Raw genomic sequence first — 144,179 nt, 5'->3', positions numbered from 1 at the left:
TCAACCCAAATTTATTGATTCGACACAAGGGGAGCCAAAGAATATTCTCAAGTATTAGCAGCTGAGTTGTCAATTCAACCACACCTGGAAACTTAGTATCTGCAGCGAAGTGTTTAGTAGCAAAGTAATATGATAGTGGTGGTAGCGGCAACAATAGTAAAGACAGCAAAAGTAATATTTTTGGTATTTTGTAGTGATTGTAACGGTAGCAGCGGGAAAGTAAATAAGCGCAAACCAGTATATGGAAAACTCGTAGGCACCAGATCAGTGATGGATAATTATGCCGGATGCAGTTCATCATGTAACAGTCATAACATAGGGTGACACAGAACTAGCTCCAATTCATCAATGTAATGTAGGCATGTATTCCGTATATAGTCATACGTGCTTATGGAAAAGAACTTGCATGACATCCTTTGTCCTACCCTCCCGTGGCAGCGGGGTCCTATTGGAAACTAAGGGATATTAAGGCCTCCTTTTAATAGAGAACCGGAACAAGGCATTAGCACATAATGAATACATGAACTCCTCAAACTAAGGTCATCACCGGGAGTGGTCCCGATTATTGTCACTTCGGGGTTGCCGGATCATAACACATAGTAGGTGACTATAGACTTGCAAGATACACTACTGGAATCAGCTAGTTTGCCATCTGCCAGTTCTTTGCCGTCCGCTAGCGGACGGCAAAGAAGCTCTTTGCCATCAGCTTCCAAAACGCGGACGGCAAAGAACTGGCTGATGGCAAAGACAAAGTTTGCCATCAGCCAGTTCTTTGCCGTCTGCTAGCGGACGGCAAAGATTCTTTGCCGTCGGCTAGCGGACGGCAAAGAGGGAGGGGCCCCACTGACGAGCTGCAAAAAAAAACCTGACGAGCCCCCCTCTTTGCCGTCCGCTAGCGGACGGCAAAGAGCAAGGAGGCGGACGGCAAAGAGGGAGGCCCCACGTAACGTTAACGGGGCCGCGCCCCACACCCTCCTCTCTCTCTCCCACCTCCACCGCCCCGTCGCACCACGCCCCGCCGCCGCCCCAGCGCCCCCCGCCGCCGCCCCAGCGCCCCCCACCGCCGCCCCGGCGCCCCCCCCCCCCCCGCCCCGCCGCCGCCCCAGCGCCCCCCGCCGCCGCCCCGGCGCCCCCCCGCCCCAGCGCCCCCCGCCGCCGCCCCGGCGCCCCCCCCCCCCGCCCCAGGCCGCCCCGCCCCGCTCCTCCGTCGCCCCAGGCCGCACCGCCCCCCTCCTCCACCCTGCAGGTGAGGCCTTCTTCTTCCTTTTTTTCTTTTTCCTTTTTTCTGTTTTTTTAGTTTTAGGTTTATGTTTAGTTTAGATTTAGTTTTAGTTTTAGGATTAGTTTTAGGTTTATAGGTTTAGTTTTAGTTTCGTTTTAGGTTTAGATTTAGTTTTTTTCTTTTTCTGTTTTTTTAGTTTTAGTTTTAGGTTTAGTTTAGTTTTAGGAAAGAAGAAAAAGAGAAAAAGAGGAGATCAGGAGAAGAAGAAGAAGAAGAAGAGGAGGAGGAGAAGAAAAAAGAAGAAGAGGAAGAAGAAGAAGAAAAAAGAGGAGAGGAGGAGAAGAAGAAGAGGAAAAAGGAAAGGAGGAAGAAGAAGAAGAAAAAAGAGGAGAGGAGGAGAAGAAGAAGAGGAAAAAAGAAAAAAGAAAGGAGGAAGAAGAAGACCCCGACACCCCGACCCCCCAAGCCTGACCCGACACCCCGACCCCGACCCCGACACCACGACCTCGACCCGACACGGTACCCAGACCCCGACCCGGCACCCCGAAACGACACCCCGACCCCGAGACCCCGACCCCGACACCCCGACCCCGACCCCGACCCCGACCCCAACACCCCGACCCTGACCCCGACACCCCAAGCCTGACCCGACACCCCGACCCCGACACCCCGACCCCCCGAGCCTGACCCGACACCCCGACCTCGAGCCTGACCCGACACCCTGACCCCGACACCACACCCCGACCCCGAAACAACACCCCGACACCGACACGGCACTACCCCGACATCGACACGACACCCCGACCCCCCGACCCCGAAACAGCACCCCGACCCCGACACGGCACCCCGACACCGACAGGACACCCCGACCACCGACACCTCCCGTAAAGGTGTTCTTTGGCCTTCCAGAGGCCGACGGGGTCATATATTTTTCGATTTTGTTATGAAAAACATCATATATAATTGTGTTGATCGTGTAGTTTTAAATGTGCAGTTGTTTCATCGCCGCGAGGTTTGGTGTTCGACGACCTCGCCGTGCGTTTGACGAGCTCTTCCCCTTCGTTCGTGGGTGAGCACAAATGACAAGTCCTCCTCCCACATTAATTATTTGATCTATTCCGATGAAACTTGATAGCTAGCTATGTATGTGTCTTGAATCATCAGTATGCTTAACCAATATGTGTCTCCCGTTCGAAAGCATCATAGTTATAAATATGCATGCATTTGCATATATATAACCTTGATTCTTTCGAATTGTCCAACGCTATCCATGTACAGCCCGAGTATGTGTAGATTGGGTTCGTTTTCCCATATGCTTTGCTCCGGATCCGACGCATATATTTCGTCAGTGCCTCCCCTGTTGTTCTCCGGGTACACATCCTCTCTATTTATTGCAGAGACGTGTATCAGGAGAACAGCGGGGAGGTGCTGCCGAAATTTTGCGTCGGATCCGGAGCATAGCATGGGAAAATAAACCCAATCTACACATACACGGGTGGGATTAGGACCTATCATTACCTATTAGAGTGTAGGTTGCATGGACGTAATAAAATTGACAAAGTAGATCAACTGATGAATATATACATGGTGAATTACATATATAATTGTTGTGTGTCCAGTAGCTCTGAAAGTCAAGATGAGTGACCGTGCTTGGATGTATACCGGTCACACTGGTCAGAACAAATGGAGCAAAAGGGCGCAATTATGACAGTATTTGGACGCTTTCTACCCAAAGGCCATGTAATGCCTGCAAACCTGTACCAGTCGGACAAAATCCTCCGTGCACTGAAGATGCCCTATGAGAAGATACATGCCTGTGAGAAAGGATGTGCCTTATTTAGGCTTGACTATGCGGACTTGAACTATTGTCCCATTTGCAAGTCTTCCAGGTATATTGTGGTAGACAACGGTATGGGTGAGAAGACACAGACCAAAATCCCCGTTACTGTTCTTCGGTATATGCCAATCGTACCAAGACTTCAACGTCTTTTCATGGTCGAAGAGACAGCCAGACAGATGAAGGTAATTCTTAAGGCCTTCTCTACTTAAGTTCCTTCATTTAGTAATTCTTAGCCGTAGCGCTCAAGTTTCTATTTGCTAACTTAGGCGCCTCCGAGATGGTGTGCGGATCGGATGGATTTTTGGGAGGTGTTGGTCGATGAGTGGTGCTCTCCACAATGGCTAGCCCTCCACAACGAGGCCAAGGACAAACGTGCCCAAATGGAAGGTGTGCCACACCATCAAGGCAGCTCCAACTTATATCAGTTCGGGCGCAATTGGGTATGTGGTTTGCTTCATGATTCATGCAATTCATTCATCATGCTAGCTTGAGCCCTTTAATTACTAATTTTCATTGTTTCTCTCTTTCAGGCACGCTACAATAAGGCGGATAAGGTGCCAGAGGTGTACGACCTGTATGCCATGGCCCACACTGCCTCTTTCAAGAAAGTCAAGGCTTTCTCTCAGTCTGACCTCGATGATGCAAACAACTTCACCAACATCTCCTCCCACAACAAGCTCGTGAGATATAGAGATGAGGGGAAGGCGAGGAAATGGGAGGAATTTAACCCGAGCCAGGGTCCCATTGATCCAGAGCTGTTGATGATATCTGGTGGCGGGAGGTCCCATGGCTCCATAGCCATTGGAGATGGACTTATCCGTTGTCCTAGCACTCTCCCGGAGATCAAGGCGCGCCAGTAGAGCTCCGCTCCTGAGATAAGGCCTCGTGAATGGCCAGTGCAACTCGCCATCAAGGTTAGTGATACGTACTCAGTTATCTTTCTCCATTACATTTTGTGCGCTTCCATCAATGATTACAAATGGTCATGTGAGTGGTGTTGCAGGCTGCTATACAGAGTGAGAGAGATAGAACGGAGAAACTTCTGGCGGAGGCGGCGGAGAGGCCGCGGGAGTTGGAGGAGAGGACGACAAAGATGATGGAGGAGGAGAGGGCACGGAATGACATGCACGCAAGGGCCATGTACGAGCTCCTTGTGGTAAGTTTCTTCTGCAGATTAGCCAAAACATTCATGTAGTGTTTGTCTCATTACTAACTAGTATGACTGAGTCGTCAAAACCAAATGTGCAGTCTGTGTGCGAGAAGACAGGTCAGACCGCTCCGCCGATGCCAGTGATTGCTCCTGGGACCACGGTGAGTTTTATTGAATGGACATTACTTGCTAGTCTTAACATTTGAGTGTCATCATGCTAACAAGACATTGGAAATGATCTTTGGTGCAGCGTAACTCCAGACAAGCATCGCACGATCCTTCTCCAGCTACCGACACGAGCCACCCCGCTCCTACACCTCCTACATCTTGGTAAGTTTATCTAGTGTTTTGCTTAACATATGCATAAAGACCTAGACTTAGCTTTATTTCCTCCAATGCTTACCATAATGACCTAGACTTAGCTTCTTCACCTCCAAAATGACTTAATAAGCTTACTGACCTCCAAAACCATCCATTTTACCTAAGTTAGCTCTAAAACGATCTGTACTTAGCTTACTTCTGTCAAAAATTGCATAATTAGCTTAGTTAGCTTATAGACGATCCATTTTACCTAAGTTAGCTCTAAAATGACCCATTTTACCTAGGTTAGCTTATAAATGATCCAGTTCATCCAAGTTAGCTCATAAATGACCCATTTTACCTAGATTAGCTCCTAAATGATCCATTTTACCTACGTTAGCTTTAAAATGACCCATTTCACCTAGGTTAACTCCAAAATGACCAATCTTACCTAGGTTATCTCATAAACGATCCATTTCAACTAATTTAGCTCATAAACGATCCATTTCACCTAGGTTACCTAAAAAACGATCCATTTCACCTAAATTAGCTCTTAAATGATCCATTTCACCTAAGTTAGCTCAAAAAGATCCATTTCAACTAAATTAGCTCATATATGATCCATTTCACCTAAGTTAGCTCAAAAACGATCCATTTCAACTAAGTTAGCTCATAAATGATCCATTTCACCTAAGTTAGCTAAAAAACGATCCATTTCACCTTAGTTACCTCAAAAATGATCCATTTCACCTTAGCTAGCTCATAAACGACCCATTTCAACTAAGTTAGCTCATAAATGATCCATTTCACCTTAGCTAGCTCATAAACGACCCATTTCAACTTAGTTAGCTCATATATGATCCATTTCACGTAAGTTAGCTCATAAATGACATACTCTTCTTGTTCTAGTCTTCTTCTTGTTCTACTCTTCTTGTTCTAGTCTTCTTCTTGTTCTACTCTTCTTCTTGTTCTACTCTTCTTGTTCTAACTTTCTTATTTTTCATTTTGCAGAGTTCATTCACTTGACGAAAGCTTGCATAGATGGAGTGCTCCTTATCCCTTTCTCTGTTTCTTTTTGTATCGTTGAACTATGCATGTATCGTTGGATGAAACTATTGTAATATATATGGTTGGATGCCTCTATGTTGAACTTGTTATGTATGATGGAACTATGATGAAGTTATGTGTTGGATGCATGTAATATATATGGTTGGATATCTTATATGTTTGCTCTGTAATGGCCTTTTGAAATATATCTATATATGTCATCTATATTTGTGATGAAAATTGTTGGATTTAATAAAAAAACAGATAAAAGAGCCAATATGCAGGCTCTTTGCCGTCTGCCACCGACGGCAACGAGCTCTTTGCCGTCTGCCGCGGACGGCAAAGAAGACACGTGGCATCCAGCTGTGCTTCCTGGGAGCTGACCCATTTGGCCAGTTTGCCTACAGTGGCAGACGGCAAAGACTTTGCCATCAGTGGCAGACGGAAAAGAACATGCCATGTAGTGACGTGTAGATGACATCACACGGCGGACGGCAAAGACACTAGAAAGTTTGCCGTCAGCGCCGGACGGCAAAGGCCTGCCGTTAGCCACTTAACGGACTGACAGTGCAATTATTTCCGTCCGCCTTCTTTGCCGTCTACCGAGCTCTCTTTGCCGTCTGCGGCGGACGGCAAAGACTTTGCCATCAGTAGCAGACGGCAAAGTAGCTGTTTACCGAAGCCTACTTTGCCGGAGCCTTTTGCCGTCCGCGGCTGACGGCAAAGGCCTTTGCCGTCCGCCGTGGCGGACGGCAAAGTAGCTGATTCCTGTAGTGATAGGATCAAGAACTCACATATATTCATGAAAACATAATAGGTTCAGATCTGAAATCATGGCACTTGGGCCCTAGTGACAAGCATTAAGCATAGCAAAGTCATCGCAACATCAATCTCAGAACATAATGGATACTAGGGATCAAACCCTAACAAAACTAACTCGATTACATGATAAATCTCATCCAACCCATCACCGTCCAGCAAGCCTACGATATAATTACTCACACACAGCGGTGAGCATCATGAAATTGGTGATGGAGGATGGTTGATGATGACGACAGCGGCGGATTCCCCTCTCCGGAGCCCCGAACGGACTCTAGATCAGCCCTCCCGAGAGGTTTTAGGGCTTGGCGGCGGCTCCGTATCATAAAACGCGATGATTTCTTCTCTCTGATTTTTTTCTCTCCGAAAGCAAATATATAGAGTTGGAGTTGGCGTCGGAGGGCATCCAGGGGGCCCATGAGGTAGGGGGCGCGCCCCCCACCCTTGTGGACAGGGTGTGGGCCCCTGGTCTTCATCTTTGGCAAGGATTTTTTATTATTTTTTCTAAGATGTTCCGTGGAGTTTCAGGTCATTCGGAGAATATTTGTTTTCTGCACATAAAACAACACCATGGCAATTCTGCTGAAAACAGCGTCAGTCCAGGTTAGTTCGATTCAAATCATACAAGTTAGAGTCCAAAACAAGGGCAAAAGTGTTTGGGAAAGTAGATACGATGGAGACATATCAACTCCCCCGAGCTTAAACCCTTGCTTGTCCTCAAGCAATTCTGTTGACAAACTGAAAGAAAGAAAGAAAAACTTTTACAAACTCTGTTTGCTCTTGTTGTTGTAACTATGTCAACCCAGCATTCAAGTTTTCAGCATAGATCATAACTAACCAGATTTGCAATAATTCTCAGGTCTCATAATTACTCATATCAATAGCATAATCAACTAGCAAGTCATAATAATAAATCTCGGATGACAACACTTTCTCAAAACAATCATAATATGATATAACAAGATGGTATCTCGCTAGCCCTTTCTAAGACCGCAAAACATAAATGCAGAGCACTTTTAAAGATCAAGGACTGATTAGACATTGTAATTCATGGTAAAAGAGATCCAATCATAGTCACACCCAACATAGATTAATAGTGATGAATGCAAATGACAGCTGCGCTCTCCAGCTAGTGCTTTTTAATAAGAGGGTGATAACTCAACATAAAAGTAAATGGATAGGCCCTTCACAGAGGGAAGCAGGGATTTGTAGAGGTGCCAGAGCTCGGTTTTGCAATAGAGATAAATTGTATTTTGAGCGGTATACTTTCATTGTCAACGTAGCAACTAAGAGATGTCGATATCTTCCATGCTAAACACATTATAGGCGGTTCCCAAACAGAATGGTAAAGTTTATACTCCCCCTCCACCAACAAACATCAATCCATGGCTTGCTCGAAACAACGAGTGCCTCCAACATACATCAGGTCCCAGGGGGAGTTTTGTTTGCAATTAATTTTGATTTGGTTTGCATAAAGCATGGGACTGGGCATCCCGGTGACCAGCCATATTCTCGTGAGTGAGGAGCGGAGTCCACTCCTCTTGAGAATAACCCGCCTAACACGGTAGATAAGGACAGCCTTGGTTGATACATGAGCTATTCGAGCATACAAAACAGAATGTTTATTTGAAGGTTTAGAGTTTGGCACATACAAATTTACTTGGAACGGCAGGTAGATACCGCATATAGGAAGGTATAGTGGACTCATCTGGAATAACTTTGGGGTTTAAGGGATTGGATGCACAATCAGTATTCCCGCTTAGTACAAGTGAAAGCTAGCAAAAGACTGGGAAGCGACCAACTAGAGAGCGACAACAGCCATGTACATGCATTAAAATTAATAAACATTGGATGCAAGCATGAGTAGGATATAATCCACCATGAACATAAATATCGTGAAGGCCATGTTGATTTGTTTCAACTACATGCGTGAACATGTGCCAAGTCAAGTCACTTAAATCATTCAAAGGAGGATACCACACCATCATACCACATCATAACCATCTCAATTGCATGTTGGCACACAAGGTAAATCATTATAACTCATAGCTAATCAAGCATGGCACAAGCAACTACGATCTCTAATTGTCATTGCAAACATGTTTATTCATAATAAGCTGAATCAAGAACGAGGACTCATCATATTTACAAAAACAAAAGAGGTCGAGTTCATACCAGCTTTTCTCATCTCAGTCAGTCCATCATATATCATCATAATTGCCTTTCATTTGCACGACCGAACGGTGTAAATAATAATAAGAGTGTACGTGCATTGGACTAAGATGGAATCTGCGAGCATTAAATAAACAGGAGAAGAAAAGGCAATATGGGCTCTTGGTTAAATCAACAATAATGCATATAAGAGCCACTTCAACAATTTAATCATGGTCTTCTCCTACTGACTCTCAAGGAAAAGAAAAGAAATAAAACTATTTACACGGGAAAGCTCCCAACAAGCAAAAGAAGAACGGGAAATATTTTTGGGTATTCTTTTTAATTATTACTACTACAGCAAAAAAATAAACTATTACTAATATTTTTTTTTGTTTTTTCGTAAGGTTTAACAAACACACAAGAAGAAAGCAGGAAAGAGAAAATAACTAGCATGGATATTACAGTGAAAAAGTATGAGCACCGACATCTAGCAATGAGTGTGTGTGAACATAAATGTAATGTTGGTGAGAAATACATACTCCCCCAAGCTTAGACTTTTGGCCTAAGTTGGTCTATTGCGAGGAATGGCCTAGCGGGTACCCGTAGGTGTAGCTGGGGTCATACTGCGACGAAGAATAGGTGGGAACATACTGATGTGCAGCGGTTATCGCCTGCTAAGCAGTAGCGTGGAGTCGAGCTGCCTCCGCTCTCCTCTCGTACTCTTCTGCCTCCTCTCTGGTAATAACATATCTTATTTTTGTCTGTGAATCAAAGAAGGCAGGAGCAGGGAGAGTAATACGGAAAACACGTCGTTTATCAAAAATTAAACGATATAAGAGAGGTGATTCAGGCCTCTCGACAAACTGGTGCGAAGCCATAGAGTTATAATCTAAATATGGAGGAGGCAACTCCGTATCACCCTCACGAATATCTATCTCAAGAAAATGAGCTAAGCGGGTTGCATAAATTCCTCCAAAGAAATCTCCATTATGTCTATTATGATGCAACCTACGAGCTACAATGGCTCCCATATGATAAGATTGGTCTCCTAACACAGCACTCCTAAGAATGCTAAGATCATGGACACACATGTGACATGCTTCATCCTTAGCATTTATGCATCTACCGATGAAAAGAGCAAAATAATGTATAGCAGGAAAGTGAATGCTCCCTATGGTAGCCTGCGTTATATCTCTAGATTCCCCCACAGTTATACTAGCAAGAAAGTTTCTAAATTCAAATTTAGGGGGATCCCTAACACTACCCCATCATGGAAGTTTGCAAGCAGAAGTGAAATCCTCTAAGTCCATGGTATAAAATTTGTCATAGAGATCAAACATGACTGAAGGAGAATTACGCGAAGATGAATACTCAAACCTCCTCACAAATGAACTTGGGAGATCATGATACTGGGGGCATTTGTTAGCCTCAAAATCCTCAAGACCGGCATTGCGCAAATATGCTTTGAATTCTTCTTTAATTCCCGCACGGTCCATAAAATTTTCCGACGGCCATTCGCAAGGCCGTACTGGAGAGTCTCTTGGTGGATCCTCGTCAGCATTGCGCATAGCAATCCTGGGTCCTTGCTTCTTAGAAGAACCACCTTGGAACATCTTCCTAAGCATATTGTTTTTCTCTGAAAAATTCTGAAATTTTTAGTAACTTCAAACAAAAGTGAACCAACTTCAATAAAACTGATAGCAACTACTCATACAAGTGCCTAGAGCCTATATCAAGCATTAGAACTACTTAGAACCATATAAATTTGACATGCAAGCTCAAGAACATGGTCACCTATGCAGCACAAATTTGCAAAGAATAAAGCACTAGAACAAAAACTAATTGGACCAATGGAGGAGTCACATACCAAGGAACAATCTCCCCCAAGCAGTTTTGCGAGAGGTGCTTTGAGGAAGGAGATCGAAAATCACAGCAAAAGTGGCTGGAACTCGTGCTTGAGTTGGTTTTTCGGGTTTGCGTGAGACAGAGGAAGAAGATGGGTGCTGAGATAAGTGGAGGAGGGCCACCATGGGCCCACGAGGCAGGGGGGCGCGCCCTAGAGGGGGGGGCGCCCACCACCCTCGTGGCCAGGTGGCAGCTCCTCCCGCGGTAATTTTTGCACAATAAATCCTCAAATATTCCCGAAAAAATCATATTAAATTGGCATGTCATTCTAAGGACTTTTATTTTCAGGATATTTTTATATTGCATGGATAAGCCAGGAAACAGACAGAAAAATACTATATTTACTTTATTTCTACTAAATAACAGAAAATATAGAGAGGTTGCAGAAGTTTGTGCTTCTAGTTTCATCCATCTCATGCTCATCAAAAAGAATCCACTAACAAGGTTGATCAAGTCTTGTTAACAAACTCATTCCTATAATCATGAAACCGGAGAAATTTCAAATAACACTAAGTTACCTCAACAGGGATATGCACATCCCCTATAATAAGTATATCATATTTCTTTTTGACAGTAGGAAGAGGAAATTCAAAACCTCCAATTATAATCGATGGGATTTTTCCAATGGAGTTGATACTATGAACTTGAGGTTGTTTCCTCGGAAAGTGTACCTTATACTGATTACCATTAACATGAAAAGTGACATTGCCTTTGTTGCAATCAATAACAGCCCCTATAGTATTAAGAAAAGGTCTTCCAAGAATAATAGACATACTATCATCCTCGGGAATATCAAGAATAACAAAGTCCATTAAAATAGTAACGTTTGCAACCACAACAGGCACATCCTCACAAATACCGACAGGTATAGCAGTTGATTTATCAGCCATTTGCAAAGATATTTTGGTAGGTGTCAGCTTATTCAAGTCAAGTCTACGATATAAAGAGAGAGGCATGACACTAACACCGGCTCCAAGATCACATAAAGCAGTTTTAATATAATTTCTTCTAATGGAGCAAGGTATAGTAGGTACTCCGGGGTCTCCAAGTTTCTTTGGTATTCCACCCTTAAAAGTATAACTAGCAAGCATGGTGGAAATCTCAGCTTCCGGTATCTTCCTTTTATTAGTAATGATATCCTTCATATATTTAGCATATGGATTTGTTTTGAGCACATCAGTTAATCGCATACGCAAAAAGATAGGCCTAATCATTTCAGCAAAGCGCTCAAAATCCTCATCATCCTTTTTCTTGGATGGTTTTGGAGGAAAAGGCATGGGTTTCGGAACCCAAGGTTCCCTTTCTTTACCATGTTTCCTAGCAACAAAGTCTCTTTTATCATAACGTTGATTCTTTGATTGTGGGTTATCAAGATCAATAGGAGGTTCAATTTCTACATCATTGTCATTACTAGGTTGACCATCATCATGAACATCATCATTAATATTTTCATTAGGTTCATGTTCATTACCAAATTGTGTTTCAGCATCAGACATAGATATATCATTTGGAGTATCAGGTGGTTCAGCAATAGGTTCACTAGAAGTTTGCACAGTTCTATCATTTTTCTTAGTTCTTCTTTTTACAAGAACTAGGAACATGAATATTATTTCTCTGAGAATCTTGCTCGATTCTCTTAGGGTGGCCTTCAGGATACAAAGGTTCGTGAGTCATTCTACCAGTTCTAGTAGCCACTCTAACATCATAATCATTTTTCTTACTATTCATTTCATCAAGCACTTCTTTTTGAGCTTTAAGCACTTGTTCTACTTGCGCGGTAACCATAGAAGCATGTTCGCTAACAAGTTTAAGTTCACCTTTAATATTAGCCATATAATCACCCAAGCGTCTAATCATATAAGCATTTTCTTTTAATTGTCTACCAAAATAAGCATTGAAGTCGTCTTGTTTAAACATAAAGTTATCGAACTCATCCAAGCACTGACTAGCAATTTTATTAGGAGGAACTTCAGCTTTATCATATCTATAGAGAGAATTTACCTTTACTACTTGTGTCGGGATATCGGGGTCAGGAGGTTCTTCAATAAATAAAGAATTGAGATCATAAGTTTCTTCAACAGGCGGTGAATTAAGACCATGTATTTCTTCAATAGGAGGTAAATTCTTAATGTCTTCAGCTTTAATACCTTTCTCTTTCATAGATTTCTTTGCCTCTTGCATATCTTCGGGACTGAGAAATAGAACACCTCTCTTCTTTGGAGTTGGTTTAGGAATAGGCTCAGTAATTGGAGCAGGAGCCGGCTCAGGAGCTGGCTCCGGAGGTGCCCAATTATTTTCATTTGTCAACATATTATTCAATATAATTTTAGCTTCATCTGGTGTTCTTTCCCAGAAAAGAGAACCAGCACAACTATCCATGTAATCTCTGGAAGCATTGGTTAGCCCATTATAAAATATATCAAGTATTTCGGGTTTCTTAAGAGGATGATAATGCAAAGCATTAAGTAACTTGAGGAGCCTCCCCCAAGCTTGTGGCAGACTCTCTTCTTTAATTTGCACAAAGTTGTATATTTCCCTCAGAGCAGCTTGTTTCTTATGAGTAGGGAAATATTTAGCAGAGAAGTAATAAATCATATCCTGGAGACTACGCACACAACCAGGATCAAGAGAATTAAACCATATCTTAGCATCACCCATTAATGAGAACGGAAATATTTTGAGTATATAGAGGTAACGCGATCTCTCATCATTAGTGAACAGGGCAGCTATATCATTTAACTTAGTAAGATGTGCCACAACAGTTTCAGATTCATAGCCATAAAACGGATCAGATTCAACCAAAGTAATTATATCAGGATCAACAGAGAATTCACAATCCTTATCAGGAACACAAATAGGTGATGTAGCAAAAGCAGGGTCGGGTTTCATTTTATCTCTAAGTGATTCTTTGTTCCATTTAATTAATAACCTCTTAAGCTCATATCTATCCCTGCAAGCTAAAATAGCGGCAGAAGATTCCATATCAAAAAGATAGCCCTCAGGAATAACATGCATATTTTCATCATCACTATCATCATCGTATTCAGATTCAATAATTTCTTTTTCTCTAGCCCTAGCAATTTGTTCATCAAGAAATTCACCAAGGGGCACAGTAGTATCAGGCATAGAAGCAGTTTCATCATAAGTATCATGCATAGCAGAAGTGGCATCATCAATAACATGCGACATATCAGAACTAATAGAAGCAGGTTTAGGTGTCGCTAGCTTACTCATAACAGAAGGTGAATCAAGTGCAGAGCTAGATGGCAGTTCCTTACCTCCCCTCATAGTTGAGGGATAGATCTTGGTTTTTGGATCTCGCAAGTTCTTCATAATGATAAGCAGATATAAATCCCAAGTGACTCAAAGAATAGAGCTATGCTCCCCGGCAACGGTGCCAGAAATTGGTCATGATAACCCACAAGTATAGGGGATCGCAACAACTTTCGAGGGTAGAGTATTCAACCCAAATTTATTGATTCGACACAAGGGGAGCCAAAGAATATTCTCAAGTATTAGCAGCTGAGTTGTCAATTCAACCACACCTGGAAACTTAGTATCTGCAGCAAAGTGTTTAATAGCAAAGTAATATGATAGTGGTGTTAGCGGCAACAAAAGTAAAGACAACAAAAGTAATATTTTTGGTATTTTGTAGTGATTGTAACAGTAGCAGAGGGAATGTAAATAAGCGTAAACCACTATATGGAAAACTCGTAGGCACCAGATCAGTGATGGATAATTATGCCGGATGCGGTTCATTATGTAACAGTCATAACATAGGGTGACAAAGAACTAGCTCCAATTCATCAATGTAATGTAGGCATGTATTCCGTATATAGTCATACGTGCTTATGGAAAAGAACTTGCATGACATCATTTGTCCTACCCTCCCGTGGCAGCGGGGTCCTATTGGAAACTAAGGGATATCAAGGCCTCCTTTTAATAGAGAACCGGAACAAAGCATTAGCACATAATGAATACATGAACTCCTCAAACTATGGTCATCACCGGAGTGGTCTCGATTATTGTCACTTCGGGGTTGCCTGATCATAACACATAGTAGGTGACTATAGACATGCGAGATAGGATCAAGAACTCACATATATTCATGAAAACATAATAGGTTCAGATATGAAATCATGGCACTCGGGCCCTAGTGACAAGCATTAAGCATAGCAAAGTCATAGCAAGATCAATCTCAGAACATAATGGATACTAGGGATCAAACCCTAACAAAACCAACTAGATTACATGATAAATCTCATCCAACCCATCACCGTCCAGCAAGCCTACGATGGAATTACTCACGCACGGTGGTGAGCATCATGAAATTGGTGATGGAGGATGGTTGATGATGATGACGGCGACGGATTCCCCTCTCCGGAGCCCCGAACGGACTCTAGATCAGCCCTCCTGAGAGTGTTTAGGGTTTGGCGGCGGCTCCGTATCGTAAAACGCGATGATTTCTTCTCTCTTATTTTTTTCTCTCCGAAAGCAAATATATAGAGTTGGAGTTGGCTTCGGAGGGCATCCAGGGGGCCCACAAGGTAGGGGCGCGCCCTAGAGGGGGGGGTGCCCCCCACCCTCGTGGCAGCGTGTGGGCCCCCTGGACTTCATCTTTGGCGAGGATTTTTTTATTATTTTTTCTAAGATGTTCCGTGGAGTTTCAGGTCATCCCGAGAATATTTGTTTTCTGCACATAAAACAACACCATGGCAATTCTGCTGAAAACAGCATCAGTCCGGGTTAGTTCCATTCAAATCACACAAGTTAGAGTGCAAAACAAGGGCAAAATTGTTTGGAAAAGTAGATACGACGGAGACGTATCAGATGACGATCAGTATTATGAGTTTATGTGTTTTATGTACCAAAGGTAGTTTGGAGTCCCGGATGTGATCACGGACATGACGAGGGGTCTCGAAATGGTTGAGACATAAAGATTGATATATTGGAAGGCTATGTTTGGCCATCGGAATGGTTTCGGATAAGTTCGGGCAATTACCGGAGTACCGAGGGGTTACCGGAACCCCCTGGGGAGTCAGTGGGCCTTAATGCGCCATCGTGGGAGAGAAAACAAGGCGGGCAATTGGGGGCTCCCCCCTCCCCCCCAAGCCCAATCTGAATTGGGGAGGGGGCCGTCCCCCTTTCCTTCCCTCCTTCTCCCTCTTCCTTCTTCTCCTACTCCAACTAGGGAAAGGGGGGAAACCTACTCCTACTAAAAGTAGGAATCCCCCTTGGGACGCGCCATAGAGAGGGCTGGCCCTTCCCTCCTCCACTCCTTTATATAAGGGGGAGGGGGCACCCCATAGACACACAAGTTGATAGTTGTCTTAGCCGTGTGTGGTTCCCCACTCCACAGATTTCCACCTTGGTCATATCGTTATAGTGCTTAGGCGAAGCCCTGCGTTGGTAACTTCTTCATCGCCGTCATCATGCCATCGTGCTTCCGAACTCTCCCTTGGCCTCAACTAGATCAAGAGTACGAGGGACGTCACTGAGATGAACGTGTTCAGATCACGAAGGTGTCGTGCGTTCGGTACTTGATCGGTTGAATCGTGAAGATGTTCGACTACATCAACCGTGTTACTTAACGCTTCCATTCGGTGTCAAAACCGGCGGATCTCGGGTAGGGGGTCCCGAACTGTGCATCTAAGGTGGATGGTAACAGGAGGCAGGGGACACGATGTTTTACCCAGGTTCGGGCCCTCTTGATGGACGTAAAACCCTACGTCCTACTTGATTAATATTGATGATATGGGTAGTACAAGAGTAGATCTACCACGAGATCAGAGAGGCTAAACCCTATGGTATGATTGTTGTATATGTCTATCGACTAGCCTGGCCTCAGTTTATATAATGCACCAGAGGCCCAGGATAACAAGATTCCTAGCCGAATACGCCGGTGGGGAGGAGTCCTTGTCTTGATCGCCAAGTCTTGTGGAATCTTCCTTGCATGCGGCAGCTGTCCGAACTGGCCCATGAGTATACGACCACGGTGGTCCTCGGCCCAATCTAACAGATCGGGAGATGACGTGTTGAGTACCCCCTAGTCTAGGACACCGTCAGTAGCCCCCCGAACCGGTCTTCAAGTTAGGGACGCTCTTCGATTCTTCCGAACTGTTCTTCATCTTCGGTTGTCGATCTTGAAAACAGGTTCAACAAATCTTCTCATCTTCGATCTTGAGGATAGCCGAAATGAATTCGATGAGTTTACACGTCGTGTATCCGAGGAGCCCCTTTAAGTTTCCGGCCTTCACCAATGCCTGGTTATTTCTATGCCACACCTCGGGTTTGAAGTTGTTCCCGGGAGGCAGTGTCCTCTTGCGTCTGAGCTCCAACGCCGGACTGCATTCGAGGTATCTTTTGCAGCCAAGCACCAATGCCGGACTGCTTTCCGAGCTCCAACGCCGGAATGTATCCGAGCTCCAACGCCGGACTATATCCGAGGTGTTATATCACCTTGGTTCAAAAAGTTGAAGGAGTTTAACCGAGCTTAGTGCTGGAAATGCCTTCTATGGAGCCAGCCACTAGCGCCCGAGCTTTATGCCGGACTACTTCTAAGGTGGTGCACCACCCCGACCGCGGGCTGATTTATTGTGAATATTTTTTATTGGTGCAATTTATTCTCTGCCGAGATATATACCCAGTAGCCCTCAAGGTGTGTATCGGTCTAAAACCCGAGATGCACCTGAAGGATGACGTAAGACCGCTGATCCTAGTAGTCGCTGAGACTCAGGTTGATTTGCAAAATCGGCCTGAGGATTAAGTCCTAGCTCGGTAGAATACTTCGGGACACAAAAAGCGGCATGCTCAGTCCTCGAGACTCAGGTTGGGTGCGGCCGACCAACCTGAGGATCAAAATCTCCTCGGCAACTGTATCGCACTTAAAATTTTCGGCATTGAACAGGCAATGTAGTGGCCCCTGAGACACTAGTCGGGTGGCAACACCAGATCAGGGGATTGATATGCCCCTTTAATATTTGTAAATAATAAGCCCGAAGCCCAGTAGCCCCCGAGCCTTAATGCGGGCACGGGTGGCCAAATTAAGTATCGATATCCAGAGTAATATCACAAATTATGTGTAATGATTCTATGTATCCAAGTACTTTACATCATTAATGCTGGGATCCGCATTGTACAAAACTTTGTTGACCGACCATCGGCTTCCACCTCCTCGGCCCGTAGCCGAGGAGTGTTTGTCCTACTTTATAAAGCCTTTATGAGGGCAAATATTTATGACAAACAAGGCAATCTCGCCATACGGTTTTATAAACAAAGGTACGCAGAGAGATATGTTATATTACTGTTTAACATAAGAAATGTCTTCCAAAGGAAATAGTCCTGCTATCGGTTCCTTTCTTTGGGTTGTCATGCTAAGCATGATCATGAAACCTCAGCTCTAATGTAAGAGCAAAATATCGAGGATTTAGTTTGGGAGGCCAGTTAATAGCCCCCGGTAGTGTTCGGGGACAGTCGAGGTCAAGCCGTAAACACTTCGTCCATTGTTATGAATGGCCCGTCATTTAACACAGTCATCGGATCGCTGACCAGTTTATGCTTATTGTGATAGTCAGTTTTCGGCTTTCTCCACTGAGTTGCTTAACCATGTGAGATGGAAGCACAATCGCAGTGGTTCTCCCTTTGCATGCCTAGCCGAACAAAGCGGAACGTAGGAAGCAAGTGCAGGGGCCGGGCAACCCAACTATTGACCGAAGACACAATTCGAAACCGATGCATATATAGCAATATCCAAGAATGTTTTTGCCGAATCTCTAAAGGTATCCGGTGTTGCACTGCGAGACTTGTGCTGAAAACACACAAATAGTTTAAAAGTGCCATAAGCTTGGAAAACCAAAAAAATGTCAGTAAAAACTTGATGTCCGAACAAGATCAAGTGTTCGGTGCCAATCCGAAATTTGGTCTTAGAAAAAAAAGTGCTTATGTCGTGCTTTAACATGACACATCCTATCTCAAGACTTCAAGCGGGTCAGCCTACGGCTTCAACCTCCTATCCCGAAGGCAGAGTACTTCTTATTAGGCCAGTTTAGAAAACTAAACTCTAGCGGCTTTGAGAGAGAAATTAGGCTCCCCGGCTAGTGACCACACACTTGTGTCGAAAAGAGGAGTGATAAATAATAATAGTAAGAAAAACTTTGCAACGACTAAGAAGAACACTTATTATAAAAAGGCTCATATAAATTTAAGAGCCCCCAAGTGACTTGGGTAAAAAGAATTTTATGTATAATGATTGTATGTACCGAAGTACTAATATCATATCTTTGTTCACCCGAACTTTAAACGCATCTTAACCGACCGTCGGCTTCTCCCTCTTCAGTCAAGGACCGAAAAGTGTTATGTACTCCACCTGTCGAGAATATCGACAGTGTTTTCGATAACCAGGCAACCGGGCCATAAGGCTATAACAGACAAATCACGCTCAGGGGACTTATGCTATATTACAAATGAAGTGCAAGAAGCATCTTCGAAGAAAATAGTACCCCCACCGATCCCTTTCTTCGGTGCTCATTATTACTATGAGACTTGTGCAATAGATTTTTTCTACTCATGAGTTCCGTTTTGTGCCGACCATGATTGAAAACAATAAGAGCGCTAGCTTTCGGCTTCACCCAGTCTGAGGTCAGAGCTCGGAGGACCCGGTTGTGACAATCGCAGAGGTGCTCCTTTTACTCCCTAGCCGAACAATCGGGAACGTAGGGGTAAGCACAGGAGCCAGGCAACCCAGCTTGCAAATCGCTTAAGTCAATATGGTGCATATTGTGGCGTAATACACGAACAAGGAACGAAGCCGTACAAGTATAATCATATGCAAGAGGAAAAGCTCCATCAAGGGAGCCCCCAAATAAACGGGGTATTTGAATCTGTGTGTCACAAACAAAGTTTTGACAAGGAGATTCTCTACAAGCAACTTTTTTCAAAAAGGTATAATTCTTGGTCGAACCGAACACAAGTTAAAAATTTAAAATTTTGAGCATGAAGGCAACTTAGCTGGTTAATGTGTTCGGTATTGATGACGCGGCCCGAGCTTGATGCGGGACAAGGTTCCATCCCCCAAGCCGATCCCAAGGTGGCGGAGCAAAGAGCTCGGCACTCGTAAGTGGTCACATAGCACGGTCAATGCAGGCCGGCAGAGTGATGCTGAAGTCCCTGGCATGGGGTAATGAAGTGTTGACGAAGCCCCCCGTCCAGACGAGGTGACGTGGTATGTCAGTACGCCGAGTTGACGATACTTCCCAACCTGGATCATTTGCTTGTGCACAAAAAATAGTACAAACCAAAGATAATAGTAATAATAATAATTAAAAAAGTGTTGCATAATAAATAATTTATGCAAAGTGAGTAATAAAAGAAATATGTCCTAGCGCCAAAGTCAATGTCGATGCAGGGCGTCAGCGTGACGCAGTGAAGGCGTGGCAAAGCCTGAATTGCTGGGCGGTCCGGGCTCCGAATGCAGCGTTCGCCGAACTATGTACGAAAACCGACCGAATCACCACGCGATCGTTTTTAATGTGGCCGCCATTTGGTAGACCTATGTACAGATGATGGAACAAGCCAGAGTAATAATTTCTTAAGAAAAATAAACCCAACTAGCAAAAATTGTTAGGATTAATAGCACCTGGTTTATTTGTTGTAGCATTCCAAAGAAAAGCGACTCCCAAAATCGGGAATCAATCCGCATACCCATTGCCTGATGGGCGATAGAGCGGTGGCTGTCGGCGTTCTGGGAACGGGGGTCCCCAGACTTGCCTGCCTGTGGCCTGCGGCGTGGCTCAAAAGGGGGCCCAGCACGGCCCATATTCATCAACACAGACCCAAGACCCTCGCGAGGGGCCAAGCCTCGCGGGGCGGACGAAACGGAGCTTCCTCAGGCACGGCCTCATCAGGTTGGCTCGCGAGGAGGCGGAGAGATCAAGGCGGGGTACCTCACGAGGTGCCCATGACGCAAGCCATGACGACCAAAGGCGCCAGAGGGTGCCAGCCCGCGCAGTGTCCTCCTTTCCTCTTTGGTGCAAAGGGAGCAAGCGCAGGCGAGAGCATCAAGCAAAGGCACCCGTTTCGGTGCAACGAGACCAAGACCAGTCCAACGGCAGGGAGGAAGTCATTGTGGAGCCCAAGCCAGCGTCACCACCAGAGCCTTTGGCAGGCGAGGACCAACTTTAGTCAGGATAAGTGTACCAGATGTTCCCCTTCAAAATGGCCAATTGTTGGCGCCCTTCCCGCTCAATATTTGGGAAGAGGCCCAGGGCCTTTGCCTATAAATAGGACTAGCCACCCACAGGGGAGGGGGATCGGAATCGGAGAGAGAATCGAGAAGAGAGAGAGAGAAGGGTGACTGAACTCCTCCCAGCAGTTCATCCCCCCAGCCAAGAACAGACCCTCGCGAGGCTGTTCTTCCTTGTATTGTTCATCATCATAAGCCCAAGAGGCAATCCACCACACCACACACTGGAGTAGGGTATTACACCACAACGGTGGCCCAAACCAGTATAAACCCTGTGTCTCTTGTGCTGTTCTTTCCATAGCTTAGATCTTAGCGAGGCGGAGGGGTGCAGGTAGGTAGAAGGCGAAATCTCCGCGCGCACCCCAGTGTTCGAACATCAAGGGTCTACCGGAACCCGAAATCCGACATTTGGCGCGCCAGCTAGGGGTGCACCAGAGTTTTCCCTTCCGCCACCGTCGCGACCTGCCTCGCGATGAGTAGCGCGCCGCCTGCTCCGGCCGCCGGCGCCAACACGGGGGCCAGGGGGCTCCGAGCCCTGGCCCCAGCTCTGCAACGGGTACGGTGGTCGGACAAGTTCGAGCCAAAGACGCCGCCGCGCTACAACGGCGCGACTGATCCGCTGGCCTTCTTGCCGGCGTACGAGGAGGCCATCCTCGAAGCTGGGGGTGACGATATGGTCATGGCCAACTGGCTCCCCTTGGCCCTCACCGGCGCTCCGCGCGCATGGCTGCCCCACCTGCCGGCAGCCTCCGTGGCCTCTTGGGAAGAGCTCCGCAGCCTCTTCCTCGCCCACCACGCTACACCAACACCCCCGGTCGTCGCGGCCCTCCTGGGCGGCTCACAGGCGCCACCTACGAGTCACCACGTCAAGCCGTTCATCCGCCGGGTCAGCGCCGCTTCCACGTGGCAGGGGGCTCTCCCGGACCGGGCGGCGCCCAAGGCCGACCTGACCTTCAGCTCGGAGGACCACCCCTCCAACTCGGCCTGCTCGGGTGCGCTCCCCATGCTATGCACCCCCACCATCTGCCAGGTGGCCGTCACCAGAACTCTCATCGATGGCGGTGCGGGCCTCAGCGTGCTCTCGGTTGAGGCCTTCAACCTCCTCTGCATACCCCTGGAACGGTTGCAACCCAGCCGGCCCTTCTCAGGCGTTGGGGGGCGGATCATCTAGCTCCTTGGGACATATCCGGCTCCCAGTAACCTTCGGCACCTACAACAACTTCCGCACGGAGCTGGTCGACTTCGACATCGCCCCCATCGGCCTCCCCTACAACGCCATCCTCGGCTACCCAGCGCGGGCCCAGTTCATGGCCGCGACGCACCCGACGTACAACCTCATGAAGATGCTCGGGAGCAGCGGTGTCCTCACCATGCTCTGGGACACCGGAGACGCGCTGCGAGTGCTCAAGCTCGCCTTCAAGACGGCGGCGTCGGCACAGCCTGCCGACTCAGAGACCCCCGAGCCTAAGGGGGCTGCACCCGCCAGGAAGAAACAGTTGTTCACCCAAGACAAGGCAGAAACCAAGCAGATACCCGTCGATGAGGACGGGTCCACCAATGCCACTTTCACCATAGGCGCCAACCTCGAGCCCGAGCAGGAGGAGGCCCTGGTCAGGTTCCTGCGTGCAAACAAGAAGGTATTCGCTTGGGAGCCTGACCAGTTGGCTGGGATCCCTAGGAGCGTAATCGAGCATCACCTCAACGTGTGCCCCAATGTGTGCCCCGTGAAGCAGAAGGCAAGGCGGCAGTCCATAGAAAAGCAGGCCTTCATCGTCCAAGAGACCCGCAAACTAGAAGCCGCTGGGGTCATTCGCGAGGTCCAATACCCGGATTGGTTGGCCAACCCTGTCATTGTGCCGAAGAAGGGAGGGAAGGAGCGCATGTGTGTCAACTTCACCAACCTCAACAAGGCATGCCCGCAAGATCCGTTCCCGCTCCCCCGCATCAACCAGATCGTCGATTCCACCGCAGAATGCGACCTGCTATGCTTCTTGGATGCCTTCTCTGGGTATCACCAGATCAAGATGGCGGTAGAAGACGTCAAAAAGACAGCCTTCCTAACCCCGTGTGGGGTGTACTGCTACACATGCATGCCATTCGGGCTGCGTAATGCAGGGGCGACCTTTCAGCGACTGATGCACATCACCTTGGGCCCGCAGCTCGGGAACAATGTTGAGGCTTACGTCGATGACATTGTGGTGAAGTCTCGGGAGGCCAGGACCCTGATACAAGACCTGTAGGAAACCTTCGCGAGCCTCAATGCAGTGAACCTGCGGCTCAACCCAGAGAAGTGTGTGTTCGGAGTCCCCTCGGGCAAGCTCTTGGGTTTCCTCGTGTCCCACCAAGGCATCGAGGCTAACCCGGAAAAGGTCAAGGCGGTCGAGGACATGAGCCCGCCAAAGACCCTCAGAGAAATGCAGAAGCTCACTGGGCGCGTGACCATGCTAGGGCGCTTCATCTCCAAGTTGGGGGAGCGAGCGCTGCCCTTCTTCCAGCTAATGAAGAAAAAGGGGCCCTTTGAATGGACTAAAGAGGCCGACAAGGCATTCCAGGATCTCAAGAGATACCTGACCAGCCCTCCGGTCATGGTGGCTCCGCGCCCTCAAGAGCCCCTGGTGCTTTACCTCGCCGCCACTCCCTACTCCGCCAGTGCAGCCCTGGTGGCGGTTAGGGAGGAGCATCGAATCAAAACCACAGTGGCAGCCCAGGACAAGGCAAAACAGGAACAAGGAAGGCCCACAGAAACCGCCACCGCGGCTGAGGAGGATCAGCCGCCGCAGAGGAGGGCACTGGAGGCGGAAGAGGCCCCTCTCCCAGATGGCCAGCCTTAGGAGGCCTTATCGCCTCAGGAGGCACCATGGTCTCCGGAGGGCGCCACCAGTACTGACGCACCCGACCTCGTTGAGCACCCAGTGTACTTCGTCAGCACGGTGTTGCGGGACACGAGGGCACGGTACCCCATGCCTCAGAAGCTCCTCCTCGCGCTACCGGTGGCCTCGCGCAAGCTGCGGTACTATTTTCAGGGTCACCCCACCAAGGTCGTCTCGTCATACCCCCTGGAGAGAGTGCTCAGGAGCCCTAACTCAGCTGGAAGGGTCGCTGAGTGGAACATAGAACTGCAAGCATTTCAGCTCGAATTGAGCACGACCAGAGTCATCAAGGGAGCAGCATTAGCGGATTTTGTGGCAGAATGGACGGAGGCACCAGGCCTCAAGGCCGACGAGGATCGGTCCCTCTCCCTGGGAAGTGAGGCGCCAGAAGGCTGGGTCATGTACTTCGATGGGGCGTTCTCCAGGCATGGCGCTGGGGCTGGGGCGGTGCTTATATCGCCCACTCAGGACAAGCTCTACTATGTTGTACAGCTCTGTTTCCAGCAAGGTGAAAAGGTATCCAACAACATAGCGGAGTATGAAGGTTTAATAGCGGGCTTGAAGGCCGCAGCTGCCCTGGGGGTGAAACGCCTCACCATCAAGGGCGATTCGCAGCTCCTTGTTAATTTCTCCAACAAGGTGTACGAGCCGAAAGATGAGCACATGGAAGCCTACCTTGCGGAGGTCCGCAGGATGGAGAAGCAGTTCTAGGGTTGCAGTTACAGCATGTGCCCCGTGGCACCAATCAGGAGGCCGACGACATCGCCAAACGGCCATCCAGGTGGTTGCCTCAAGAGCCTGGCGTCTTCGAGGAGCGGCTCTTCAAGCCCTCAGCCCTTCCGTTATTGTCAAACACGGCTCAGCCTCGGGAGGAGCTCCCCCAGCCACCTGCCTCAGGAGCCCCGGTCTATGGCCCGGCCTCAAGAGCACGCCTGCTCCTGACGATTGAACCTCAGGAGGGGTGCTGGATCACGGAGCTCCGGAGTTACTTAACACAAGGGACCCTGCCGGAGAAGGAGGAGGAAGCGGAGCGTGTGGCACGGCATGCCACGGCATACTGCATCAAGGATGGAGAGCTCTACCGGAAGCGACCAAACGATGTATCCCTGCGTTGCATCTCCAGGGAGCAAGGAAAGGAACTGCTGGAAGGTATACACGGCGGAGACTGTGGACATCATTCATCATCACGGACCCTCGTCGACAAGGCGTTCCGCAATGGGTTTTATTGGCCCACCACACTCAATGACGCCGTCGAACTGGTGAAAGCTTGTGAGGCCTGCCAGTTCCACGCCAAGCAGATCCATCAGCCGGCAGGAGGCCTGCAGACTATACCCCTTTCATGGCCATTCGCAGTCTGGGGGCTGGACATCCTGGGCCCGTTTCCTCGGGCGCCACGGGGCTACTGCTACCTCTACGTCGTCGTGGACAAGTTCACCAAGTGGGCTGAAGTAGAGGCCGTCCGCACCATCCCCGCGGGTTCCGCGGTCAAGTTCACCAGGGGCATCGTGAGCGGGTTCGGGGTGCTGAACCGCATCATCACAGACAACGGTTCGCAATTCACCAATAACCTCTTCAAAACATAATGTGCTAACCTTGGAACGCAGATATGCTACGCTTCGGTGGCGCACCCCCGAAGCAACGGCCAGGCCGAGCGAGCCAACGCAGAGGTCCTGAGGGGCCTCAAGACCAGGACGTTCAAGAAGAAGCTGGAGGCCTGCGGCAGAGGTTGGTACGACGAGCTTCAGTCCGTGTTGTGGTCCATCCGCGCAACCGCGACCAAGCCGACTGGAGAGACCCCGTTCTTCCTGGTCTATGGAGCCGAAGCGGTCCTCCCTCATGAGGTCAGACGTCGCTCCGCGCGGGTCCTGGCGTTCGACGAGGCGCAACAGGACGCCATGTGGGGGATGGACCTCGTGCTGGGGGAGGAACGTCGCCGAGAAGCCGCGCTGCGAGCGGCGAGGTACCAACAAGCACTACGACGATATCACTGCCGCAACATCCGCCCCAGAACTCTCGAGGTAGGAGACCTCGTGCTCAGGTGGGTTCTCTCCAGGGAGGGACTGCACAAGCTCTCTCCCATGTGGGAGGGCCCGTTCAAGGTTGTTCATGTTTCCAGGCCCAGCTCTGCGCGCTTCGAGACTCAGGAGGGGGTGCCGGTCCAGAACGCATGGAACATCCAGCACCTCCGAAGGTTCTACCCCTAAAAAGTCCTAGAGCCTGTGAAGAAGGCGAATGCCTATGAAGATTATCCTTTTTGGAAAAGGCCCAGAGCCTGTGAAGAAGGCGAATGCCTGTGAAGCTGTCGCGTTTTGGAAAAGGCCCAGAGCCTGTGAAGAAGGCGAATGCCTGTGAAGCTGTCGCATTTTGGAAAAGGCCCAGAGCCTGTGAAGAAGGCGAATGCCTGTGAAGTGTCGCGTTTTGGAGAAGGCCCAGAGCCTGTGAAGAAGGAGAATAACTGTGAAGGAATCGCGTTTTGGAAAAGGCCCAGAGCCTGTGAAGAAGGCGAATGCATGTGAAGCTGTCGCGTTTTGGAAAGGGCCCGGAGCCTGTGAAGAGGGCAAATGCCCGTGAAGCCTGCTTCCCCCAAGAAAGGCCCGGAGCCTGTGAAGAAGGCCAACGCCTGTGAAGCTCGCCGCCCGTGACACTCTCACGTAATAATGAGTTGGGGCTGTACACGCCCCGGAGTCTCAGGAGCGCCGGCCTCAGGCCCTGGGGCTCCCTCCCACGCCCAGTGGCAGCACATAGCTCCGCGCTGGTGAGAAGACGTCGAAGACTAGATTAGGTGCCGGACGCGGCTTTTTCATTTGCTTTCCGCAGTTGGCTTGTTCATTCTCATTCAAAGTTTTATTAAAGCTGTTGCCGTCTTTGGGTTTTGGTTCTTCGACTTTTCACTCTCCTGCCTCGATTTCTCTTATGCAAGGCCTCGCGAGGGGGCAGCCGAGCGCCCTCGCGAGTGTTCCTGTCCTAGTCGTTCAAAGGTTTCGCGACCTGGGTCCATTACAGGAGGACCCCTCCAGTCCGTGCCCCACGGGCACCGCGACACCAACACAGGGCCTGGGTCGGTCGCCCCCCACCGCTGGGGCCGGGAACTATCCACGCGCGGGCACGTAGCCAGAAGGAACGATAACGGAAGCAAAGTGGTGATTAACAGCAATAACCCAAACACGCCCCCGCAGGGCTCCACACTACTGTCTTTTTACGCAGGAAAAAGGAAAAGGAAGAACAAATCAGGCGCAGCTCGCCTCACACCGGCCTGCAGGGAAGACTCGAGCTGCCTCCGGGGCTCAGGCAGACTCCCTCTCGCGCTTCATTGAGGCGCGACGGCGGGCAGACACGCTACCACCTCCCAAGCAGGTATGACGGCGTGGATGCTGACCGCGGCCAGCGCTAGAAGAGTCACCGCCTGAAGAAGAACCGGTGAAGCTTGGGGAACCCTGAGCGCCGCCAATCATGCGAGCGATGTCCTCTCCATCATTGTCGGGGCTGGGTTCCCGGCCGCGGTCGTCGTCCTCAGGGCAGCACCCTGCGCGGCGACCATCTTCCCCAAACACCCTCACGTAGAGGGTGGCCTCGCCATCAAACTTGAAGTGCAGGGTGCACCGACGGCTCAAGCCACGCGCGCGGGCAAACGTCTGCCAACCGCGGGTCAAAGCCAGGCTCCCTGCTGCAGAGACCTCCAGTGAAGCCCATGAGGCCCGGCTGCTGCAGCCGTCTGCCTGAAGCCAGAGGCCGCCCGGGGCGCCGGCCGGGAGCTCACCGAGGAGGAAGCGAGGAAGTTGAAGTCGTGTGCTAGTCGGCTCCGCCGACCACACAACGAACTCCGGCAGCACCTCTGCAGCGCGAAAGCGCGGCCTAGGGGAACGCGCAATCGAAGCGCGCCCCCCGGCCCCAGCAGTCCGCCTGTCACCGTGCTGGAAATCGTCTCCCCGGCCGCGGGGAGCTGCCGTGGTGGCCACAGGATGTTTGCGAGGGCGCCCTCAGACACGCTTTGGCGGGGAAGAGGCAGGCTCAACCTGGCGAGCCTTCCCCTTCTCTGCGGCCGAGAACCTCCTCGACGGGGCCATGAAAAAGAAGGAGAAGCAAGGGGGGGATGAAATGGATGGGCGCGCGCTGATCCATACTTATAGCCGGTGAGGGCCAACCGTCGGCCCCCACAATCGCAGGTAATCATGACCCGCTTTGCATGCAGGGACTTGTCCAATCCGTGCAGTTGCCGAGGCGCCGTGGGGAAGTGGAGACGCCCACGTCCAATCAACCGCCACGCGGCGCCCAAGGCCGCAGGCTGCTAGGGCCCGCGGCTCTTCGCCCTTGCCCTTTTGCCTCCCTGCACGGCCAAGCCCGGGAGCGCCTTGGGCCCGGGGGCTACTGTCGGCGTTCTGGGAATGGGGGTCCCCAGACTTGCCTGCCTGCGGCCTGCAGCGTGGCTCAAAAGGGGGCCCAGCACGGCCCATCTTCATCAACACAGACCCAAGACCCTCGCGAGGGGCCAAGCCTCGCGGGGCGGACGACACGGAGCTTCCTCAGGCACGGCCTCATCAGGCTGGCTCGCGAGGAGGCGGAGAGATCAAGGCGGGGTACCTCACGAGGTGCCCGTGAAGCAAGCCATGACGACCAAAGGCGCCAGGCGGGTGCCAGCCCGCGCAGTGTCCTCCTTTCCTCTTTGGTGCAAAGGGAGCAAGCGCAGGCGAGAGCATCAAGCAAAGGCACCCGTTTCGGTGCAACGAGACCAAGACCAGTCCAACGGCAGGGAGGAAGTCATTGTGGAGCCCAAGCCAGCATCACCACCAGATCCTTTGGCAGGCGAGGATCAACTTTAGTCAGGATAAGTGTACCAGATGTTCCCCTTCAAAATGACCAATTGTTGGCGCCCTTCCCGCTCAATATTTGGGAAGAGGCCCAGGGCCTTTGCCTATAAATAGGACTAGCCACCCACAGGGGAGGGGGATCGGAATCGGAGAGAGAATCGAGAAGAGAGAGAGAGAGAAGGGTGACTGAACTCCTCCGAGCAGTTCATCCCCCCAGCCAAGGACAGACCCTCGTGAGGCTGTTCTTCCTTGTATTGTTCATCATCATCAGCCCAAGAGGCAATCCACCACACCACACACTGGAGTAGGGTATTACACCACAACGGTGGCCCGAACCAGTATAAACCCTGTGTCTCTTGTGCTGTTCTTTCCATAGCTTAGATCTTAGCGAGGCGGAGGGGTGCAGGTAGGTAGAAGGCGAAATCTCCGCGCGCACCCCAGTGTTCGAGCCTCAAGGGTCTGTCGGAACCCGAAATCCGACAGTGGCCTCGTGATGCTGGCAAAGGTTGACTTGCCGAGGCAAAGCCCTCGGTCCAGCTAACGTGACGAAGCTGGTCGGCTGGTGACGCCGAAGTCACCGGAGTATGTTGAAGAAGAAATAGCCAAGTCCCCGGTATAGCCGAGGTGACGGAGTCTTGATGTCAGCCGATGAGTCGAAGTAGGTCGGCGTGATGGACACCAGCTTGAAGAAGCAATAGTGCGTCCCTCCCGATGCAGGTCGTGACGTGGTCGATGCCAGCTTGATGAAGTGACCGTGCGGCGATGCCAGTATGCCCGCTCCGTGTAATCCATGGGGCGGCGATGTTGGTGATGATTTATCCTTCGCGATGCTGGACTCTTGTTCGGTTTGCCAAGATGATAATCCGAAAAAGTTGAGCTCGACTCAACAAAGCGACGACGTGTCTAGCGCAGGTCGGCAGCCTTGGAGCAATATTGTCGGACTGGTTTGACACCAGCATGATGATGAAGATGACCTCATGGGAGGCTTAAAAATTTACGGGCACGTGTTTAAAAACAACGCACAATACCACAGAAGAGAATTTCTTTAAAAAGGCTGTCCAATATCACGTTCATAAAGAAACATGAATTCGGGTTGAATCTGTATTCGTGCAGAAAACGGATCTGAAAATTGGTCCACTCATCGAAAGGTTCTCGGAGTTTGAACCATCGGATCGAGCTGAAATTTGGAGGGGTGGTAGATATGGGAATTCCGCAGTAGATGAACGGTTGGATATTCCAAAGGACCTCCGAGCTGGGCTCTGGAGACCACGCCCTAAACTCATCCAGATTCCCGTCCAGATTTGAGAGGGCTCCGATATATCATAGATTGTCGGAGATTCCTCCATCGGAACTCGACGAAATTTTGCATGGATGTTGTAGACGTAATTCCGCACTATTTCACCGAAGGAATCGTCAAACCGACGCTCGAGGAGGTGGTGACGACGAATACAAGTTCGCTGTCCATAAAAATGGCACGGCCGCCCAAGGGCAATGTTGATGTTGAGCCCTCGAGATCCATGGATGATTCCTCCCTGATCTTGATAGAGATCGGAGTTGATGTTTGATGAAGGCCCTCGTCCGAACATGGTGATCAGAACACGGCATGCCGTTCTTGGCCGAACCAAGGTGACCAGCCGAGCTAGTGACGAAGATGCCGAAGTCGCAGCTGATCTCCAGGCGAGCCATCGATCCTTTTGCCGATCACACAGCGGAGCTCTCAATGAAAGCACCAATGTCAGTGTCAAAACCAGCGAATCTTGGGTAGGGGGTCCCGAACTGCGCGTCTAAGGCGGATGGTAACAGGAGGCAGGGGACACGATGTTTTACCTAGGTTTGGGCCCTCTTGATGGAGGTAAAACCCTACGTCCTTCTTGATTAATATTGTTGATATGGGTAGTACAAGTATAGATCTACCACGAGATCAGAGAGGCTAAACCCTAGAAGCTAGCCTATGGTATGATTGTATGTATATGTCTATCGACTAGCCTGGCCTCGGTATATATAATGCACCAGAGGCCTAGGATAACAAGAGTCCTAGCCGAATACGCCGGTGGGGAGGAGTCATTGTCTTGATCGCCAAGTCTTGTGCAATCTTCCTTGCATGCGGCAGCTATCCGAACTGGTCCATGAGTATACGGCCACGGGGGTCCTCGGCCCAATCTAACAGATCGGGAGATGACGTGTTGAGTACCCCCTAGTCCAGGACACCGTCACTTCCGCTTTCGGTCTACGAGGGTACATGGACACACTCTCCCCTCTCGTTGCTATGCATCTCCTAGATAAATCTTGCATGATCATAGGAATTTTTTTTAAATACTACGTTCCCCAACAGTGGCATCCGAGCCAGGTCTATGCGTAGATGTTTTATGCACGACTAGAACACAAAGGAGTTGCTGGCGTGGGTATATACATATTGCTTGCCGTCACTAGTTGATTCTTGATTAGGTGCTATTGTTGGATGAAGCGGCTCAGACCGACATTACGTGAACGCTTACGCGAGATTGGTTCTACCGACGTGCTTCGCACACAGGTGGCTAGTGGGTGTCTATTTCTCCAACTTTAGTTGAATCGGTTTCAATGAACAGGGTTCTTTCTGAAGAACAAAAAGCAATCACTATACTACATCGAGGTTTTGATGCATAGGTAAGAACGGTTCTTGCTAGAAGCCCGTAGCAGCCACGTAAAACTTTCAACAAAAAGTAGAGGACGTCTAACTTGTTTTTGCAGGAAAAGTTGTGATGTGATATGGTCAAGACGTGATTATATAAATTGTTGTATGAGATGATCATGTTTTGTAACATAGTTATCGGCAACTCGGAGGAGCCATATGGTTGTCGCTTTATTATATGAAACGCAGTCGCCATGTAATTGCTTTGCTTTATCACTAAGCGGTAGCGATAGTCGTGGAAGCAATAGTTGGTTAGACGACAACAATGCTACGATGGAGATCAAGGTGTCAAGCCGGTGACGATGGTGATCATGATGGTGCTTTGGAGATGGAGATCAAAGGCACAAGATGATGATGGCCATATCATATCACTTATATTGATTGCATGTGATGTTTATCCTTTATGCATCTTATTTTGCTTAGTACGACGGTAGAATTATAAGATGATCTCTCACTAAATTTCAAGGTACAAGTGTTCTCCCTGAGTATGCACCATTGCTACAGTTCGTCGTGCCGAGACACCACATGATGATCGGGTGTGATAAGGTCTACGTTCACATACAACGGGTGCAAGCAAGTTTTGCACAAGCAGAATACTCGCGTTAAACTTGACGAGCCTATGATATGCAGATATGGCCTCGAAACACTAAGACCGAAAGGTTGAGCGTGAATCATATAGTAGATATGTTCAACATAGTGATGTTCACCATTGAAAACTACTCCATCTCACGTGATGATCGGACATGGTTTAGTTGATATGGATCACGTGATCACTTAGATGATTAGAGGGATGTCTATCTAAGTGGGAGTTCTTAAGTAATATGATTAAATTGAACTTGAATTTATCATGAACTTAGTACCTGACAGTATTTTGCATGTCTATGTTATTGTAGATAAATGTCATGTGTTGTTGTTCTGTTGAATTTTAATCCATTCCTAGAGAAAGCTAAGTTGAAAGATGATGGTAGCAATTACACGGGCTGGGTCCGTAACTTGAGGATTATCCTTATTGCTGCACATAAGAATTACGTCGGAAGCACCGCTGGGTGACAAGCCTGCTGCAGATTCTGTTGACGACGTTAAGAACGTCTGGCAAAGCAAAGATGATGACTACTCGATAGTTCAGTGTGCCATGCTTTACGGCTTAGAACCGGGACTTCAACGACGTTTCGAACGTCATGGAGCATATGAGATGTTCCAGGAGTTGAAGTTAATATTTCAAGCAAATGTCCGGATTGAGAGATATGAAGTCTCCAATAAGTTCTACAGCTGCAAAATGCAGGAGAATAGTTTTGTCAGTGAATATATACTCAGAATTTCTGGGTACCACAACCACTTGACTCATCTAGGAGTTAATCTTCTTGATGATAGTGTCATTGACAGAGTTCTTCAATCACTGCCACCAAGCTGCAAGAGCTTTGTGATGAAGTATAATATGCAAGGGATGGATAAGACAATTCCCGAGCTCTTTGTAATGCTAAAGGCTACGGAGGTAGAAATCAAGAAGGAGCATCAAGTGTTAATGGTTAAAAAGACCACCAGTTTCAAGAAAAAGGGCAAAGGGGAGAGGGGGAACTTCAAGAAGAACATCAAGCAAGTTGCTGCTCAAGTGAAGAAGCAAAAGTCTGGACCTAAGACTGAGACTGGGTGCTTCTACTACAAAGGGACTGGTCACTGGAAGCGGAACTGCCCCAAGTATTTGGCGGATAAGAAGGATGGCAAAGTGAAAGCTATATTTGATATACATGTTATTGATGTGTACCTTACTAATGCTCATTGTAGCGCCTGGGTATTTGATACTGGTTCTGTTGCTAATATTTGCAACTCGAAACAGGGGCTATGGATTAAGTGAAGATTGGTTAAGGACGAGGTGATGATGCACGTGGGAAATGGTTCCAAAGTCGATGTGATCACCGTTGGCACGCTACCTCTATATCTACCTTCCGGATTAGTTTTAGACCTGAATAATTGTTATTTGCTGCTAGCGTTAAGCATGAGCATTATACCAAGGTCTTGTTTGATGCGAGACGGTTATTCATTTAAATCAGAGAATAATGGTTGTTCTATTTATATGAGTAATATCTTTTATGGTCATGAACCCTTGGTGAGTGGTCTATTTTTACTAAATCTTGATAGTAGTGATACACATATTCATAGTATTGAAGCCAAAAGATATAAGTTTAATAATGATAGTGCAACTTATTTGTGGCACAACCGTTTAGTTCATATTGGTGTAAAGCGCATGAAGAAACTCCATGCTGATGGACTTTTGGAATTACTTGATTATGAATAACTTGATGCTTGCGAACCATGCCTCATGGGAAAGATGACTAAAACTTATTGGAGATAATACATACTGATGTATGCGGTCCAATGAGTGTTGATGCTCGTGGCGGGTATCGTTATTTTTTGACCTTCAGTAGATATGGGTATATCTACTTGATGAAACATAAGTCTGAAACATTTGAAAAGTTCAAAGAATTTCAGAGTGAAGTGGAAAATCATCGTAACAAGAAAATAAAGTATCTACAATCTGATTGTGGAGGAGAATATTTGAGTTATGAGTTTGGTCTTCATTTGAAACAATGCGGAATAGTTTCGCAACTCACGCCACTTGGAACACCACAGCGTAATGGTGTGTCCGAACGTCGTAACCGCACTTTATTAGATATGGTGCAATCTATGGTGTCTCTTACTGATTTACCGCTATCATTTGGGGTTATGCTTTAGAGACGGCTGCGTTCACGTTAAATAGGGCACCATCGAAATCCGTTGAGACAACACCTTATGAACTGTGGTTTGGCAAGAAACCCAAGTTGTCATTTCTTAAAGTTTGGGGTTGCGATGCTTATGTGAAAAGGCTTCAACCTGATAAGCTCGAACCCAAATCAGAGAAATGTGTCTTCATAGGATACCCAAAAGAGACTGTTGGGTGCACCTTCTATCACAGATCCGAAGGAAAGATATTTGTTGCTAAGAATGGATCCTTTCTAGAGAAAGAGTTTCTCTCGAAAGAAGTGAGTGGGAGGAAAGTAGAACTTGATGAGGTAATTGTACCTACTCCCTTATTGGAAACTAGTCCATCACAGCAATCAGTTCATGTGATTCCTGCACCAATTAGTGAGGAAACTAATAATGATGATCATGAAACTTCTGATCAAGTTACTACCAAACCTCATAGGTCAACAGAGTAAGATCCGCACCAGAGTGGTACGGTAATCCTGTTCTGTAAGCCATGTTACTTGACCATGACGAACCTACGAACTATGAGGAAACGATGATAAGCCCAGATTCCACAAAATGTCTTGAATCCATGAAATCGGAGATGGGATCCATGTATGAGAAGAAAGTGTGGACTTTGGTCGACTTGCCCGTTGATCGGCAACCCATAGAGAATAAATGGATCTTCAAGAAGAAGACTGACGCTGACGGTAATGCTATTGTCTACAAAGCTCGACTTGTTGCGAAAGGTTTTTGACAAGTTCAAGGACTTGACTACGATGAGACCTTCTCACCCGTAGCGATGCTTAAGTCCGTCCGAATCATGTTAGCAATTGCCGCATTTTATGATTATGAAATTTGGCAAATGGATGTCAAAACTGCATTCCTTAATGGATATCTTAAAGAAGAGTTGTATATGATGCAACCAGAAGGCTTTGTCTATCCAGAAGGTGCTAACAAAGTGTGTAAGCTCCAACGATCCATTTATGGACTGGAGCAAGAATCTCGGAGTTGGAATATACGCTTCGATAGTGTGATCAAAGCATATGGTTTTATACAGACTTTTGGAGAAGCCTGTATTTACAAGAAAGTGAGTGGGAGCTCTATAGCATTTCTGATATTATATGTGGATGACATATTGTTAATCGGAAATGATACTGAATTTCTGAATATGAATTGGGCATCAAGATCTATAGAGATAGATCAAGACGCTTAATTGGACTTTCACAAAGCACATACATTGATAAAGTTTTGAAGAAGTTCAAAATGTATCAAGCAAAGAAAGTGTTCTTGCCTATGTTACAAGGTGTGAAGTAGAGTCAGACTCAATGCCCGACCACTAAAGAAGATAGTGAGAAAATGAAAGTCATTCCCTATGCTTCAGCCATAGGTTCTATCATGTATGCTATGTTGTGTACCAGACCTGGTGTGTGCCTTGCTATTAGTTTAGCAGGGAGGTACCAAAGTAATCCAGGAGTGGATCACTGGACAGCGGTCAAGAACATCCTGAAATACCTGAAAAGGACTCAGGATATGTTTCTCGTTTATGGAGGTGACAAAGAGCTCGTCGTAAATGGTTACATTGATGCAAGCTTTGACACTGATCTGGATGACTCTAAGTCACAAACCGGATATGTATTTTTATTGAATGGTGGAGCATTCAGTTGGTGCAGTTCCAAGCAGAGCGTCGTGGCGGGATCTACGTGCGAAGCGGAGTACATAGCTGCTTCAGAAGCAGCAAATGAAGGAGTCTGGATGAAGGACTTCATATCCGATCTAGGTGTCATACCTAGTGCATCGGGACCAATCAAAATCTTTTGTGACAATACTGGTGCAATTGCCTTGGCAAAGGAGGTCAGATTTCACAAGAGAACCAAGCACATCAAGAGACGCTTCAATTCCATCCGCGGTCAAGTCAAGGAGGGAGACATAGAGATTTGCAAGATACATACGGATCTGAATGTTGCGGACCCGTTGACTAAGCCTCTCTCACGAGCAAAACATGATCAGCACCAAGACTTCATGGGAGTTAGAATCATTACTGTGTAATCTAGATTATTGACTCTGGTGCAAGTGGGACACTGAAGGAAATATGCCCTAGAGGCAATAATAAAGTTTTTATTTATATTTCCTTACATCATGATAAATGTTTATTATTCATGCTAGAATTTTATTAACCGGAAAGATAGTACATGTGTGAATACATAGGCAAACAGAGTGTCACTAGTATGCCTCTACATGACTAGCTCGTTAATCAAAGATGGTTGAATTTCCTAACCATAGACATGAGTTGTCATTTGATGAACGGGATCACATCAATAGAGAATGATGTGATTGACTTGACCCATCCGTTAGCTTAGCACTATGATCGTTTAGTTTATTGCTATCGCTTTCTTCATGACTTATACATGTTCCTATGAATATGAGATTATGCAACTTCCGAATACCGGAGGAACACTTAGTGTGCTATCAAACATCACAACGTAACTGGGTGACTATAAAGATGCTCTACAGGTGTCTCCAATGGTGTTTGTTGAGTTGACATAGATCGAGATTAGGATTTGTCACTCCATGTATCGAAGAGGTATCTCTGGGCCCTCTTGGTAATGCACATCACTATAAGCCTTGCAAGCAAAGTGACTAATGAGTTAGTTACGGGATGTTGCATTACGGAACAAGTAAAGAGACTTGCCGGTAACGAGATTGAACTAGGTATTGAGATACGGATGATCGAATCTTGGGCAAGTAACATACCGATGACAAAGGGAATAACGTATGTTGTTATGCGGTTTGACCGATAAAGATCTTCATAGAATATGTAGGAACCTATATGAGCATCCAGGTTCTGCTATTTGTTATTGACCAGAAGTAAGTCTCGGTCTTGTCTACGTAGTTCTCAACCCGTAGGGTCCGCACGCTTAATGTTCGATGACGATCGGTATTATGAGTTTGTCTGTTTTGATATACCGAAGGTAGTTAGGAGTCCCAGATGTGATCACGGACATGACAATGAGTCTCGAAATGGTTGAGACATAAAGATTGATATATTGGAAGGCTATGTTTGGACACCGGAATGGTTTCAGATAAGTTCGGGCAATTACCGGAGTACCGGGGGTTACCGGAACACCCCGGTGAGTCAATGGGCCTTAATGGGCCATGGTGGGAGAGAGAAGGAGGCGGGAAAGTGGGGGCGCCCCCCCCCCCAAGCCCAATCCGGATTGGGGAGGAGGCTGGCCCCCCTTTCTTTCTCTCCTTCTCCCTCTTCCTTCTTCTCCTACTCCAACTAGGGAAAGGGGGGAAACCTACTCCTACTAGGAGTAAGAATCACCCTTCGGGCGTGCCATAGAGAGGGCCGGCCCTCCCCTGCTCCACTCCTTTATATACGAGGGTGGGGGAACCCCATAGACACACAAGTTGACAGTTCTCTTAGCCATGTGCGGTGCCCCCCTCCATAGATTTCCACCTTGGTCATATCGTTGTGGTGCTTAGGTGAAGCCCTGCGTCGTTAACTTCATCATCACCGTCATCACGCCGTCGTGCTGAAGAAACTCTCCCTCGGCCTCAACTGGATCAAGAGTACGAGGGATGTCACTGAGCTGAACGTGTGCAGATCACGGAGGTGTCGTGCGTTCAGTACTTGATCGGTTGGATCATGAAGATGTTCGACTACATCAACCAACGCTTCCGCTTTCGGTCTATGAGGGTACGTGGGCACACTCTCAACTCTCGTTGCTATGCATCTACTAGATAGATCTTGCGTGATCGTAGTAAATTTTTTGAAATACTGTGTTCCCCAATAGAGATAAGCACTGCGCCAGCCCCCGCACCTTGGCGTGCAAAGGCGCCGTCAAAGTACATGACCCAGCCATCTAGCGCTTCATTTCCTGGCGAGAGGGATCGGCTCTCGCCTTCTTCAGGCTCCGGAGCATCGGTCCATTCTGCCATGAAGTCGGCGAGGGCAGCTCCCTTGACGACCCTGGTTGTGTTGAACTCTAGCTGAAATGCGTGCAGCTCAATGTTCCACTCAGCGACTCTTCATGCGGCATTGGGGCTCCATACTCTCCAGTGGGTAGGACGAGATGACCTTGATAGCGTGGCCTTGGAAGTAATTGTGCAGCTTGCACGAGGCCACCAGGAGGGCGATCAAGAGCTTCTGTGGCATGGGGTATCGTGCTCTTGCGTCCCATAACACTGTGCTGACGAAGTATACCGGGTGCTCCACAAGGGCAGGGCGTCGGTAGAGCCGGTGGCCTACGGAGGTCGTGGCGCCTACCGAGGTGGGGGGACCTTAGGAGCTTGGTCACCCATCATGGCTCCACAGGCCCAGAAACACCGTCTTGTGGGGGCTGATCGTCCGCGGGCGTCATTGTGACTTCAGCGGCGCCGTCTTGGTGCCACACCGTCCTGGCTGAAGGTACAACATTACGCGGCGCATCCTTGGCCTGGCGCTCCTCCCGGACAGCCACCAGTGCCGCACTGGCCGAGTGAAGTGTGGCGGCCAGATAGAGCACCAGAGGCTCGAGGGGGCGAGGCGCTACCATCACCGGTGGGCTGGTCAGGTACATCTTGAGGTCTTGAAACGCCTAGTCGGCCTCCAGGGTCCACTCGAACGGGCCCTTCCTCTTCATCAGCTTGAAGAATGGGAGGGCGCGCTCCCCCAGCTTAGAGATGAAGCGCCCCAGTGAGGTCACGCGCCCCGCAAGCTTTTGCATTTCCTTGAGGGTTTGTGGCGGGCTCATATCTTCTATCGTCTTGACCTTCTCCGGATTTTCCTGGATCCCCTTGTGCGATACGAGGAAACCTAGCAGCTTGCCCGAAGGGACGCCGAACACGCACTTCTCTGGATTAAGCCACAGGTCCACCTAGCACAGGTTGGCGAAGGTCTCCTCCAGGTCTTGAAGGAGGGGCATCGCCTCACGAGATTTTACCACGATGTCGTTGACATAGGCCTCTGAGTTCCTCCCGAGCTGCCGGTCGAGGGCGATGTGCATCAATCGCTAGAAGGTCGCCCCAGCGTTGCGCAGTCCGAACGTCATGCAGGTGTAGCAGTATACCCCACACGGGTTCAAGAAGGTCATCTTCTCCATGTCCTCCACCGCCATCTTGATCTGGTGATAACCCGAAAAAGCATATAGAAAACACAGCAGGTTACACTCGGCGGTGGAGTTGATGATCTGGTCGATGCGCAAAAGTGGGAACGGGTCTTGAGGGCAGGCTTTTTTGAGGTTGGTGAAGTAGACGCACATATGTTTCTTCCCACCTTTCTTGGGCACAACAATGGGGTTCACCAGCCACTCGTGATACTGGACCTCGCGGGTGACTCCCGCAACTTATAGCTTGCGGGTTTCCTAGACGATGAAGGAGTGCTTCTCCGTGGACTGTCATCGCACCTTCTGCTTCACAGGGCTCACGTTGGGGGCACACCCTTAACTGATGCTCGATTACCCCCCTTGGGACCCCTACCAGTTGCTTGGGCTCCCAGGCAAATACCTCCCTGTTCTCACGCAGGAACTTCACCAATGCCTCCTCTTGGTCCGGGTCGAGGTTAGCACCTATGATGAAGGTGGCTCCTTAGGATCCATCCTCCTCGACCGGCACTTGCTTCATTTCAGCTCGATCTTGAGTGAACAACTGCTTCTTTTTTGCTAGCGCATCCCCCTTAGCCCTGGGGGTGGCTCCATCGGCTGGGCGCGCTGTCGCGGCGACCCTGAAGGTGAGCTTGAGAGCCGTCAGGGCTTACTTGGTGTCCCTAGCCACGGTAAGAACGCCACTGCTTCCTGGGAACTTCATGAGATTGTAGGCGGGATGGGTCGCTGCCATGAACTGAGCCAGAGTGGGGTACCCAAGGATGGCGTTGTACGGGAGGCCGATGCAGGCGATGTCGAAGTCGATCGGCTCGGTGAGGTAGTTGTCGCGTGTGCCAAAGGTGACCGGGAGGCGTATTTGCCCCAGGGGGCTGGTGTAACCGGCGCCGACTCCAGAGAAAGGCTTGGTGGGGTGGAGCCGGTCGTATGGTACGTGGAGCAAACAGAAAGCTTCGACGGAGAGCACGTTGAGGCCTGCTCCGCCGTCGATGAGGGTCTTAGTCACAGCCACGTTGTAGATGGTGGGTGTGCAGAGCATCGGGAGCGTGCCCGCACCCGTGGTGATGGTGGGTGGTCCTGTGAGCTGAAGGTGAGGTCGGCCTGGGGCACCGCCCATCCCGGAGGAGCCCCGGCAGCATGCGGGCAGTGCCCAACTGGCGGATGAACTGCTTGACGTGGCCATCCGTGGTTGGCACCCGCGAACCACCGAAGAGGGCTGCTAGGGCGGGGGGGGGGGGGGGGGGGGGTTGTGCCGTGAAGCGCGCAACGAAGAGATCGTGCAGCTCCTCCAAGGAGGCTACCGAAGATCCTGGCAGGCTGAGCAGCCTGGCACGTGGCATGCCGGCTAGGGCCAGGGGGAACCAGTTGTCCATGACCTGGTCGTCGCCTCCGGCTTCGAGAATGGCCTCCTTGTACGCCTGTAGGAAGGCCGCTCGATCTGCTGTGCCGTCGTACCTGGGCGGCATCTCTGGCTTGAACTTGCACAGCCACCGCACCTGCCGCAAGGCAAGGGTGAAGGCCCGGACGCCCGCGGCGCATCCGCAGGCGCCCGCCAGCCTAATTGGAGGGATGACGTCTGCCATGGAGCAGGACGAAGCAAGCAGAGAGTCGAAGCTTCGGCGCACCCCTACCTGGCGCGCCAAATGTCGGATCGTGGGTTCCGACAAACCCTTGAGGTTTGAACACTGGGGTGAGCATGAACATCTCTCCCTAGCTTACTCTCGCAATGATCTCAAAGCCTAGCTTGAGGAACCCAAGGAACAAGTGACACGAGAGTTTATACTGGTTCGGGCCACCGTCGTGGTGTAATACCCTACTCCAGTGTGGTGTGGTGGATTTCCTCGTTGGCTAGGATGAACTAGTATAGTGGATGAACAACCTCCTAAGGAGAGGTGTTCTTGAGCTCGACGAGCTGGTGTGTTTTAGGATGGTCTGAATGATCAGTCCTCCGCTATGGTGGTGGCTAGCCCTATCTATAGAGGCCCTGGTCCTCTTCCCAAATGTTTAGGCAGGAAGGGATCCCACAACTGCCAATGTCGAAGGAAGACAACTAGTACAAGTTATCTTGACAAAAGGTGGTGTTCGCCTGCCAAAGGCTCTGGTGGTGGCGCCGCCATGGGCTCCACGGTGACCTCCGTCCTACCGTCCTGCTGGTCTTGGTCTTGTTGCACCGATATGGAAACCTTTTCCTGATGCCTTGGGACTCCTCGCCTGCGCCTGCTTCCTTAGCACCAAAGAGGAAACTGGCACCCTGCGCCCGCTGGCGCCCGCTTGGCCTTGGTCGTCATGGGTCACGTCACGCAGACCTCGCGAGGTGCCCCTTGCATAGATATCTCCACTCCTCGGGAGCCAGCCTAGCGAGGCCGCCCCAGGGGAGGTCTTGGTGTCATCTGCCTTGCGAGGCTTGTCCCCTTGCAAGGGTCTTGAGTGGTCGCTGATGAAGATGGCCCTCACCAGGCCGTTGGCGGAGCCACGCCCTGGGCCGCAGGCAGGCATGTCTGGGTACCCCCGTTCCCAGGACGTCGACAGTGCCATAGTGCCGGGCAGCCGGCCGTACCCGCGCTCGGCGGCCCCGGTACGGCCCGCACCTGGTAGACCCAGCGTGACCCACATCCAACGGACCCGGCGGACCAGGCGGGCCCCACCGCTGGCTCACAAACACTAACACCAGGGCCCCGCGCCTATGTAATATTACCATTGTAACCCCTGGGGCCAGCCTATAAGACCCCCCGGTGCCCTTCCATGCAACGGGCCAACTCTCATAGAACACACACCCACCCAATCATACGAGGCAATGCAGAGGACAAGTTCCCTCTTCCTCCTCCACCCAAACAGCTCTAGGAGCAGCTCTGTAACTAGTGTGTATCATCCATTCGGTAGGACTAGGGGTGTTACCTCCCTCGGAGGTTCCCGGACCTGGGTACGTCTCGTGTCACACACTAGCGCGTGCTAACCTCGCCTCTGGAACCCACCGGTATCCTCACATAGCCCCCCATTCTTAGCCATCCCATGGCATCTTCCATGAGATCACCACGACAATAAACATGTTTAAAACTGTTGTTTGCATTAATTTGCAAAAATGACATGTTAAAATGGTTTATTTAATAACTAAATAACCGTAGGTCCGATTAAAATGTACTTTATATGTAAATGGTCTAGAAAAACGTGTAGGTTAGCTTGGTGCACTTTATTTTTGTTGTTTAACAACATTAAAATTATGTTATAGGTAGAACAGTACCAATTTCAAAATATGCATCTGAGGATTTTCCGGAACTGTTGTTTGTTGTTTCCGGCCTCATTTAAACTTGCCTAGATAGGTAGTTTTATTATTCTTCTACTCTTGCCATGTTAACCAATATTTAATGTTGATGAGTAGCATAAACGGGAGAGAACGAAATAAATGAATTTGGTGCTTCGTCAATATGCAATGTGAGCTCCACTTAATTTGTAATATTGATTGTTGCACTCTTGCCATGCCATGCCTCATTAAACTGGACATGCATCATACTTGATTGTGCATCATGCCATGTGTTATGCTTGTGTGCTTACCATGTTATTTTCTTCTTTCTGGTAGCTCTTCTTCTCTTGCGCTTGTGAGGATTCATTCGACTACACGGGTTCATCTACTTCATGCATTCGGTCTTCTTCTTAGCAGGACTTCGTGCAAGATGACCATTACCTTGGATATCACTACTATCTTTGTTTTTCTAGTTGTCTCGATGCTATCGCTATGTCTCGCTACCTACCACTTGTTTGTCAAGCCTCTCAAATTTCCATGACAAGCCTCTAACCTCCACCTTCCTAGCAAACCGTTGTTTGGCTATGTACCGCTTTGCTCAGCCCCTCTTATAGCGTTGCTAGTTGTAGGTGCAGTTGTAGGTTGTTCGAAGTTGGGACATGGATATCATAGGATATCACAATATCTCTTATTTAATTAACATCTATATTGTTGGTAAAGGGTGGAAGGCTCTGCCTTTTTCTTGGTATTTTGTTCCACTCTTGCCGCCCTAGTTTCCATTAGACCGGTGTTATCTTCCTTGATGAGTGCTCCTAACATGTGTGGGTATTATGGGGACCCCTGACCATTCGCTTATGCGAAAACTCCTCCAGTAATGCCCAACATTGATTTTACCATTTGCCTAATAACAACTAAAACTTGCAAATGGAACGGCTAGCACCTGAGGATAATTAATAAATAACCCGGCTGATGCTCCTCGTGAGTGTTGGTCCAAAATAGAGTTGTTTGCAGCTCCCCCGGGGCAACTAGGTTCGTAGTTGTTGTAAGTTGTGCTCATCTGCCGTGTCCTGAGAATGAGATACACTGCCCCTATCGGGATCGTCAACACGTCGGGAGGTCTTGCTGGTTTAGTTTTACCTTTGCTTGAGTGGCTTGTCCATCGGGATTCCTTATCGCAAGCATCATGTTATCATGGTGTGAGAACGTTCCATCGGATGTGCATGGTAATTTATGATGGACTACTTGGAGCACCCCTGCTGGGTTAAATCTTTTCAGAAGTCGTGCCCACGGTTATCTGGCGACAAGGAAATTCATAATATTCGGTTGTACAGAACTTGACACTAAACTTCAAATAAAATACACCAACTACGTGCGTAACCAAGATCGTCTCTTTTCGAGGGAGTGCGGGAAGAGAACATGGTGGGGTTATGTATTACTCGTAAGTAGTTCAGGATCACTTATTGATCATTACTTCATTACTAGTTTGCGACCGTTAGGCGTAGTTCACTCTTCTTACTCTTGTACTCATAAGTTAGCCACCATACAATGCTTGGTGTTGCTACAACCACACCACTTAACCATTCCATACCCGTTATGCTTTTCTAGTTATGACACCCTTGATAATGAGATTGCTGAGTCCTCGTGGCTCACAGAGTACTACAACAACAGGTGCAAGTACAGGTAAAGCGATGCTTTGACATGAGAGCGATGCATGTTTGCTTTTGGAGCTTTTCTTCTTCTTCTTCTTCATCGATCATAGGAAGGGATCCCGGTTGGGAGCTTGGAATTAGTAGGGTGGATGTCGTTCTGCTTTTTCATTTGATTTCATCCGTACTCAGATCCTGCTCTTCTGTGTGATGATTGCTATGTATTGATGATGTATTCATGTTCTAGCCTGTGGCGAGTTTCAGCCTTTATCTCGTATTCTGATCTATTCAGTAATCGGTATGTTGTAATGATATCCACCTTGCTATGCCCTCAAAATGCGATTATGCCCCAATCATGAATTCACCACGCGATCTGGATAGAATGGCATCTTGGGCGCTACAAGTTGGTATCATAGCCTTACCGACTGCAAGAACCCCTTCATTGATTGAACTGTTGCCATTGTCGAGTTTACAAGAAAAAATGTTTTTAAGTCCTAGATATATATCACAGAGTAGGAATTCTTTTTTAATTCTTATCCCCTTCATCGCTCTCGTGAGGAATTGTGACGTAGTTCTTTTGATTACACCACTCTTCTCCTTCAATTTCTTTAGGATCAAACGGATATTGATGGAATCGTTGCGATGTTGGTGTATTTTGTCTTTGTGCCTCCTGTCTGACTTGAGCTCTTTCGGGGAGTTGAGCTCCAAAGGGTTCTTGTCATATTCGCTATCGTTTCTGTTTTGTAATACCAGAGGATGCTGACAACAAAAGTAATACTCTTAGTGGTGAGATAACATCGATGCCACCCAGTACTGGTGAGTGCGTTCGGAGTACTACCACAACTGGTATAGCTATTGTTCTTCAAAGGTCTGAGGTACACAAGTTTCTGAGGTTTTCTTGGTTATGTGTTGACGGATGTGATACATTTGCAGCATAGAATTCTGCTAAGAGTTGTGTGGTGATATTTTCCTCCGTCAACACATAACCAAGAAAATTGCGGAAGTTCTTAGGTGGGAATTCAAGGAGTTGCCTAGGATATCCTTCCAACAAATGCATGAGGGGGTTATGTGTTTGTTTCCGGCTTATTCTGCAAGCCAAATCCTTTGTTTTGTTTTGAGTTGCGGTATTCGAGTTGTTTCAATGTCAAGTGTTTATTTCATAGCTTTTCCTAAGCGGTTTTCTCATATTTCTATGGGAGTGCTCATCCTTCTTTATCATCGTTATTGTCATGTAAATTCCTCTCAACTGGCATGCTTCTCTTCAAGTTGATCTGATCATTTACACATTTGCAAGATCAATTCTCAGTTTTCTCAACGGTGTATGTTTTGTCGATCCCAAGTTGCATTTGTTTTCCCCACCATCCCACCCTTTTCTTCAAGGAATCATATGTCTTAATCAAGTATCCTTTTATTTATGTGAAGTTTCGTCATCCTATTCTTCCAAGCTTCATCCGGCGATTCTTCGTGAAGATGCTCAGGAGCTACAAGTTCATCATTTTTCATTATCATTTTCTTCCCCGGTGGACTAAATGCAAGCTTTCGATGTTGATCATATCTCTTTCCTCTGTTCAAATGCTTTCTCATGCCGGTTCACCTCCTAATCATCCACTTCTCACTATTCATTTGTTCCGGAGTACTGAAGTGTCATGGGAAACCACGGCCACCTATGGGATAAAGGGCCCCTTGCTGGTTCGGTACGGCGGATGTCACGTTGCACAAAGAGCAGACGAGCATGGGGTAGCATGGCAGAGATCACACAAGAAATTTTACCCAGGTTTGGGCCGCCGTGAGGCGTAAAACCCTACTCCTGCTTTGGTGGATTGATGGTGGAAGAATGGTGGTGGAGCGCAGTACACTTGCCCGGCAGGGGTGCCTCGTGCGAGAGTGGCTACGCGCGTATCAGTGTGTGGTTTTCAACCTTCTAACCCTTTCTACGGTTGCCATGGGCCTCCTTTTATAGATTAAGGGGTCACCACAATGGCAAAGTGGTGATTATGCACTGATAAGATAGCAAACAATGCTATCATACCTAACTCTGCAGGCTGAGAGGGGCGCATTAAATGCACCACTCAACGTCACGTCGTCGCTCGCCTGGCAAGCCTTGCCGAGCTGTATTGCCAGCTCCGCACCTACTCGCTTGACACGTCGCAGGACGGGTGTCACTCATAGGTATTTCCTGTATAGAAAGGCTGCCATGTGGCGAATGGCTGCCACTCAGTCACTTTACAGCTTGACACTGCACTGATTGACGACGTGGTCGTGGCGGAGTAGTTGGTGAGGTGGTTTTTGCCTTCGTGAGTCCTGGCAGGCCTTGCCGAGACATCTTGGATGCTTACTTCTGGGGTGACCCCACCCTCGCCGAGCTAGCCTACCCGGTAAGGGAGGCTTTTCTCCTGGTGGCATCTCGCTTCTTTAGCTTGACCTTGGTCCTCTTGAGCTACAGGTTGGTCCTTCGAAGATCTTGGTTTCTTGTACTCTGGCACGGGTTGGTGTTGTGATCTCGTTCCCATGCCTGTGCATAGTCTGGGCAACAGACCCAGGGTTTGTTGCATCAACAAAAGCCCTCGGGCCTGCCCCGAACACTCTGCCGAGCGTTGTCGGGGTAGGGCCTAATAAGTGCACAAGCGGGGGTGCTGGAGAGGCTGGCCTCTTGAGGTCTTCATTGTTTCTTCATTAATCTTGATTCCTGGCCAGTTTCTGATTTCTCCGCATGTCGTGTAAAGCCAGTAGTGGTAGGGCCACCCTGGTAATGGCCCATGAATGACTTTAACGCAGGGAGTAGAAACTGCCAATTCACTCTTCCCACCACGCCCTTATCCTTAGCCACGTATGCGGCATGCATCATGCGGGGTAGGTAATGGAGGCGCGTGGTGTGGGAGAGCATCAAGGTGAGGGGCCGGTCTTCTTAAATTGGTGGAGGGGTACAGCGGCTGCCCGTTGAGGGAGCGACTCCCCTTCCCCGTCTTTCCTATAAAAGGAGAGGTGGAGAGAGGGCGGAGTCATTCATCCATGCGCTCCCCTCCTCTGTTTTCTGCTTCCTGTTGGTTATGCTGAAGAGAAGAGCCTGGGGCCAGGCCTCGGGCTACGTTCTGAGATTTGCATCTCAAAACTTTGGTGCTTGGGGAGTGGGCTTGGTCCATGCTATGGGGAATATCACGTCCCCTCACCATGGAGAGAAGCTTGGTTCTTCTACCCCGGTCGACTACTGATCACGCGGTGTGGTGTCCTGTACCGACCTTCCGTTGCTTGCGGGTTTAGTGATTAGGTTCTTGGCGTCTTCGAGGCTCGCCTGAGAGGTAGGGATGGAGATCATTGACAACCCCAGCACTTCCCCTTACGAAGGCCTTGGGGCTGATGCTGATGAGAGGTGCGCCTTCCTGCCTACTTAGGCGGGTAGCGGCGTGCCTCGAGCCCCCTGGCCATCTTGGGCACTCACCGTTTCTCTGGGGAGGGCGTCCGACTGTGGGTCAGTGCTATCCTTGGATGGTGTTGATGAATATGAAGCCAGGAGAGACGGATAAGGCTGGAGGCAGGTCGTCCAGTCGGAGTCCGATAGCACCGACGCGTTCGTCTCGTACTAGCGACCTGCTGCTCGTTTCGCTGACTCTTCCCCCCTTTCCCCTGCGCTGTCATCACCGTTTTCTTTAGCTGCAGGGGAAAGATTTGCCCTTCTGGTTCCTCCACCTCCTCCAGTGGTCTTCCAGCTGGGCCCGACGTCCTCGTCTGCCGGTGCCTGTGCTGGGGTCTTCCGACTGGTCCTGGAAGTGGTGGCCAGGGGGCCATTGCGGCACCTTCTCGCCCTCTCCTTCATAGCCTGGCCACTCTCGATCTTGTTAGGCTGTGCTTGGTGAGCCGCGGCCGAACTAGGAAGGGCTTCTGCTTGGGTGTATTTCTCTTATTTTCCTCCTTCCACCGTAGTGCCTGGTGGGAGGGAAAATGAAAATAGGAGATTACTGGGCACTTATCTTTTTTCAATCTTAAAATTGTAGGCATTTGCAAAATTCCAATTCAAATAACGTAATCTCTCGAGTCCATGTTTGTGTTCTGTAAGGACTAGTACTTGTATGATAAGCATATTAATGAAAAAGATGAACCTTATCGGAAACTCCTGCATGTATATGTCGATGCAGAGGTGAGATGCCTCTTTATTGTAAATAAACGAGTTTTTCTGGCAGGGTATCCTGCCGGTAACCCTTTTAATCTATTGCCGGGGGACTGATACTACGGGGCAAAAAATAAAGGCTCTAGCCCCCCGCCAGCTCCTTGTCACCAAAGGCCACTGCAACCACCCCGGCCGAAGCAACGTTCGAGCCAAGGGTGGGAGCACCTAAGTTTCGAAGAGCGGCGAGGTTTCCGCATGCACAAGTTTTTAGCTTACAGAACACCGATGTACAAGAGGTACAACTTATCTGTTTGGCTTGTTGGGAATCGCAGCGCCTGGTCCATCTTCCCAACTCCTTGTGGAGGCTAGGTTCACGACAGGGGCCTGCAGCTTCATGTAAATGGGAATGATGCAAGATGCGATCCTATCTATATGCATATGCAGATTCTTATGAAATGTTGATGTAGTGCTCTTGGAACGCTCAAGCATGCATGCAACTTGGTTGGGGCTCCCCAACACTTTGTTTATTTCTCTGTTGCTCAGGGTCATTGCCTGGCTTTGTACAAGGGGTTACATGCAACGGAGGCAAGGCCTGTACAAAAGGGTGGTTGTCGGGCAGGGCCCGACAGCTGCGCCTTACAGGTAGAACTTGCGGAGATGCACAATATTCCATGAGTTTTACAATTGAATGCCATCCCCAGTCTCCAGACGGACTGCGCCAGGTCTGGTGACTCGTACTACCCGGTAAGGGCCTTCCCACTTCGGCGTCAACTTGTTTGTACCCTTGGCGGACTGAACGCGCCTAAGGACAAGGTCACCTTCCTCAAAACACTGGGCATATCATATCATGTGCATTTCATTTGCATACATGTTCGTCTCATGCATCCGAGCTTTTTCCCCGTTGTCCGTGTTGCAATCCGGCGCTCCTATGTCACCCGGTGTCCCTTTCTACCTCTTTTCGCATGCGGGTGTTAAACGTTTTCGGATTGGGCCGAGACTTGTCATGCGGCCTTGGTTTACTACCGGTAGACCGCCTGTCAAGTGTCATGCCATTTGGATTGCGTTTGATACTCCAACGGTTAACCGAGGGACCGAAAAGGCCTCGTGTGTGTTGCAGCCCAACACCCTTCCAAAGTGGCCCAAAACCCACCTAAACCTCCTCCATCATCTAGAGCGTTCGATCACGATCATGTGGCCGAAAACCGCACCTCATTTGGACTCTCCTAGCTCCCTCTACCTATAAATATGTGATTCTCTCCAAAAATCCGCGGTACAAACCCTAGCTTCTTCCGCTCACGCCGCCGAACAAAATTCACGCAGCCCGGACATGTCCGCCGCCGCCTGCGTCCAATCAGGAGAAGACACGTGTCCGCGCCCGCGCCCCACTTCGCCTCCGCCATCCCAACCGCGCGGCCCGCCGAGGCCCGTCGCCGGCCCCCGTGGGCCTGAGCCGCCGCGCCCCGCTGGGTCTTCGCACCGTCGCCAGGGACAGGGCGCGCCGCCGCCTCTGAGCCTCGTCGCCTGCGCTGCCCATCTCTGCCATCCCGCGCGCCGCCCTTTGCCTCCGCCGGTCGCCGGCTCCGCCCCGCCGCCGCCCATCTCCGCCGTGCCGCCCGCACCGGCCACCGCACGGGCCCCCTCGCCAGCGAGCCTCCTTCGCCGGGGCTCTCCCTCTTCCTCTCCAGCCGGCCCCGCTCTCTCCGGTCGTCTTCAACTACTCCGGCGAGAGCCCCGGCGCCACCTCAAGAAGCTTCCCCGATCCAGATCTGGATCTGAAAATATCTCAGGGTTGACTTTTTCCCTCCTAACCCTAATATTTTTGCATACTTTGACATGCCATGACTTCCTCATCATAGCTCCGATTCATGCGTGTAGCATACAAAAATGTTCGTCTCGACGACTACATCATTTCATCTCATTGTGTTATTTTCATTTGAGCTCACCTTTATGCCCAAAATGTCGTTGGAACAGGGCTATGTGAGGAAAGTTGCAGATCTGTTTCAGGAAATGGCCTTCTGTCATTTTTGCCATGATTAATGTGTGCATGCTATGATCCTGAGCTCTACATGTGTTTTGTTATATGCCATGCCATCTTTACAGGGGTGTGTGCAGTGTATTTTTGTGATCTTTGTGGTGACTAGCACAAGCTTGCAAAGTAGCGTAATCGGTAATGCTGATTTCAGGGACTTAGAATTTCACCAAATCCTTGTCCTGATTTTGTTGTTATGCCATATGTTCCTGTTGTTTCCTAGTGATCCGTGCCTCTTTTGAGGATGGTCAGTAAGAATGTTTTGTTAATATTGTGGTGCTCTATCCATCCATGTCTTTGTTTGCAGTTATGGAGCAACCTAGCTTGAGTCAATCGAGCTCTACTTTTGCTATAAAATGCTCCTGGTAGATTGTTAACTTGATTAGCGATTTTGCCGAGCTTGTTGTTGTTCATCCATGCATGCTATGAAGTTATTCTTTCCATGTCTAGATTCTATGCCATGTCTTATTGATGGGTGTATGCTTAGATTGTCATTCCATGCTTTGTAGTGTGTGCATCGAGCTCGTAAACATGCCTACTCGTTAACTGTTTTGCCATGCTCCAGTTTTTCACCAAGTCCGAATCTGTTTATGTTTTTGCTATGTTCACATGCTTGCAATTGTATTTTATGATCCCTTTTGGCTCAAGGTCACTAAGGTACTTTTGTTAAGTGCTTTGAGTAGCTTCATGCCATGCCTTGATTTGCCATGTTAAATTCCTATAGCATGTAGTTTTCATGCTCTAAAGTTTGCTTCCTGCAGATAAAGTCTGCTTCACTAAGTCTGAAACATGTTATCATTTGCACTTTTTCCATGCTTGTTTGAGTGGATCCCTGCCATGTATTTTGTTGTCATGTTTGAGTCATGTAGCATATTTTACATGATGCATTTAGATGACTACTAGCTGTTTATCGCAGACCGGTGCTATATTTGTTTTGCTTGCCATTTCCAAAGCGTGCATCCGATTCCGGTGATCTTTATATCGATTTGAACTGAAATCACCTCACCTTTCCAGTGGCACTCTTGGATTTCCAAGTTGAGGCCAGGTTCAATCATTCCTTTCCATATCACGCATATGCATCACATACCGCATCCCGCATATCATACCATGTTCATGTGTTGGTTGTTTACTATGTTGTGTGCTTCTTTCCGGTGTTGCTTCTTCAGGTTGGTTCCGTTAACATCGCGTTTGTGAGGACCCGTTTGACTACGTCCATTTGTCTTCTTCATGGACTCGTTCTTCTTCCTTGCGGGATCTTAGGCTAGATGACCATACCCTCGAAATCACTTATATCTTTGCTTGCTAGTTGCTCGCTCTTTTTCTATGCCTATACCGCGATACCTACCACTTGCTTATCATGCCTCCTATATTGTTGAGCCAAGCCTCTAACCCACCTTGTCCCAGCAAACCTTGCCTGGCTATGTTACCGCTTTGCTCAGCCCCACTTATAGCATTGTTAGTTGCAGGTGAAGATTGGAGTTTGTTCCTTGTTGGAACATGGATATTTTGTTCGGATATCACAATATCTCTTATTTAATTAATGCATCTATATACTTGGTAAAGGGTGGAAGGCTCGGCCTTATGCCTGGTGTTTTGTTCCACTCTTGCCTCCCTAGTTTCTGTCATATCGGTGTTATGTTCCCGGATTTTGCGTTCCTTACACGGTTGGGTTATAATGGGAACCCCTTGACAGTTCGCCTTGAATATAACTCCTCCAGCAATGCCCAACATTGTTTTTACCATTCGCCACCTAGCCTTTTTCTTTCCCTTGGGTTCTGCAGACTCAAGGGTCATCTTTATTTAAACCCCCCTGGGCCAGTGCTCCTCTGAGTGTTGGCCCGACCGAGTAGACTGCGGGGCCACTTCGGGGCAACTTGAGGGTTGGTTTTACTCGTAGGATGTCTCATCTGAGTGTGCCCTGAGAACGACATATGTGCAGCTCCTATCGGGATTTCTCGGCACATTCGGGTAGTGTTGCTGGACTTGTTTTACCATTGTCGAGGATGTCTTGTAACCGGGATGCCGAGCCTGATCAGATTGTCTTGGGAGAAGGAATATCCTTCGTGGACCGTGAGAGCTTGTGATGGGCTAAGTTGGGACATCCCTGCAGGGATTTGAACTTTCGAAAGCCGTGCCCGTGGTTATGGGCAGATGGGAATTTGTTAATGTCCGGTTGTAGAAAACTTGAAGTTGATCTTAATTAAAATACATCAACCGTGTGTGTAACCATGATGGTCTCTTCTCGGCGGAGTCCGGGAAGTGAACACGGTGTTGGAGTTATGCTTGACGTAGGTTGTTCTAGCATCACTTCTTGATCATAGTTTTATCGACCGTGCCTTGCCTTTTCTTCTCGCTCTCATTTGCATATGTTAGCCACCATATATGCTAATCGCTTGCTGCAGCTCCACCTCATCCCTTTTACCTTACCTATAAGCTTAAATAGTCTTGATCGCGAGGGTGTGAGATTGCTGAGTCCCCGTGACTCACAGATACTTCCAAAACTAGCTTGTAGGTGCCGATGATACCGTGCAGGTGACGCAACCAAGCTCAAGGAGGCGCTCATGGAAGATCTTGTCCTTTGTGTTGTTTCGTTCTAGTTGATCAGTAGTGGAGCCCAGTTGGGGAGATCGGGGATCTTTGTAGCATTGGGGTAGTCTTCTTTTATTATGGTTCCGTAGTCGGACCTTGTGTGTATCTGGATGATGTAATGCTTAATTCATGTATTGTGTGAAATGGCGATTGTAAGCCAACTATGTATCTCTTTTCCCTTATGTATTACATGGGTTGTGTGAAGATTACCTCACTTGCGACATTGCTTTCAATGCGGTTATGCCTCTAAGTCATGCTTCGACACGTGGGAGATATAGCCGCATCAAGGGCGTTACAAGTTGGTAATTAGAGCCTTCCCCGACTTAGGAGCCCCCTGCTTGATTGAATCGCTGACGTTGTTGAGTCTTGAAAAATGTTTTGAGTCATTTAGGATTAAATATATCGGATAGTTAGAAATTCTTTTTACTCCCCAGTCCCTTCATCGCTCTGGTGAGGCATCCTGACGTAGAGTTTTGACTCTTCTCTTCTCAAATTTCACTAAAAAAAATTTAGGATCACGCGGGTATCTTGGAATCATTTTGATGGTTTTGTGATGAGAACATTGTTCTTGGTGCCTCCTGACATTTAGGGGTTGTGGCAGTGTCCCCGGGAGTTGAGCTCTGAGGTGTTGTCGTCACAATTTTATCGTTGCAGTTCTGGAATACCTGAGTTTTCGCCGACATCGAAAATCTCTTTTATGCAGTTGTTGGTGAGATAACCTCGACGCCACCCAGTACTGGGGTGGGAGTTCGGGAGTATTGCCATAACTCGTATAACGGATGCTTTTCGAAGGTTGAGGTAAACGATTTACGAAGGTTCTTGGTTATGTGTTGAAGGATGGATACAGCTGGATGTAGGATTTGTTAGTTTCGGTGAGATATTATGCTTCCCCTGTATCCCCAACACCTGATTGCACAACCGGAAAGTTTCGTGAGTTTATAAGTGGGAATTCAGGTAGCTCTTAGGATATCTTTTCGACAGATGTATGATATGAAATTGGGGTTCGACGTCTAGTGGTCCGCCTATTCACTGTTGGTTTTACAGTGGTCTCGTTCTGTCTTAAACAGTCCGTGGCTATGCCGACTCGGGGACGCTTCATATGTCATGTGCACTGCCTTGTACATGATGGTGTTGTATGATCGAGCCCGTGCAGGCCCCACCACGAAAACTTTGGACGAAATCTCTATCATATGTTTGTTCCGCCTTATCCTGCAAGCCAATCTTTGTTTTGTTTTGAGTTGTGGTATTCGAGTTGCTTCAATGTCAAATGTTGATTCCATACCTTTCCTAAGCGGTGTTCTCATATTTCTATGTGAATACTAATCCTTCTCGATCATCGAGTCTGTCATGTCAATCCTTTTCAACCGGTGTGCTTCAATTCAAGTGGATCCGATCATTCCTACATTCGCGAGATCAATTCTCAATTGTTTCCAATGGTGTTTCTTTTCATTCGTCCCAAGCTGCCTTTGTTTTCCCACCCTCCCACCCTTTTCTTTGAGGACTCGAATTTCTTAATCAAGTATCCATTTTATTGATGTGAAGTCTCTCCATTCTTTTCAATCAATATCCTTATCCGGTGATTCTCATGAGGATTCTAACGGAGCTTCAAGTTCGTCACTCTTCACTCGTTTTCTTCTCCGGTGGAACCAATTCAAGCTTTGGTATTGAGCATAGTCTTTTCTTTTTTCCCAATGTTTTTTCTTATGCCGGTGCACCTCGTAATCTTTCACCTCTCGCCATTCTTTTGTTCCGTTGTGTTGAAGATATCTCGAAAGCTTTGCGTTGCCATTCTCAATCGTTCAATTTCTTTCGAGGATGTTATCTCATTCAATCCTTTTATTCAACCGGTGCAATCTCTCTCTTTAAATCATTTCAAGGGTGTTTCTTTTGAGTGGGCCTAACCCATAGGTCTTTTCCCAGGATCTTACCTGGCTCTTCTTATTCTCCTAGAGTTAGTCTCAGATTCATTTCAAAGTTTGACGTAAGAATGAGTTATCATCAGTCAAATGCCCTTCTCCAAGATCTTTCTAACTCTTTTCATCGTTGGCTCAATCTCTTTGCTTTTGATTCTTCCTGAGTGCCTAAACAATTCATGGTGGTGTTTCTCATCGTCATTCTCTGCATTTGAAGACCGAAGAAGATTTTTTTTCTCAATCTTTCTCCATTCTCTTCAAGATTCATGGTTCTAGCTTCATACCATCCTCTCATAATTGTTTTGATTGTGAGAATTCTTTTCAACCATCCGAAGCTATTCAAGAGTCTTCTCAGTTTGATTATCCGGAGTCCATCAATTCAGGTTTATTCATTCTCAGCTTTCAGTTATCATTCTCCAATCTTACCAGTGCTTCGTTCAAGTGATCTCTAATCAGCTCGTGATCTCTTCGTTCTCATGGATCTAAATTCCCTCAAGCATTTTTGTTCACTTGTAAATTCTTCCCGGTGTTTCTTCATCTTCTCTTCGGTCATTTCCATTTATTACGGTGGTTCTTCTTAGTTTCTTCTTCCTTCATTTATCATATCAATTCTTTCGTTTTTTTCAAAACCTACTGGTGGTTCATTGAAGACCTTCTCAAGTTTATGTTATATCTCTCTTAATCTTCTTTACGAGAATAACTAATATGTCAAATCCGTTGATTGTCATCAATTAAATTGGTGAAGGATACGCATAATGTAATTCTTATTCTTGTTTCATCGAGTGAACTCAATTCCCTATTTTGGAGGCTCATCAAATTCTTGATTCCTTTTGTTCATCTTTCTTTTCCGGAGTTCCAAGTTTCCATGTTATCCCGTCGCAAAGCTTCACCCAATCTTTGCAAGGATTCACCTTGTGTTTCTACTTCTCTTTCCTTCCGTTTGATCATTCTTTTGTTTAACGGAGTTCTTCATGAAGGTTCAACATGATTGGTTCATCAAGGACTTAAATCTTTCTCGAAGTGTTCATCAAGATTCTTTTCAAGGGAGCTCATGCATTCTTTATCTTGCAATCCAGAGTGCAATTATTTTCTTCCGTATCATTGGAGGTGGTATTATGTCATTCTTGATAATTTGAGTTCATGTCTCATGATTCACATGTTGTTAAGAATGAGGTATTTTAAATCCATCAACCTCTTCGTTGGAGTTATTTTGTGTCATGTTTCACCTAAAGCCTTCCATAAGGAGTGTTGCTATTATGGTGCTTATAAATGACTCAAGTTCTTTTATCCTCCCGGTGAAATAAGTTTTCTCGTCTCCTTGTTCTTATCAATCCAATTCTTTTTCCTGTGGGTGGCAGGTTGTCACCTCATAATTCGAGAGGTATTCCATAAGACCATATCAAGCTTATTCTTTTCGTTGGTGGTTTTCCAACAACTCCGTTCTAGCATTTGTTGTAAGCGTGCTCTCTCAAGATCTTGTTTCCCTTCGTTCATTCCATTCTATTCTTACGTTTCTCCGAAGGCATTGTGCTATTGCTCTCTTCAACCAATCTTCTTGTCTTGTCAGGTTCGTGTTTGATTCGTGCTTATCCATTTAACCGGAGTGTGTGCCCGCTGCTCAAGTTTTTTTTCTTTTTTTTTCAAGCTTCGCATATCTTCCCAACCGGAGTGCTGTTCGAATTTGTTCTTCCTTCTTCCTTTTTCCGAATGAAGTGCTTTCTACTTCGCTCATTCTTGTTGCACTCCTTCTTTAAATTTGTTCAACCTCTCAAGGCTCGTGGTTTCACTCGTTTGTCAAGGAAGCAACTTAGTTTTACCTCTTCTCTTTCTCTTCCATTGTCCCTCCGGTGCCATTCTAGATCTCGGGACAAGATCCTCTCGTAGTGGTGGAGTGTTGTAACGCCCCGAGACTGATGTGCCAGGTGTCCTCTAGTTATTCGTTGTTGTTGCCTTGTCATTTCTTGCATGTCATGCATGTCATATCATGTCATCATGTGCATTTCATTTGCATACATGTTCGTCTCATGCATCCGAGCTTTTTCCCCGTTGTCCGTGTTGCAATCCGGCGCTCCTATGTCACCCGGTGTCCCTTTCTACCTCTTTTCGTGTGCGGGTGTTAAACATTTTCGGATTGGACTGAGACTTGTCATGCGTCCTTGGTTTACTACTGGTAGACCGCCTGTCAAGTTTCGTGCCATTTGGATTTCGTTTGATACTCCAACGGTTAACCGAGGGACCGAAAAGGCCTCGTGTGTGTTTCAGCCCAACACCCTTCCAAAGTGGCCCAAAACCCACCTAAACCTCCTCCATCATCCAGAGCGTTCGATCACGATCGCGTGGCCGAAAACCGCACCTCATTTGGACTTTCCTAGCTCCCTCTACCTATAAATATGTGATCCCCTCCCAAAAATCCGCGGTACAAACCCTAGCTTCTTCCCCTCGCGCTGCCAGACAAAATTCCAGCAGCCCAGACATGTCCGCCGCCGCCTGCATCCAATCGGGAGCCGACACTTGTCCGTGCCCGCGCCTTACTTCGCCTCCTCCGCCGTCCCACCCGTGCGCCCCGCCGAGGCCCGTCGCCGGCCCACGTGGGCCCGAGCCGCCGCGCCGCGCTGGGTCTTCGCACCGTCGCCAGGGAGAGGGCGCGCCGCTGCCTCCGAGCCTCGCCGCCGGCGCCGCCAATCTCCGCCATACCGCGCTCCGCCCTTCGCCTCCGCCGGTCGCCGGCTCTGCCCCGCCGCCGCCCATCTCCGCCGTGCCGCCCGCGCCGGCCACCACACGGGCCCCCTCGCCGGCGAGCCTCCTCCGCCCGGGCTCTCCCCCTTCCTCTCCGGCTGGCCCCGCTCGCTCCGGCCGTCTTCAACTACTCCGGCGAGAGCCCCGACGCCACCTCAAGAAGCTTGCCCGATCTAAATCTGGATCTGAAAATATCTCGGGGTTGACTTTTTCCCTCCTAACCCTAATATTTTTGCATATTTTGACATGCCATAACTTCCTCCTCGTAGCTCCGATTCGTGCATGTAGCACATGAAAATGTTCGTCTCGACGAGTACATCATTTCATCTGATTGCATCATTTTCATTTGAGCTCGTCTTGATGCCCGAAATTTCGTTGGAAGAGGGCTATGTGAGGAAAGTTGCAGATCTGTTTCAGCAAATGGCCTTTTGTCATTTTTGCCATGATTAATGTGTGCATGCTATGATCCTGAGCTCTACATGTGTTTTTGTATATGCCATGCCATCTTTACAGGGGTGTATGCCATCTATTTTTGTGATCTTTGTGGTGACTAGCACAAGCTTACAAAGTAGCGTAATCGCTAATGCTGATTTCAGGGACTTTGAATTTCACCAGGTCCTTGTCCTGATTTTGTTGTTATGCCATATGTTCCTGTTGTTTCCTAGTTATCCATGCCTCTTTTGAGGATGGTCAGTAAGGATGTTTTGTTAATATTGTGGTGCTCTATCCATCCATGTATTTGTTTGCAATTATGGAGCAACCTAGCTTGAGTCAATCGAGCTCTACTTTTGCTGTAAAATGTTCCTGCAGATTGTTAACTTGATTAGCGATTTTGTCGAACTTGTTGATGTTGATCCGTGCATGATATGAAGTTGTTCTTGCCATGTCTAGCTTCTATGCCAAGTCTTCTTGATGGATTTATGCTTAGATTGTCATTCCATGCTTTGTAGTGTGTGCATCGAGCTCGTAAACATGCCTACTCGTTAACTGTTTTGCCATGCTGTAGTTTTTCACCAAGTCTGAATCTGTTTATGTTTTGGCTATGTTCACATGCTTGCAATTGTATTTTATGATCCCTTTTGGCTCAAGGTCACTAAGGGACTTTTGTTAAGCACTTTTAGTAGCTTCATGCCATGCCTTGCATTGCCATGTTAAATTCCAATAGCATGTAGTTTCCATGCTCTAAAGTTTGCTTCCTGCTAACAAATTCCAGACTTGTGTTAATTTCACTAATTCTGAAACCTGTTACCATTTGGACTTTTCCCCTGCTTGTTTGAACCTGTTAATGAATGAATTAGCCGTAGCTCAGTGTTCATCTTTTGTCAAGCATCATTAGTGGATCCCTGCATGCTATGAAGTTGTTCTTTCCATGTCTAGCTTCTATGCCATGTCTTCTTGATGGGTGGATGCTTAGATTGTCATTCCATGCTTTATAGTGTGTGCATCGAGCTCGTAAACATGCCTACTCGTTAACTGTTTTGCCATGCTCCAGTTTTTCACTAAGTCTGAATCTGTTTATCTTTTTGCTATGTTCACATGCTTGCAGTTGTATTTTCTGATCACTTTTGGCTCAAGGTCACTAAGGGACTTTTGTTAAGCGCTTTCAGTAGCTTCATGCCATGCCTTGCTTTTCCATGTTAAATTCCAGTAGCATGTATTTTTCATGCCCTAAAGTTTGCTTCCTGCTGATAAATTACAAACTTGTGTTAATTTCACAAAGTCTGAAACCTGTTACCATTTGGACTTTTGCCATGCTTGTTTGAACCTGTTAATGAATGAATTAGCCGTAGCTTAGTGTTCATCTTTTGTCAAGCATCATTAGTGGATCCCTGCCATGTATTTTGTTGTCATGTTTGAGTCCGGTAGCATATTTTACTTGATGCATTTAGATGACTACTTGTTGTTTATCGCAGACCGATGCTATATTTGTTTTTCTTGCCATTTCCAAAGCGTGCATCCGATTCCGGTGATATTTATATTGATTTCAACCGAAATCACCTCACCTTTCTAGTGGCACTCTTGAATTTCCAAGTTGCGGCCAGGTTCAATCATTCCTTTCCAGATCACGCATATGCATCACATACCGCATCCCGCATATCGTACCATGTTCGTGTGTTGTGTTTACTATGTTGTGTGCTTCTTTCCGGTGTTGCTTCTTCGGGTTGGTTCCATTACCGTCATGTTTGTGAGGACCCGTTCGAATACGTCCGTTTGTCTTCTTCATGGACTCGTTCTTCTTCTTTGCGGGATCTCAGGCAAGATGACCATACCCTCGAAATCACTTCTATCTTTGCTTGCTAGTTGCTCACTCTTTTGCTATGCCTATGTCGCGATACCTACCACTTGCTTATCATTCCTCCTATATTGTCGAGCCAAGCCTCTAACCCACCTTGTCCTAGCAAACCTTGCCTGGCTATGTTACCGTTTTGCTCAGCCCCTCTTATAGCGTTGTTAGTTGCAGGTGAAGATTGGAGTTTGTTCTTTGTTGGAACATGGATATTTTGTTGGGATATCACAATATCTCTTATTTAATTAATGCATCTATATACTTGGTGAAAGTGCAACTATCCCTGGGTGGTTTAGGTAATTCCTAACAACATATAGCTCATTGAGCTAACATTATTCCAAGATTGATATTTCAGGAAAAGCTCAATGAATGGCATGGCATGGATGAGGAAAGTGGATCGCTCAAAATTCTAAGGACAAAAACTTTGGCTCAAGCTTGAAGCTCAAGACTCTACATTTAATATTTTAGTGATCCAAGATCACATTGAGTCTATAGAAAAAGCCAATACTATCAAGGAGGGATTAGGTGTTGCTTAATGGCTTGCTTGCTCAATATGCTTAGTGATATGCTCCAAAATCCTCAACTACCTTCCCACATCCACATATGACCTAAACCAAAAGTCAAACTCGGTCGCACCGATTCTTTCTATCCGGCGCCACCGAGTTTCAAATGTCATAGCCACTGCCACAAACCCTAGGCAAATCGGTCTCACCGATAGGGATCTCGGTCTCACCGAGATGGGATTGTAATCTCTCTGTTTCCCTTCGTAACATTTCGGTCTTACCTGAATGAGCGATCGGTCCCACTGAGATTGCTATGTAAACTCTCTGTTTCCCTTTTGTAACATTTCGGTCTCACCGAGATGAGCGAATCGGTCCCACCGAGTTTACCTGACCAACTCTCTGGTTAGCTTATTACCAAAATCGGTCCCACCAAGTTTGTGTAATCGGTCACACCAAGATTACGTTATGCCCTAACCCTAACCATATCGGTCCTACCGAGTTGCATCTCAGTCCCACCGAAAATCCTAACGGTCACTAGGTTTCCTGAATCGGTCCGACCGAGTTTAACAATTCGGTCCCACCGAGTTTGGCAAATTGTGTGTAACGGTTAGATTCTTTGTGGAGCCTATATATGCCCCTCCACCCACTCTTCATTCGTGGAGAGGGCCATCAGAACATACCTACACTTCCAATACACAATTTCTGAGAGAGAACCACCTACACTTGTGTTGAGGTCAAGATATTCCATTCCAACCATATGAATCTTGATCTCTAGCCTTCCCCAAGTTGCTTTCCACTCAAATCTTCTTTCCACCAAATCCAAATCCTGTGAGAGAGAGTTGAGTGTTGGGGAGACTATCATTTGAAGCACAAGAGAAAGGAGTTCATCATCAACACACCATTTGTTACTTCTTGGAGAGTGGTGTCTTCTAGATTGGCTAGGTGTCACTTGGGAGCCTCCGACAAGATTGTGGAGTTGAACCAAGGAGTTTGTAAGGGCAAGGAGATCGCCTACTTCGTTAAGATCTACCGCTAGTGAGGCAAGTCCTTCTTGGGCGACGACCGTGATGGAATAGACAAGGTTGCTTCTTCGTGGACCCTTCATGGGTCGAGCCCTCCATGGACTCGCGCAACCGTTACCCTCCGTGGGTTGAACTCTCCATCAACGTGGATGTACGATAGCACCACCTATCGGAACCATGACAAAAACATCCGTGTCTCCAATTGCGTTTGAATCCTCCAAACCCTTCCCTTTACATTCTTGCAAGTTGCATGCTTTACTTTCTGCTGCTCATATACTCTTTTGCATGTTTGCTTCAATTGTGTGGAGATTGCTTGACTTGTGCTAAGATAGCTAAAATCTGCCAAGAACTAAAATTGGGAAAAGGCTAGATTTTTATTTGATCAAGTAGTCTAATCACCCCCCTCTAGACATACTTTCGATCCTACAAGTGGTATCAGAGCTTTGGTCTCCATTTGCTTTGATTTCCATAGCTTTTGGTGATCATAGCCTTGGTTTCACAACCTAGGAGAGTATGGCGTCTAGCAAGGGAAATTATCACCGTAGAGGTCCTTACTTTGATGGCACTAATTTTGCTAGTTGGAAGCATAAGATGAAAATGCAGATTCTTGGACATAACCCCGCCGTTTGGGCTATTGTGTGTATTGGCTTGCAAGGTGAATTCTTTGACGGGAAAGAACCGAACCGTGAAGCCACCGCGGAAGAGTTGAAAATGCTGCAATACTACGCTCAAGCTTGTGATATCCTCTTCAACGGATTGTGCCCCAAATAATTCAACAAAATCAGCCGTCTTGAGAATGCAAAGGAAATTTGGGATACTTTGATTGATATGCACGAAGGTACCGACTCCGTCAAGGAATCCAAATTGGATGTGCTTCAAAGTCAACTTGACAAGTTCAAAATGAAGGATGGTGAAGGTGTCGCTGAAATGTAATCTAGGCTTGCTCTTATCACAAATGAGATTGCCGGCTTAGGGAGTGAAGAGATGACCGATAGATTCATCATCAAGAAGATCCTAAGAGCCTTGGATGGAAAATATGATACCGTGTGCACATTGATCCAAATGATGCCCAATTACAAAGATCTCAAGCCAACGGAAGTCATCGGAAGAATTGTTGCTCATGAGATGTCACTCAAGGATAAAGAGGAACTTCACAACAAATCAAGTGGTGCTTACAAAGCCTCATGTGAAGCCCCCACATCATCGAGTGAGAAACAAACCTTCAATGAAGAATTGAGCTTAATGGTGAAGAACTTCAACAAGTTCTACAAGAGTAGAAGCAAAGAGAGAAGCTCCAAGTCAAGGACCTACAATGACAAAAGATCTTCTAGTCGGGAGCGAAATTGCTACAATTGTGGAAGTCTCGGACACTATTCCAATGAGTGTACGGCCCCCTACAAGAGAAGAGAAGAATCACCATCTAGAGAAAGAAGGAGTAGAGATGATCGTTATGAACGAAGACCCTCACGGAGAAGCAAGGATTCGGAAAGAAAGGACAAGTCATCAAGGAGCTACACAAAACGAAGACATCAAGCTCATGTTGGTGAATGGGTATCCGGCTTCGACTCCGACAACCACTCCGAGAGAAGCTATCACTCCGACTCCGAATATACTCAAGATGAAGGTGTTGCCGGTCTAGCACTTGTGACAACCAACTCCTACGACATATTTGACTCACCAAGTGAAGGAGTTGGAACATGCTTCATGGCTAAAGGCCCAAAGGTATCACACCCTGAGTATGTTGATTTCAATAGTGATGAAGATGACTTGTTAGGCGATGATGATTTACTTGTTGACAACTCTAGTGATGAATACTATGATGAAACGTCAATTAATCATGCTAATCAAGATAAACCGAATGACAATGATAAGGAGAAGATTGAGTCTCTAACTAAAGAACTAAACACTCTTAAGTTAGCTCATGAAACTATCTTAGGAGATCATCGAGAACTTTTAAGGACTCATGAGAAATTGCGCTTTGAAAAGCTCAACCTTGAGCAAGAGCATGAGTTCTTAAAAGCAATCAATGATGATCTTCGCAAGAAAAGTTCTTCTTACATTGCCAAGCGTTTACTCTTATCCACTTACATGCCTCAAGTCAAGTCTAGTAACAAGAACAAGAAAGATTCTTCCTCTAGTAGTAACAATAATGCTAAATCCAATATTGTTGCTTCTGGTAGTTCTCTTGATTCCACTAATGATTCTCTTAGCCAAGTTACACTTGAGCAAGAAAATAGCTTATTGAAGGGAATTATAGAGAAAGGTGTTTACAAGAGCCTTGCCGGAAGTAAGCAATTCGAGGAAATTGTAGGCAAACAAGGAAGGCACCAAAAGAATCAAGGTGTTGGTTTTGAACGAAAGTTCAATGCCAATGGAGTTGAGTGGGAAGAAGATCAATACCCCAAGACGAAGTTTGTTCCTCAACAAGAGAAGTATGATCCTACTTCTCTCAAAGGGACACAAGCTCAAGATGATCTTCCACCACAAGACCACAAGCAAAAAGGCAAGGACAAGCTTCAAGAGGAAATTGATGCATTTGAAGAAGCTCCTAAGGCCTTGGTCATGTGGGTTCCCAAGACTACTTCAAGTTCCACTTCATCAAGTACAACTACAACACCGAGGATTCCCATTAAGATGGTGTGGATCCCGAAGAAGAAGAACCAGAGAGTTCTTGAGGGTGACTCCACCAACATACTTCACTCTTATCATCTTGGCAAGAAAAAGTGCAATCAACTTCCACATCTTGCACTAGTTCAAGGAGTCACAAAACCCTCTTGTTGGTAAGACAAGGGACAAGGTAACCTAAAAGCTTTCATAGACATCATCTTGTTTGTGCATCACTCTATGTCTATGGATATCCTTGTTTGTTCCTTGTGGGACTAACCCATGTAGCTATTGAAAGTGCAACTCACTCCAATGGATAGCTCCAAATGATCTACATCAACATTGAGCTTCCACATCTTCAACATCTACATGAAGTCATCATCGACAAAACCCAAGGTTAGTTCATCCCTCTTAGGGGGGATATCACATCTAGGGGGAGCTTTACTCTAAGAATTGAGCTAAAGCAACTCTAATGGTGTGAACACAACAAATGCTTTATGTAAAAAGTGGTAACCCCACTTGTTCTTAAAAAATGAGTATGACCTATGATCAAATGTTCTCATTTGACTCCTAAGTCAATATACTCATATATAGATGACCTAGTCATCGCAAATTGTTTGATAGATGCTAGAATTGGTTGTGCATGGTTTGCCACATATTTTAGTTGCCATTTTATTGAGTGAGCATGTTGATTGCATATTTTACTCAGTCGAGGACATCCACTTGTTGTTTTGATTGATTGGTTTTCTTTTCTTTTTCCAAGTGGATGGACAAGAATGCCTAAGAACCCTCTCTAGCTATCTATGCTTTTCTCGTCTGAAACTCTATTCATGCTACATCACAAAATTTGATCAAGTCAGATTCGAACCACTCTGTGTGAGGAGCACTCGGAGTCCCCGATTCTTCATAGACATAAACTTCCAAAGCTTCTTTGTGCTTTTCGGCTGACCGATTCCTCCATTTCGGTCATACCGAGATCACTAAGTCGATCTAGGTTTTCAATCTCGATGCAACCGATTTGAACCTTTCGGTCACATCGATTTTCACTAACTGCTTGCAGTTATGAATCTCGGTGCCACCGAGTTGTTCCACTTGGTCACACCAATAGGGTTGGGCTATATATACTCACGGGCAAAATTTTGGAAATTTCTCCGAAACCCCTTCGCCCGCGCATAGCTCGCTCTGCCTCCTGGGTCTCCGGATCATCTTCCTCGTCGCCAGCCGCCTCCTGTCGCTGGTCTCCACCGCCGTCAACGGAATTCTTCCCCGCCGTTGCCGCCGTAGCGAGTTCATCGCCGAACTAGGGTATGGACTCGATCATAGTGCTATCCCCGTCTGATTCCTAGCACATTGTGTTCATTATGATTCTTACCACGATTGAAACGCTTCTATCCAGTCAAAACACTCCGTAGATTAGAGTTGAATTGAAATTTTAGGGTTAGGATTCCGCCGAAACCATCTCGGACCATCTGAGTTGTGGAACTCGGTACCACCGATTTAGCTCAGGCCATTGCACATGTAGTTTTCGGTCTGACCGAGAATTGCAAATCGGTGTGACCGAGTTCAGGACTTTGTGAAACCCTAGCAGTCTCGGTGCCACCGAACTGTGACTCGGTTTGACCGAGTTCACTAGTTTAGGTTCCAACAGCTGCTTCGGTATCACCGAGTTTACAAATCAGTTGATCCGAAATGCTTTCTGTGGAAAACTAAAACTAAGTTTTTGACTCATTCTTTTGCAAAAACCTCTGCATTTTGTGATGCTCATCCACTCTATCTCATCTATATCTATTCACAGGGTCTGCTGTGAGTGTTTGCAATATGTCTAATCAGAGTGACAGCCAGAACAGGTCAGAGGAGCATGTTCACCTGAGTGAGGGCACTAGTCCCTCTAGCAGTTCAGATGATGGTAGCAGGAGCACTCCCAGCAACTTGCCCAAAGCTTCCACCAGAACAAGGAAGAAGAAAACTTCAGAGTCTGAGGATGAAGACTATGTGGCATTTGAGGATGAGGCCACTTCCAAGAAGAAAGTGGTTAAGAAGGAATATAGCAGTACTGCTACCACCAAGCCAGGCATGAGGCAAAAGGTTCCTGCAAAGAGAATTCCAATCTCTAAGGCCAGAGCATCTACTCAAGTCCCTTTGGGATCTGAACCCAAAGAGGCTGCTGCAGAAGGGAAGAAGAGGAAGGAGAGGATCAAAAAGACCACTGCTAGAGTGCTTGGGAGATCCTCAATCATGAGAGATTCTGAAGAGGAAGAGGAAGAAGAGGTTGCTGCACTAGCACCTAAGGCCCAGAAGCTTATGGGTGATGCTATCAGGACAGGGGCTGCTTCATCAAAGCCCAAAGAAGCACCCAAAGCAACCTCCAAACCCAAGAGTGCACCTAAGAGGTGTCGGCGTTCTGGGAACGGGGGTCCCCAGACTTGCCTGCCTGCGGCGTGGCTCGAGGAGGGGCCCAGCACGGCCCATCTTCATCAACACAGACCCAAGACCCTCGCGAGGGGCCAAGCCTCGCGGGGCGGATGACACGGAGCTTCCTCAAGCACGGCCTCATTAGGCTGGCTCGCGAGCAGGCGGAGAGATCAAGGCGGGGTACCTCACGAGGTGCCCGTGACGTAAGCCATGACGACCACGGGTGCTAGGCGGGCGCCAGCCCGCGCAGTGTCCTCCTTTCCTCTTTGGTGCAAAGGGCGCAAGCGCAGGCGAGAGCATCAAGCAAAGGCACCCGTTTCGTTGCAACGAGACCAAGACCAGTCCAACGGCAGGGAGGAAGTCATTGTGGAGCCCAAGTCAGCATCACCACTAGAGCCTTTGGCAGGCGAGGACCAACTTTAGTCAGGATAAGTGTACCAGATGTTCCCCTTCAAAATGGCAAATTGTTGGCGCCCTTCCCACTCAATATTTGGGAACAGGACCAGGGCCTTTGCCTATAAATAGGACTAGCCACCCCCAGGGTAGAGGGGGTTCGAGATCGATCAGAGAGAGATCGAGAGAAAAATCAGAGAGAGAATCGAGAAGAGAGAGAGAGAAGGGTGACTGAACTCCTCCCGACAGTTCATCCCCCCAGCCAAGAACAGACCCTCGCGAGGCTGTTCTTCCTTATATTGCTCATCATCATCAGCCCAAGAGGCAATCCACCACACCACACACTGGAGTAGGGTGTTACACCACAACGGTGGCCCAAACCAGTATAAACCCTGTGTCTCTTGTGCTATTCTTTCCATAGCTTAGATCTTAGCGAGGCGGAGGGGTGCAGGTAGGTAGAAGGCGAAATCTCCGCGCGCACCCCAGTGTTCGAACCTCAAGGGTCTGCCGGAACCCGAAATCCGACATTTGGCGCCCCAGGTAGGGGTGCGCCGAAATTCGTCTTCCACCACCCCGTTCTCCTCCGACCATCGCGTCCATGTTTGACACTCGTCGGGCCCACGCCGAGCGACGGGCCGCTCTCGCTTGCCGCGTCGCCCAGACGGCTCCTGTCGGCGGGCGTCCTCGCCGTTCCCCGTCACCTGCCGTCAACGCCGCCACCGGCCCGGCGGGGGACGAGCAGCAAGCGTCGTCTCAGCATCCGTCCGTGCGGCAAGACGGCCGCACCGCTACTCCCTCGCTCACCCCAGCTGGTTCTTCGTCCCGCGCGCTCCGCGCACCCATGGAGGCTCGAGCTGCGCTCATCGCGGCAAAAGAGCTCCTGCGCTACCGTCCCGTCAACGACGTCTACGGAGAATGGCTCGACCGTGTCGCCGAGCTCGTCCGCGCCACAGGGGGCTCTCCTGCGCCGTCCATTCCGCGGCATCGCACCCCACCCCGCGCGGGCGATGAAGCTCCGGCGGCGCCCCAGTCGCCTCCTCCTCAAGAAGGCACCATGGCTCCAAGGCGCGTGGCCCCTGGGCGGAACCCGCTATGCCAGGTGCCGGCGCGGCAAGAGCAGAGCTGCCAAGAAGTCCCTCGCCCGCAAGAAGCTGCCCGGGCGCTCCCTGCTCCAGCACGTCGCGACCATGCTCCTGCTCCCGCACGTCAAGACCCCGTGCTGCTCCCAGCTGCAGCGCATGGGGACACAAAAGACCAAGCTCTCCGCCACCCAAGGCCTCCCGTGGCCACAGCAGGCTGCCGTGCCTTCACCACCGAGCTACGCAGCGTTGCGTGGCCCGGCAAGTTCAAGCCAGACCTGCCTCCTCGTTACGACGGCACGGCGGACCCTGCGGAGTTCCTCCAGCTCTATGAGCTGGGCATTGAAGCTGCCAACGGAGACGAGAAGGTCGTGGCGAACTGGTTTCCCATGGCGCTCAAGGACGGGGCCCGCACCTGGCTCCTGAACCTGGCTCCAGGCACGATCTCCTCCTGGGACGAGATGCGCACCCGCTTCATCGCCAACTTCCAAGGTACTCGCGACCGGCCACCCGCCGTGAGCGACATGCGCCGCATCAAGCAACAACCCAGAGAGACCCTGCATAAGTACATCCAGCGCTTCAACAATGCACGCCTCAAGATTCCCAAGGTGACCGAGGAGGCCATCATCTCAGCCTTCTCCGACGGCGTGCACGATGTCAATATGAAGGAGGAGCTGGCGATGCATGAAGACCTGTGCACTTCCTTGGAGCTGTTCAACTTGGCAACCAAGTGTGCCAGGGCTGAGGAAGGGCGTCTCTCCCTCCTCGAGCTGCCTGCCGCAGACCCAGAAGAGAACAAGCCCAAGGCCAAGGATGTGAAGCGCAAGGGGGCTGCCGTGCTCGCGGTAGAACCAGACACCAAGCGGGGCAGAGATCAGCCCGAATCTTCCAAGGGCAGTCGGTACTGTGTGTACCACGACCTCCACACCCACAACACCAATGAATGTCAAGAGCTCCGAGCCGTGCGAGAAGGGAGGATCGGCCGTCGCCCCGACCGCAGTGACCGGGGCTACGGTCGAGGTGGAGGAAGGAACGCAGGACGCTGGGAAGACCGCGGCCCGCGCCAAGGGTGGCGCGATCAACCTCGCGAGGATCGCTGGCAAGACCCGCCTCGCGAGGGAGACTAGAGGGATCAGCCTCGCGAGGATCGCCCGCAAGGCAACGCAAGCCTCCCTCCGCTGCCGCCGCAGCCAAGGAGAAACGAGGACCGCCATCAGGACGAGGGGGCTGGGGCCTTCCAGGAGCCGCGCGCAATCGCCTGCATCCTGGACGGGGCTCAAGCCCCAGCCTCTCAACGCATCTTCAAGCAGTTCGCCCGCGAAGTGAATGCAGTGCTCCCCAAGCTCAGAGCCACGCGCCCTCTCAGGTGGTCAGCGTGTGCCATCACGTTCAGCTCAACAGATCAGCTCAAGTGTGCGGCTACAGCCGGAGTCCTCCCGATGCTTTGTTCCCCAATCATCAGCAACGTGGTGGTCACCAGGACCCTCATCGATGGCGGGGCAGGGCTCAACGTCCTGTCCGTGGAAACATTCAACAATCTCCAAGTGCCCTACAGCCAGCTTCAGCCAACCAAGCCTTTCTCCGGAGTCACCGACGGCTCCACGGTCCCGATTGGGCAGGTCCGCCTCCTTGTCACCTTCGGGGCACGCGACAACTACCGCACCGAGCTCATCGACTTTGACGTCGCTCACATTCCCCTGCCGTACAACGCCATCCTTGGGTACCCAGCGCTGGCCAAGTTCATGGCCGTAACTCACCACGGCTACAACGTCCTCAAGATGCCAGGAAGTGGCGGAGTCATCACGGTGCCCTGTGAAGAGAAGGACGCGGTGTGTTCCCTGGAACGAGCCTTTCAGGCCGCATCACTGGAAGACCCAGATCGCGGAAGCAGGAGGCTTCCCGAGACCACCCCCAAGAAGAAGAAGACATCGCCTGGCCCGTCCCCTCAGGAGGCAGGCCCCTCAGGGCCCGCACCTGCCCAGGGGGAACCTCCTTCCATCGCATAGGAAAGCGCGCCTGGCGCCCTCCTCAGGCAGGGCTCGGGGGCTCTCCCTTGGAGGGCCACCGACCTGGCTAGGGTCACGAGGGAGGCGCTTGGGCACCACATGGAGGCGTGTTTCGAAGCACGTTTCCCTCAAGAAGGAGTAAGGCAAGGAGAGCTAGACCCTCAGGAGTTCGTCAGCAAGGCCACTCAGGAGCTATAGGAGTCAAGAGTCATGAAAGGCGGCCGCCGCCTACCAGCTGTGGCTCCCCATCCAGGCGAGGATGGTGGGCTGCGCGTCTGCATCGACATACCAGGGCTCAATCGAGTCGCCTCTCTGGAGCGCCCCTGGCCCTCACGAGTGGGGCGCTGCGAAGGTCCACCCCACAGCTATGTTCGCATGCCTTACGGCTTGCCGAACGCGGCTGCCACGTACCAGCGCCTCATGAGGGGTATCATGGAGGCTCAAGAGGCCAGGCATTCCGCAGCCCTGGCGGAGATGGAGATGGTCCGCGAGGAGCCACCAGCGCCTCCGGAGCCTCCCGAGGCCCCTGGGCCTGGGGGCTCATGAGGATCGGCTTCCGCAGCCCACCGAGTCTGCTACACCAACACTCCTTCGTCCTCAACATCATCAGGTGACATCTTTCAAGTTTCATTCCCAGCTGGGAGCGCCCCCCATGGCTGCATTATTCCCAGGCCGCGTGGGTCCGTCCCTGCGGCATGTATCCCTTTTATTTCATGTTGTTAGCTTAGTTTGTTGGGGGCGCCCCTCGGGCTGCATCATCCCCAAGTCGCTCGGGCCAGACCTAGCGGCACGTATCCCTTTTGCGTTTATTTCCGGCTATGCATTCGACCCACCATGCTTGATTATTTGATGCCGGTCCACGACACCTCTTCTTCTCCATGCCGACCACTTGCACGTTAAAGGGGGGGTACCTGAGCATCACGACTCAGGGCTCTTACTGGCTCTCCAGCCCTCACCCTCTGGCCTTGTCCACAGCATCGCGACCTAGCATACTAGCGATGGCTGAGACCAGCTCGAGGGCCGGGACCCGAGGACGTAGAGTGCCGGCATCTAACCAAATTTGCAGGTACACATCACAAGATAAGGCCAAGTGCCAGGCGCAACCCGCCTAGAGGTTGTCGGCGTTCTGGGAACGGGAGTCCCCAGACTTGCCTGCCTACGGCCTGCGGCGTGGCTCAAAAGGGGGCCCTGCACGGCCCATCTTCATCAACACAGACCCAAGACCCTCGCGAGGGGCCTAGCCTCGCGGGGCGGACGACACGGAGCTTCCTCAGGAACGGCCTCATCAGGCTGGCTCGCGAGGAGGCGGAGAGATCAAGGCGGGGTACCTCACGAGGTGCCCGTGACGCAAGCCATGACGACCAAAGGCGCCAGGAGGGTGCCAGCCCGCGCAGTGTCCTCCTTTCCTCTTTGGTGCAAAGGGAGCAAGCGCAGGCGAGAGCATCAAGCAAAGGCACCTGTTTCGGTGCAACGAGACCAAGACCAGTCCAATGGCAGGGAGGAAGTCATTGTGGAGCCCAAGCCAGCGTCACCACCAGAGCCTTTGGCAGGCGAGGACCAACTTTAGTCAGGATAAGTGTACCAGATGTTCCCCTTCAAAATGGCCAATTGTTGGTGCCCTTCCCGCTCAATATTTGGGAAGAGGCCCAGGGCCTTTGCCTATAAATAGGACTAGCCACCCACAGGGGAGGGGGATCGGAATCGGAGAGAGAATCGAGAAGAGAGAGACAGAGAGAGAGATGGGTGACTGAACTCCTCCCAGCAGTTCATCCCCCCAGCCAAGAACAGACCCTCGTGAGGCTGTTCTTCCTTGTATTGTTCATCATCATCAGCCCAAGAGGCAATCCACCACACCACACACTAGAGTAGGGTATTACACCACAACGGTGGCCCGAACCAGTATAAACACTGTGTCTCTTGTGCTGTTCTTTCCATAGCTTAGATCTTAGCGAGGCGGAGGGGTGCATGTAGGTAGAAGGCGAAATCTTCGCGCGCACCCCAGTGTTCGAACCTCAAGGGTCTGCCGGAACCCGAAATCCGACATTTGGCGCGCCAGGTAGGGGTGCACCGGAGTTTTCCCTTCCGCCACCACCGCGACCTGCCTCGCGATGAGTAGTGCGCCGCCCGCTCCGGCCGCCGGCGCCAGCACGGGGGCCAGGGGGCTCCGAGCCGTGGCCCCAGCCCTGCAACAGGTACGGTGGCTGGACAAGTTTGAGCCAACGACGCTGCCGCGCTACAGCGGCGCGACTGATCCGCTGGCCTTCTTGCCGGCGTACGGGGAGGCCATCCTCGAAGCTGGGGGTGACGATTGGGTCATGGCCAACTGGCTCCCCATGGCCCTCACCGGCGTTCCGCGCGCATGGCTGCCCCACCTGCCGGCTGCCTCCGTGGCCTCTTGGGAAGATCTCCGCAGCCTCTTCCTCGCCCACCATGCTACACCAACACCCCCGGTCGTCGCGGCCCTCCTAGGCGGCTCGCAGGCGCCGCCTACGAGTCACCACGTCAAGCCGTTCATCCGCCGGGTCAGCTCCGCTTCCACGCGGCAGGGGGCTCTCCCGGACCGGGCGGCGCCCAAGGCCGGCCTGACCTTCAGCTCGGAGGACCACCCCTCCAACTCGGCCTGCTCGGGTGCGCTCCCCGTGCTATGCACCCCCACCATCAGCCAGGTGGCCGTCACCAGAACTCTCATCGATGGTGGTGCGGGCCTCAGCGTGCTGTCGGTTGAGGCCTTCAACCTCCTCTGCATACCCCTGGAACGGTTGCAACCTAGCCGGCCCTTCTCAGGCGTTGGGGGCGGATCATCCAGCTCCTTGGGACATACCCGGCTCCCAGTAACCTTCGGCACCTACAACAACTTCCGCACAGAGCTGGTCGACTTCGACATCGCCCCCATCGGCCTCCCCTACAATGCCATCCTCGGCTACCCAACGCTGGCCCAGTTCATGGCCACGACGCACCCGGCGTACAACCTCATGAAGATGCCTGGGAGCAGCGGTGTCCTCACTGTGCACGGGGACACCGGAGACGCGCTGCGAGTGCTCAAGCTCGCCTTCAAGACGGCGGCGTCGGCACAGCCTGCCGGCTCGGAGACCCCCTAGCCCAAGGGGGCTGCACCCGCCAGGAAGAAACAGTTGTTCACCCAAGACAAGGCAGAAACCAAGCAGATACCCGTAGATGAGGACGGGTCCACCAATGCCACTTTCACCATAGGCGCCAACCTCGAGCCCGAGTAGGAGGAGGCCCTGGCCAGGTTCCTGCGCGCAAACAAGAAGGTATTCGCTTGGGAGCCTGACCAATTGGCGGGGATCCCTAGGAGCGTAATCGAGCATCACCTCAACGTGTGCCCCAATGTGCGCCCCGTGAAACAGAAGGCAAGGCGGCAGTCCACAGAAAAGCAGGCCTTCATCGTCCAAGAGACCCGCAAACTAGAAGCCGTTGGGGTCATTCGCGAGGTCCGATGCCCGGATTGGTTGGCCAACCCTGTCGTTGTGCCAAAGAAGGGAGGGAAGGAGCGCATGTGTGTCGACTTCACCAACCTCAAGAAGGCATGCCCGCAAGATCCGTTCCCGCTCCCCCGCATCGACCAGATCGTCGATTCCACCGCAGAATGCGACCTGCTATGCTTCTTCGATGCCTTCTCTAGGTATCACCAGATCAACATGGCGGTAGAAGACGTCGAAAAACAGCCTTCCTAACCCCGTGTGGGGTGTACTGCTACACATGCATGCCATTCGGGCAGCGTAACGCAGGGGCGACCTTTCAGCGGCTGATGCACATCACCTTGGGCCCGCAGCTCGGGAAGAATGTTGAGGCTTACGTCGATGACATTGTGGTGAAGTCTCGAGAGGCCAGGACCCTGATACAAGACCTGGAGGAAACCTTCGCGAGCCTCAACGCAGTGAACCTGCAGCTCAACCCAGAGAAGTGTGTGTTCGAAGTCCCCTCGGGCAAGCTCTTGGGTTTCCTCGTGTCCCACCGAGGCATCGAGGCTAACCCGGAAAAGGTCAAGGCGGTCGAGGACATGAGCCCGCCAAAGACCCTCAGTGAAATGCAGAAGCTCACTGGGCGCGTGACCACGCTAGGGCGCTTCATCTCCAAGTTGGGGGAGCGAACGCTGCCCTTCTTCCAGCTAATGAAGAAAAAGGGGCCCTTTGAATGGACTGAAGAGGCCGACAAGGCGTTCCAGGATCTCAAGAGATACCTGACCAGCCCTCCGGTCATGGTGGCTCCACGCCCTCCGGTCATGGTGGCTCCACGCCCTCAAGAGCCCCTGGTGCTTTACCTCGCTGCCACTCCCTACTCCGCCAGCGCAGCCCTGGTGGCGGTTAGGGAGGAGCGTCGAATCAAAACCACAGTGGCAGCCCGGGACAAGGCAAAACAGGAACAAGGAAGGCCCACAGAAACCGCCACCGCGGCTGAGGAGGATCAGCCGCCGTAGAGGAGTGCACCGGAGGCGGAAGAGGCCCCTCTCCCAGATGGCCAGCCTCAGGAGGCCTCATCGCCTCAGGAGGCACCATGGTCTCTTGAGGGCGCCACCAGCAGTGACGCACCTGACCTCGTTGAGCACCCAGTGTACTTCGTCAGCATGGTGTTGCGGGACGCGAGGGCACGGTACCCCATGCCTCAGAAGCTCCTCCTCACGCTACTGGTGGCCTCGCGCAAGCTGCGGCACTATTTTCAGGGTCACCCCGTCAAGGTCGTCTCGTCATACCCCCTGGAGAGAGTGCTCAGGAGTCCTAACTCAGCTGGAAGGGTCGCTGAGTGGAACATAGAACTGCAAGCGTTTCAGCTCGAATTCAGCATGACCAGAGTCATCAAGGGAGCAGCATTAGCGGATTTTGTGGCAGAATGGACGGAGGCACCAGGCCTCAAGGCCGACGAGGATCGGTCCCTCTCCCTAGGAAGCGAGGCGCTAGAAGGCTGGGTCATGTACTTCGATGGGGTGTTCTCCAGGCATGGCGCTGGGGCTGGGGCGGTGCTTATATCGCCCACTCAGGACATGCTCTATTACGCTGTACAGCTCTGTTTCCAGCAAGGTGAAAAGGTCTCCAACAACATAGCGGAGTATGAAGTTTAATAGCGGGCTTGAAGGCCGCCGCTGCCCTGGGGGTGAAACGCCTCACCATCAAGGGCGATTCGCAGCTCTTTGTCAATTTCTCCAACAAGGTGTACGAGCCGAAATATGAGCACATAGAAGCCTACCTTGCGGAGGTACGCAGGATGGAGAAGCAGTTCTGGGGGTTGGAGTTACAGCATGTGCCCCGTGGCACTAATCAGGAGGCCGACGACATCGCCAAACGGGCGTCCAGGCGGTTGCCTCAGGAGCCTGGCGTCTTCGAGGAGCGGCTCTTCAAGCCCTTAGCCCTGCCGTCATTGTCAAACACGGCTCAGCCTCGGGAGGAGCTCCCCCAGCCACCTACCTCAGGAGCCCCGGTCTGTGGCTCGGCCTCAGGAGCACGCCTGCTCCTGACGATTGAACCTCAGGAGGGGTGCTGGATCACGGAGCTCCGGAGTTACTTAACACGAGGGACCCTGCCGGTGAAGTATGAGGAAGCAGAGCGTGTGGCACGGCAAGCCATGGCATACTCGATCAGTGATGGAGAGCTCTACCGGAAGCGACCAAACGATGTATCACTGCGCTGCATCTCCAGGGGGCAAGGAAAGGAACTGCTGGAAGGTATACATGGCGGAGACTGTGGACATCATTCATCATCACGGACCCACGTCGGCAAGGCGTTCCGCAGTGGGTTTTATTGGCCCACCGCACTCAATGACGCCGTCGAACTGGTGAAAGCTTGTGAGGCCTGCCAGTTCCACGCCAAGCAGATCCATCAGCCGGCAGGAGGCCTGCATACTATACCCCTTTCATGGCCATTCGCAGTCTGGCGGCTGGACATCCTGGGCCCGTTTCCTTGGGCGCCAGGGGGCTACCGCTACCTCTATGTCGTCGTGGACAAGTTCACCAAGTGAGCCGAAGTAGAGGCCGTCCGCACCATCCCCGCGGGTTCCGCGGTCAAGTTCATCAGGGGCATCGTGAGCCGGTTCGGGGTGCCGAACCGCATCATCACAGACAATGGTTCGCAGTTCACCAGTAACCTCTTCAAAACATACTGTGCTAACCTTGGAATGCAGATATGCTACGCTTCGGTGGCGCACCCCCGAAGCAACGGCCAGGCCGAGCGAGCCAACGCAGAGGTCCTGAGGGGCCTCAAGACCAGGACGTTCAAGAAGAAGCTGGAGGCCTGCGGCAGAGGTTGGTACGACGAGCTTCAGTCCGTGTTGTGGTCCATCCGCACAACCGCGACCAAGCCGACTAGAGAGACCCTGTTCTTCCTGGTCTATGGAGCCGAAGCGGTCCTCCCTCATGAGGTCAGACGTCGCTCCGCACGGGTCCTGGCATTCGACGAGGCGCAGCAGGACGCCATGCGGGGGATGGACCTCGTGCTGGGGGAGGAATGTCGCCGAGAAGCCGCGCTGCGAGCGGCGAGGTACCAACAAGCACTGCGACGATATCACTACCGCAACATCCGCCCCAGAACTCTCGAGGTAGGATACCTCGTGCTCAGGCGGGTTCTCTCCAAGGAGGGACTGCACAAGCTCTCTCCCATGTGGGAGGGCCCGCTCAAGGTTGTTCATGTTTCCAGGCCCGGCTCCGCGCGCTTGGAGACTCAGGAGGGGGTGCCGGTCCAGAACGCATGGAACATCCAGCACCTCCGGAGGTTCTACCCCTAAAAAGGCCCAGAGCCTGTGAAGAAGGCGAATGCCTGTGAAGATTATCCTTTTGGAAAAGGCCCAGAGCCTGTGAAGAAGGCGAATGCCTATGAAGATTATCCTTTTTGGAAAAGGCCCAGAGCCTGTGAAGAAGGCGAATGCCTGTGAAGCTGCCGCATTTTGGAAAAGGCCCAGAGCCTGTGAAGAAGGCAAATGCCTGTGAAGCTGTCGCGTTTTGGAAAAGGCCCGGAGCCTGTGAAGAAGGTGAATGCCTGTGAAGACTATCCTTTTTGGAAAAGGCCCAGAGCCTATGAAGAAGGCGAATGCCTGTGAAGCTGTCGCGTTTTGGAAAAGGCCCAGAGCCTGTGAAGAAGGCGAATGCCTGTGAAGCTGTCGCGTTTTGGAAAAGGCCCAGAGCCTGTGAAGAAGACGAATGCCTATGAAGCTATCGCGTTTTGGAAAAAGGCCCAGAGCCTGTGAAGAAGGCGAATGCCTGTGAAGCTGTCGCGTTTTGGAAAAGGCCCAGAGCCTGTCAAGAAGGCGAATGCCTGTGAAGCTGTCGCGTTTTGGAAAAGGCCTAGAGCCTGTCAAGAAGGCGAATGCCTGTGAAGCTGTCGCGTTTTGGAAAGGGCCCGGAGCCTGTGAAGAGGGAAAATGCCCGTGAAGCCTGCTTCCCCCAAGAAAGGCCCGGAGCCTGTGAAGAAGGCCAACGCCTGTGAAGCTCGCCGCCCGTGACACTCTCACGTAATAATGAGTTGGGGCTGTACACGCCTCGGAGTCTCAGGAGCGCCGGCCTCAGGCCCTGGGGCTCCCTCCCACGCCCAGTGGCAGCACTTAGCTCCCCGCTGGTGAGAAGACGTCGAAGACTGGATTAGGTGCCGGACGCGGCTTTTTCATTTGCTTTCCGCAGTTGGCTTGTTCATTCTCATTCGAAGTTTTATTAAAGCTGTTGCCGTCTTTGGCTTTTAGTTCTTCGACTTTTCACTCTCCTGCCTCGATTTCTCTTATGCAAGGCCTCGTGATGGGGGGGGGGGGCAGCCGAGCGCCCTCGCGAGTGTTCCTGTCCTAGTCGTTCAAAGGTTTCGCGACCTGGGTCCATTACAGGAGCACCCCTCCAGTCTGTGCCCCACGGGCACCGCGACACAAACACAGGGCCTGGGTCGGTCGCCCCCCCACGGCTGGGGCCGGGAACTATCCACGCGCGGGCACGTAGCCGGAAGGCACGATAACGGAAGCAAAGCGATGATTAACAACAATAACCCAAACACGCTCCCGCGGGGCTCCACGCTACTGTCTTTTTACGCAGGAAAAAGGAAAAGGACTGCAGGGAAGACTCGAGCTGCCTCCGGGGCTCAGGCAGACTCCCTCTCGCGCTTCACCGAGGCGCGACGGCGGGCAGACACGCTACCACCTCCCAAGCAGGTACGACGGCGTGGAGGCTGACCGCGGCCACTGCTAGAAGAGTCGCGGCTTGAAGAAGAACCAGTGAAGCTTGGGGAACCCTGAGCGCCGCCAATCACGCGAGCGCTGTCCTCTCCATCATCGTCGGGGCTGGGTTCCCGGCCGCGGTCATCGTCCTCAGGGCAGCACCCTGCGCGGCGACCATATTCCCCAAACACCCTCACATAGAGGGTGGCCTCGCCGTCAAACTTGAAGTGCAGGGTGCACCGACGGCTCAGGCCACGCGCGCGGGCAAACGTCTGCCAACCGCGGGTCAAGGCGAGGCTCCCGGCTGTGGAGACCTCCAGTGAAGCCCATGAGGCCCAGCTGCAGCAATCGTCTACCTGAAGCCAAAGGCCGCCCGGGGCCCCGGCCGGGAGCTCGCCGAGGAGGAAGCGAGGAAGTTGAAGCCGGGTGCTAGTCGGCTCCGCCGACCACACAACGAACTACGGCAGCACCTCTGCAGCGTGAAAGCGCAGCCTAGGGGAACGCACGACCGAAGCGCGCCCCCCGGCCGCAGCAGTCTGCCCGTCACCATGCTGGAAATCGTCTCCACGGCCGCGGGGAGCTGCCGTGGTGGCCACAGGATGTTTGCGAGGGCGCCCTCGGCCGCGCTTGGGCGGGGGAGAGGCAGGCTCAACCTGGCGAGCCTTGCCCTTCTCTACGGACGAGAACCTCCTCGACGGGGCCATGAAGAAGAAGGAGAAGCAAGGGGGGATGAACTGGAAGGGCGCGCGCTGATCCATACTTATAGCCGGCGAGGGCCAATCGTCGGCCCCCACGATCGCAGGTAATCATGACCCGCTTTGCATGCAGGGACTTGTCCAATCCATGCAGTTGCCGAGGCGCCGTGGGGAAGTGGACACGCCCACGTCCAATCAACCGCCACGTGGCGCCCAAGGCCGCTGGCTGTTAGGGCCCACGGCGCTTCGCCCTTGCCCTTTCGCCTGCCTGCACGGCCAAGCCCGGGCGCGCCTTGGGTCCGGGGGCTACTGTCGGTGTTCTGGGAACGGGGGTCCCCAGACTTGAGCTGTTCATCCCCCCAGCCAAGAACAGACCCTCGCGAGGCTGTTCTTCCTTGTATTGCTCATCATCATCATCCCAAGAAGCAATCCACCACACCACACACTGGAGTAGGGTGTTACACCACAACGGTGGCCCGAACCAGTATAAACCCTGTGTCTCTTGTGCTGTTCTTTCCATAGCTTAGATCTTAGCGAGGCGGAGGGGTGCAGGTAGGTAGAAGGCGAACTCTCTACGCGCACCCCAGTGTTTGAACCTCAAGGGTCTGCCAGAACCCGAAATCTGACAAGAGGAATACCAGGAGTATACCAGCTGCTGAGAAGAACAAGGCCCCAGTGCCTGAAGTTGCTGCTGATGAAGATGATGAAGGACAAGTCCTGAGAAAGCTCAAACCAAAGATTCCAGACCACAATGATGCTCATCCTGTGGCTGAGAACATGAAGATCAGGAGAGACTCAGGGATGAGGCTATGGAGAGAGACAGATCCATATGCTACCAGGAGAAGGACTGCTATTGATTACAGGTTCCACACAAGGGAATAGCAAGATTTCTATGAGACAGTGCTGCTGGACAAGAAGCCTATAGTGTGTGAAATGAGGTCGGTCGACTGGAAGTATATCAAGGAAAATGAGGAACACTATCCTGGTGTGTTTGACAGCTTCATTGCTTGTGGAGTTGCAGACTTTGTTGGGCAGAAGCTCACAAAGTGGAATGAGGAGCTCATAATGCAATTCTACTCCACAGCACACTTCTATCTAGATGGCAGGATAGTATGGATGTCTGAAGGTACAAGGTACCACTCAACTATTGAGGAATGGGCAAATATGATCAATGCTCCTAAGGAAGAAGAAGATGACTTGGATGTCTATGCTGAGAAGAAGATGGATCACAACTCTATGGCAAACATGCACAAGGAGAATCCTGAAGATGATCTTGAGACTCACCAGTTTGGGTCAGTAAAACACTTGTTGTCAGGGCTGCCTACAATCAATTGGATCCTTAGGCACACTCTCTTGCCCAAGTATGGTGATCACAGAATGATCAGAGGCCATGCAATTAACTTGCTACATATATTTGATGTGCCACAGAAGTTCAAGGTCATGAGCCTTATAGTTGAGACTATCAAGAGGACTGCAGCTGACCAGAAAAGAAGTTGTGGATATGCCCCACAAATCCAAGAGTTGATAAACTCAAAGATGGGCACAGGCACATACTTGTTGGATAAGGAACACTTGCCTATCTATCCTGACTTTGAGGACAATCAAGTTGTGATGAATGAGAATGAACCATCATCAGTAGAAGCTCAAGAGAAGAAGGAGAAAGCAAAGAAAGAGAAGGCTGCCAAGATGCCAACTCAAGAGGAGGCATCTGAGTACTTTTTGAAAAGCAAGCAAGACCAGCTTGGCTACCTGATTGCATCCACTCTGAGGATTGAGAAGGGACTGGTCACCCTGACTCAAAACCAGGAGATCTTGGAAAGAATCGTGCAGCAAAAATTATATGATTTAGATGTCAAAGTAACTGAGATTTAGTCAGCTGTGGAGCAGCTACAAGATGACATGCAGGAGAGGAAGGGCAAGACAACCACTGATGCATTTGCCAGAGTGCCCCAAGCTCAGAGATCTGTTGCAGTGCCTGTTCCAGACACCAGAGCTACTTCATCTGCACCAGCTACAGCTTCAGTGCAACCAGCTCCAGCACCAACTCCATCAGCTCCATCCACATCAACTGAAGCCTTCATCCTTGGCGTTCTCCGAACACCACCACCTAAAGACCAAGCATGAGAGACGTTTTAGTGCTATGCATTTTCTATTGACTTTTTGGTAACTTATTGCCAAAGGGGGAGAAAAATGTATAGATCATAGGCTTCGAGAGAGAGAGAGAGAGAGTTTGCTTTTATTCTCTCTTGTCTTCTGGTTGTACTTTGTTTGTATTTTGATTGCTTGAGAAACTATGCTATTATCTGTGAGACACTGATGATCATGTGGTTGATCATAAGCTACACTTATGCTTGTTAGATGATATTATCTTACTTATCCTTATATGATCATTCACTTTGCTTGGTGATGAGTGCATGTATTTAATTCTTATCATTTTGAGCGCTCCACCAAGATGTATGTGACATGGAAGAGTAACCCATGATCCTAACTTATTGTGCATTTGCAGTCCAAAGCAAATCTTAAGATATGCACAAATTTAGGGGGAGCTCTTGCTTTTCACATACTTCTCAAAGCGACAATATCTGTCACTCTTATTATCATTTGTTGAAGCATTGATCTATATGTTGTCATCAATTACCAAAAAGGGGGAGATTGAAAGTGCAACTATCCCTGGGTGGTTTTGGTAATTCCTAACAACATATAGCTCACTGAGCTAACATTATTCCAAGATTAATATTTCAGGAAAAGCTCAATGAATGGCATGGCATGGATGAGGAAAGTGGATCCCTCAAAATTCTAAGGACAAAAAGTTTGGCTCAAGCTTGAAGCTCAAGACTCTACATTTTATATTTTAGTGATCCAAGATCACATTGAGTCTATAGGAAAATCCAATACTATCAAGGAGGGATGAGGTGTTGCTTAATGGCTTGCTTGCTCAAAATGCTTAGTGATATGCTCCAAAATCCTCAACTACCTTCCCACATCCACATATGACCTAAACCAAAAGTCAAACTCAGCCCCACCGATTCTTTCTATCCGACACCACCGAGTTTCAAATGTCATAGCCACTGCCACAAACCCTAGGCAAATCGGTCTCACCGATAGGGATCTCGGTCTCACCGAGATGGGATTGTAATCTCTCTGTTTCCCTTCGTAATGTTTCGGTCTTACCGAGATGAGCGATCGGTCCCACTGAGATTGCTATGTAAACTCTCTGTTTCCCTTTTGTAACATTTCGGTCTCCCCGAGATGAGCGAATCGGTCCCACCGAGTTTACCTGACCAACTCTCTGGTTAGCTTATTACCAAAATCGGTCCCACCAAGTTTGTGTAATCGGTCACACCAAGATTACATTATGCCCTAACCCTAACCATATCGGTCCTACCGAGTTGCATCTCAGTCCCACCGAAAATCCTAACGGTCACTAGGTTTCCTGAATCGGTCCGACCGAGTTTAACAATTCGGTCCCACCGAGTTTGGCAAATTGTGTGTAACGGTTAGATTCTTTGTGGATCCTATATATGCCCCTCCACCCACTCTTCATTCGTGGAGAGGGCCATCAGAACATACCTACACTTCCAATACACATTTTCTGAGAGAGAACCACCTACACTTGTGTTGAGGTCAAGATATTCCATTCCAACCATATGAATCTTGATCTCTAGCCTTCCCCAAGTTGCTTTCCACTCAAATCTTCTTTCCACCAAATCCAAATCCTGTGAGAGAGAGTTGAGTGTTGGGGAGACTATCATTTGAAGCACAAGAGCAAGGAGTTCATCATCAACACACCATTTGTTACTTCTTGGAGAGTGGTGTCTGCTAGATTGGCTAGGTGTCACTTGGGATCCTCCGACAAGATTGTGGAGTTGAACCAAGGAGTTTGTAAGGGCAAGGAGATCCCCTACTTCGTGAAGATCTACCGCTAGTGAGGCAAGTCCTTCGTGGGCGACGGTCGTGATGGAATAGACAAGGTTGCTTCTTCGTGGACCCTTCGTGGGTGGAGCCCTCCGTGGACTCGCGCAACCGTTACCCTCCGTGGGTTGAAGTCTCCATCAACGTGGATGTACGATAGCACCACCTATCGGAACCACGACAAAAACATCCGTGTCTCCAATTGCATTTGAATCCTCCAAACCCTTCCCTTTACATTCTTGCAAGTTGCATGCTTTACTTTCCGCTGCTCATATACTCTTTTGCATGCTTACTTGAATTGTGTGGAGATTGCTTAACTCGTGCTAAGATAGCTAAAATCTGCCAAGAACTAAAATTGGGAAAAGGCTAGATTTTTATTTGGTCAAGTAGTCTAATCATCCCCCCCTCTAGACATACTTTTGATCCTACACTTGGTAAAGGGTGGAAGGCTCGGCCTTATGCCTGGTGTTTTGTTCCACTCTTGCCGCCCTAGTTTCTGTCATATCGGTGTTATGTTCCTGGATTTTGCGTTCCTTACACGGTTGGGTTATAATGGGAACCCCTTGGAAGTTCTCCTTGAATAAAACTCCTCCAGCAATGCCCAACATTGGTTTTACCATTCGCCACCTTGCCTTTTTCTTTCTCTTGGGTTCTGCAGACTCAAGTGTCATCTTTATTTAAACCCCGCCTGGGCCAATGCTCCTCTGAGTATTGGTCCGACTGAGTAGACTGTTGGGCCACCTCGGGGCAACTTGAGGGTTGGTTTTACTCATAGGATGTCTCATTTGAGTGTGCCCTGAGAACGAGATATGTGCAGCTCCTATCGGGATTTGTCGGCACATTCGGGCGGTGTTGCTGGACTTGTTTTACCATTGTCGAGGATGGCTTGTAACCGGGATGCCGAGCCTGATCGGATTGTCTTGGGAGAAGGAATATCCTTCGTTGACCATGAGAGCTTGTGATGGGCTAAGTTGGGACACCCCTGCAGGGATTTGAACTTTCGAAAGTCGTGCCCGCGGTTATGGGCAGAAGGGAATTTGTTAATGTCCGGTTGTAGAAAACCTGAAGTTGATCTTAATTAAAATACATCAACCGTGTGTGTAACCGTGATGGTCTCTTTTCGGCGGAGTCAATTGAGCTCTACTTTTGCTATAAAATGTTCCTGGCAGATTGTTAACTTGATTAGCGATTTTGCCGAGCTTGTTGTTTGAGCTTGTTGTTTTTTATCCGTGCATGCTATGAAGTTGTTCTTTCCATGTCTAGCTTCTATGCCATGTCTTCTTGATGGGTGGATGCTTAGATTGTCATTCCATGCTTTATAGTGTGTGCATCGAGCTCGTAAACATGCCTACTCGTTAACTGTTTTGCCATGCTCCAGTTTTTCACTAAGTCTGAATCTGTTTATCTTTTTGCTATGTTCACATGCTTGCAGTTGTATTTTCTGATCACTTTTGGCTCAAGGTCACTAAGGGACTTTTGTTAAGCGCTTTCAGTAGCTTCATGCCATGCCTTGCTTTTCCATGTTTAATTCCTGTAGCATGTATTTTTCATGCCCTAAAGTTTGCTTCCTGCTGATAAATTACAAACTTGTGTTAATTTCACAAAGTCTGAAACCTGTTATCATTTGCACTTTTGCCATGCTTGTTTGAACCTGTTAATGAATGAATTAGCCGTAGCTCGGTGGTCATCTTTTGTCAAGCATCATGAGTGGATCCCTGCCATGTATTTTGTTGTCATGTTTGAGTCCTGTAGCATATTTTACTTGATGCATTTAGATGACTACTTGCTGTTTATCGCAGACCGGTGCTATATTTGTTTTGCTTGCCATTTCCAAAGCGTGCATCCGATTCCGGTGATCTTTATATTGATTTCAACCGAAATCACATCACCTTTCCAGTGGCACTCTTGGATTTCCAAGTTGAGTCCAGGTTCAATCATTCCTTTCCAGATCACGCATATGCATCACATACCGCATCCCGCATATCGTACCATGTTCGTGTGCTGGTTGTTTACTATGTTGTGTGCTTCTTTCCGGTGTTGCTTCTTCGGGTTGGTTCCGTTAAATTCACGTTTGTGAGGACCCGTTCAACTACGTCTGTTTGTATTCTTCATGGACTCGTTCTTCTTCCTTGCGGGATCTCAGGCAAGATGACCATACCCTCGAAATCACTTCTATCTTTGCTTGCTAGTTGCTCGCTGTTTTGCTATGCCTATGCCGCGATACCTACCACTTGCTTATCATGCCTCCTATATTGTTGAGCCAAGCCTCTAACCCACCTTGTCCTAGCAAACCTTGCTTGGCTACGTTACCGCTTTGCTCAACCCCTCTTATAGCATTGTTAGTTGCAGGTGAAGATTGGAGTTTGTTCCTTGTTGGAACATGGATATTTTGTTGGGATATCACAATATATCTTATTTAATTAATGCATCTATATACTTGGTAAAGGGTGGAAGGCTCGGCCTTATGCCTGGTGTTTTGTTCCACTCTTGTCGCCCTAGTTTCCGTCATATCGGTGTTATGTTCCCGGATTTTGCGTTCCTTACACGGTTGGGTTATAATGGGAACCCCTTGACAGTTCGCCTTGAATAAAACTCCTCCAGCAATGCCCAACATTGGTTTTACCGTTCGCCACCTAGCCTTTTTCTTTCCCCTGGGTTCTGCAGACTCAAGGGTCATCTTTATTTAAACCCCCCCCAGGGCCAGTGCTCCTCTGAGTGTTGGTTTGACCGAGTAGACTGCGGGGCCACCTCGGGGCAACTTGAGGGTTGGTTTTACTCGTAGGATGTCTCATCTGAGTGTGCCGTGAGAACAAGATATGTGCAGCTCCTATCGGGATTTGTCGGCACATTCGGGCGGTGTTGCTGGACTTGCGTTACCATTGTCGAGGATGTCTTGTAACAGGGATGCCGAGCCTGATCGGATTGTCTTGGGAGAAGGAATATCCTTCGTTCACCGTGAGAGCTTGTGATGGGCTAAGTTGGGACACCCCTGCAGGGATTTGAACTTTCGAAAGCCGTGCCCGTGGTTATGGGCAGATGGGAATTTGTTAATGTATGGTTGTAGAAAACCTGAAGTTGATCTTAATTAAAATACATCAACCGCGTGTGTAACCGTGATGGTCTCTTCTTGGCGGAGTCCGGGAAGTGAACACGGTGTTGGAGTTATGCTTGACGTAGGTTGTTCTAGGATCACTTCTTGATCATAGTTTTCTCGACCGTGCCTTTCCTTCTCTTCTCGCTCTCATTTGCGTATGTTAGCCACCATATATGCTAGTCGCTTTTTGCATCTCCACCTCATACCTTTTACCTTACCTATAAGCTTAAATAGTCTTGATCGCGAGGGTGTGAGATTGCTGAGTCCCCGTGACTCACAGATACTTCCAAAACCAGCTTGCAGGTGCCGATGATACCATGCAGGTGACGCAACCAAGCTTAAGGAGGAGCTCGTGGAAGATCTTGTCCTTTGTGTTGTTTCGTTCTAGTAGATCAGTAGTGGAGCCCAGTTGGGGCGATCGGGGATCTGTAAAGCATTGGGGTAGTCTTCTTTTATTTTGGTTCCGCAGTCGGACCTTGTGTGTATCTGGATGATGTAATGCTTAAGCCATGTATTGTGTGAAGTGGCGATTGTAAGCCAACTATGTATCTCTTTTCCCTTATGTATTACATGGGTTTTGTGAAGATTACCTCACTTGCGACATTGCTTTCAATGTGGTTATGCCTCTAAGTCGTGCTTCGACACGTGGGAGATATAGCCGCATCGAGGGCGTTACAAGTTGGTAATCAGAGCCTTCCCCGACCTAGGAGCCACCTGCTTAATCGAATTGCTGGCGTTGTTGAGTCTAGAAAAATGTTTGGAGTCATTTAGCATTATATATATATCGGAGAGTTAGGAATTCTTTTTACTCTCCAGTCCCTTCATCGCTCTGGTGAGGCATCCTGACGTAGAGTTCTGACTCTTCTCTTCTCAAATTTCACTAAAACAAAATTTTAGGATCACGCGGGTATCTTGGAATCGTTTCGATGGTTTTGTGATGAGAACATTGTTCTTGGTGCCTCCTAACATTTAGGGGTTGTGGCAGTGTCCCGGGGAGTTGAGCTCCGAGGTGTTGTCGTCACAATTTTATCGTTGCAGTTCTGGAATACCTGAGTTTTTGCCGACATCGAAAAACTCTTTTATGCAGTTGTTGGTGAGATAACCTCGACGCCACCCAGTACTGGGGCGGCAGTTCAGGAGTATTGCCATAACTCGTATAATGGATGCTTTTCGAAGGTTGAGGTAAACGATTTCCGAAGGTTTCTTGGTTATGTGTTGAAGGATGGATACAGCTGGATGTACGATTTGTTAGTTTGGGTGAGATATTATGCTTCCCCTGTATCCCCAACACCTGATTGCATAACCGGAAAGTTTCGGGAGTTCATAAGTGGGAATTCAAGAGCTCTTAAGATATCTTTTCGACAGATGTATGATATGAAATTGGGGTTCGACGTCTAGTGGTCCGCCTTTTCATGGTTGGTTTTACAGTGGTCTCGTTGTGTCTTAAAGAGTCCTTGGCTATGCCGACTTGGGGACGCTTCGTATGTCATGTGCATTGCCTTGTACATGATGGTGTTGTACGATCGAGCCCGTGTAGGCCCCACCACAAAAAATTTGGACGAAATCTCTATCATATGTTTGTTCTGGCTTATTCTGCAAGCCAATCCTTTGTTTTGTTTTGAGTTGTGGTATTCGAGTTGCTTCAATGTCAAATATTGATTCCATAACTTTCCTAAGCGGTGTTCTCATATTTCTATGTGAATACTAATCCTTCTCGATCATCGAGTATGTCATGTCAATCCTTTTCAACCGGTGTTCTTCAATTCAAGTGGATCCGATCATTCCTACATTCGCGAGATCAATTCTCAATTCTTTCCAATGGTGTTTGTTTTCATTCGTCCCAAGCTGCCTTTGTTTTCCCGCCCTCCCACCCTTTTTCCTCGAGGACTCGAATTTCTTAATCAAGTATCCATTTTATTGATGTGAAGTCTCTCCATTATTTTCAATCAATATCCTTATCCGGTGATTCTCATGCAGATTCTAACGGAGCTTCAAGTTTGTCACTCTTCACTCATTTTCTTCTCCGGTGGAATCAATTCAAGCTTTGGTATTGAGCATAGTCTTTTCTTTTTTTCCCAATGTTTTTTTCTTATGCCGGTGCACCTCGTATTCTTTCACTTCTCGCCATTCTTTTGTTCCGTTGTGTTGAAGATATCTCGAAAGATTCGCGTTGCCAATCTCAATCGTTCAAGTTCTTTCGAGGATGTTATCTCATTCAAGCCTTTTATTCAACCGGTGCAATCTCTCTCTTTAAATCATTTCAACGGTGTTTCTTTTGAGTGGGCCTAACCCATAGGTCTTTTCCCAGGAGCTTACCTGACTCTTCTTATTCTCCCGGAGTTAGTCTCAAATTCATTTCAAAGTTCCACGTAAGAATGAGTTATCATCAGTCAAATGCCCTTCACCAAGATCTTTCTAACTCCTTTCATCGTTGGCTCAATCTCTTCGCTTTTGATTCTTCCGGAGTGCCTAAACGATTCATGGTGGTGTTTCTCGTTGTCATTCTCTGCATTTGAAGACTGAAGAAGATTTTTTTTCTCAATCTTGCTCCATTCTCTTCAAGATTCATGGTTCTAGCTTCATACCATCCTCTCATAATTGTTTTGATTGTGAGAATTCTTTTCAACCATCCGAAGCTATTCAAGAGTCTTCTTAGTTTGATTATCCGGAGTCCATCAATTCAGGTTTATTCATTCTCAGCTTTTAGTTATCATTCTCCAATCTTACCAGTGCTTCGTTCAAGTGATCTCTAATCAGCTCGTGATCTCTTCGTTCTCATGGATCTAAATTCACTCAAGCATTTTCGTTCACTTGTAAATTCTTCCCGGTGTTTCTTTATCTTCACTTCGGTCATTTTCATTTCTTACGGTGGTTCTTCCTAGTTTCTTCTTCCTTCGTTTATCATATCAATTCTTTCGTTTTTTTCAAAACCTACCGGTGGTTCATTGAAGACCTTCTCAAGTTTATGTTATATCTCTCTTAATCTTCTTTACGAGAATAAGTAATATGTCAAATCCGTTGATTCTCATCAATTAAATTGGTGAAGGATACGCATAATGTAATTATTATTCTTGTTTCATCGAGTTAACTCAATTCCCTATTTCGGAGGCTCATCAAATTCTTGATTCCTTTTGTTCATCTTTCCTTTCCGGAGTTCCAAGTTTCCACGTTATCCCGTCGCAAAGCTTCACCCAATCTTTGCAAGGATTCACCTTGTGTTTCTACTTCTCTTTCCTTCCGTTTGATCATTCTTTTGTTTAACGGAGTTCTTCATGAAGGTTCTACATTGTTGGTTCATCAAGGACTTAAATCTTTCTCGAAGTGTTCATCAAGATTCTTTTCAAGGGAGCTCATGCATTCTTCATCTTGCAATCCGGAGTGCAATTATTTTCTTCTGTATCATTGGAGGTGGTATTATGTCATTCTTGATAATTTGAATTCATGTCTCATGATTCACATGTTGTTAAGAATGAGGTATTTTAAATCCATCAACCTCTTCGTTGGAGTTATTTTGTGTCATGTTTCACCTAAAGCCTTCCATAAGGATTGTTGCTATTATGGTGCTTATAAATGACTCAAGTTCTTTTATCCTCCCGGTGAAATAAGTTTTCTCGTCTCCTTGTTCTTATCAATCCAAATATTTTTCCCGTGAGTGGCAGGTTGTCACCTCATAATTCGAGAGGTATTCCATAAGACCATATCAAGCTTATTCTTTTCGTTGGTGGTTTTCCAACAACTCTGTTCTAGCATTTGTTGTAAGCCTGCTCTCTCAAGATCTTGTTTCCCTTTGTTCATTCCATTCTATTCTTACGTTTGTTCCGAAGGCATTGTGATGTTGCTCTCTTCAACCAATCTTCTTGTCTTGTCAGGTTCGTGTTTGATTCGTGCTTATCCATTTAACCAGAGTGTGTGCCCGCTGCTCAAGTTTGTTTTCATTTTTTTCAAGCCTCGCATATCTTTCCAACTGGAGTGCTGTTCGAATTTGTTCTTCCTTCTTCCTTTTTCCTAATGAAGTGCTTTCTACTTCGCTCATTCTCGTTGCACTCTTTATTTCAATTTGTTCAACCTCTCAAGGCTCGTGGTTTCACTCGTTTGTCAAGGAATCAACTTAGTTTTACCTCTTCTCTTTCTCTTCCGTTATCCCTCCGATGCCATTCTAGATCTCGGGGCGAGATCCTCTCGTAGTGGTGGAGTGTTGTAACGCCCCGAGACCGATGTGCCAGGTGTCCTCCAGTTATTCATTGTTGTTGCCTTGTCATTGCTTGCGTGTCATGCATGTCATATCATGTCATCATGTGCATTTCATTTGCATACATGTTCGTCTCATGCATCCGAGCATTTTCCTCGTTATTCGTGTTGCAATCCGGCGCACCTATGTCACCGGGTGTCCCTTTCTACCTCTTTTCGTGTGCGGGTGTTAAACGTTTTCGGATTGGACCGAGAATTTTCATGCGGCCTTGGTTTACTAACGGCAGACCGCCTGTCATGTTTCGTGCCATTTGGATTTCATTTGATACTCCAACGGTTAACCGAGGGACCGAAAAGGCCTTGTGTGTGTTGCAGCCCAACACCCTTCCAAAGTGGCCCAAAACCCACCTAAACCTCCTCCATCATCTAGAGCGTTCGATCACGATCGCGTGGCCGAAAACAGTACGTCCTTTGGACTCTCCTAGGTCCCTCTACCTATAAATATGTGATCCCCTCCCAAAAATCCGCGGTACAAACCCTAGCTTCTTCCCCTCGCGCCGCCGGACAAAATTCCCGCAACCCAGACATGTCCGCCGCCGCCTGCATCCAATCGGGAGCCGACACTTGTCCGCACCCGCGCCCCACTTCGCCTCCTCCGCCGTCCCACCCGTGCGGCCCGCCGAGGCCCATCGCCGGCCCCCGTGCGCCCGAGCCGCCGCGTCGCGCTGGGTCTTCGCACCGTCGCCAGGGAGAGGGCGCGCCGCCGCCTCCGAGCCTCGTCGCCGGCGCCGCCCATCTCCGTCGTCCCGCGCGTTGCCCTTCGCCTCCGCCGGTCGTCGGCTCTGCCCCGCCGCCGCCCATCTCCGCCGTGCCGCCCGTGCTGGCCACCGCACGGGCCCCCTCACCGGCGAGCCTCCTCCGCCCGGGCTCTCCCTCTTCCTCTCCGGCCAGCCCCGCTCGCTCCGGCCGTCTTCAACTACTCCGGCGAGAGCCCCGACGCCACCTCAAGAAGCTTGCCCGATCCAGATCTAGATCTGAAAATATCTCGGGGTTGACTTTTTCCCTCCTAACCCTAATATTTTTGCATATTTTGACATGCCATAACTTCCTCCTCGTAGCTCCGATTCGTGCGTGTAGCATATTAAAATGTTCGTCTCGACATGTACATCATTTCATCTCATTGCATCATTTTCATTTCAGCTCATCTTGATGCCCGAAATCTTGTTGGAAGTGGGCTATGTGAGGAAAGTTGCAGATCTGTTTCAGCAAATGACCTTTTGTCATTTTTGCCATGATTAATGTGTGCATGTTATGATCCTGAGCTCTACATGTGTTTTGTTATATGCCATGCCATCTTTACAGCGGTGTATGCCATCTATTTTTGTGATCTTTGTGGTGACTAGCACAAGCTTGCAAAGTAGCGTAATCGGTAATGCTGATTTCAGGGACTTTGAATTTCACCAAGTCCTTGTCCTGATTTTGTTGTTATGCCATATGTTCATGTTGTTTCGTAGTGATCCGTGCCTCTTTTGAGGATGATCAGTAAGGATGTTTTGTTAATATTGTGGTGCTCTATCCACCCATGTCTTTTTTTGCAATTATGGAGCACCCTACCTTGAGTCAATCGAGCTCTACTTTTGCTTTAAAATGTTCCTGGCAGATTGTTAACTTGATTAGCGATTTTGCTGAGCTTGTTGTTGTTGATCCGTGCATGCTATGAAGTTGTTCTTGCCATGTCTAGCTTCTATGCCATGTCTTCTTGATGAGTGGATGCTTAGATTGTCATTCCATGCTTTATAGTGTGTGCATCGAGCTCGTAAACATGCCTACTCGTTAACTGTTTTGCCATGCTCCAGTTTTTCACTAAGTCTGAATCTGTTTATGTTTTTGCTATGTTCACATGCTTGCAATTGTATTTTCTGATCCCTTTTGGCTCAAGGTCACTAAGGGACTTTTATTAAGCGCTTTGAGTAGCTTCATGCCATGCCTTGCCATGTTAAATTCCTGTAGCATGTAGTTTTCATGCTCTAAAGTTTGCTTCCTGCAGATAAATTACAAACTTGTGTTAATTTCACTAAGTCTGAAACCTGTTATCATTTGCACTTTTGCCATGCTTGCTTGAACCTGTTAATGAATGAATTAGCCGTAGCTCGGTGGTCATCTTTTGTCAAGCATCATGAGTGGATCCCTGCCATGTATTTTGTTGTCATGTTTGTGTCATGTAGCATATTTTACTTGATGCATTTAGATGACTACTTGCTGTTTATCGCAGACCGGTGTTATATTTGTTTTGCTTGCCATTTCCAAAGCGTGCATCCGATTCCGGTGATCTTTATGTCGATTTCAACCGAAATCACCTCACCTTTCCAGTGGCACTCTTGGATTTCCAAGTTGAGGCCAGGTTCAATAATTCCTTTCCAGATCACGCATATGCATCACATACCGCATCCCGCATATCGTACCATGTTCGTGTGTTGGTTGTTTACTATGTTGTGTGCTTATTTCCGGTGTTGCTTCTTTGGGTTGGTTCCATTAACATCGAGTTTGTGAGGACCCGTTCAACTATGTCCGTTTGTCTTCTTCCTATACTCGTTCTTCTTCCTTGCGGGATCTCAGGCGAGATGACCATACCCTCGAAATCACTTCTATCTTTGCTTGCTAGTTGCTCGCTCTTTTGCTATGCCTATGCCGCGATACCTACCACTTTCTTATCATACCTCCTATATTGTTGAGCAAAGCCTCTAACCCACCTTGTCCTAGCAAACCTTGCTTGGCTATGTTATCGCTTTGCTCAGCCCCTCTTATAGCGTTGTTAGTTGCAGGTGAAGATTGGAGTTTGTTCCTTGTTGGAACATGGATATTTTGTTGGGATATCACAATATCTCTTATTTAATTAATGCATCTATATACTTGGTAAAGGGTGGAAGGCTCGGCCTTATGCCTGGTGTTTTGTTCCACTCTTCCGCCCTAGTTTCCATCATATCGGTGTTATGTACCCGGATTTTGCGTTCCTTACACGGTTGGGTTATAATGGGAACCCCTTGACAGTTCGCCTTGAATAAAACTCCTCCAGCAATGCCCAACATTGGTTTTACCATTCGCCACCTAGCATTTTTCTTTCCCTTGGGTTCTGCAGACTCAAGGGTCATCTTTATTTAACCCCCCCCCCCAGGGCCAGTGCTCCTCTGAGTGTTGGTTTGACCGAGTAGACTGCGGGGCCACCTCGGGGCAACTTGAGGGTTGGTTTTACTCGTAGGATGTCTCATCTGAGTGTGCCGTGAGAACGAGATATGTGCAGCTCCTATCGGGATTTGTCGGCACATTCGGGCGGTGTTGCTGGACTTGTGTTACCATTGTCGAGGATGTCTTGTAACAGGGATGCCGAGCCTGATCGGATTGTCTTGGGAGAAGGAATATCCTTCGTTCACCGTGAGAGCTTGTGATGGGCTAAGTTGGGACACCCCTGCAGGGATTTGAACTTTCGAAAGCCGTGCCCGTGGTTATGGGCAGATGGGAATTTGTTAATGTATGGTTGTAGAAAACCTGAAGTTGATCTTAATTAAAATACATCAACCGCGTGTGTAACCGTGATGGTCTCTTCTTGGCGGAGTCCGGGAAGTGAACACGGTGTTGGAGTTATGCTTGACGTAGGTTGTTCTAGGATCACTTCTTGATCATAGTTTTCTCGACCGTGCCTTTCCTTCTCTTCTCGCTCTCATTTGCGTATGTTAGCCACCATATATGCTAGTCGCTTTTTGCAGCTCCACCTCATACCTTTTACCTTACCTATAAGCTTAAATAGTCTTGATCGCGAGGGTGTGAGATTGCTGAGTCGCCGTGCCTCACACATACTTCCAAAACCAGCTTGCAGGTGCCGATGATACCGTGCAGGTGACGCAACCAAGCTCAAGGAGGAGCTCATGGAAGATCTTGTCCTTTGTGTTGTTTCATTCTAGTTGATCAGTAGTGGAGCCCAGTTGGGGCGATCGGGGATCTGTGTAGCATTGGGGTAGCCTTCTTTTAGTTTGGTTCCGTAGTCGGACCTTGTGTGTATCTGGATGATGTAATGCTTAGTTCATGTATTGTGTGAAGTGGCGATTGTAAGCCAACTATGTATCTCTTTTCCCTTATGTATTACATGGGTTGTGTGAAGATTACCTCACTTGCGACATTGGTTTCAATGCCGTTATGCCTCTAAGTCGTGCATTGACACGTGGGAGATATACCCGCATCGAGGGCATTACACCTTGGTTGTTAATTGAGGGAATACTTATCTGATGTAGGGTAGAACCCTAGATGCCCGATCTTTCATGATTGGAGCGGATCCCGCGAAGAACACGAAGAACGCGAGGGGAAAACATGAGGGGAAACACGAGAGAATCACTCAAACCAACAAGATTTGATTACACGTGTGCTAGATCCTCGAAACACAAAGATATACACGATACACGATCAACTAAGGACGATACAAGTAGCAAGTTCTTCTCCGTGACAAGGTCTTGAGGGATCTTCCCGTGAGGGGTCTTGAATCCGCCTGGGGGGTCTTCTCTGAATAGGTCATGGACTCCAATGGAGAAGTAATCAAGTGGATGAGCAAAGTTCTATCTCTCAAATGAGCTAATTCTTTGCTAACCCTAGAAAAGTGGAGGTGGAGTCATTTCTATAGGCTAGAGGGGCGAAAGGGTACATGCATGGGCTTCGACCCAAAACGCACGCACAGGTGCTGGTCCGGATGATCTGGGTGTTAGGGGTCCGGATGATTCGGGCGGCCATCCGGATTGTTCGGATGTGTCGCAACCATCGAGGGGGGTCCGGATGACCGGGAGGTGGTCCGGACATCCAGGTGGTTCCGTATGATCCGGGTGTTGGTCCGGACCATCCGGCTTCGCGGGGAGCCTTGCTGGTCTATGGTGCCACTTATCTGGATCGTCCGGGCCATGGGCCGGATCGTCCGCACGGAGGGCCGGATCATCGGGGCAAGTGCAGACTTGGTCGTTTTCTTCTCCATCATTGCGTATGTCTTCCTTCTTCGATCCTCCTTGCTACTTAGCTTCTCCATGGCTAACTCCTTGGTACCTGAGTATGCATAATGTGTCTGTTTGAGGTAGTAGCCATGTCTCATGTGCATCGAAGTGGAATTGTGAGAGGGGAGATGGCACCTTGGTCTCGAGAGCTCCTGCACGTGATCGTGTTATGGGTCCACTAGGAACTTGGTGAGACGATGATAGGTCCATGGGGATGACCTTGGGATGCTCCGCATCATCTCCCTCCCCCTTGGGAAAGATCTGACCTCGGATCGAAATCTTCATCACCATCACAGGCAGAAAGGTCCTTGACATTGAAGATATCACTCATGTTATACTTGCTTCGGGGGATGTCGATCTTGTAGGTGTTGTTTTTGTAGCGTTCGAGCACCTTGAAGGGTCCATCGGCTCGTGGTAGAAGCTTTTACTTGCATTTTTTTGGGAGGCGGTCCTTGCGAAGGTGTAGCCACACAAGATCTCGAATGTTGAATATCATGGTGTTCCTTGTATCTTCATGCACCTTCTTGAGGTAGCTCGCTCGTGCACTAGCATCCATGTTGATGTGCTCTTGTAGTGCTAGAGGTAGAATGTCCAATGGGGACAAAGGATTGAAGCCGTAGGCAACCTTGAAGGGGGACTTGCCGGTAGTTGAATGTCTTGCGTGGTTGTAGGCGTACTCAGCGATCGGTAGGCACTCTTCCCACTCCTTGATGTTCTTCTTGATCAACACGCGTAGGAGGGTAGATAGCATCTGGTTCATCACCTCCGTTTCGTCGTCGGATTGGGGATGGTATGCTGAAGAGAACAAGAGCTTGATTCCGAGCTTGGTGCATAAGGTCTTCCAAAAGCAGCTTAAGAACTTGATGTCGCGGTCCGAAACAATAGTCTTTGGCACTCCATGTGGGCGCAAAATTTCTCTACAAAAAAGATTTACAACATGTGAAGCATCGTCTATCTTGTTGAATGGGATGAAATGAGCCATTTTAGAGAATCTGTCCACAATGACAAACACGGAATCTTTGCCATTTCTAGTTCTAGGCAAACCAAGCACAAAGTCCATACTAATATCTTCCCATGGGTGATATGGAATAGGAAGTGGCATATAAAGACCATGGGATTGAGCTTTAGACTTAGCTTTGTGACATGTAGAGCATCGGTTGGTGTAGCATGAGATGTCGTGGAACATCTTAGGCCAAAAGTAGTTCTTGGAGAGCGTGGTGAATATCTTATCACGTCTAAAGTGTCCCATAAGTCCTCCTCCATGAGATTCTTGCAAAAGTAACAAGCGAAGAGAAGACTCGGGGATACATAGTTTGTTAGCTCTCATAAGATAATCATCTTTGATGTAATAGCGTTCCCTAGATGTATGCGTCAAGCATTTGGCATATGGAATAGCAAAAGTAGCATCATGCGCATACAAATATTTTATGTGCTCAAAGCCAACGACATTCAATTCAAGTTCAATAACAAGCATGCATTTGCGTGAAAGCGCATCCACCATGACATAAGGAAATGACTCAATGAATTCACTCCACTTAGCATGACCCTTGTTCAACTTAGTTTGACCCTTAAGGTACTTCAGCATTTCATGATCGGTGTGTAGAATGAACTCATGAGTGCGGAGATAATGCTCCCAAACATGCAAGACTCAAACTAAAGCATATAGCTCTTTGTCATATATGGGGTAATTGAGTTGCGCTCCGGAAAGTTTTTCCCTAAAGAAAGATATGGGGCACTTCTCTTGTATTAACACACCTCCTATGCCATAACCACTAGCATCGCAATGAATTTCGAAAGGTTATTCATATTTGGGTAATGCTAGCAAAAGAGAATGTGTAAGCAAATTCTTTAGCTCATTGAATGCGGTATCTTGACATGGTCCGCAAACAAAAGGTGCATTCTTCTTACTCAAGGCATGCAAGGCAGATGCAATGGTGCTAAAATCCTGAAGGAATCGACGATAGAAACTGGCTAAACCCTTATAAGATACGAAGAAACCCAAGAAAACAAGCTTATCAACACCAAAAAGGCATTTGTCCATATTAGCATACAGGCGCTCTTTTCTAAGAGTTTGCAAAACGGTTCTAAGATGGGTGTCGGTGTCAAAACCGGCGGATCTCGGGTAGGGGGTCCCGAATTATGCGTCTAAGGCGGATGGTAACAAGAGACAGGGGACACGATGTTTTACCCAGGTTCGGGCCCTCTTGATGGAGGTAAAACCCTACGTCCTACTTGATTTATCTTGACAATATGAGTATTACAAGAGTTGATCTACCACGAGATCGGAGAGGCTAAACTCTAGAAGCTAGCCTATGGTATGATTGTATGTTGTCCTATGGACTAAAACCCTCCGGTTTATATAGACACCGGAAGGGGTTAGGGTTACACAAGGTCGGTTACAAAGGAAGAGATATCCATATCCGTACTGCCTAGCTTGCCTTCCACGCCAAGTGGAGTCCTATCCGGACACGGGACGAAGTCTTCAATCTTGTATCTTCATAGTCCAATAGTCCGGCCAAAGGATATAGTACGGTTGTCCGGAGACCCCCTAATCCAGGACTCCCTCAGTAGCCCCTGAACCAGGCTTGAATGACAATGAGTCCGACGCAGTGTTGTCTTTGGCATTGCAAGGCGGGTTCCTCCTCCGGATACACCACAGAAGAGTTTGAATAAAAGGATAGTGTCCGACCCTGCAAAATAAGTTCCACATACCACCGTAGAGAGAATAATATTTCCACAAATCTAATCTGCTGACACGTTTTGGCAACATGACATCATGCCATGGCTTGGTGGTTATCCGAACCATTTTTCTTTAACTAGCCCTGGACATAACGCGAGGCAGTTTCTTGACACGTTTTGTCAAAGCAGAGATCGTGTCCCCCTTATTATGGGATTCTCATCAATACGGTCGTGGGTAACCCAACCGCGCCTAGGACTCCTAGATTTTAGGCAAGTCCCAAACGGCCACGAGGAGGACGCTTTATATTCACCCTCTTTATAAAGGGACAAGGCTTTTACTTTTTTCCTCCCGTGCTCAATCGAATCCTTCCCCCGCCTCGAGTTCTAACACCCAAAGCCCAGGTCAGGTGCTTCGGACCTTCAATCATGTCCGGATCCAGCCTCCAAGGCCGGTGGATGCCTTCCTCCATCACGGAAGAGGATATCAAGAAGTTGAGGGAGGCAAGATACCTGACCGCCGAAGTTTCGCATCGGCTACCTGCCCGAGGGCAGGTCGTCCCTACTCCTGAACCCAATGAAGACGTCGTGTTCATCTCCCACTTCCTCCGAGGACTAGGCCTCACTCTGGATCCCTTCGTTAGGGGTTTGATGTTCTATTACGGGCTTGATTTCCACGATCTAGCCCCGGATTCCTTTCTCTGCATCTCAGCATTTATTGTCGTATGTGAGGCCTTCCTCCGCATTACCCATCACTTCGGCCTGTGGCTCAAGACCTTTGATGTGAAGCCGAAGACGGTCGAGGGGCAGCATGCAGCGTGCGGAGGTGCATTAATAATCAAGATCGCTGGAGCTCCGTGGCCAAAGGGTTCCTTTCCAGAGGTGTCTGGATTATGGCAACAGGAGTGGTTCTACGTCACCGCTCCCAGAAGTGCCAAGTGGGTAGCTTTCCCCGCCTTTCGCTCGGGCCCTCCACCACAACTGATGTCATGGATCAGCAGGGGGCTGAGCTGGGGTCCAGCCAAGGATGTGCCCATACTGTAGAGCCGCATCCGAGATCTCTTTGAGGGAGATTTTAGTTTGGTTATGGTAGTGCAAGTCATGCTGGTTCGTCGAGTCCAGCCTTGCAAACGCCGGCCCCTCCGCTTGTGGGAATTCAACCCAGAAGGACCGCGCGCTATTCAGAATTTCCTCGGCCTGACGCATGAGGAGATGTACAAGTCGTTCTTCGGACCCCAAATAGAGTGTCCGGACACCTCCAAGGACATGGGCCTGAGAAGCAACCGCACCGCGGCCCAAGTAAGTTATCCTCTAGTCGAACACACTGTCTTTCATTTATCATGACATCATTCTGAAGAATCGCTCTTTGACCAGGACTGGATAACAAAGGCGAATATGATCCGGTGTTCGGCCCCCTTCCGGAAGGCTTGGACAATCCAGTGCTGGGAAAGATACTCGAGCCAGCACCTTGCCCGGTACTCTCAAAGGAAGATGAAGGGGGAATAAAGAGGGCAAAAGCAGGCCTCCACCGCTACCTATTCCAACTGAGGGAATGAGTGCCTCCGTGAGGGAGGATAATCAAGGGAAGCAATCTGACATTCCCTCACCCTGGGGGAGGAAGAGGACTACCTCTGATGATCTAGAAACCAAGGTTTCCAAACGGGAAAAGAAAACTCCACCAGAGGGTCCTGCCTCAGAGGGTGCTCTTGCCGCACAAAGTCCATGCGGGGATCAGCCCTCTAATGAGCTGTAAGTAATCAAAAAGTACTTAATGGTGAATATATACTACCTTACTTCTGAGGAAGATAACCGAAGCATTTATCTTGCAGTTCGGATCTGAGCCCTTCTCAGCAGAGCTCGTCTTCGGGGGATCTTCTTCTGGAGATGATGGAGAGCGAAACGCCTCCCCCGGACTCCCCAGCTCAAGAAGCAGGCGACCTTGAAGTGTCATCACGGAGAGTTTCTTTGAATCCGGCAAGGCCAGAAGGTAATCCCATGGTCACCCAAAGCCCTCAGTATCCGGCTCTTGAAGGGAGCAATCAAAAGAGTCCGGCACCATCTGGTATGCGGTCGGACGTACTGAAGGGTCTGCTAGAGCGAGCGACTATCTCAGAAGAGCACCGTACATTAATGTGTACGGTGATTGAAAGGATTTCGTCCGCCGAAAACGGGTTGCATGAAGCCATTATGAGTATACTGACGGGCTTTGAGGTGCGTGAAATGATATACATTTGTGATGGTACTACGCATTTTTAGGTGTGCCCTGTGTAGATAGTAGCCCCTGAGACTCTGGTTGTCGTCGAGAATGGCGGCGAACAGAGGATCATAGTCCCAGGTAATAACCAGACCGCCTTTATGTGCAGGTGTCTAAAGCTCCGGTGGCTAGTCGGACTGATGGGGTTGCCGAACTAAAGCGGCGACTGCATGCGGCGGATGCCGACATCGAGCTTGTTAACAGGCAGCTTGACGAGGCACAGGGTAGGTGATATTTATAGTAGATGTCACATAGTAAGAGCAGCGTGATGCCAATATCTTTAATATGTTGTGATTGCAGATGGAGCTGCCACCGTGGAGGCCCTGCGGGCGGAGCTTGCCCGAGCCAAGGAGCAATCAAGGAGTAGTAATGCGGACGCTTTGAAGGCGGCAGAAGAGTTGAGAGCCGAGAAGGCCGCGCATAGCGAGAGCAAAGAGAAAATGGCTGAGGGAGTCCTGGATTAGGGGGTGTCTGGATGGCCGGACTATACCTTCAGCCGGACTCCTGGACTATGAAGATACAAGATTGAAGACTTCGTCCCGTGTCCGGAAGGGACTTTCCTTGGCGTGGAAGGCAAGCTTGGCGATACGGATATGCAGATCTCCTACCATTGTAACCGACTTTGTGTAACCCTAACCCTCTCTGGTGTCTATATAAACCGGAGGGTTTTAGTCCGTAGGACAACATACACAACAACAATCATACCATAGGCTAGCTTCTAGGGTTTAGCCTCTCCGATCTCGTGGTAGATCTACTCTTGTACTACCCATATCATCAATATTAATCAAGCAGGACGTAGGGTTTTACCTCCATCGAGAGGGCCCGAACCTGGGTAAAACTTCGTGTCCCTCGCCTCCTGTTACCATCCGGCCTAGACGCACAGTTCGGGACCCCCTACCAGAGATCCACCAGTTTTAACACCGACATTGGTGCTTTCATTGAGAGTTCCTCTGTGTCGTCGCCATCAGGCTTGATGGCTCCTACGATCATCGATAGTGATGCGGTCCAGGGTGAAACTTCTCTCCCCGGACAGATCTCTATCTTCGACGGCTTTGCACTGCGGGCCAATTCACTTGGCCATCTAGAGCAGATCGAAAGCTATGCCTCTGGCCGTCAGGTTAGATTTGGAAGTTTAAACTACACGGCTGACATTCGCGGGGACTTGATCTTCGACAGATTCGAGCCACTGCCGAGCGCGCCGCACTGCCACGACGAGCATGATCTAGCTCTGCCGCCTAATAGTGCCCTGAAGGCCGCACCCGCATCGTCTTCGACCCTTAATTCGGAGCCAACCGCGCCGATCGAGGATGGGCGGTTGGACGCCGCCTCGGGGGCTGCGATCCTAATGGCGATCGAGCCGAACACCAGCCCCGCACTCCGTGAGGCTCATGATTCCAAGGAGCCGGACTCCTCTCCGGACTCCGAACCATTCACGCCTCTGCCGATCAAATCCGATTGGGCACCGATCATGGAGTTTACTGCCGCGGACATCTTTCACCACTCGCCCTTTGGCGATATTATAAAATCACTAAAGTCTCTCTCTTTATGAGGAGAGCCCTGGCCGGACTACGGTCAGCGAGATTGGGATGCGGACGATGAAGAAATTCAAAGCCCACCCACCACCCACTTTGTAGCCACTGTCGACGATTTAACCGACATGCTCGACTTCGACTTCGAAGACATCAACGGTATGGACGCCGATGAAGAAGACGATGAAGAACTAGCGCCTATTGGGCCCTGGAACGCCACCTCGTCATATGATGTATACATGGTGGACGCACCAAAAGATGACGACGAGGAGCGGAAGGACGCACCGAAGGCTTGTTCCCTCGAAAAGCAGTCAAAGCGGCGACGCAAGCACCGCCCCAAATCCCGCCTCGACAGAAATAGCGATCACACAGACCCAGCGCTGGAGCAGGGCGAACCGCTGCCGGACAACGGCAATCCGGATAATCAAACCGAACAAACAAATCCTATCAAGGATAATGGTCCGGACGACATAACGCCGGACAGACACCCGGAGCAGAAGACTGCCCGTAAAAGGCTTGTTGCTACCGCGAGGAGTCTGAAAAAGCAGAAGCAAAGGCTCAAGGCCGCGCAAGACACACTCCAAATCAGATGGAGCAAAATACTCAACACTGCAGCAAGGTACGGCGACAATCGCCCCTCCAAGAGCTACCCAAAGCCGAAGCTGCTACCCGAATTTGATGAGGAGGCCTCAGACCCCCCACAACCAAATATCAAAGCAGCCACCTGGTCGGATAGACGACCCCTCTATCAACACTGAGCGGCATACAACGCCGCTCACAATACAATACGCGACCCATGCGAGGGCTCGCGCCCAAAGGATGGTGCAACAAGATCCATCTATGGACCACGCAAGCGCGCCCCAGCATACAATGCAACACAACAAACATCCGAACAATGTGGTACACCCAACTACAGGGGTGCCGCACCATGAATTTCCAGAGGGATTCAAGCCCGTAAACATAGTGGCATACGACGGAACAACAGACCCTGGGGTCTGGATTGAGGACTACATCCTTCATATCCTTATGGCTCGAGGAGAAGATCTCCACGCCATCAAGTACTTACCCGTCAAGCTCAAAGGGCCAGCTCGTCACTGGCTCAAAGGCCTCCCCGAAAGCTCCATTGGAAGTTGGGAAGAGCTCGAAGACGCATTTCAGGCAAATTTTCAAGGGACTTATGTCCGAACTCCGGATGCGGACGATTTGAGTCATATAACTCAACAACCCGGAGAGTCTGCCCGAAAGCATTGGAACAGGTTTCTTACTAAAAAGAACCAGATTGTCGACTGTCCGGACGCCGAAGCCTTGGCAGCTTTCAAGCATACGTCCGTGACGAATGGCTCGCCAGACAACTCGGCCAAAATAAGCCAAGAACGATGGCCGCATTAACAAACCTCATGACCCGCTTTTGCGTAGGTGAGGACAGCTGGCTAGCCAGATGCAGCACCAGCGACCCCAGTACATGTGAAGTTAGAGATGGAAACGGGAAATCACGCGCAACAGCAATAACAAATGCCAGAATAAAGAAGACATCATGAAGGGCACGGCAGTAAATGCCGGATTGAAAAGCTCTCGGCCATGTCAAAAGCCGCCCCCTAAAGGCACCAGGGATGAATTGTCCAGCCTCAACAAAATTCTGGACCAAGTATGTCAGATTCATAGTACCCCTGGTAAACCTGCTAATCATACCCACAGAGAATGTTGGGTCTTCAAGCAGTCCGGCAAGCTCAACGCCGTACACAAGGGGGAGGATACACCAAGTGAAGACGAGGACGAGCCCCCCAAGCAAGACACGGGGGAACAAAAGAAATTTCCACCAGAAGTCAAAACAATAAACGTGTTACACGTAATTAGGGGAAAAAACAACGTGGCACTCCCAGGAAAATATACCCAAGTGCCTATCACCACGAAGTCCTGCCACTGGTCGTCTCAACCGATCACTTTCCACCATCGCGATTACTCAGCAAGTATCCGACACGCAGGATGGGCTGCCCTGGTATTAGACCCAGTAATTGGCGGATATCACTTCACAAGAGTATTGATGGATGGCGGTAGTAGCCTAAACCTAATATATCAGGATACAATCCGCGGGATGGGGTTAGACCCAAAATAAATTCGCCATAGCAATACTACCTTTAAAGGAGTAACGCTAGGCCCAGGGGCTCGTTGTACGGGCTCCCTCCTACTACAAGTTATATTCGGCTCCCCCGATAACTTCCGTCGCGAGCATTTAACTTTCCACATCGCTCCGTTTCAAAGTGGCTATCAAGCACTGCTCGGACGCGAAGCTTTCGCTCGCTTTAATGCAATACCACACTACGCCTCCCTCACACTCAAGATGCCTGGTCCATGTGGCATCATTACAGTGCACGGAAATATCAAGCGATCTCTACGCGCCGAAGAGAGTGAGGCTACCTTGGCAGCCGCACACTAAAGGCGCCCGGACAAGCGAAAGCATCCAATAGGTCGTCAAGACCTCAAACACAACTAATCGAGTCCGGCGCCGCTACTTATACCAAATAAATGGTCCCACCCCTATTTGTCAATACAAGGGGCTCAACACGCGCAGACAAGTGGCAATTTCTTCTTATCTTGAATTATACATGGTTTCTTTAACAAACTATCTTTTTGCACGACAACTTTTTCACCTAAATTCCTCGCTTTTACAGACGATCATCGTGCCACACCCGTCCAGGATACGGCAAAACGGAGACACAGGCACAGACGTGCAGCAGGGACCCGCTCTAAGGATTCTTTTTAGATTAAGACCCTGCGTAAACCTTTTTTACTGTCTCTTGTTGATACATATCCACCGCTGAGAAGGATGCTGACGTCTTGGCATGTGGCCATGCCAGAACAATGCACGTACCTGGACACAAGGGGCTTCTTACAAAGGCCATTATTTAGGCCCGGTTTATACCACAAAGACCGAATACCTTAGGGAGTGTTCGGCGTCGCGAGTTTGGCCCTTTATGCATCAGCTCCGAATCATTGTCTTTGGTCAAATGTTTGGTTTTCCCGGCTCCTATGTTTTGGTGCCTTACGTTCCGCTTTACCGGCTAAGGTAGCACCAGGAGAACTACTGCGATTGTGCCCTGGTTCATCCGGACGAGCACCTCAGTAGAGAAAGCTGAAAACTGACTGTCATGATATAGCGTGAGACTGGTCAACCACTCGATGACCTATTGGAATGTTAGAATTCCTCTGCCTTAATGAAGGGCCGTTTTGTGGCCAGGCATGTATGCACCCCGGGATCGGGAAAGTGCGGAGCCACCAGGGGCTATTTAGTAGCCCCACTGTCAAACTCCTATGGCTAAGTGAAAGTGCTAAAGCATTATAGTCCGGTTGCCTCGCTCGCTCCGCTATCACCTCCTTAATAGGACCAAGACGTTGGGTTAAGTGTGAACGCGTGTTTTTGCGAGCACCTCCGCATTATATGCGTGAGGGTTGAAGCCGACGGCTGCAATCTTTCAGGTTATACACATGTATACATAAATGGCCGCCCAGGAGGCATCATATTACTTTCAGGAAAAAGTATAAAAATAGCCTTATAAAAATTTATAAATGCATTTCGCTTACAATGAGATTACATATCACTCAAACATAATATTTTTTGAGCACTGGGTCTCTATCAAACGAGCACCCTCAAGAACTTCTTCAAAGTAGTGCTCAGCAGCCCTTTGACCTATGGCCGAATCTTGCGCTGCAACAGTGGTAGCATCCATCTCTGCCAAGTATGCTTTAACACGGGCAAAGGCCATCCGTGCGCCCTCTATGCACGCCGACCTCTTCATCTCATTAATGCGCGGCACCACGTCAAGGAACTGCTGCACCAAGCTGAAATAGTTGTTCGGTTTTGACCTTTCCGGCCATAGCTGATCCACAACATACCTCATGGAGAGTCCGAACAACCTATTTAGTTCGGCCCATTCGGCTAATTGGTCATTCAATGAAAGCGGACGCTCGGGTAAATGGAATTGTCTCCAAAACAGCTGGTCAACTTCACGGTCCGTCTGACCCTGGAAATACTTGGCCGCATCGGCAGCGCTCGCCGCCAAATCCATATATACATCCTCTCAACTCCACAGCCGATCTAGAGGGGCATACCATGGATCTCCGAACTTCCTCTGCAACATAAAGGATTTCCCACCTACAATATCCCCGGCTTCCCACAGCTCCTCCTTCTTTGCCCTCATAGCAGAGCGGAGGTCCTTTCTCGTCGCAGCAGCCTTCTCAAGGTCCGATGCCTTCGCTTGGTTTTCCTTTTCAAGAACCCGGCAACGGTCGGCGGTGGCTTTTAATTCTTTGGCCATCTTGGCCATCTTGTCTCGGCTCTCGCCATGCGCGGCCTTCTTGGCTTGCAACTCTTCGGCCGCCTTCAAAGCAGCCGCATTACCCAACCTCGCTTGTTCCTTGGCTCGGGCAAGTTCTGCCCGCAAGGCCTCAACAGTGGCAGCTCCATCTGCAGTCACAATATATTAAAGATACGGGCATCATACTGCCCTTCCTATGTGGCGTTTACCAGATAATAACACTTACCCTGTGCCTCGCCAAGCCTTTAGTTAACAAGCTCGATGTCGGCGTCTGCCGCATCCAACTGCCGTTCTAAATGGGCAAACTCGCTAGTCCAGCTAGCCACCGGAGCTTCCATCACCTGCACATAGAGGCAGTATGGTTATTACCTGGGAATATGATCCTCTGTTCGTCGTCGTTTTCGACGACAACCAGAGTCTCAGGGGCTACTATCTACACAGGGCACACCTAGCATGTGCAGGACTATCATACATTCTTTTACGTACCTCAAAGCCTATCAGTAGACTCATAAAAGCTTCATGCAATCTGCTTTCGGCGGACGAGATTCTCTCCATCACCATATTCATCAACACACGGTGTTCATCTGAGATGGCCCCTCGCCCCACCAATTCCCTCAGAACATCCGATCACACACTAGACGGTGCCGGACTCTTTTGTCTGCTCTCTTCGGGAGCCGGGCACTGGGAGCTTCGGGGGGTTAATGGGATTATCTTCTGGCCTCACCGGACTCGGAGAGGCCCTCCGCGACAACACTTCAGGGTCACCCACTTTCGGAGCAGAGGAGTCTGGAGGAGGCGTTTCGCTCTCCATCATCTCTGGAAGAAGATCCCCCGAAGACGAGCTCATTTGAGAGGGGCTAAGGCCCGAACTACAAAAATATATGCGGTGGTTATTCTCTCAGAAGAAAAAGATGGCATATCTGTACTATTAAAGTATTTCGGGTCACTTACGACTCGCGGGAGAATCGATCCCCCCGCACACTTTGTGCGGCAACAGCGCCCCCCAAGGTAGGACCCTCTGTGGGAGACTTCTTCTCCCGTTTGGAAGCTTCTGCTTCCGAATCCCCAGGCGCAGTCCTTTTCCTCTTCTGGTCGTCTTCCTTCATGGAGACGCTCGCTCCCTTGGTTAGAATGGGCAGCGTTGGGGGCCCGCGTCGGCCTGTATTATCCTCCACAGTATCTTCCTTCAAGGGCTCCGGGCAAGGTGCGGTCTGGAGCATCTTTTCCAATACCGGATTTTCCAAACCCTCAGGGAGGGGGGCCGAACACCGAATCAACTTCGCCTTTGTTAGCCAGTCCTGGTCAAAAAGCGAACTCTCAGAAATAGCTTCATAACAAAGGAGAGATAGTATGTTTGGCCGGAAGATGCCTTACCTGTTCGGTGGCACGGTTACTACTTAGGCCCACGTCCTCGGTGATTTCTGGACACTCCACCTGAGGTCCGAAGAATGACTTGTACATCTCCTCATGCGTCAGGCCGAGAAAATTTTGAATGACACTCGATCCCTCGGGATTGAACTCCCACAGGCGAAGATGCCGGCGTTTGCAAGGCTGGACTTGACGAACCAGCATAACTTGTATTACCGCAACCAAACTGAAATCTCCATTGAAGAGATCTTGAATGTGGCTTTGCAGTATAGGCACGTCATTGGCTGGACCCTAGCTCAGACCTCTGCTGATCCATGACATCAGTTGTGGTGGAGGGCCCGAGCGGAAAACAGGGACGACCGCCCAATTGGCACTTCTAGGAGCCGTGATGTAGAACCACTCATGTTGCCACAATTCAGACACCTCTGGGATGGAACCTTTGGGCCACGGAGCTCTTGTCATCTTGCGTATTGAGGCACCTCCACACACTACATGTTGCCCCTCGATCATCTTCGGCTTTACTTCAAAGGTCTTGAGCCATAGGCCTAAGTGAGGGGTAACCCGGAGGAAGGCCTCACACACGACAATAAATGTCGTGATATGAAGAAAGGAGTCCGGAACTAGATCATGGAAGTCTAGCCCGTAATAAAATATCAAACCCCTGACGAAAGGATCCAGAGCAAGGCCTAGACCTCGGAGGAAGTGGGAGACGAACACGACATTCTCGCTGGGTTCAGGGGTGGGGACGACCTGCCCTCGGGGAGGCAGCCGATGCAAAATCTCAACGGTCAGATATCTAGCCTCCCTCAACTTTTTGATGTCTTCTTCCGTGACGGAGGAAGGCACCCATCGGCCTTGAAAGCTAGATCCGGACATGACTGAAGGTTCGGAGCACCTGACCTGAACTTCGGGCGTTTGAGCTTGAGGTGGGGGAAGGATTCGATAGAGCACGGGAGGGAAAAATAAAAGCCTTGTCCCCTTTATAAAGAGGGTGAATATCAAGAGTCCTCTCCGTGTCGGTTTGGACTTGCCTATAATCTAGGAGTCCTAGAAGCGGTTGGGTTACCCACGCCCGTATTGATGAGAATCCCGGAATAAGGGGACACGATCTCTGCTTTAACAAGACATGCCAAGGAAACCGCCTCGCATGACGCGCTGAGGTGGGATAATAAAATGACTCGGATAAAGGCTTGGCCGTGGTGTGTCACACTACGGAATACGTTAGCAGATTAGATTTGTGTAAATATTATTCTCTCTACAGTTGTATGTGGAACTTGTTTTGCAGAGCCGGACACGATCCTCGTGTTCAAAATCTTCTATGAAGTATTCGGAGGAGGAACCCGCCTTGCAATTCCGAAGACAATCTGCGCGCCGGACTCGTCGTCATTGAAGCCTAGTTCAGGGGCTACTGAGGGAGTCCTGGATTAGGGGGTCTCCGGATGGTCGGACTATAACTTCAGCCAGACTCCTGGACTATGAAGATACGAGATTGAAGACTTCGTCCCGTGTCCGGAAGGGACTTTCCTTGGCGTGGAAGGCAAGCTTGGCGATACGGATATGTAGATCTCCTACCATTGTAACCGACTTTGTGTAACCCTAACCCTCTTCGTTGTCTATATAAACCGGAGGGTTTTAGTCCATAGGACAACATACACAACAACAATCATACCATAGGCTAACTTCTAGGGTTTAGCCTCTCCGATCTCATGGTAGATATACTCTTGTACTACCCATATCATCAATATTAATCAAGCAGGACGTAGGGTTTTACCTCCATCGAGAGGGCCCGAACCTGGGTAAAACTTCGTGTCCCTCGCCTCGTGTTACCATCCGGCCTAGACGCACAGTTCAGGACCCCCTACCCAAGATCCGCCGGTTTTGACACCGATAATGGCCAAGATGGCTGTGAAGTTAAAAGACACTGCCGACCGCTGTCAGTTTCTTGAAAAAGAAAACCGGGCGAAGGCTACGGACCTCGAAAAGGCCACAATGGCGACCAAAGACACCCACTCTGCAATGAGAGCGAAGAAGGAGGAATTGCGTGAAGCCGGGGACATTGTGGTTGGGAAGCCCTTTATGCTGCGGAGGAAGTTCGGCGATCGGCGGTATGCCCCTCTGGATCGGCTGTGGAGTTCGGCCGACGCATATCTGGACTTAGTGGCGAGCGCTGTCGATGCGTCCGAATACTTCCGAGATCAAACGGATCGTGAAGTGGACAAGATGTTCTGGTCACAATTTATCGTTCTAGAGCGTCCGCTTCCATTGACTGATCAGCTTGCCGAATGGGCTGAACTCAATAGATTGTCCGGACTCGCCCTGAGGTCTGTCGTGGATCATCTATGGCCGGAAAGGCCAAAGCCGAACAGCTATTTTAGCTTGGTGCGGCAGTTCCTTGGTGCGGTGCCATGCATTAATGCGAGGAAGAGGTCGGCGTGCATAGAAGGCTCGCGGATGGCCCTTGCCCGTGTCAAAACATACTGGGCGGAGATGGATGCCACCACTGTCGCGGTGCAAGGTTCAGCCATAGGCCGAGTGGCTGCCGAGCACTACGTTGAAGAAGTTCTTGAGGGCGCTCGTTCGATAGAGGCCCAGTGCTCGAAGAATTTTATGTTTGAGTGACATGTATTCCCATTGTAAAAACAACGTTTTATTGAATTTATCAAGGTTGTATTTATACTTTTGCCCGAAAGTATTGTGATGCCTCCTGTGCGGCCGTTTATGTATACATGTATATAACCTGAAAGATTGGAGTCGTCGGCTTCAGCCCCCACGCATATAATGCGGGGTGTTCGCAGAAGACGCGTATTCACACTTAATCCAACGTCTTGGTCCTATTAAGGAGGTGATAGCATAGCGAACTAGTCAACCAGACTATAATGCTTTAACTCTTTCACTTAGCAAGAGGAGTTTGAGAGTGGGGCTACTATATAGCCCCTGGTGGCTCCGCACTCATCCGGATTCGGGGTGCGCACATGCCTGGCCGGGAAACGGCCCTTCGTTAATGCGGAGGAATCCCGAAGATTCCAATAGGTCATCGAGGGGTTGACCAGTCTCATGCTATATCATGACAGTAAGTTTTTGGCTTCTCTACTGAGGTGCTCGTCCAGATGAACCAGGGCGCAATCGCAGTAGTTCTCCTGGTGCTACCTTAGCCGATAGAGCGGAACGTAAGGCAGCAAAACACAGGAGCCGGGCAAACCCAATAGTTGACCAAAGACATGATTCGGAGCTGATGCATATAAGGCCAAACTCGCGACGCCGAACACTCCCTAAGGTATTCGGTCTTTATGGTGTAAACCGGGTCTAAACAGTACCCTTTGCAATAAGCCCCTCGTGTCCAGGTACGTGCATTATTCTGGCGTGGCCACATGCCATGACGTCAGCATCCTTCTCGATTGTACTGAGAATTCAAGGTATGTAAATCAACAAGAGACAGTAAAAAAGGTTTACGCAGGGTCTTAATCTACAAAGAATCCTTGGAACGGGTCCCTACTGCACGTCTGCCCCTGTGTCTCCATTGTGCCATATCCTAGACGGGTGTAGCATGATGGTCATCTAAAAAAGAGAGGAACTTAATTGAAAAGTTGCCGTGCAAAAGTTAAGTTATACTAAATAAACAATATATAGTTCAAAATGAGTAAAGGTGAGCCATATTGCCACTTTGGCGCGTGTTGAGCCCCTTGTATTGTAATAGGGGTATAGCCATCAAACCTGTATTAATTACGTATAGCTGCGCCGGACTCGTCTAACCGCGTCCGTGGTCTTAATGACCTGTCAAATGCTTGAGTTGGTGAGGCTGTTTAGTGTGCGGCGGCCAAGGCGGCCGCACCATCTTCGGCGAACAAGGAACTCTCAATATTTCCATTTACTGTAATGATGCTGCGTGGACCGGGCATCTTGAGCTTGAGGGAAGCGTAAAGCGGTATTGCGTTAAAGCGAGCGAAAGCTTCGCGTCCAAGTAGTGCTTGATAGCCACTTTGGAACGGAGCGACGTGGAAAGTCAAATTTTCGCTGTGGAAGTTATTGGGGAAGCCGAATATAACGTCTAGTATCAGGGAGCCCCTGCAATGAGCCTCCGGGCCTGGCGTTACTCCCTTAAAGGTAGCATTGTTGCGGCAAAGTTTTTTGGGTCTATCCCCATTTTGCGGACTGTGTCCTGATATATCAGATTTAAACTGCTGCCGCCGTCCATCAGGACTCGTGTGAAGTTTTTTCCGTTAATTATTGGATCTAATTTCAAGGCAGCCCATCCTGCATGCCGGATACTTGCCGAGTAATCCCGATGGTCGAAGGTGATCGATTGGGACGACCAGTGGCGGAGCTCCGCGGTGATAGGCCCTTGGGCATGTTTTCTAAAGGTGCCGCTTTGTTTCTCCCTTTTATCATGTGTAACACGTTGACTGTTTTGACTTCTGGTGGGAATTTCTTATGTTCCCCTGTGCTTTGCTGGCGAGGCTCGTCCTCATCTTCACTTGGTGTATCCTGCCCCTTGTGTTCGGCGTTGAGCTTCCGGACTGTTTGAAGACCCAACATTCTCTGTGGGTATGATTTGCAAGTTTATCAGGGGTGCTATGGATCTGACATATTTGGTCTAGAATTTTGTTTAGGCTGGACAGTTCGTCTCTGTTGCCTTTGGAGGGCGGCTTCTGCTGACCTGGCCGAGAGCTTCTAAATCTGGCGTTTACCGCCGTGCTCTTCGGGCTGTCTTCTTTATTCCAGCGCTTATTCTTGCTGCGTCGTGATTTCTCGTTTCCATCCCTGACTTCGGATGTACTTGGGTCGCTGGTGCTGCATCGGGCTAACCTGCTGTCCTCTCCCGCGCAAAAATGGGTCATGAGTCTTGTTAATGCTGCCATTCTTCTCGGCTTTTCTTGACCGAGGTGACTGGCAAGCCATTCGTCTCGAACGCTATGCTTCAAAGCTGCTAAGGCTTCGGCATCCGGACAGTCGACTATTTGGTTCTTTTTAGTGAGGAACCTGTTCCAAAGTTTTCGGGCTGACTCACCGGGCCGTTGAGTTATATGACTTAAATCCTCTGCATCCGGTGGTCGGACATATGTCCCTTGAAAATTTGCCCGAAAGGTGTCTTCGAGCTCTTCCCAGCTTCCGATGGAGTTTTCGGGGAGGCTTTTAAGCCAGTGCTGAGCTGGGCCTTTGAGCTTGAGGGGTAAGTACTTGATGGCATGGAGATCATCTCCTCGAGCCATATGGATATGGAGGATGTAGTCCTCAATCCAGACCCCAGGGTCTGTTGTTCCGTCGTATGCCTCTATGTTTACGGGTTTGAATCCCTCTGGAAATTCATGGTCCAGCACCTCGTCGGTGAAATATAGGGGGTGCGCGGCACCCCTGTATTTGGGTGTACCGTGGTGTTCGGATGTTTGTTGTGTTGCATTGTATGTTGGAGCGCACTTGCATGGTCCATAGATGGATCTGGTTGCGCCGTCCTTTTGATGCGAGCCCTTACGCGGATCGCGTACTGGTTTATGTGCAGTGTCGTTTGCCGCTTTATGTTGGCTATGAGGTCGTCTATCCGACCAGATGGCCGTTTTATTTTTTAATTGTGGAGGATATAAGGCCTCCTCATCAAATTCAGGTAGCAACTTTCGCTTCAGATAGCTCTTGGTGTGGAGATTACTGTGGTACTTCGCTGCAGTGTTGAGTACTTAACTCCATTTGATTTTGAGTCTGTCTTGTGCATCCTTGAGCCTTTGCTTCTGTTTTTTCAGACTCCTCGCCATGGGAACAAGCCATTGGTGGGCATTATGTTGCTCCTGGCGCCTGTCCGGTGTGGTGTCGTTCGGACTATTATCTTTGACGGAGTTGGGTTGTTTGGTTTGATTCCCCGTGCTGCCATGGTCGGGCGATGGTTCACCCTACTCTATCGCTGGGTCTATATGATCGTTATTTCTGCCGAGGCAGGATTTGGAGCGGCGTTTATGACGCCACTTTGACTGCTTCTCGAGGGAACAACCCTTCGCTCCGTCCTTCCGTTCCTCGTCGTTGTTTTCTTTGGGTGTGTCCACCATGTATACGTCATGTGATGAAGTGGGCGTCCATTACCCTGTGGGCAATGGTTCCTGTTCGTTTCCTGCATCATTGTCCATACCGTCGATGTCTTCGAAGTCGAACATGTCGGTTAAGCCGTCGACAGTGGCTACTAAGTGGGTGGTGGGTGGGCGGCGAATTTCTTCGTCATCCGCATCCCAATCCTGCCGGACATAGTTCGGCCAGGATCCTCCTGACAAGGAGAGAGACCTTAATGAGTTCAGTATGTCGCCGAAGGGCGAGTGCTGAAAAATATCCGCAGAGGTAAACTCCATGATCGGCGCCCAATCGGATTCGACGGGAACAGGCGCAGGCAGTTCGGAGTCCACGACCGGAGAAGGATCCAGCAGTTTGGCAACACGGCTCTCGTGAAGGGTAAGGTCAATATTCGGCTCGATCGCCGCTGAGGATACGGCCTCCGTGGCGGGGTCTATCCACCCATCCGTGGATGACACAACTGGCTCCGAATTAAGGGTCGCAACGGCTGCCGGTGCGATTTCTTGAACACTATCCGATGGTAGAGCTAAATCGTACTCATCGTGACCGCGTGGCGCACAAGGCAGGGGCTGGAATCCATCGAAGATCAAGTCTCCGCGGATATCGGCCGTGTAGTTTAAGCTTCCAAACCTGACCTGGTGGCCAGGGGCATAACTTTCAATCTGCTCCAGATGGCCAAGCGAGTTGGCCCGCAGTGCGAAGCCGCCGAACGCAAAGATCTGTCCGGGGAGAAAAGTCTCACCCTAGACTGCATCGCTATCGATGATCGTATGAGCCATCAAGCCTAACGGCGACGACACATAGTAACTCTCAATCAAAGCACCAATGTCGGTGACAAAACCGGTGGATCTCGGGTAGGGGGTCCCGAACTGTGCGTCTAAGGCGGATGGTAATATGAGGCAGGGGACACGATGTTTTACCCAGGTTCGGGCCCTCTTGATGGAGGTAAAACCCTACGTCCTGCTTTATTTATTCTTGACAATGTGAGTATTACAAGAGTTGATCTACCACGAGATCGGAGAGGCTAAACCCTAGAAGCTAGCCTATGGTATGATTGTATGTTGTCCTACGGACTAAAACCCTCCTATTTATATAGACACCAGAAGGGGTTAGGGTTACACAAGGTCGGTTACAAAGGAGGAGATATCCATATCCGAACTGGCTAGCTTGCCTTCCATGCCAAGTAGAGTCCTATCCGGACACGGGGCGAAGTTTTCAATCTTGTATCTTCATAGTCCAACAGTCCGGCCAAAGGATATAGTCCGGCTGTCCGGAAACCCCCTAATCCAGGACTCCCTCAATGGGTGACATGATTTTTTTAGTGATTTGCTGAACACAAGAATATCGTCGAAATAGACCACAACAAATACACCAATATAGGGTCAAAGAACATAATGCATGACTCTCATGAAGGTACCGGGTGCTTCGAATAAACTCATTGGCATTACAAGCCATTTATATAAGCCAAATTTGGTCTTAAATGCGGTTTTCCATCCATCACCTTCTTGGATGCGTATTTGATAGTAGCCACTTTTAAGATCAATTTGAGAGAAAATTGTCGCTCCGCTAAGCTCATCTAGCATATCATCAAGGCAAGGAATAGGGTAACGGTATCTAATCGTGATGGCATTGATAGGACGACAATCAGAACACATGCGATATGTACCATCTTTCTTGGGAACAAGGATCTTCAGGATGGCACAAGGGCTCAAGCTTTCTCGTACGTGACCATTGTCGATGAGTTGTTATACTTGTCGTTGGATCTCCTTGGTTTCCTCGGGGTTGACGCAGTAGGGAGCCTTGTTAGGAAGAGGTTCTCCGCGGATGAGGTCGGTCCGTTGTTCGATGCCTCGTAGTGGAGGTAGACCCAGAGGTAGCTCGTCGGGAAATACATCTTGGAATTCCTGCAATAGAGAATATAACATTAAAGGTAGATTGTGAGAGGTGTTAGCTTTTGCTGCCTCGTCCTTGCACAATAGGACATAGTGCATAACACTTGATGGGTTCTCACACACTTCTCTCATCTCACTTTTGGTGGCAAATAGCACTAGGTTTTTCTTGTCGCTCATCGTGGAGGCACTCAATTTTGGCTTGTGGAGCTCACTCTCTTTGTGGTGGTTTGCTCTCTCACTATTCTCTCCACGACGGGTGGCTTGCTTGTCTGTGATCACTTGACTTGGAGACATAGGTTGTAGCACATACTCCTTACCCTTCATCTTGAAGCTATATTTGTTTGTACACCCATTGTGGATGACACCGCGGTCAAATTTCCATGGTCGTCCAAGTAGGAGGGGGCAAACGGACATTGGGATGACATCACATTCCAATGTGTCTTCATATGCTCCTATCTTACAAGAAAACTTGCTCCACTTGAATAGTGTCGAAGTCACTTAACCATTGCACCATGTAGGGATGGGGATGCTTCGTCTTGACCAATCACAGCTGGGAGCATAGTTCTTCACTTGCCAAGTTATGACAACTTCCTCCGTCGATGATCACCTTCACGGACCTTCCATTGATCACGGCCTTGGTGTGGAAGATATGGCATCTTTAGTTTTCGTCTGTCTGATGTTGAAGTGTCAAGACCTTGGAGACAACGAGAGAGGGGCTCGAATCTTCATCACAAAAGACTTGATCATATATCCTCATTCACTTGCTGGTGCATAGCCACATTCTCAAGGGCTTCCATTTATCCTTCACTCATGGAGTCGTATGTATCGTCGTCATTGAAAATCATTGTGCGCTTGTTGGTACACTCGAAGGACTTGTGGCCTCGGCCGCCGCATGTGAAGCACTTGACGGAACTTATCTTGATGGTCTCATCCGGTGGAGTTGTAGATGAGGAAGCTCTTGGCTTGAAGTTGCTTGTAGTATGAGGACGACTTGAGGTTGTCGAAGTTTTCTTGTAACTTGACTTGTCGCAGTTGCTTGTAGAAGGCTTGATTGAGGTAGAAGTCGGTGGAGTCGTTGAAGCTTGGGTGTTGGAGAAGCCATAGGGCTTGGAGGAGAACTTGGCATACTTGAAGTCATCTTCCACATGTCGCTCCGCCTTCGTGGCTTGGTGCATTAGCTCGATGAGGTTGGAGTAAGGTTGGAAGTCGGTGATCTTCTTAATAGGATGATTGAGTCCATTCAAGAAACATGCCATATTTTACTCATCATCTTCCGTGACATTGGCTCATATCGTGGCAATCTCCATTTCTTTGAAGTACTCTTCAACGCTCTTTGTTCCTTGCTTGAGGAGTTGTAACTTCTTGAAAAGGTCGCGGTTGTAGTAGGTTGGCACAAAACATGCTCGCATGACATCCTTCATTTGCGCCCAAGTTGTGATGGGTGGTTCACCTCTTACTTCTCGTCGCTCAATGACATGCTCCCAGCAAATGAGTACATAGTCCTGGAACTCAACGGATTCCTTGGCGATCTCCTTCTCTTCCTCATAGTTGTGCAAATGGAAGACCTTGTCAACCTTCAATGCCCATGAAAGTTGCTCTTCGGGGTCATTGCTTCCGGTGAACTTGGGCATGGTGAAATTGAGCTTGCTATAGCATTGCTCTTCATTGTGTTGAGGTCGGGGTGATGACGTCCTTGACGTGGAGTATTGTCAACCTCATGTTGCTCTTGGCATGGAGGATTCCCATTGTCTTGTTGCTCTTGGTGAACTTGGGGTTCTTGTCGAGCTTGTGGAGGTGTTTGGGGAACTTGTCGGTGCAATCGAGCTTGATAGTTCCTCTCTTGAACTTCTTCACAAAGTGCTTCTTCTTGCTCATGAGTATGCCGGTTGCGTGCGGCTACGGCGCGGCTTGTGTCTCGGAGGGAATGTTGCACCTCGAGTGCTTGTGCTTCACGCTGTTGTTGTTGAAGATGTTGAGCCTTGACATCTTGTTCGTCTTGGTGTTGGTGTGCTCGCTCTTCCTCTTGTTGGCGTAGGCATTGCCTTTCTTGTGCTTGCGCAAGAGTAGCTTGATTTTGACGATGTTGATGTTCTTGCGCTAGAAGTTTCTCTTGAGGATCGGTTCCGTGTAGAGGATTGTGGTTTACTTGATGGTCTTGTCGCGCGGCTCGACAAAGAGTGTTCAATGTCGGTGTACTTGAGCCGGAGATGGTGTCGTTGGAGTGTCGACTCGAGTGGCTCCATCTTGAGTAGGACAAAGTGGTATAAGAGTGGTTGACCAACAAGGAACGTATCTTGTCCATTCTTGCATTGTTCTCTTGTTTTTGTTCATCGACCTTGTTTTCGAAGAAGTCTCTTGTACGTCGCTCGGAGAGGCACAAGTCGGTGGCGAGATTCTCGATGCGGTCACTCAATGCTTGTTGTTCTTGATGCAAAGCTCTTTGTGCACCGAAGAGGTGGTTATTAGTGACGTTGGTGTTCGGGTCGTTGTCTTGCTCGAGGAAGATTGGATTGGTAGAATCACTTGGCCTATCCATCATTCCAAGAGAATATGTGAGTGGGAGAAAGAGAAGAACTATACCAAATGTACCTTGACCGAAGTTGAAGATGGATCAATGATCACTCAATAGTGTAGCAAGGAAATAGCACAATTGATACCAATTCTTGTCGGTTCTCACACCTACACAAATAAAGCCTTTTGGTGGAGCTTGGTGAGGATAGTGGCACAAAATTTGATGCCATTGTTAGTAAGGCTCAATAATGTTGAGAAAGATTCGCAAATTCGCAAATGCAACAAGTAGACCAATAGCAACTAGTGGTACCCGGAAACACACACACAAATAGATAAATGGCGTTGTGCAATCCAAAAATGAGCGGAAATGTGGAATCCATAGAAAATGCGGTTGTTACACAACTCTGGAGAGATGCTAGCATGATTGCACAATAGGCGGATACGATACTTGTGCACAACCTACTAAGAAAAAATGCAATGACTTCTATCCCAAGTATGCTATATGTATGGTGTTCCGGTGATATGATCCAAGATGATCGAGTATGACTCCGGTGATATGATCCTAGATGATCGAGTATGACAATCTTCATGTAGTATGATGTTATGGTTCTTTCTTAAAAGCTCTTTGCTTATCTTTCTCTTTTTCTTAAAAGCTTGTTTGGCTCTTTCTCTTTTGAACTCTTTCCTTGGCCTATTATGCGAAACATCATGAACCAAGATAGCAATTGTGTATATGCGAAGACAACCTTGTGACACAAGAGATGATATGATGATACCAAGCTGAGGATATCAAGATGATATGGTATGTATGCTATGGGAACTATGATCACTAATGTGAACAAGTAGCGTTGCCGGCAATACTCAAATGGCTAGTCTAGATGGGTAAGTGACGCAAAACGGGCTATGCGGTTATAAATATAATGGCAAGGAGTACACAAAGGTGTCATCGAAGTTACCGTCCCTGCTTACGGTTGGGGTGTCAAAATGGATGAGTAGTTGTTGTCGATGACGAGTCCTTGTGAGCGGCGGTGATGTCGATGTTGAACCGTTCCTAGTTAGCCGAAACACCCTAGGAAACGATGAACCACAACTCAAATTCTCAAAACCAAAGTCAAATGGTGGTAGCGGGAAGCAGTGATATTGTTGGAATCTAGGGGTTTGCGGAAGTTAGGTGGGGGTAGTGGTGGAAGTGGGTATGCGAAGGCGTAGGTGGCGGTGTACAAAAACTGCAGAAAATGCAGTTTCGGCAGAGGTAGCCAGATGATCCAGGTCAAGGTCCGGATGATCCGGGTAGGTCAACTGCGCACGGAGATTGATTCGGAGCATCCCAAGGTCATCCACATGGACCTACCATCGTCTCATCAAGTGCCTACCGGACCCATGACTCGATCACGTGCAAGAGCCCTTGAAACCGAGGTGACATCTCTCCTCTCAGAATTCCACTTCGATGCGCATGAAGCATGGCTACTACCTCATATGGATACTTTGTGCATACTCAGGTACAATGGAGAAGCTAAGGAGCAAGGACAAGAAGAAGAGGAAGATGGACGAGAAGACGGAGAAGAAGAAGAGATGCAGGAAAAGTCCCAGCCACCGGACGACCGGCCAGGACTGGACGTCCGGCGCCTGAAGCCTCAGCCGAACCCCAGCGAGCGGACGTCTGGCCCAGACCGGACGACCGGTGCGCCTGCACCCGAAGCGAACGAGCGGACGTCCGGTCCGGACCGGACGACCGGCGCACCAGCACCCGAGCCAACATCAGCGGAAGTCCGGAGCTACCGGACGTCCGGCACCCCCATCACAGAGCAGATCCAGGGACGACCGGAGGACACCGGACGTCCGGCCGCTCCTGAGACACCGGACGACCGGTCCCCAGCGGACGTCCGGTACCTGGCTGTGTCCAGATTCGGGCCCGAGGCCCATGTACCCCTTCACTTCGCCCCCTTTTGCACTTAGAATATAAATAGACCCCCCCCCATTTATCCTAGCTAGGGGTAGCGTTGGTTTAGCTCATACTTTGAGATAGAGCTTCGCTCATCCATACCGATCTCCTCCTCGAGAGAGACTGCGGACCCTCTTCGGAGAAGATCTACATGGATTCAAGACCCCCCTCTTGGGCGGCCCCATCAAGACCTCCTCACGGAGAATAACTGGTTACCGTGTATCGTCCCTAGTTGTCCATGGATTCGTGTATCGTTCTATGTACTCGAGGATCTAGCCCATGTGTGACTTATTCGTGTCGGTTTAGTGATTTCCTCTTGTGTTTTCCTTCCGTTCATCCTCGTGTTCTTCGTGTTCTTTCCGGGATCCTCTCCTTTTGTGAAAGATCGGGCGATTAGGGTCTCTACCCTACATCATCTTGGTATCAGAGCAAGGTTGATCACGATTTCGGAGCCCCCTATAGGTTTTTCTAGCTTGATTTTGTTGTTTTCGTCCTAATCCGAAAATCCCCACAAAAATAGCCCCAAAAATTTTTCTTGTGTTTTGTGAGTTTTGATGATGTTTTGTTGGTTTTGATCCATGAATTTGTTGCGTTGCAAGTAGATCTAGCCTTCCCCCACCATCTCAACCTCGAAATCCCTCCCAAATTCCCCATATTCCCCCCAAAATCACCTCCCGTGGTTGACAACCCTCCGCGTCAAGAGCACCACGAGTTGAACAATCATCTACAACATGGGCGTTATCATCCCCGACCCCAACACAATGAAGAGCAACGCCGTGGCAAGCTCAAGTTCACCATGCCCAAGTTCAACGAAAGCAACGATCCCGAAGAATACCTTTCATGGGCATTGAAAGTTGACAAGATCTTCCGTTTGCACAATTATGAAGAAGAGAAGAAGATCGCAATGGCATCCCTTGAGTTCCAAGACTATGTCCTCATTTGGTGGGAACAAGTAATTGAGCGCCGCAAGGCAAGAGGTGAACCACCCATCACTACTTGGGCACAAATGAAGGATGTCATGAGAGCATGATTCGTGCCAAACTACTACAACCGCGACCTCTTCAAGAAACTTCAACAACTCAAGCAAGGCACCAAGAGCGTTGAAGAGTACTACAAGGAAATGGAGATTGCCATGATACGAGCCAATGTCAAAGAAGATGATGAGAAAACTATGGCAAGGTTCTTGAATGGACTCAATCATCCTATCAAGAAGATCGCCGACTTCCAACCATACTCGAACCTCATCGAGCTAGTGCATCAAGCTACCAAAGCGGAACGGCAAGTACAAGACGACTTCAAGTATTCCAAGTTCTCATCCAAGTCCTATGGCCTCTCCAACAATCAAGCTTCGATGACTCCAACACCTTCTACCTCAACCAAGCCTTCTACAAGCAACGGCGACAAGTCAAGTTACAAGAAAGCTTCGACAAGCTCAAGTCGTCCTCCTACTACAAACAACTTCAAGAAAGCTCCATCATCATCTACTCCACCCGATGAGACCATCAAGACAAGTTCTATCAAATGCTTCACATGCGGCGGCCAAGGCCACAAGTCCTTCGAGTGCACAAACAAGCGCACCATGATCCTCAACAACGACTGAACCTATGACTCCATGAGTGAAGGAGAAATGGAAGCTCTTGAGCAAGTGGCCATGCATCGACACGTGAGCAATGAAGAGGAAGATGACCAAGTCTTTTGCGATGAAGATTCAAGCCCCGCTCTTGTTGTCTCCAAGGTCTTGACTCTTCAACATCAACAAGATGAAGATCAAAGATGCCATATCTTTCACACCAAGGCCGGCTTCAATGGACGATCCGTCAAGGTCATCATCGATGGAGGGAGTTGCCACAACTTAGCAAGTGAAGAACTATGCTCCAAGCTCCAATTGGTCAAGATGAAGCACCCTCACCCCTACAAGGTTCAATGGCTAAGCGACACCGGCACCATACAAGTCGAGCATAGAGTACAAGTCTCTTTCAAGATCGGCGCCTATGAAGACACATTAGAATGTGATGTCCTTCCGATGATCGTTTGCCACCTCCTCCTTGGACGGCCATGGCAATTTGACCGAGGTGTCATTCACAATGGGCGTACAAATCACTATAGCTTCAAGATGAAAGGGAAAGAATTCGTGCTACGTCCTATGTCTCCAAGCCAAGTGCTCGCCGACAAGCAAGCCACCCATCGTGGAGAAAATAGTGAGAGAGCGATCCACCAAAAAGAGAGTGCGCGCCACAAGCCCAAATTGAGTGACTCCACGATGAGCGACAAGAAAAACTTAGTTCTCTTTGCCACCAAACGTGAGATGAGAGAAGTGTGTGAGAACCCATCAAGTGTCCTACACTATGTCCTATTGTGCAAGGATGAGGTCACACAAACTAACAACTCTCACGATCTACCTTTGGTGTTATCTTCTCTATTGCAGGAATTCCAAGATGTTCTCCCCGATGAGCTACCTCCGGGTCTACCTCCACTACGAGGCATTGAGCACCGAATTGATCTCATCCCCGGAGCGCCGCTTCCCAACAAAGCTCCATACCGCGTCAACCCCGAAGAAACCAAAGAAATACAAAGGCAAGTAAAGCATATCATAGACCATGGACATGTGCGTGAAAGTTTGAGTCCTTGTGCCGTACCGGTCATTCTTATGCCAAAACGTGACGGTAGCTTTCGCATGTGCTCCGATTGTAGACCTATCAATGCTATCACCGTTAGATATAGGTACCCCATTCCACGCCTAGATGATATGCTAGATGAGCTTAGTGGTGCCACTATATTTTCCAAAATCGATCTTAAGAGTGGTTACTATCAAATCCGCATACAAGAGGGTGATGAATGGAAAACCGCATTCAAAACCAAGTTTGGTTTGTATGAGTGGTTAGTCATGCCTATGGGTCTCTCGGAAGCACCGGGCACTTTTATGCGCCTTATGAATCATGTCTTTCGCCCTTACATTGGTATATTTGTTGTGGTTTACTTCGATGGCATTCTTGTGTTTAGCAAATCTATCCAAGAACATGTCACCCATGTCCACACCGTTTTGCAAACTCTTAGAAAAGAGCGTCTCTATGCTAATATGGAGAAATGCCTATTTGGTGTTGATATGCTCGTTTTCTTGGGTTTTGTGGTCTCTTCTAAGGGTGTTCATGTAGATGAGTGCAAGATCAATGCTGTTAAGACTTGGCCGCAACCAACCAACTTGCATCAAGTGCGTAGTTTCCTTGGTTTTGCGGGCTTCTATCGTCGCTTTGTAAAGGATTTTAGCACCATTGCTTCGCCTTTACATGCTTTGAGCAAGAAGAATGCGCCTTTTGTTTGGGGACCATCCCAAGATATCGCATTCAATGAGTTTAAGAATTTGCTTACTCATGCTCCCGTGCTTGCTTTACCCAACTTCGACAAGCCTTTTGAGATTCATTGCGATGCTAGCGGTAATGGCATAGGAGGTGTGTTAACGCAAGAGAAGCGCCCCATAGCTTACTTTAGTGAGAAACTTTCTGGAGCGCAACTCAACTATCCCATCTATGACAAAGAGCTATATGCTTTAGTCCGCATTTTACATGAATGGGAACATTACCTTCGTCCCCACGAGTTTATCATTCATACCGATCATGAGACCCTCAAGTATCTCAAGGGTCAAACTAAGTTGAACAAGCGTCATGCTAAATGGAGTGAATTCATTGAGTATTTTCCCTATGTCATCAAGTACATCAAGGGTAAAGAAAACATCGTCGCGGATGCTCTTTCCCGCATATGCATGCTAGTCACACAACTCGGGTTAGATGTCATTGGCTTCGAGCATATCAAAGATTTGTATGTGCATGATGAAACTTTTGCCACCCCTTATGCCAAGTTTTTGTCGAATACATCGTGGGAGCGCTATTACATCAAAGACGGCTACCTTATGCGAGCTAACAAACTTTGCATCCCCAAGTCGTCCCTTCATTTATTGCTTTTGCAGGAATCGCATGGAGGAGGATTAATGGGACACTTTGGACGCGATAAGACGTTCGCCACGCTCTCGAAGAGCTACTTTTGGCCAAAGATGTTTCGGGACGTCAATTGCTTCACCAACCGATGTTCGACATGCCGCAATGCTAAGTCCAAAGCTCAATCTCATGGCCTCTATATGCCTCTACTGATTCCATACCAACCATGGGAAGATATTAGCATGGACTTTGTGCTTGGTTTGCCTAGAACTCAAAATGGCAAGGATTCCGTTTTTTTTGTCGTGGACCGTTTCTCCAAAATGGCTCATTTCATTCCTTGCAACAAGATAGACGATGCTTCACATATTGCAAATTTGTTTTGTAGGGAAATCTTGCGCCTTCATGGAGTGCCAAAGACTATCATCTCGGACCGCGACGTCAAGTTCCTTAGCTACTTTTGGAAGACTCTATGCGCCAAGCTCGGAATCAAGCTACTCTTCTCCACGGCATACCATCCTCAAACCGACGGCCAAACGGAGGTGACAAACCGCACACTCTCCGCTCTACTTCGAGTACTCATCAAGAAGAACATCAAGGAGTGGGAGGAGTGTCTACCCATCGCCGAGTTCGCATACAACCGAGCAAGACACTCAACAACCTGCAAGTCCCCTTTCGAGGTCGTCTACGGATTCAACCCTTTGTCACCATTGGATATTCTTCCTCTACCACTCCAAGAGCGCATCAATTTGGACGCAAGTGCGCGTGTGACACATCTCAAGAAGATGCATGAAGATAGAAGAAACACCATCGAGCGCCAAGTTCAGCGCCTTGCGACCAAGCTCAACTTCAACAAGCAACCTATGGTCTTCAACATTGGTGATCAAGTGTGGCTACACCTTCGCAAGGACCGCTTCCCACAAGAACGCAAATCCAAGCTTCGTCCACGAGCGGATGGACCCTTCAAGGTGCTTGCATGCTACAACGACAACGCTTACAAGATCGACCTTCCACGCGACAAGTACAACGTGAGCGACATCTTCAACATCAAGGCTCTCTCTCCTTTCCATGGTGATGAAGAGTTTGATCCGAGGACGGATCTTCCCCAAGGGAGGGGAGATGATGCGGAGCATCCCAAAGTCATCCCCATGGACCTACCATCATCTCATCAAGTGCCTACCGGACCCATGACTCGATCACATCCAAGAGCCCTTGAAACCGAGGTGACATCTCTCCTCTCACAATTACACTTCGATGCGCATGAAGCATGGCTACTACCTCATATGGATACTTTGTGCATACTCAGGTACAATGGAGAAGCTAAGGAGCAAGGACAAGAAGAAGAGGAAGATGGACGAGAAGATAGAGAAGAAGAAGGGATGAAGGAAAAGTCCCAGCAACCGGATGACCAGCCGGGACCAGACGTCCGGTGCCTGAAGCCTCAGCCGAACCCCAGCGATCGGACGTCCGTCCCAGACCGGACGACCGGTGCCCCTGCACCCGAAGCGAATGAGCGGACGTCCGGTCCGGACCGGACGACCGGTGCACCAGCACCCGAGCCAACATCAGCGGAAGTCCGGAGCTACCGAACGTCCGGCACCCCCATCATAGAGCAGAACCAGCGGATGACCGGAGGACTCCGGACGTCCGGCCGCTCCTGAGACACCGGACGACCGGTCCCCAGCGGACGTCCGGTACCTGGCTGCGTCCAGATTCGGGCCCGAGGCCCATGTACCCCTTCACTTCGCCCCCTTTTGCACTTAGACTATAAATAGACCCCCCATTCATCCTAGCTAGGGGTAGCGTTGGTTTAGCTCATACTTCGAGATAGAGCTTCGCTCATCCATACCGATCTCCTCCTCGAGAGAGACTGCGGCCCCTCTTCGGAGAAGATCTACTTGGATTCAAGACCCCCCTCTTGGGCGGCCCCATCAAGACCTCCTCACGGAGAAGAACCGGTTACCGTGTATCGTCCCTAGTTGTCCGTGGATTTGTGTATCGTTCTATGTACTCGAGGATCTAGCCCATGTGTGACTTATTCATGTCGGCTTAGTGATTTCCTCTTGTGTTTTCCTTCCGTTCATCCTCGTGTTCTTCGTGTTCTTCTCGGGATCCGCTCCTATCGTGAAAGATCGAGCGATTAGGGTCTCTACCCTACATCAGAGATGGCTCAAGATGAACTCGAAAATGGTGAAAAAACTGAGGAATTCATGGATTTTCTATGGGTTTCGTGGGGGAAATGGTGGGGAAAGGAAAGATCCACTTGCAACACAAAGAATCCATGGATCAAAATCAACAAAACTTCATCATACAAACAAATCACAAAAAAATTGGGGGCTATTTTTTGGTGGGAAATTTTCAAAATTAGGATGAAATCAACAAAATTAGGCTAGAAAACAAAGGGGTAGGTGCTCCAAATTCATAATAAACCTTGCTCTGATCCAAGATGATGTAGGGTAGAACCCTAGATGCCCGATATTTCACGATTGGAGCGGATACCGCGAAGAACACAAGGGGAAAACACAAGGGGAAGCACGAGAGAATCACTCAAATCAACAAGATTCAATTACACATGTGCTAGATCCTCAAAACCTAAAGAGATACACGATCCATGATCAACTACGGATGATACAAGTAGAAAGTTCTTCTCCGTGAGGAGGTCTTGAGGGGTCTTCCCATGAGGGGTCTCGAATCCTCTTGCGGGATCTTCTCCGAATAGGTCGTGGAGTCCAATGGAGAAGTAACCAAGTGGATGAGAAAAGCTCTATCTCTCAAATGAGCTAATAATTTGCTAACCATAGAAAAGTGCAGGTGGAGTCATTTATATAGGCTAGAGGGGCAAAAGGGTACATGGGCTTCGGCCCAAAACACACACGCAAGTGGTGGTCCAGATGATCCGGATGATCCGGTTGTCAGGGGTCCGGATGATCTGGGCGGCCGTCCGGATTATTCGCAGTCGTCGACGGGGGTCCGGTGACCACGAGGTGGTCTGGACGTCCGGGTGGTTCCGGATGATCCGGGCATCAGTTTGGAGCGTCCGGCTTCACAGGAAGGCTTGCTGGTTGAGGGAGTCCTGGATTAGGGGTATCCGGACAACCGGACTATATCCTTTGGCCGGACTATTGGACTATGAAGATACAAGATTGAAGACTTCATCCCGTGTCCAGATGGGACTCTCCTTGGCGTGGAAGGCACGCTTGGCAGTACGGATATGTAGATTTCCTTCCTTGTAACTGACTCTATGTAACCCTAGCCCCCTCCGGTGTCTATATAAAGCGGAGGGTTTAGTCTGTAGGACGAACAACAGACAATCATACCATAGGCTAGCTTCTAGGGTTTAGCCTCTCTGATCTCGTGGTAGATCAATTGTTGTACTACTCATATTATCAAGAACAATCAAGAAGGACATAGGGTATTACCTCCATCAAGAGGGCCCGAACCTGGGTAAAACATCATGTCCCCTGCCTCCTGTTACCATCCGCCTTAGACACACAGTTCGGGACCCCCTACCCGAGATCCGCCGGTTTTGACACCGACATTGGTGCTTTCATTGAGAGTTCATTTGTGTCGTGTCACCATAAGGCTGGATGGTTCCTTCAATCATCGATAGCGATGCAGTCCAGGGTGAGACTTTTCTCCCCGGACAGATCTTTGTATTCGGTGGCTCCGCACTGCGGGCCAACTTGCTTGGCCATCTGGAGCAGATCGAGAGCTACGCCCCTGGCCACTAGGTCAGGTTTGGAAGCATAAACCGCAAGGCCGACATCCACAGAGACTTGATCTTCGACGGATTCGAGCCCTTGCCGAGTGCGCCGCACGATCACGATGAGCATGATTTAGCTCTACCATCGGACAGTGTTCGGGAGATCGCACCGGCGACCGCTCCGACCCTCAATTCAGAGCCAGTTGCGCCATCCAAGGATGGGTGGATAGACCCCACCATGGAGGCCGCACTTTCGGCGGCGATAGAGCCAAATACTAACTTCACCCCTAACGAGAGCCGTGTCGCCGAACTGCCGGATCCTTCCCGGGCCACGGACTCCGAACCGCCTGCACCCGTGCCTATCGAATCCGACTAGGCACCAATCATGGAGTTCACCTCCATGGATATCTCTCAGCACTCGCCCTTCAGCGACATACTGAATTCATTAAAGTCTCTCTCCATGTCAGGAGAGCCCTGGCCGAACTATGTCCGGCAGGATTGGGATGCGGATGACGAAGAAATTCGCCACCCACCCACCACCCATTTAGTAGCTACTGTCGGCGATTTAACCGACATGCTCGACTTCGACTCTGAAGACATCAACGGTATGGACGACGATGCAGGAGACGAATAGGAGCCACTGCCCACAGGGCACTAGATGCCCACTTCATCATATGATGTATACATGGTGGACACACCGAAAGAAAATGACGATGAGGAACGGAAGGACGCAGCGGAGGATCGTTCCCTCAAGAAGCAGTCAAAGCAGCGGCGTAAGCGCCGCTCCAAATCCCGCCTCTACAGAAACATAGATCATATAGACCCAGCGATAGAGCAGGGTAAGCAAGCGGACAACAAACACGACATTGAACCACCGTCCGACCACGGCAACACGGAGAATCAAACCGAACAACCCGACTCTGGCGAAGATAACAGTCCAGATGACATCACACTGGACAGGCACCCAGAACAACAGAATACCCATCAAAGGCTTGTTGCCACTGTGAGGAGTCTGAAAAAGCAGAAGCAAAGGCTCAGGGATGCACAAAACACACTCTGAATTAGATGGAGTAAAGTCCTCAACACTGCAGCAAAATACGGCGGTAGTCGCCACACAAAGAGCTACCCGAAGCGAAAGCTGCTACCTGAATTCGATGAGGAGGCCTTACATCCCTTGCAATCGAAAAACAAAACAGCCATCCGATCCGATAGACGACCTCGTGGCCACCTTAGAGCGGCAAACGACGCCGCACACAAGCCAGTACGCGATCCACGTGAGGGCTCGCATAAAAAGGACGGCGCAACCAGATACATCTACGGGACAAGCAAGTGCGCTCCAGCACGCAATGCAACATAACAAAAATCCGAACACCACAGTACACCCAAATACAGCGGTGCCGCACACCCCCTATGTTTCACCGATGAGGTGCTGGACCATGAATTTCTAGAGGGATTCAAACCCGTAAACATAGAGGCGTACGACAGAACGATAGACCCTGGGGTCTGGATTGAGGACTACATGGCTCGAGGAGACGATCTCCACGCCATCAAGTACTTACCCCTCAAGCTCAAAGGGCCAGCTCGGCACTGGCTTAAAAGCCTCCCCGAAAACTCCATTGGAAGTCGGGAAGAGCTCGAAGACGCTTTTTGGGAAAAATTTCAAGGGACCTATATCCGACCACCAGATGCAGACGATTTAAGTCATATAACTCAACAGCCCGGAGAGTCAGCCCGAAAGCTTTGGAACAGGTTTCTCACTAAAAAGAACCAAATAGTCGACTGTCCGGACGCCGAAGCCTTAGCAGCTTTCAAGCACAGCGTTCGAGACAAATGGCTTGCCAGACACCTCAGCCAAGAAAAGCCGAGAACAATGGCAGCATTAACAAGTCTCATGACCCGCTTTTGCGCGGGCGAGGACAGCTGGTTAGCCAGATGCAGCACCAGTGACCCAAGAACATCTGAAGTCAGGGACGGAAACGGGAAACCACGACGCAGCAAAAACAAGCGCCGGAATAAAGAAGACAGCCCGAAGAGCACGGCGGTAAACGCCGGATTCAGAAGCTCTCGGGCAGGTCAGCAAAACCTACCCTCCAAAGGCAACACAGATGAACTATCCAGCCTAAACAAGATTCTGGACAAAATATGCCAGATCCACAGCACTCCCGATAAACCTGCAAATCATATCCATAGAGAATGTTGGGTCTTCAAGCAGTCTGGCAAGCTCAACGTGGAACACAAGGGGCAGGATACACCAAGCGAAGACGAGGATGAGCCTCGCAAGCAAAGCACTGGGGAACAGAAGAAATTCCCGCCAGAAATCAAAACAGTAAACGTATTACACGTGATGAAGGGGAGTAACAAAGTGGCAATCATAGAGACACATGCCCCAGGGCCTATCACCGCGGAGTTCCGCCACTGGTCATCCCAACCAATCACCTTTGACCATCGGGATTACTCGGCAAGTATCCGGCATGCAGGATGGACTGCCTTGGTGTTAGACCCGATAATTAACGGATACCACTTCACACGAGTCCTGATGGACGGCGACAGTAGTTTAGACCTGATATATCAGGACACAGTCCGCAAAATGGGGATTGACCCAACAAAAGTTAGCCATAGCAATACTACCTTTAAAGGAGTAACGCCAGGCCCAGAAGCCTGTTGCATGGGCTCCCTGCTACTAGAGGTTATATTCGGCTTTCCTGATAACTTCCGCAGCAAAAATTTAACCTTCCACATCGCTCCGTTCCAAAGTGGCTATCAAGCACTACTCGAACGTGAAGCTTTCGCTCGCTTTAATGCAATACCGCATTACGCTTCTCTCGTACTTAAGATGCCCAGTCCATGTGGCATCATTACAGTAAATGGAAATATTGAGCGCTCCTTGCGCGCGGAAGACCGTGCGGCCGCCTTGGCAGCCGCACACTAGACGGCCTCACCAACTAGAGCATCTGACAGGTCGTTAAGACCACGGACACGGTTAGACGAGTCCAGTGCAGCTATATATAATTGATACAGGTTTGATGACTATACCCCTATAACAATACAAGGGGCTCAACGCGTGTAAAAAGTGACAATTAGGCTCAACTTTACTCATCTTGAACTATACATGGTTTATTTAGTATAACCTACCTTTTTGCACGACAACTTTTCAACTAAGTTCCTCTCTTTTACAGATGACCATCGTGCTACACCCGTCCAGGATACGGCACAACGGAGACACAGGCGCAGACGTGCAGCAGGGACCCGTTCCAAGGATTCTTTTTAGATTAAGACCCTGCGTAAACCTTTTTACTATCTCTTGTTGATACACATCCCCCGGATTCTCAGTATAATTGAGAAGGATGTTGACGTATTGGCATGTGGCCATGCCGGAATATTGCACGTACCTGGACACTAGGGGCTTATTACAAAGGGCACCGTTTAGCCCGGTTTACATCATAAAGACCGAATACCTTAGGGAGTGTTCGGCGTCGCGAGTTTGGCCTTATATGCATCAGCTCCGAATCATGTCTTTGGTCAAATGTTGGGTTTGCCCGGCTCCTGTGTTTTGCTGCCTTACGTTCCGCTCTATCGGCTAAGGCAGCACCAGGAGAACTACTGCGATTGTGCCCTGGTTCATCCGGACGAGCACCTCAGTAGAGAAAGCCGAAAACTTACTGTCATGATATAGCGTGAGACTGGTAAATCACTCGATGACCTAGCGGAATCTTCGGGATTCCTCCGCTTTAACGAAGGGCCGTTTCCCGGCCAGGCATGTACGCGCCCCGAATTCGGATGAGCGCGGAGCCACCAGGGGCTATATAGTAGCCCCACTATCAAACTCCTCTGGCTAAGTGAAAGTGTTAAAGCATTATAGTCCGATTGCCTAGTTCGCTGCGCTATCACCTCCTTAATGGACCAAGACGTTGGATCAAGTGTGAACATGCGTCTTCTGCGAACACCCCCGCATTATATGCGTGGGGGCTGAAGCCGACGACTGCCATCTTTCAGGTTATATACATATATACATAAACGGCCGCACAGGAGGCATCATGGTACTTTCGGGCAGAAGTATAAGTACAACCTTGATAAACTCAATAAAACATTGTTTTTACTATGGGAATACATGTCACTTAAACATAATATTCTTCGATCACTGAGCCTCTATCAAATGAACGCCTTCAAGAACTTCTTCAAAGTAGTGCTCGGCAGCCACTCGGCCTATGGCCGAACCCTGTGCCGCAATAGTGGTGGCATCCATCTCCGCCCAGTATGTTTTGATACGGGCAAGGGCCATCCGCGAGCCTTCTATGCACGCTGACCTCTTTACAGCATCGATGTGTGGCACAACACCAAGGAATTGTTGCACTAAGATAAAGTAGCTATTCGGCCTTGGCCCTCCTGGCCACAGATGATCCACAACGGACCTCATGCCAAGTCCAGATAATCTATGGAGCTTGGCCCAACCGGTTAATCGTTCATTCAGCAACAGCGGACGGACTGGAGCGTGAAACTGTGACCAGAACAGCTTCTCCACTTCAGGACCTTTCTGATCCTTGAAGTACTCGGCCGCATCAACAGTACTTGCAGCCAAATCTATGTACTCGTTCGCAGAACTCCATAGCCAGTCCAAAGGAGCATATTTCGGATCTCCGAACTTAGTCCGCAACAAGAAGGGCTTCCCAGAAACGATATCCGCAGCTTGATTCAGCTCCTCCTTCATCGCTCTAATTTTGGAGCGGGCTTCCTTGGCAGCCACCCGGGCCTTCACCAGGTCCGTCGCCTTCGCCCGGTTTTCTTCTTCAAGAAGCCGGTAACAGTTAGCAGCATCTTTTAACTCCACGGCCATCTTGGCAATCTTTTCTTTGCTCTCGCAATGTGCGGCCTGTTCGGGCCTTAACTCTTCGGCCGCCTTTAAAGCGGACGCATTATTACTCCTTGCTTGCTCCTGGGCTCGGGCAAGCTCCGCCCGAAGGGTCTCCACTGTGGCATCATGCTGCTCTTACTATGTGGCATTCACCAGAAAAATCACCTACCCTGTGCCTCGTCAAGCCGCTTGTTAACAAGCACGATGTCGGCATCTGCCGCATCCAGTTGTCGCTTTAGTTCGGCAAACCCATCAGTCCGGCTAGCCACCGGAGCTTCAACCACCTGCACATAAAGGCGGTCTGGTTATTACCTGGGAATATGATCCTATGTGTGCCGCCCTTTTCGACGACAACCAGAGTCTCAGGGGCTACTATCTACACAGGGCACATCTAAAAATGTGCAGTACTGTCAACAAAGTACATCATTTTGTGTACCTCAAAACCTGTCAGTAGACTCATGAAGGCTTCATGCAACCCTCTTTCGGTGGACGAAATCCTTTCAATCACCGTATCCATCAATGTGTGGTGCTCTTCTGAGATAGCCGCTTGCTCCAGCAGATCCCTTAGTACGTCCGACCACACACCAGACGATGCCGGACACTTTTGACTGCTCTCTTCGAGAGCCGGATACTGAGGACTTCGGGTGGCCATAGGCTTACCTTATGGCTTTGCCGGATCAGGAGAAACCCTCCGCGACGACAGCTCGGGGTTGCCCGCCTCATGAGGTGGTGTGGCAGGGGGAGGCGTTTTGCTCTCCATCAGCTCTGGAAGAAGATCCCCTGAAGACGAGCTCTGCTGAGAAGGGCTAAGATCCGAACTGCAAGATAAATGCCTCGGTTATTTTCCTCAGAGGTAAAGCAAGATATTTTCACTTACCTTTTTGCTTACAGCTCGGTGGAGGGCTGATCCCCTTGAGGGCATAGTACGGACAGGGTATCCCCCAGGGTAGGACCATCCGGCGGAGATTTCTTCCCCCGTTTGGAGACTGTTGTCTACGGATCCTCAGAGGCGGTTCTCTTCCGTCCCTGGGGAGAGGAAGTTTCAGTTCCTCCCCCCAGATAACCTCCTTCGCGGAGGCGCTAGCCTCCTTGTTCCCCCCTTTATCTTCTCCCGAGGGCGCTTGATAAGGCGCGATCTCCAGCATCCTGGTTAGCACGGGATTTGGTGAGGTCTCAGGGAGGGGGCCGAACACCTGATAAACTTTGCCTTCGCTATCCAATCCTGGGTTAAAGAGCGGCTTTTTTAGGTTAATGTTGCGATAAATAAAAGGCAGTGTGTTCGGATGCAGGGCTACTTACTTGGGTATCCAGGCAATTGCAGCTCAGACATGCATCCTCAGTGATGTCCGGACACATTATTTGTGGTCCGAAGAAAAATTTGTACATCTCTTCGTGCGTCATGCCGAGGAAATGTTGAATAGCTCACGGTCCTTCCAGGTTGAATTCCCACATGCACTACCATAACCAAACTAAAATCTCTCTCAAAGAGATCTCGGATACGGCTTTGTAGTATTGGCACGTCCTTGGCTGGACCCCAGCTCAGCCCCCTGCTGATCCATGACATCAGTTGTGGTGGGGGGCTGAGCGAAAGGTGGGGGCAGCTACCCACTTGGCACGTCGGGGAGCTGTGATGTAGAACCACTCCCACTGCCACAATCCGGACACCTCTGGGAAGTAACCCTCAGGCCATGGAGCATCAGCAATTTTGCTTGTTGAAGCACCTCTGCACGCTGCGTGCTACCCCTCGATCATCTTCGGCTCACATCGAAGGTCTTGAGCCACAGGCCGAAGTGAGGGGTAATGCGGAGGAAAGCCTCACATACGACAATAAATGTTGAGATGTGAAGAAGGGAATCCGGGGACAGATCGTCAAAATCTAGCCGTAATAGAACATAAGACCCCTAACAAAGGGATCCAGAGCGAGGCCTAGTCCTCAGAGGAAGTGGGAGACGAACACGACGCTCTCATTGGGTTCGGGAGTAGGGATGACTTTCCCTCGGGCAGGCAGCCGATGCGAAATTTCGGCGGCCAGATATCTGGCCGCTCTCAACTTCTTGATGTCCTCCTCCGTGACGGAGGAAGGCATCCACCGACCTTGAAGGTTGGATCCTGACATAGTTGAAGGTCCGAAGTGCCTAAACCTGAGCTTTGGGTGTTGGAACTCGAGGCGGGAGGCAGATTCGATTAAGATCGAGAGGAAAAGGCCTTGTCCCCTTTATAAAGAGGGTGAATATCAAGCATCCTCCTCGTGGCCGTTTGGGACTTTCCTAAGATCTAGGAGTCCTACCAATAGGCACGGTTGGGTTACCCACATCCGTATTGATGAGAATCCCGTAATAAAGGGGACACGATCTCTGCTTCGACAAGACAAGGAAACCGCCTCGCGAAACACGCTGAGATTGGTTATGAAAAACGATTCAAATAAAGACCTGGATGTGGTGTGATGTCACACTGCGAAATGCGTTGGCAGATTTGATTTGTGAAAATATTATTCTCTCTATAGTTGTATGTGGAACTTGTTTTGCAGAGCCGGACACGATCCTCGTGTTCAAAATCTTCTATGAAGTATTCGGAGGAGGAACCCGCCTTGCAATGCCGAAGACAATCTGTGCGCTGGACTCATCGTCATTGAAGCCTGGTTCAGGGGCTACTAAGGGAGTCCTGGATTAGGGGGTATCCGGACAGCCGGACTATATCCTTTGGCCGGACTGTTGGACTATGAAGATACAAGATTGAAGACTTCATCCCGTGTCCGGATGGGACTCTCCTTGGCGTGGAAGGCACGCTTGGCAGTATAGATATGTAGATTTCCTTCCTTGTAACCGACTTTGTGTAACCCTAGCCCCCTCCGGTGTCTATATAAACCGGAGGGTTTAGTCCGTAGGAGGAACAACAGACAATCATACCATAAGCTAGCTTCTAGGGTTTAGCCTCTCTGATCTCGTGGTAGATCAACTCTTGTACTACTCATATTATCAAGAACAATCAAGCGGGATGTAGGGTATTACCTCCATCAAGAGGGCCCGAACCTGGGTAAAACATCGTGTCCCTTGCCTCCTGTTACCATTTACCTTAGACGCACAGTTCGGGACCCCCTACCCAAGATCCGCCGGTTTTGACACCGACACTGGTCTCGGGTGCCATTATTCAGATCGTCCGAGCAAGTGCAGACTTGGCCGTTTTCTTCTACGTCTTCGTGTATGTCTTCCTTCTTCGATCCTCCTTGATCCTTAGCTTCTCCATGGCTAACTCCTTGGTACCTGAGTATGCATAATGTCTCTGTTTGAGGTAGTAGCCATGTCTCATGTGCATCGAAGTGGAATTGTGAGCGGAGAGATGTCACCTTCGTCTCGAGAGCTATTGCACGTGCTCATGTTATGGGTCCACTAGGAACTTGGTGAGATGATGATAGGTCCATGGGGATGAACTTGGGATGCTCTGCATCATTATGTCTACTGTACTGCATCATCCTCTCCTCTTTGGGGAAATCTCAACATAGCTCGCAAGTAGCAGGAAGAATTTTTGGCGCCGTTGCTGGGGAGACATCATTAACATCTATCAAGTACCATTGCATAAACTTTCATCTCCTTGAATTTACATTATTTGCTATTTGCCTCTCATTTTCATCCCCCCACTTCTAAAACATTTTCACAAAAATACCAAAAATATTTTCCTTTGCCTTGTTGCTCGCTTTATTGTTATGGCCAACTCTCCTCCCAATTTGCCTTCCCCTCCTTACTTAGGAGAGGGTTTGGGAATTTTAAATTTCAAGCATGCTAATGATGAATATTTAAAAGAATCTTGGGATAGACTATTGGAAATAAAAATGAGTGTTAAGCCTATGAGCCATTAAATTGCTCCTTAGAAGTTTTTATGTCTGTCTACCTCTTGTTCATACACGTGTCTTGGATTCTATATTTGAAAATGATTTCCTTGGGAATAATGCTTTTGACACCTATGAAAAGATGAAAAATATATTTTGATAACCAAAATTTGAAACTATTGAACCTACCATTCTAGTAAGCTATTGTCATATTGAGTTAATAAAAGAAACTAAAACTAGTATGGATTCCTACTTTCGAGGGCTATTTAATATTGCTTCTAAAATAAATAGTAACTTTGTGTCACAAAATAAGAGATTTGATGCTTTAGAACAAAAGGTTTCTCTTTGCATCTTGAAAGAAATAAAAATCCCTAGCACCAAGCCAGATCTCTTGTTCACATTATTGATAATGGCAAAGAGAGTGAAATAGGGTTCTCTAGGGTTATTAAAACTAAAGATGACAAAACTTGAACCTTTGCATTATGCCTAGCTAGGGGCGTAAAACAATAGCGCTAGTTGGGAGGCAACCCAATAGTTATCTTAAATTTTGTGTTTCTATTTCTATTTTTGTGTGTGCACAATTATGCAACAGTTATGGTTGTGTTTTTGTGTTTATATCAGTGTTTGGGTCAAACAAAGCCTTTGGGATGAGTTGGATGATAGTTGCTTTGTTTCTGTCCAAAAACAGAAACTTTTGCATCCAATAGAATAATTGTTAATATTTTCTAGAGCATGATAAAATTTTGAAATTATTAAACATGATGATATACAAATTGCCCATGTTTTCCCAACGTTTCAGAATTTTAGAGTTATAGAAGTATGGTCATTGTTCGAATTATTACAGACTGTTCTGTTTTTGACAGATTCTATTTTCGTCGCGTTGTTTGCTTGTTTGATGAATCTGTGGATTGCATCGGGGGGTATAAGCCATGGTGAAGTTAGAATATAGTAGGTATAATGCAATAATAAAATATGAATGAGTTTACAACAGTACCTAAAGTAGTGATTTACTTTGTTATACTAACGGATCTCACGAAGGTTTTTGTTAACTTTTGTGTGCTAAAGTTTTCAAGTTTTGGGTGAGATCACGATGGATGAAGGAATAAGGAGAGGGAAGAGTCAAAGCTTGGGGATGCCCAAGGAACCTCAAGGTAATATTCAAGGACTCCCGAGTATCTAAGCTTGGGAATGCCCCGGAAGGCATCCCCTCTTTCTTCTACCAACTATCAGTAATTTTACTTGGAGCTATATTTTTATTCATCACATGATATGAGTTTTGCTTGGAGCATCATGTATTATATGAGTCTTTGATTTCTTTTTTTAGTTTGTCACAATAATATTTGCTGGACACACCTTTTTTAGACGGACACACATTATTCGTGATTTGTTAGAATACTCTATGTGCTTCACTTATATCTTTTGAGCTAGGCAGTTGCACTAGTTCTTCGCTTATATATTTTAGAGCATGGCGGTGTTTATATTTTAAAGAAATAATTGCATTCTCATGCTTCACTTAAATCTTTTTGAAAATAATTGCACTCCCATTGAATTCACTATTGATGTGAAAGAACAATGTGAATCAGGGAATAAATTAGATTTAGATCAAATACGTTTGAAAATAATTCTGCCAATGCTTAATCATTTTGTAAGACCTCTAATATTGGTGACAATTCTGTGTCAAATGACTTGTTGCATGTTTGTTTATTTAAGTATGGTGTACCATGTAAATTTGAAACAAATAAAGTTTATTCACCAATGTTGGGATGCTTTAATGATGAGCATTGCCAACCTTTTGATATGAATAAGAGCTTCACTTATATGTGCAATTTGAGTTGCAATATATTCATGCCTTTGACTTCTTGGGATAATATTTTGACTTTATATTTCATGACTTTCGAAGAGTTCTCTTGTATAAATATGTCACATGTGCCACAACTGAGATCAGTAAAAATGGATGACATATATATATATAGCGTGTACACCTTGTCTCTTTTGTTAACCACATTTCAGATTAACCAACGCCGAGGACGGCTTTGTTTTAAAGAAGGGGAAGATGATGAGGACATGGCTACCACAGTTACACCCACAACCCCTGTTGCTATACCTATTGGACCAATTACTAGAGCTCATGCATGCCAGTTAAATTATCAGGTACTTTCATTTCTTGGTAATGTTTCTAATGTTCATGAGAATATGATGCTGCCTAACTTAGATACATTTCTGTTGCTTACAATTGAAGGGCTTAGCATGAACAAGAAGGATGAAAATTGGAGCATGATCAAGCATGGAGATGAAGGCACATGGGAAGAGAACAAGAACGGAGCAGATAGTGGAGATTTCCGCACTTTGAAGCCACCATGATGACATCAGGAAGATGGACGAGATATATAAGATGGCCTTTTAAAAATTTCGTCCATAGCTTATTATTGGTACTGTGCCACCTTATTTTTAGACCAGGTCCATGCATTTTTTAAATACACTTAATAGGCGGTTTTTTAGAGTCTGTATTAATAGGAAAATGACTTAGGCCAGAATTTAGTCCACCTTGCCAAGGGTGGACGAAATTCCCATCTGTCTCCCTATAAATACAACCCTTAAGGCACTATTTAGACGGGGGTTTTAATTAGTCAAAAGTTAGTCACTGCTGCAACTTTGTGTACTTTGTTTGTGTCCGGCGACCAGATCAAGACCTCTTTTAGAACCCCACTTTTATCAACAATACATATATATATTTGCAATATTTAGATTGATTTATCATATTCTTGCTTGTTCATCGATTGCATGCAGGAATAGACCTTCGTGGTCAGGTTGATCGTGCTCCGGCATGGTCAGCAACCTCTCGAAGTTGGTTTAGCGATTGCTAAGGCACAACGTCGTGCACGTTTGTAGTCGAATCGTCAAAGTCGTCTCCACCAAATCGATAGTTATCATCTCATCGAAACATCGGGACCCTCACCTCTATCAAGTGGTATCAGTTTTTAGGTTGCTCAATGAGATTTTACCAGTTTTTCATAGTCTAGATTGCATTTGTTCTTCGTACCTACAGTCCATGAAAAAGCCAAAAAAATTACATTAGTCCATCCGTGTCCGAGATAGTCTGAGCCTTTCGCTATTATCACTTCGTTTCTGGATTGTTAAATTTTTGGTTGCATCATGTGTCGAGTTGCTGGTTTTAGTGTAGTCTTTTAGAGTTTCGAGTTCTTGTCACGTTTTGTTCACACCGCATCCGCATACACCATCATCCACTTCATTACCATATTCCACTGCCGCTTATTTTGTTCATCGCCATCACGACCATCTATCCACTTTTTGCCGTTGGTGCCTCCATCTGTTATTGTGCTGCCGCTGCCATTGTTCTTTCCATCCATTGCAAAAAAATCATTAGGGCAGATTTGGTTCGGTCAAAGAAGATATATAGTACTACTTCGAATGTGGTGAGCAAAAAAAGAGGTTGTCTGTTTGCTTTGACATATTGATCCGTAAATTTGTTGTGGTGCTTGTTTGGAATGAAGGGACAGGTTAAAAGGGCAACCGTATATCTCTTTGGTAGTACATTGGCAAGGTATGAAAAAAAGAGATTTCATGGACAGATTGTTGCTACCTTGATTGTTTGGAAAGAGTACTATTTGCTCACGTTGGAGTTTGGAAAAGGTGAGAGAGAAACATGGGACAGAAAGAAAAAAGGAAAGTGAGGGAGAGATAGACGTTGAGCAAAGCGATTTAAAAGGAAAGAGAAGGTGCAGATTTTAGCTCTCTTGGAAATCCTGAAATAATAGGTTGGGATTTTTTTTCGCTCAGCTTAAAAGAAGGAAAGAAATAAGCGACTTCCATGCAGACTTGATTTTTCTTTGGAGAGAGAGACCATTTCCTAAGAGAGAGTTTAAAAAAAGCAAGTTCCGTTGGACGTAAAAAAAACAGGGAAATATCTAGACTAGTAGTACTAGTTCGTTTGTGGAAGATTCTCTTGTTAAAAGGCATCGCATGACTTTTGAAGGCATTGGCACATTGGTTACATCATTTCAAATTCTTGTTTGGTAGAAGGAAGGGAATAAAACTCCTTCGTGTCAAAGGGTCTCACGTAAACTTTTTGGTTGGGCTGCAGATCAAACTCATTATGTGCATTTGTTACCTTGTCTACGCACTGCTTTCAGCCGCAACTATATTTTTTCCATATATATCTATCTGCACTGTTGCCTACACATCTTGTCACGTTGAGGAATATATTTTTTCCTCTTCATCACATATTTTGCCTCTCTCGGCGGTCATTCATTTTTGTTCAGTGCGTGAATTTTCATCTGTGTTTTAGTCTCGCTTCTCTAGTACAGTTTATCCTAAGACCAGCACTCGACCACTTTGAGCAATTTTTAGCATGCATTAATTAACGTGGTTGTAGCATTTTTTCCACATATATAAATCCAACCCAGCTCGACATATTTCTACACCGTGTAGACCTACATTGACCTGGCAATTGCTCTACTCAACCTCCAGAGTTATTTGACACCATTGGTTCCCGGTCACCACCTGCTTCATGTTAAGAACTTGTAAGACTTTGATATTCGCTATACTGTGAGCGTTTTACCACCACATCCTAGTAGTTCATCAAAACATTATTCTTGGATATTGTTTCTTGTTTGTACTGGTCATGACAGGATCTAGAGTTGTCAGTTCATGGGCTTTGTCGACCGTGGGTGATGTGCCACCACCTCAGCAAATACCGCAACCGTCACGAGAGATGCAAAGACATCCAAAAGCACACGACCAGGTTAATGTTTCCATACCACCATTTCATGACCGTTTTAGACCTGCTTTATATATTGAATGGGAGTTTGAAATGAAGGATATTCTTGCTTCCCGTAATTTTGTCAAACGTCAAAAAGTTAAGGCCGTGATTGATTCATTCACTGATTATATACCTACTACTTGGGATGGTTTAAAACTTGTCATGAGAGATAGATTCGTCGACGTGTACTATACTCATAGCATGATTAAAAAAACTACTACATTTAAAACAATGTAGTGACACCGTAGCAAAATATTATGATGATTTACGAAATATCTTGTTCCACTCATTTTTAGAAGAAAGTGAATAAGATTTTATGGATAGATTTTGGGGAGGATTAAACCATGATATTTAGGAGATATTAATTCATGAAGAGTGTTATCCTATGGACCGTTTGTCTCGTCTTGCTTGCAAAGCTGAACAAGAGTGCTAATGTTTGCTTCCCTTGATAATTTGTTTGCTTATAAGATGCCTATGCATAGGAAGTATGTTTGACTTAGATGTGTTTTTCACATGCTACATGATGCTCTCTTTGTGTTTCAATTGCTATCTTTCATGTGAGCATCATCAAAATTATCAATGCCTAGCTAAAAGGCTTTAAAGAAAAGCGCTTCTTGGGTGACAACCCAATATTTTTATTTCCGGTTTTTGAATAAATAATTCATCTAGCCTATGGTTAGATGTTATTTTGTTTTAGTTAGTGTCTGTGCCAAGTAAGACCTTTGGGATGGCTTACGGTGATAGTTGTTTTGATCTTGCTGAAAAACAGAAACTTTTGTGCCTAGGAAAATAATTCTCATTTTTTTACAAAAGCATGCTTTTGATCACATTCTCTTTGCACAAGATTGGTACACAGATTCCCCATGTTTTCATAATTTTATAGAACTTTTGGACTTACAGAAGTATTCGAGAGTTACAGATTGCAACAAACTATTCTTTTTTGGACAGATTATGTTTTCTACGTGTTGTTTGCTTATTTTGATGAATCTATGGGTTGTATCGGGGGGAATGAACCATGGAAAAGTTGGAATACAGTAGATATTAAACCAACGTAAATAAAGAATGAGTTCACAACAGTACCAAAAGTGGTGATTTATTTTCTTATACTAACGAGCTTATGAGATTTTCTGTTGAGTTTTGTGTTGTGAAGTTTTCAAGTTTTGTGTAAAGATTTGATGGACTATGGAATAAGGAGTGGCAAGAGCCTAACCTTGGGGATGCCCAAGGCACCCCAAGGTAATATTCAAGGACAACACAGAGCCTAAGCTTGGGGATGCCCCGTGTACGAAGGTATTGGATGCAACTCAATTGTATTCATCGGAGTTGGTTACAATATATACAGGTGATGTCTAAAATGACAAGCCAACTAACCCTACTATATCTCTAGGAGTCAAGCTATAAAAGGCCTAGAAATCATAGGAAGATCAATTGGAGATAACTACATATATGTCACGCTCAACACCCCCCCCCCTCCCCCCCCCCTCGTGCAATCCAAGCATCGATGTCGGCGATGCAATGATTGGAACGGAACTCCTGGAGTGCAGTGGTTGGCAACCCCATAGTCGTAATGTCGGCCAACTTTTGGGTAGTCGGGACATGAAGTACACGCAGCTGACCCAACTGGACCTTCTCGCGGATGAAGTGCACATCTAGTTCAACGTGTTTTGTGCGCTTATGCTGCACTGGATTGGCTGCCAGATAGGTGGCCGGATCATTATCACAGAAAACCACCGTAGCCTTCGGGATAGGAATCCGAAGCTCACTAAGTAGGTGATGTAGCCAACAAGTCTCAGCGACGACGTTGGAAACAGCGCAGTACTCGGCCTCGGCACTCGAGTGGGAGACAGTGGGCTGCCGCGACCATGAGACAAGCGAGTCACCAAAGAAGACACAGTAGCCCGACGTGGATTGTCGAGTGTCTGGACAGCCAGCCCAGTCCGCATCCATATAGGCTAGAAGCTCGGTGGAGGCAGAAGCACGCAGACGAAGACGATAAGTCGGCGTGCCACGAATGTACCGAAGAATACGCTTAACCAGAGCCAATGAACATCGCGGGGCGAGTGCATATGCAAGCAAACTTGCTGCACCACAAACTGAATGTATGGCCTGGTAAGCATAAGGTACTGAAGTGCGCCAACAATACTACGGTAGAGAGCGGCATCGGTGGCAGGCTGTCCAGCTGTGGCAGAAAGCTTTGGCTTGGCCTCGGCGGGTGTACCAGTTGGCTTGCAGTCGGTCATGCCGGCATGATCCAATAGATCAAGAGCATACTGCCCTTGATGAAGGAAGAACCCGGAAGCATTACGTCACACACTAATACCGAGGAAGAAGTGCAACGCACCCAGGTCCTTTAGTCGAAACTCGGAGCCAAGACGCCCAATGATGTCGCAAAGCATGTCCTCTCGTGATTTAGTGATTACAATATCATCAACATACAGAAGGAGCATGGCGACATGATCAGCTCGATGGAGCACGAATAACGACGTGTCGGATGTGGTGCTGCAAAAACTGAGAGCAGTGAGGAACACCATGATGCGTTGGTACCATACACGAGGGGCCTATTTTAGGCCGTAGAGCTACCGGGATAACAAGCAGATGTCATTCAGTCGTTGTGGGTCGACGAAGCCAGCGGGCTGCTGACAGAGAACACGCTCCTGGAGATGACCATACAAAAAAGCATTGGTTATGTTGAGGTGATGTACGGGCCATCATCGAAAAGAAGCAAGCTAGAGGACAACGCGGATCATGGCGGGTTTAATGATAGGAGAAAAGGTCTCTAAGAATTCAACACCAGCACGCTGAGCAAACTCGTGAACAACCCAACGAGCCTTGTACCTATTGAGGGAACCATCCCGGAGGAGTTTATGCCAAAAAAAACCACTTGCTGGAGATGACGTTGGCGCCAGGAGGGCGGGGGGACCAAAGTCCAAGTCCGGTCGGCGACAAGTGCAACGTACTCGGCGCACATGGCGGCGAGCCAGTGCAGATTACTCAACGTAGAGCGCATCAAGCGTGGTACCGGAGAGATCGTCGTGACATTGAGGTTGTGGTAGCGTGGGTTCGGCTATTGGATCCCATCCTTGGCACGCTTCACCATAGAATGATGAGGCGGCGGAGGAGGCGGACGGGGACCATGATGACGAGGAACACAACAGCAGGTGCAACCAGCGAGGACGGCAGCTCAGGCGAGGCTGCGGAGGCGGCGACGGAAGGACTGTGGTGCATGTCAAAGAAGCTGGCGAAGAGCTGCCCGAGGACGCGTGCGAAGAGGGGGCCAAAGGCACGCCCGAAGAAGCCGAGGACCCGGCGGAGCGGCCCACCGAGGTAGCCGGGTGGACGACGAGGGCCCGGTCGAGTGGCCCACCGAGGCGGCCGAGTGGGGCGACGAGGGCGCCGAGAGGCCGGCAGAGAATGGCACCTCCTGAGCAAGTGAAGAGGAGGTCGGTGCCTCCCAAGCTGATGAAGGCGAGGCTGGCTCCTCCTGGGCCGGCGAAGATGAGGCCGGCTCCTCCTGAGCCGGCAAGGAGACGTGGAAGGGCACCGGCGTCAGGGTCGGGGTCCCATCTGAGGACGGGGAGACCGAGCGAGCAGCCGGGCAGGCCGCATGCAGAGGCGGCGGGTGGAGCTCAAGAGCACCATGAGATTGTCGAGAGGGTGCTTCCAGAGATGGGGGCGCGGTTGAAGATGCCTGCTAAAAGGGAAATTGAACCTCATCAAAGTAACCATGTCGCGAGACGAACACACGATGGGACACCGGGTCGTAGTAGCGAACCTTTGGTGTTAGGTTGATACCCAATGAAAACACAGGCAAGAGAGCGAGATGCGAGTTTATGTGGTGCGGTGGCGCTGATATTGGGATAACACAAGCATCCGAAAACATGAAGATTGTCATAGGATGGAGGAGACCCAAAGAGGAGGTGATGAGGTGTATAGTGCCACCGCGGTTTGCACAGCCAAATGTTGAGAAGAAGTGTGGAGGTAGCAAGAGCATCTGGCCAAAATTGTGCAGGCATGTGTGCATGGAAAAGCAAAGCACGAACACTCTCATTAAGAGTGCGAAGAACACGTTCGGCACGGCCATTTTACTGTGATGTGTAAGGATAGGTGAGACGAAAAATAGTGTCGTGTGGGT

General features: G+C 48.8%; 1 protein-coding gene across 1 annotated transcript; it reads left to right on the top strand.

Moving 5' to 3' along the window:
• The first annotated feature begins 56,815 nt into the window (after positions 1 to 56,815).
• LOC147979462 (uncharacterized) lies at positions 56,816 to 137,628 on the top strand. The gene is made up of 3 exons (XM_087515216.1): positions 56,816 to 57,136; positions 121,329 to 121,830; positions 137,507 to 137,628. Exons 1-3 carry the CDS (start codon positions 56,816 to 56,818, stop codon positions 137,626 to 137,628), a joined length of 945 nt encoding a protein of 314 aa, XP_087371342.1.
• The last annotated feature ends 6,551 nt before the right edge of the window (positions 137,629 to 144,179 follow it).

This window comes from Triticum urartu, chromosome 3A (genome assembly GCF_056163025.1).
Source record: "Triticum urartu cultivar PI428250 chromosome 3A, HENAU_Tu73, whole genome shotgun sequence".
NCBI lineage: Eukaryota > Viridiplantae > Streptophyta > Magnoliopsida > Poales > Poaceae > Triticum > Triticum urartu.
This window is presented reverse-complemented; position numbering and strand designations above follow the sequence as displayed.

Bases quoted from the DNA above. Each gene is read 5' to 3' on its own strand.
- LOC147979462 (XM_087515216.1), top strand. From the start codon at position 56,816: ATGTCCGCCGCCGCCTGCATCCAATCGGGAGCCGACACTTGTCCGTGC. The intron at 57,137-121,328 runs GCGAGCCTCCTC...CTATTGTGCAAG, and splicing joins CCACACGGGCCCCCTCGCCG to GATGAGGTCACACAAACTAA. The intron at 121,831-137,506 runs GTTTGTATGAGT...TTACAATTGAAG, and splicing joins CGCATTCAAAACCAAGTTTG to GGCTTAGCATGAACAAGAAG.